Below are 144,179 nucleotides of genomic sequence, written 5' to 3' on the forward strand. Positions count from 1 at the left end.
CGTGGATGGACGTCAGTTCTCTAACTAAATATTTGCATCATTTGTCGCCACCTACCGGAGAGAGGGGGAAATTTGGCGGCATCTTTGAGAGTTATACAAGTAATTGATTTTCAGATTAAAGGGATAGTTCACCCATAAATGATAAGTCTGTCATCATTTACTCACCATCGTGTTGTTTCAAACCCTAATTATTTTCTTTCTTCAGTGGAACATAAAAGGACATGTCAGGCAGAATGACAGCCTCAGTCACCATTCACCTTTATTGTATCCAAAAAAAAAAGTTGCAACAAAAGTGAATGGCGACTGAGGCTGTCATTCTCCATAACGTCTCCTTTTGTGTTCCTTTGTCAAAAGAAAAGCAGAGGATATACACTTTGACAAATGTTTGATGCATAACAGGATTAAAACTATATTCTTTATAGATGTTTTGACATACCTTCCTAAAAAAAGCAAAAGAATAACAGCATTGCCTTTATTTCCGAAGTTTTTAAACAGCTAATATGAGCTTCAAAGATTTCTGTGATGTAAGAATAATACCCAACTTTTCTGATTTTAGCGCATGTTGTTCAGTGAGCACTGATTGCATCATTCACGGTTCACTTTGTTTCCTAACAGATCTAGAAAAAATGGCTTGTGCAGCCGACAGCTGCATCCAATTCACGCGTCATGCAAGTGATGTTCTGCTCAACCTGAACCGACTGCGTTGCAGAGATATCCTTACAGATGTCACGATTCTGGTTAACAGACAACAGTTTCGAGCACACAAAACAGTCCTTATGGCATGCAGGTGCAACTGAAGACTATTTGGATATGTTGCATGCTTTCCTGTAGTGGAAATATGTTCATTTGTGACCCCAAAAAGCTTACTAAAATCATAATTTCTCCACAGTGGGCTCTTCTACTCAATCTTTACTGATTCACACAAATGTAACCTGAACGCCATCAGTTTGGACCCGAAGGTCGACCCAGAGGGTTTCGCAATCCTTCTGGAGTTCATGTACACTTCACGTCTCACACTGAAGGAGAGCCTCATCATGGCCACCATGAACACAGCCATCTATTTACAGATGGACCACGTTGTTGACACCTGCCACAGATTCATAAAGTCCAGGTATATTTTCCTGCATTCATAAATTTAACCTAAGTCCTTAATTATACAACATGCTAAGTTAAAAGTGCTATACTTGAATGGCAGTAAGCAGATGTTTTAAATTTGCTCCATATTTCCATGCAGTGACTCCTCCATCAAACTTCCCAGAGAGGACTTTCTGGTCAGCCCCCTGCTTTTACCTCAAGACGTTCACAGTTACAGACCCCATGAGGTGCTGGAAAACGTTCCTGGACGGGCAGCGACTTTCAGAGATGGGAGACCCTATGGTGTCTGCATGTTTAATGGGGTCAACGCTCCTAACAGCTCGTACCTTTACAGCCAATTTCCCATGCAAGGTTTTCCCTTTCCTCTTTGCAAGCTGACAGATACCAAAAACACATTCTCAGATTTCTCAAAGGGAGGCATCATCCATCACAAACACTGCTCGCCAGTTGATGGCAACAACCCCGTGCTGGCCGATTTCACCCGTAGCGCTACCGGCGGGAGCTCAACTGCTTGCCATGCCAGTTCTTACTCGAGAGAGCTGGGAAGGGATGAGGAAATGAAACGGGAAACTTTGGAGGGAGTGGTCCATTCGATTGGGATGAGCTCCAGAAAACACGGATTCACCAGCCTGGCCCAGGAGCAGCAGCAGAGGGAGACTGGGAAAGAACAAAGTTCCCTGGCAGAGGAGCATTTGAGCCACCAACACTACTCCATGGGAATATCCTCTAATGGACGCAAAACCTTGATGAGCAGTCCTCAGAGCCCCCTCAAATCAGACTGCCAGCCCAATTCCCCAACGGAATCGAGCAGCAGCAAAAACGCCACCCTGGCACAGTCCTCGCAACCTCCAACCTCTCAAAGTACTCAAGACCCTAAAGCTCGTAACTGGAAGAAATACAAATTCATTGTTCTCAATCAGAGCTCCAAGGAGGAGGAGACCAGTCCTCGTGACCCTGGAAGGCACTCCCCGCAGAGACCCGGCTTGTCTGCCTTTCTTCACCATGTTGATTCTGAACATCCCGACTCGAAGGCGGCAACAAAGATCAGCGAGCAAGGCGAGGACTTCACAGCGCCTCAAGCCAGTCGCCTCAACAACATAATCAACAGGTGAGTTTTTCCGAAGGAAATCTGACTCTCTCAAACAGCCGAAAATGTGTCATCCTCTGTGTACAGAAACCGATTAGAAGATCTCGTTTCCTAATGAAATAAAGTTCAGAATTGCAGGGTTTTCAGTATTTTGTGGAACAGTTCTCCACCCACCACCTCCACAAAGCCAGATTGAATTTTTCTTCATCCATTCCAATCCTCTTAAAGCACACAGAGGATTTACCTCTTAGCAGGAATGTGTGAAATTCATTCAATATCCTACAAAAATTAGAATGAATTTCCCTGCAGACCTAAAATGTGGTGTTTTCCTCAGCAGAACTCTAGAGGGGTCGCAGAGGAACAGCGACAGCCACTCTTCTCTCTATATGAGCCATCTAAAATGCTCGTCCTGTGGCTCTCAGTCTCCACAGCACTCTGACGTCTGTCCCAACACGTCCGCCTCACGTCTGGCCGAGGAGATGTCTGAAATGCAATCGGAGTACTCCGATTCCAGTTGTGGTGAGAGACTTTTCTAAATAGTTTCCTAAAAAACTGTTTGCATCTTCCAAAACAAACCTAAAACCATTTCTCCTTTTGCCTCACAGAAAATGGAACATACTTCTGTAATGAATGCGACTCCAAGTTTGCAGAGGAGGAAGCCTTGAAACGCCACACGCTTCAGGTCCACAGTGACAAGCCATACAAATGTGACCGTTGCCAAGCAGCATTCCGCTACAAGGGAAACCTTGCCAGTCACAAAACCGTTCACACCGGTAAAAATAAACAACCGCTGCTACAAATGTCATTTTTGGCTGCAACCTTCGATGATTTGCTTAACCTCCTTTCATTTGTGCTGCAGGAGAGAAACCGTATAGATGCAATATCTGCGGGGCTCAGTTCAACAGACCAGCTAACCTCAAAACCCACACACGAATTCACTCAGGAGAAAAGCCATACAAGTGCGAGACATGCGGCGCTAGATTTGTTCAAGTGAGTACTTCGAGTTTCAGTCAGTTGCACAGATATAGAAAAAGACATTTGTAAGACTAACATGACCTCTTTTCATAGGTTGCTCACCTTCGGGCTCACGTTCTGATTCATACCGGAGAGAAGCCATATCCATGCGAGATCTGTGGCACTCGTTTCCGCCATCTGCAGACGCTGAAAAGTCACCTGCGGATACACACGGGAGAAAAGCCCTATCATGTAAGCACATACAGAGTGATAGCATAACTCGATCTGTAAAGTGCAAAAGTGTTCATCCTCACCCTAAACGATGTTCATTTGCTTTTCAGTGTGAGAAATGCAACTTGCATTTTCGCCACAAGAGTCAGCTGCGGTTACACCTGCGGCAGAAGCACGGCGCAATCACCAATACCAAGATCCAGTATCGCATGTCCTCGACAGACCTACCGACCGACTTAACCAAGGCATGCTGAGAAGGCACTTAGGGGCAGACCTGACCATGGCATTATATGACCTGACTTGTACAATCATTCTAAATTTTAGTGCCACACTGTGTTAATCGGACAAGAAAAAAAAACAAAAAAACACTGGCAAGAAAATGCCAGTCTAAACGGGTTTCCTCTACATTTGAACATAGAACCACAATTTGGTCTCTTGTAGTCACTTTATTGTTTATATTTACACACACATATAATATATATTATATATATATATTAATGTTGGGAGCGTTTTTACATTTTGAGTTACTAAAAAAGCTTTATTTTGTTGGAAGAAGGATGGAATGTAAAACATTTAAATCCGGTTTTTGAAAATACAGTATTTTCTAACGAAAAAAAAAAAAAGGGAAACAAAAAACTTTTCTGAAGGTATTGGGGATTTCGATTGAGGTTGGAATATTTTAAGTCAAACACATTTCCAGCAAAGCAAAGATTTGTGTATCTATAGATTTTATATTATATATATGTATATATATATATATATGTATATATATATGTATATGTATATGTATATATATATATATATGTATATGTATATATATATATATATATATATATATATATGTGTATATGTATATGTGTATATATATATATATATATATATATGTGTATATGTATATGTATATGTATATGTATATATATATATATATATATATGTATATGTACAGGTTACACTATGTTGGACAACCTCTGTCTTGTAAGAGGAACTCCTAACTGTGACTATAGCATTGAATATCTTACTTGGTTTTTGTCGTGTACTTTTGAGAATAATGGCTGCTCTCTCAAATGGAAAAACATGCATGAGGTGGGTTGCCACTGATAAACTTTAAACATGTAGGCAACTGCATAAATATTGTGACAAAGTGTAATTACTTTACATCAAGATTGCTCTCTGCTGGCAGAGCCGATCTGGAATTACATGGTAACATATGCATTCGAAAGTAATAATGATTATAATAATAATAATAATAAAAAGAAAAGGTACTGCTATGTTATGACCAAGGAGATATTTTGCTTCAGATGTATTTGTATAGAAACGTGACTTTTTATTTCTTTTGGCAAGTGAAGGTTTACAGTTTTGTTGTTGTTCTAGAAGCTACAAGGTTATACTATTGTCTTTTTCTTCTTCTTTTTGTCTGTGTATACACTGTGTACTCAAGGTGCCTTTCTCAATGGTGTCTGAATTTCTTTTCCTTCAGCCCAGTTCTACTAAGGTACAACTGAAGGGCAACCTGTGTCCTTTTTTCCCTTTTTGAGTGTGTCAACATGCGAGAATGTTTTTGACTGAGTGTGTGTGCATGTGTGCTTTATAAATGCTTTTCACACACTTCAAGAAAAAATGCAACTCATTGCGTGAGCTATACATCTTCAGGACTTGTTTTTGGGATTGGGCTTTTTTAAATAAAAAAATGCATTAAGCTTACTGTAAAATATAGATGTATGAATGTAAAATAAAAGTATTGGATTTCTATGTCTAACATTTGTGTAAAGCCTCTTTATTCTAAATTCAAAAAAAAAAACCATTTTCTGGCATTCAACTGCTTTTATGTCCAGCAAATTTCTTGTGTAAATGTTTTAACAATGCCCTAAGCAACTGAAACAAGATTCACAGGCATTAGACAAGCAGAAATGGAAAAGGTAGCTTTTAATATGTAGTCACCAGCAGCTTTAAAGTGATAGTTCACCCAAAAATGAAAATTATGTCATTAATGATTTACCCTCATGTCGTTCCAAACCCGTAAGACCTCCGTTCATTTTCAGAACACAGTTTAAAAGGGGGGGGTTGGGGACGATGGTGTTTCATGTATTCAGAGTTGTTCACAGTGACAAAGAGATGGATTCTCATGCTAAACATGGCCAAAGTTTTAATAAATAATTTAGATGAATTAATGAGAATTTCTGTGCCGAAAATCTTACTTCTGGGTTGGTATAAGTTCCGGCTGTTTTTTTTTCTATCATGGATCTAATGACGTAGACAAGAACAGAAGTCCTTATATATGAGCATTTTTCCCGGAAAAGCGCGCCCGCACTGCATAAGATTTGCTCAAGAATGCTCAAGTTTACCATGTTCAGCTTCCCCAAGAACCCAGCGTTACATAAGCAGTGGATGCTGTAAGTCTGTTTTTTCCGGGGCAGCAACGGAGTGTAGCAAGTGCGTTTGTGTGTTCAATTCATTTGAGTGACAAATGTTTATAAACAAGGCCCAAGTCGACGCTGGATTTGCACATCGTTTGCTATTTAAAACATGGAGCCGTCCCTGTGATAAAAGACCCCATTCATTAAGTACAATTGCATCAGATTTCTGTATTTTGTTGGAAATCAGTTGTTAATGGAAACAACACGAAACATCAGTATTATAGCTCCGCCAATGGCACGCCTCCAGGAGCTCAGCTTTTTCTGCAAAGAATCGGAAAGCTTTATTTTTCTTTTATAAATATGATAAAACTAAAGACTTTTTGGATATATGAAGGATGCAGTACTACTCGTACTCAAGATTAACATGAGATTAGGTGAAACTGTGTATGTTATGTACCTTTTAAGATATTTTAGATTTAGTCCGAGAGCTTTCTGTCCCTCCATTGAAAGTGTGTGTCCATGTCCAGAAAGGTTATAAAAACATCATCAAAGTAGTCCATGTGACATCAGAGGGTCAGTTAGAATTTCTTGAAGCATCGAAAATAAATTTTGGTCCAAAATAACAAAAACTACGACTTTATCTAGCATTGTCTTCTTTTCCGGGTCTGTTGTGAGAGCGTTCGCTGCAGTGTAGTGATATCTGGTACACGAACGAATCATTCGATTTAACCGGTTCTTCTTAATGAACCGGTTGAACCAGTTCACCAAATCGAACTGAATCGTTTGAAACTGTTCGCGTCTCCATTAAGTATTAATCCACAAATGACTTAAGATGTTAACTTTTTTAATGTGGTTGACACAATTAACCATCAAAATAAACCATATCCCGGAGTAATCCATTTACTCAAACAGTACGCTGACTGAATTGCTGGGAAGAGAGAACTGAAGATGAACACCGAGCCGAGCCTGATAACGAACGAAAGATTGACTCGTTCTCGAGTAATGAACCGTTTCTGTCGGACGCGTCCGATTCGAGAACCGAGGAGCTGATGATACTGCCGAGCGCCAACCTCGCGCTCTCTCCCGTGAGGCCAATAAGGAAGTGACTAAAACTGCAATTCATCGACTGGCCGCTTGAGGCTGGCTGCAAAAGGGAGTCAGTCCCATAGACTCCCCATGTTAAAATGCCCAACTTTACAGCAGGAAAACACATGTTTACAGCCTGGTTCAAAAAATGATTTTGGTCTAAAAAGCTAATTTTGCCCTTCATGACAACTGTGAGGGGGGTGAATTTTTTTTATAACTCATCCGTTTAAATTATATTAAGACTTAAAGTTCTGCATAATTAAGGGCGAAGCCACTTGAGTGACAGGTGGATTGCCGCTGCTGACACTGCCGTCGCGCTAGGTGGGTGTGGCTACAGCAACTAGCTCCCGCCTTTTTGCCCATTTTTGATTGTCCGGGAGAGTCGCGCGGTGACGCGCTGCCAAGATGGCGACGGCCCGCTCTACACACTTTAGGCTTCAAAAACTCTTTTCAGGAGTCCACGGGTGACGTCACGGACACTACGTCCATGTTTTTATACAGTCTATGGATACTGCGTGTGCGTGTTTCAGCATGAAGCAGACTGACACACAGCCCGTCTGAACCGAACTGGTGCCTTTGGTGATTGATCCTGAACTGATTCTGATTTGCTAATGAGGCCATTACGTCGAGCGCAAAAGAACTGGTGAACCGTTTTTTTTCTCAACCCGTTTATTGAATCGAACTGCCCGAAAGAACCGGTTTGCCGAAAAGAACCGAACTTGGGAAGTTCATAGTGATGGGAAGTTCGGATCATTTTACCGACTCTGACTTTTGTGTCTCGTTCAGCAAAATGAACGAATCTTTTTTCGAGTCATTTCGTTCATTTTAGCAAAATGTAATTAAAATGTTACGTGTGACTTCCCCAACAAATCTAGTACTTAAGCAAACGTTGATCACACTACAAACAATACAACACTAAAATGCTATAAGATACAGAAAATATTAATTATTTTTTTACCTGGGTCTTCAGTCTGTGATTAGCTCACCTCACCTCTTGTCTGACAAGTCTTCGGGTTCAAGTCATTCCTTAATCATGGATTAAAAATGAACAAACTATAGGCTATAAATACTTTGTATTGATTATTATATTATTATATAGCCTAGTGTTTATTTACTGATAGACAGTCAAAAAGACTAATTAATCAATATTTTATTTATAACAGGGTTTTATTTATTTATAAAATAATTACACCACAGATCCTGAAGAAACAGTAACAAAAACACAGTGACAGAAATGTCAGAAATAGCGCATGGGTCTGTCACGTGATTAAGGAACGAATCGACCCGAAAGACTCATGAGATGAACTAATCAATTCTCTTTACGGCTCAGATTGCATTGGTTTACTGTATGGGTCTGTCACGTGATTAAGGAACGAGTCAAAAACCCGATAGACCTGAACTATGAACTAATCAATTCTCTTTCTGGCTCAAGACTGCATTGACTGACACAGGTGAATTACTACTAGCGGAACAGAACCTATAGAATATTGTGCATGCGCGACTGAATGAATCACACCCCGAGACGACCCGTTCTTCCCGAGTCACATTAAAGATTCATTCAAAATGAACAAATCGTTCAAGAACGACACATCACTAGAACACGCTCACAACCGACCCAGAAGAGAAGACAATGCTGAATAAAGTCGTAGTTTTTGTTATTTTTGGACCAAAATGTATTTTCGATGCTTCAAGAAATTCTAACTGACCCTCTGATGTAAACTGTATTCCGAACATGAACGGAGGTCTTTAGGGTTTGGAACGACATGAGGGTGAGTCATTAATGATGTAAGTTTCATTTTTGGGTGAACTATCACTTTAAGTACTATAGTGCATCTCATCCTCATGGAGTGAACCAGATTTACGAGTTCTTGCTCTGAGATGTATACACGTACACGTATATATATATATATGTTTGTGTGTGTGTGTGTGTGTGTGTGTGTGTTTAAGCTTAGCAGTATGGGAAGGTTTGCATGTTACAACAATAGCAGAATTGTTATATTAAGCTTAGCATTATGGGAAGGCTTGCATGTTACAACAATAGCAGAATTGTTAGAGAGTCAAGATAAAAAGCAGGGAACCAAATCACCACAAGCTGGGGTAGTGAAAAGCAACACTGGAAGCTCCATACCTCTGTTGTATCAATTCCTTAAACAGGACTAGACTATCACAAAGAAAGAATGAACCACAGTAGTTCAACACAACATGGGTGCGTTTCCCAAAAGCATCGTTAGCCAACTATGGTGGTAAGTTCCAACAAACTCCATTGGTAATGGCGGAACTTGTGGCCATAGTTGCATTTGGGAAACGCACCCCAGAATGGTTCAGCTACAGAGTTGATTGAGATTTGCTTCATTTTATACAGGTACTACTAATTCACATAGTCAACAGGTGATAAACTGCATCATCTACACAACAACCAGATGTATACCACTTCGACATGTTGATATTTAAACCACTGGCCAAAATAATTTAGACTGCACAAATAATGCTCAGACTGATAGTGTGCACATTATAGTACATTTACTGCAGGGTTCACCCTCCAACATTAATCAAACGCACCTGAAGTTTCAGGATACTTGAAACTTCCAGGCAGGTGTGTTTAGGCAAGTTGGAGCACTACTGGACACCAGCCCTCCAGGACCAAGTCTGGTGACCCCTGTATTACTGTATATATATACACTGTACATACTGTATAGTGTTATACAGACTGAAGACATCATTATCCATCTAAAAGTAATTCGTCAGTTCAATACAAGGCCATATAGTACATGTCTGTAACATAGAAGCCATTCTGAGGGGTTGGGAGGATGGATCAGAAAACTGCATTACAAGCCATAAAAGTATCAGATCCTGTTGCGTTACTCTGGAACAGGTCGGAGATTCTTTTGCTTCCTTCTTCAAAACCAATATAAAATAAGCATGCAACAATATAGCTCTGAATGCAACACAAACATATTTTTTTTTTCTACTAAAGTGGAGAATTTCCATTGAATTATTGATTTTAATACGGAGTATTGTTGATCTTCTTAACCTAACATTCCAGTGTTTAGGGTAACGCGAGTTACGTAATAGGATTTCATCCCCCCTCCCCAAATAACTAGTAAGGTAACACGTTACTTTTTAATTTACAAGATATGTTACTCAAAATTAATACAAACAGTTAAATGCAACTCTATGTAATGTCAAAATGTAATGTTAAACACAAATATCCTTTATCTATTTAATCCCATTTTTTTAACCAGTGTCTTTTCTCCTGATCTTTGATGATCCAATTCAACCATACTAATAAGCAAAAATTACTTAAGATAAACTAATGTTTGTTTTTTTGTTGAAGAGTGTTAAACTTTTTTCTGAATTCTACTGTACAGACTTGAATTGACATTTCCTTCAGCCCGAGGATTTTGGTCTGAAAGTGCTTTGGCATTTGCCAAAAATATAACTTATATTAACCAGCAAGACGTGCCCTGATTTAAAAATGTAACGCATTTTAGGCAGCAGTAACAATATTGTAATGCATTACTTTTAAAAGTAACTTTCCTCAACACTGCAGATTTACTTACATTTATCCATTCAAAAAACTATTTTCATATATAGCAGCTATAACCTAACTATAACTGAAAATGTTCTTACAATACGGCATCTACAAATAATAACAAAAATCACTGAATGTTGGTTGTGTCAGTTTGTGACAAAGTACAAATTTGTCTCTAAAATATGGCATAGGCCTACATAAACCCATGTTTGTTTCATGGCTTCTAAACTACTAAAGCTCACTATTGGTTCAACAAGTTTCACTACATAAGAGAGGACATTTTTGAATAGTGAGGACTTCACAAATACACAGACACTTTCACAGAGCATGTAAATACATTCACACTTTATTTACAAGTTACTATTAGCTCATGTGATTTTTAAAAACTGCACTTTCACCTACAACATTTATTCACAGGTAAAAGTGTGGAGGCATTAATACAAAACTCAGGCCGCTTCTTTAATCTCAAAATCATAAACAATAGTATCATTGAGGTCCTCAGGGCCAAGAATCCAATGATTTTTCCTCTGAGTAGAAATCTAAGAAACAAAAAAAAAGTGGATCACTGAAGAAAAATAAAAGCAATTTAAAAAGGAGTTTAGAAAAAAAAAAGACACCTTTTCATCTAACAGTTCTTTGAGTAAGGAGTTTAGAGAACTCTTGGCAACGCATTCGTCCATCTAATTGACAAAAAAAACGGCCATCAAGACAAGGAACGTAAAACTTAGACTTTTCAAATAATTAAATAATTGACAAACTTGCTTATCCATCTTTAAACTTACTTTGCAGTGGTGCAGCTCAGAGCAACACTCATCCACGTCAAAGCTATCATTCATGCATTTCTCCTGAAAACACAGACTAGCACCATTGGAACCTGTCTGCTGTATCAGATATCAATACAGTCCCCAGTTCATGACAAGGTCAGTGCTTTTCAAATACCACAGGGTAGTAATTGTAATAAACCTTGGTGATAAACACGAACAGACAAACAAAATCGAGAAAAGTAGTTGTAATAAAATGTTGCCAAACATGGCCTATATTTGTGTATACCAGGGACGCTCTGAACTCGAAATGACGCGGAACGTCAAAACGCCGAGTTTTTTAAGAACCATAAACTGTGTTATGAAAAAGAAAAAAATACCACCTACCATCCTCATTAAACTCTGTATCTGTTCAAGTTCAACGTAACCTGCGAGCGTATCAGTAAGGCCTCAAATGGAAAATCAACAAACAGCTGACAGCAATTTGTCTCAATTTGAACAGATTTTAAATTAATTGGTGAGATAATGAGCAAATCGTCCGAAAAAATGTTAAAAGGTGCTCATAACATTAACACACTAAAATGTATAAATTTGAGAGTTAAAATGTGGTTATTATTTCTTCTTGATAGCAAGAAATGTCAATAAACAATCTTATCCACTGCCCACAGTACTTTTAGTGTTTAATTTCCCTTTGTACAGTGTAGTGGAGTTCTATATCTATTTTAAATGGTTGGAAGCTACTTGGCATTGTGCTTTTAAACAATTAAACAGCATAAGATTTATCAGATACTTCCCTACTATATATAGTAGGCTAGGCCAAAAACTGTATGTGAGATAAGTAAATTGTCCAAATTCAAAGTATTTATAAAGAAGTGGTTAAAAAGTAATCTCCCAATAAGGTTCTTAAGTGCACATATGGACACTTAACTATTGCACCAGGCCATGGGAGGACATGTGAATGGAAAATGAAGCAACGCAAGTGACACTGGTTGGTCACATGATATGGCCGGTCAAATTTTGGGACTTTTTGCATTTGCAGGCCGTATCACTGGCCCCCGGGGGTCTACATCCAGGTTATATTCATATGACTGAAAACAAATAATTTACAACTGTTAAAAAAAGGCATTTTTTATATTAGTGGTCTTCAACCTTGTGAGCTACCTGGAGACTTCAGTTCAAACCTTATACAGTCTATGGTTCAAACCCTACTCAAACAAACTGGTCTGTTTCAAGTAACCATGGGCTCTTCAACATGTTTTCCGTGTATTTGATTGGGGTTGAAGCTGAACTCTGCAGGATGGGAGTACTCAGACTTGAAACATTTATTTTTAAAGTGCCCCTATTATGGGCAATGAAAGGTTTATATTTTGGTTTTAGGAGTCCCCAGCAGCAGAGGGCTATCAGACTCTGATTATGAATGACAAAATAACACCACATGGTTGAGTATATAGTGCATCACAGCTAATAACTTTATACACAGTGCACTTTCAGATTTAGAACTTTGCAGGATGTTTTCATTCACTTAGAGCGGTTACACACTACATGAAAGATAATATTTAAAAATCCATAATAGCTGTACTTTAACACTGTAAAAAAACGACATATTCATCACAAGTATTTTCTCAGACAGTATACGAATTTGAACACAGCAATTTTTATTTTTAATGGTTGAACTACAATAACAAAAGTAGACGTGAAAGCAAATACTTTATTCCTGTATTAGTAGGTTGAAGAACTTGACTAAAATAAAAGTAATTTGAATGCAATACATAACCTTCCAAACATTATTCAAAGCACAAAACCAATACTAACTCAAAAAAGTCCTTCCCTCTCAGTAATGGCCCTCATGACAACAGAGGTAAATGAATATTTAGGGGAAGAAATCCAAACTTTACATAAAATTCAGGTAGGAACAAAAAAAATCTACAAGGCTCCACAAATGATGCTTGTGAACAGCCCAACAAAAAACTATTCTCAAATGTAAACATTATTGTTTCTGTTGCATAGCTTCTTTGCGTGCAGCATCCTGTAGCAGCTGTGTGTCCACCTCATCTGCAGGAAGCTGAACATATCGCACTACTGATCCACGGATAAAGCAGTTCTTCACCGACAACTAAAAAAATCAAAACAATAATAAAGAGTCATATATAGACATTGTTCTCCTGAAGGTGTTCATCTGTTCAGACTCGATATGACATTTCATACATGACAGACTCAAGCTGCTGAGGTTCCAGGTACAGACCAGACAAGTGTTCTTTTCTGCTATTTAAGTTTTACTTCTCTTTATCAATCTACTCAGTGATCGGGTTTAAATAGTACGCACACTTCCTTATCTATAACAAAGAACACACTTGACAGGTTCTCACCATGTGCGGATATTTCTCTGGATCAGTGACACTGATATCTGTCAGTTTGATGTTCAGATACTGTGAAGGGAGAACACGTTTCATTTTGAACTCAAATTCACTCAATATTTGCTTACGTTTCAAAGCAGAATGTGCACCCATACCTGATCAACTGAGTGTAGTGTTCCACAAATGCTGCAAAATTGACATTAAGAATGTTATGAGTTACCACATAAATTACACGGGGCACATAACGTTACTACATTTTAAAAGTTTGTGATATATTTAAAGAAAAGTGCTTAAGGTTACCTCAGGTCATTCTTGAGCTCCACCACAACATCTTTGCCTACCAAGGACTTGAAGAACGAGTAGAAGAGCTGAGGAATTAAATGTTTGAATGTTACATTTAAATGAAGGCCTGATATAACAACAATACAATTAACGATTTGAAATGTGATTTAAGATGTGAAATACAGTTCACCGTTATACACAATTAGCGAAGCCATCTAATTATATACACCAAAAGCACTTACTGGCTCTAAATTACTCTATTCCAAAACATAAATACCAAGGTATTAAAATAAATAGACGGTGTCGACTTGAAATTTAATTAAAAGAATATCAATAAAGTTAAATTGTTTGCGATTGGACAAGTTAGCTAGCCGTTAGCAGGCTGCCATTATTAAATCCTCACCAACAGCTGTGTGCAGTAAATAATAATACATTTTAAATATTACAAACAGGTTTATTTAGTCGCTGCAAAATTGTGTATTTTTTATTTTTTACAGAAAACACTGTTTGTTATTGCTAAACAACAACACTTACCATTTTCACGCGGTTTTGTGCTTCAGATTACATACGTTTTCAAAGAGAGCTGCCGGGTTCTTCACGTCGTCCTTCTATTGGCTAGACGACTGAAGATGTAACGCGCCCATTGGTGGAGGAATGTCTGCGTCTTCTGTACGCATCGCGGAAAATGCCTCACAAATACGGAAGAGGTCTATTTACGATTTTTTTTTAATTCTTTCTTTTATATAATTTATAATTAAAGGATGCCAGAAAATGAACTTTCACGGTGTCCACACGGCTTTACTAGAAAACGTACATCCCTTTGTCCTATAGGCCCTCCTTTAAAAGCAGAATCTCTGGTGATTCACCCTTTCACCAGCAGATGGAGACAAATAATAAAAAAACACGGGCAAAATTATTGTTAACTTTCGCCTTCTTAGAGCAGCCTTTCAATATAGTCAAGTAGTTCTTTTTTTCTTCAGCACTAGTCCTAACTTTTTTATTTATTTATTTGGTGATATAGGTGACATGGTATATTGGTCTAATTTGAATCGGAGAAGCAAGACTGATTATTGTTCCTTGTTATTTACAATATAAGCTCTGCAGTGCCATATGCTGTAAACACGATGAAAAGAGGGAAAAATGGAAAATGTGTAATTCTGAAAAGTGATACACTGCTTGGATTTGTAAAAACAACTATTGGTGGCCTAAAGCTGACCGATAAACTAAAGGGAATTTTTAACAGATCAACAAATAAAGAAATCAATGACTGTACAACACTTGGTTTTATTATACGATTACAACCGTTCACTCTTCTCTCTTTAATAATGTTTTTAAGCAACATGCAATGTTTAAACAGAGGCTGATAGAAATGATTGCTCTATGTATGACTATGCAGTGACATTCAACCTGTAAAACATTCATCAATTTAAAATTAATATCTAAGATTTTTGTCTTGCTATTGTTTATACATTTATTCATTTTAGTACTCAGAGATAAAGAAGCTTATGTCTTTTGCCCAGTACTACAGAGTCTCAAGTATCAGATGTGAAGCTCACGCCAGCGCTGACAGCTCTCCTGCCACGACACATCAGTAGGAACTCATTTTAATGGCCGACCCATCTTCAGTTGTGGCTGTTGTGTCTCATGATGCCCTGACGACAGACATTGAAATTGAATGAGAAGAGAAAGGTATTTAAATAAATATTTCATATAAAGGCAAATTTCACAAATATACATTATTTCAAAGCATTATAATCAATAGAGCGGTTTACACACAGCCCTAGCAGCTCGCTGTCAGTTGACAAATGGGTTTCGAGACCCCTAAACTACTGTTTTCACAAAGAAGGAATGTGGCACATATACTGTAGTTATCATACCGTCTTTGGGTTGGCCTTGTCTGGTTTGCTGCCGTAACTTGGATGGAAGCTCAGAGCTGTCTCTGTAGTCTCTGGGCTTTGGTTGAGGCTCTTGTGGCTGACCAGGGCGAGACTTTATAGGCACCGGAGGTCTATTAGGCCCAGTCGTGCCCCCTTCAGAGCGAGAAGGCACCACTGGCTTCTTGGTGATGTTCTGGGGCTGCAGACCACTGCTCATGGTGTTTGTGGCTGATGATGACTGGGGTTTGGTTTCTGAACAGGTGAAAGAGCGGAAGCGAGGGGTTGGAACAGGGTGCTGACGGTCAGCATCCAGGTCTGTTTTGGGAAAGCAGAAGTGAGCATCTGGAGGAGGGAGATGGTCCTTACTTCCTCGTGATGAACTCATTGAGCCATAAAGGGGATTGTCAAACATCTCTGGAGGCTGCCCATCCTCAGATCTAAAACCAAAAATAACCACAAAGAAGATCAATCGATAATCCCTTTTAATGATTCAAACTGTCAGCTCTACTTATAACAAACACTAATCAAAAAATAATATTTTAATTGGTATTAGTAACAGATCAACATTTTAGAATTCAAACGGACAGAAAATTGTATGTATAAATAAAAAAAATATAAGAGATGCATTATTAAAATTGTGGCTTTTTCTGTCAAGGCTGAGAACAAATTAAAGACAGATATGAAAATTCTATACTATTTTTACTATAAAATTCAAAACAAAAGACTAAAAACTAAAATATATATTTTTGAATGCTATCCTAAATGAATTTAGGCAAGACAACATTCTAATATACAATATGAAAAATAATTCATTTTTAAATTTGTGTTATTAGTTTTGTGTATTATGTTACAGTGTTATTAAACTAAGTGCTTTTAATTATTAACTACAAGTGAGTGCTACATAATGGCAAGGAATAACCTTTGCTATATTTGTCTAAATCAAAAACATTTGTCAGATGACATAAAGGACATAATGACGAGATAAAGGAGATAAAAAAATATATGTCTATATATCCACATTTTTTGCAATTAAGCTGTTTTCTGTGAATGTGAGATTTCCAAATCATTAGCCACTATACTGTAGGTAAATAACTAAAAGAGTAACCACGGCAAAACCAGTGTGTTTACAATTATGACAATACATTAAAATAATATGATGAGATATACTAGTTTGCCAATATCAAGCTGTTTTGTACTGCTAAAAATAACTGGAAGCAAATGACACAGTGAGGTGAATACTTACATAGGGTTTGATGTCTTTGTAGTTGGGCTGGATGTACTCTTTTTTGGGGAGAGATTGCCATGTGTCATGTCTTTTGAGGATGCCACTGTTCTTGGGGACACAATGTTGCCGGGGCTCCTGTCTGCCTGGTTATTGCTCTTGTAGCCTACGCCCATATAACTGGGGTTACTAATATCAGAAGACCTATCAAAGAATGTCAGAGTTAGTTATTTCTACAACCCGAATTCCGGAAAAGTTGGGACGTTTTTTAAATTTTAATAAAATGAAAACTAAAGGAATTTCAAATCACATGAGCCAATATTTTATTCACAATAGAACATAGATAACGTAGCAAATGTTTAAACTGAGAAATTTTACACTTTTATCCACTTAATTAGCTCATTTAAATTTTAATGCCTGCTACAGGTCTCAAAAAAGTTGGCACGGGGGCAACAAATGGCTAAAAAAGCAAGCAGTTTTGAAAAGATTCAGCTGGGAGAACATCTAGTGATTAATTAAGTTAATTGATATCAGGTCTGTAACATGATTAGCTATAAAAGCTTTGTCTTAGAGAAGCAGAGTCTCTCAGAAGTAAAGATGGGCAGAGGCTCTCCAATCTGTGAAAGACTGCGTAAAAAAATTGCGGAAAACTTTAAAAACAATGTTCCTCAACGTCAAATTGCAAAGGCTTTGCAAATCTCATCATCTACAGTGCATAACATCATCAAAAGATTCAGAGAAACTGGAGAAATCTCTGTGCGTAAGGGACAAGGCCGGAGACCTTTATTGGATGCCCGTGGTCTTCGGGCTCTCAGACGACACTGCATCACTCATCAGCATGATTGTGTCAATGACATTACTAAATGGGCCCAGGAATACTTTCAGAAACCACTGTCGGTAAACACAATCCGCCGTGCCATCAGCAGATGCCAACTAAAGCTCTATCATGCAAAAAGGAAGCCATATGTGAACATGGTCCAGAAGCGCCGTCGTGTCCTGTGGGCCAAGGCTCATTTAAAATGGACTATTTCAAAGTGGAATAGTGTTTTATGGTCAGACGAGTCCAATTTTGACATTCTTGTTGGAAATCACGGACGCCGTGTCCTCCGGGCTAAAGAGGAGGGAGACCTTCCAGCATGTTATCAGCGTTCAGTTCAAAAGCCAGCATCTCTGATGGTATGGGGGTGCATAAGTGCATACGGTATGGGCAGCTTGCATGTTTTGGAAGGCTCTGTGAATGCTGAAAGGTATATAAAGGTTTTAGAGCAACATATGCTTCCCTCCAAACAACGTCTATTTCAGAGAAGGCCTTATTTATTTCATCAGGACAATGCAAAACCACATACTGCAGCTATAATAACAGCATGGCTTCGTCGTAGAAGAGTCCGGGTGCCAACCTGGCCTGCCTGCAGTCCAGATCTTTCACCTATAGAGAACATTTGGCGCATCATTAAACGAAAAATACGTCAAAGACGACCACGAACTCTTCAGCAGCTGGAAACCTATATAAGGCAAGAATGGGACCAAATTCCAACAGCAAAACTCCAGCAACTCATAGCCTCAATGCCCAGACGTCTTCAAACTGTTTTGAAAAGAAAAGGAGATGCTACACCATGGTAAACATGCCCCGTCCCAACTATTTTGAGACCTGTAGCAGAAATCAAAATTGAAATGAGCTCATTTTGTGCATAAAATTGTAAACTTTCTCAGTTTAAACATTTGCTATGTTATCTATGTTCTATTGTGAATAAAATAGTGGCTCATGTGATTTGAAAGTCTTTTAGTTTTCATTTTATTAAAATTTAAAAAACGTCCCAACTTTTCCGGAATTCGGGTTGTACAAGAATAATCAAATTTGTCAATTTGTGAAGAATGTCAAAGTGAAAAAGAGGGAAAATTAAAATATTTTACATTTTGGTATTCTCTCCTGATTTGCCTTTACCAGCTCCTGGGTCATCTCCGACTTTGATGAAATCTGGAATAAAGAAACATAATCTTGAGGAAAGGAACACAGCCTCGATACTTATAGCACAATTTTGAACTGGCACTGTTGTACAGAAACAGACTGTGCACTCACCATACAGCTTCTCTGTCTGTTTTCCATCAGATTTGGGAAGTTGAATGCCACCTGTTAGCACACCTGTGCGCTCACCGTGATGTGTGAGTTTGATACTGAACTCAGTGTAGGAGTTTTCAGCAGAACGCAGAGCCACACAACCCTCACCTACAGAGAGGTCACAACGTGATCGTTAACATGCATAAGCATATTCCAATACTAATGAGAATTATTGTCTCACTGCAAATTATGTAAGCATCATTTTCACACATGCAATGACCAGATTAAGTTTCTTGAAATCTGAATGTGACAAATGGCATATGACTGTATTAATCAGAATTTTGAGTCATGTTAGCAGCTTATATTCGGAATACTCAATCATCAAAAATACAGAAAAAAAAAAAAAATATTGTGAAATATTATTACAAAATAAGTGTGTTCTATTTTCTTCACAGTAAAATGTAATTTATTCATGTGATGCAAAGCTGACTTTTCATTATCCATTACTCCAGTCTACAGTGTCACATTATCCTTCAGAAATCATTCTGATTTATTAACAATATGCTTTTTTTTTTTTGAACCTCTGATACTTTTTTCTTTGATTCTAATGAATAAAAAATGTAAAAAAGAACAGCAATTATTCAAAATAGAAATATTTTCTCACAATATACTTCCTTATCATCATTATTATTTTAATTATTTAAACAATTATTTAGTGTATATTACTACAAATTATTTATTTCATAAATAAATGCTGTTCTTACTTTTTTTTTAAATCACAGAATCCTGAAGAGAATATCTCTTGATTCCAAAAATCTATATTGATAATAAATCAGCATATTAGAATGACTTCTGAAGGATCATGTGACAAGGAAGACTGGCGTTAGGATGCTGAAAATTCAGCTTTGCATCACAAGAATAAATTATGTTTATTAAAGTATATAAGTATATTAAAATACTATCAGCTCCAGTCTTCTAGTGAACAGTGTAATATGTCAGTGTGAAATGCCTCGCTTCATTTTTTTCCACTCCTACTGCCTAGTGCACTCAATTGCCGTGTGCAGATTAGAGAGCGAATGAACAAGTGAGCGATTTTGGACACACTATGATTTCTGTTATAGTCTTAATCTTGACTACTCATCACTATTTTAAACAGGATATGAACCATATTCAGAAAATGATGTGTTTGCAAAGTGGTCAGTAAGCAATAATGAGAGCTACTAGCCAGCTCAAATGACAAACTTATGAATTCACAGATTTTAAGTAAACATACCATACGACTCATCACAGTCTGTAGATTTAATGCAGATGAGAATGTGCTGATCAAGAAGGTATTCTGGGTCTGCGATGATGGGCGTGAGCTGCAAAGCAATTTTAAAGATAATATAAACATGGTGTCTGAGCTTTACATCTATAATGTTTTACCAAATAAGGTGTTTACCTCAACTTGTCCACTAAATCGTACTTTAATCGAGCCCTCTGTGTTCTCTTGGTTTTCTCCTTCAGGACTCTTTACAAACTCTAGAAAATGAATTGGAAGTATTTAAACGTCAATGTTTACTGTAGCTTATTTGTTCCCACAAAAAAACAAAGTGGGGGGTTCAAATGATTTGTGATAATTCATGATAAAATAATTGAAAGCGTAATGGCTTTAGCTCCTCACTCTCCAAGCAACTTGAGTGATACTCAATGAAGAACTTGGTCTTTGATTTAGTCAAAAGAACGGCCACGCAGTTCATGATTTTTATAGCACCCTGAGCATCCTTTGAAAGATCTGTAAAGAGCAAAAACAATATAACAGCACAAGACAGCTGGCAGGATGGAACAGCTCTATATCTAAAGAAAGGACTGAAATATTTTTATGATCATACCATTTTTTGAGACAAACTGAGAAGTCACACCAACGTCAAATGTGGCAAATATAGGGGAATGGTCACTTGTCATGATGTCATTAGTGCATCCTGAAATGTCAAAGAGTAATGTTGGTTAATGTAATGATGTTTTAACTGCGTTAATATTTTACCGGAATTTGGATTTTATACTAAATGAACTAACCATATGAGTTGCAAACCACATGCACTATAGGGTAGGACTTGCGAAGCACACGATCACACCATGAAGGCAAGTTGTATTTTGTCTGTTTGTGAGATCAAATATATATGTAAAGAACATTTTTCATCACTAAATTAAAAAGATTATTGACATGGATCATGGCTTTCACATTGTACCCCGGTGGCTTTAGCTTTAGTGTAGGCATATCTCTCCCGTGTGTCTCTCTCAAAACGATAAGTGGGGGCAAATGTTATCTCCTCCTCCACTGTAAAAAACAAAACAAAGGTTAAAAATTATGGCATGGGGTCTTGACTACAAAAACATGCAGAATGGAAAAATGATGGAAGTCAAAAATGAAAATGAAGATGCTGAAAGATTTTAAAAGAGAAGAAGTGCTACAAGCATCAAGCTACAGTCTACATCAAATGTGGCATAATGTGCCTTTGTGGCATATATACCATAAATACCCATATTTCTACTCTGTAGTTTAAAAATGTGGGGTCAGTAGGATATTTTTGGGCATTTTTTGCATGATAGGACAGTTGAGATATGACAAAGCGACTGTGAGTGAGAGAGGGGGATGGGATCAGGGAAGGTCCAAGAGGTGGGATTCGAACTCGGGACACCCGAAGTGCAACTGTGCCATCAGTGGGATATCTTTTTTGATAAAGAAATTAATATTTTTATTCAGCAAGGATGCATAACATGGGTCAAAAGATTTTTAATGTCATAAGAGGATTCAAGTTCTTTTGAACTTTCTATAAAATAATCGTGAAAAGAATTACCATTTCCACAAAAATACTAAGCAGCACAACTGTTTTCTTTTTTTAAGATAACTTGTTTGGGTTTTTTTTTTGCCATTTTTGCCTTAATTATAACAGGACAGGAAGTGAAGTGGAGGAGGGGGCAGGATCAGGAAAGGTCAGCATTCGAACACGGGACGTCAGTAGCACATAGGCACTGTATGTCGGCACACTGCCCACAAGGCAACTGTTTCATAAACAGATAATAACAATAAATACTTCTTCCACTGAATCAGCATATTAGAATAATGTATGAAGGATCTTGAGTAATGGCTGCTGAAAATCCACCTTTAACATCACAGGAATAAATTACATTTAAAAATATATTAAAAAAGGGAACAGCTGTTTTGAATTGTAATGCTTTCTCAAATATGACCGTTTTTTACTGTATTCTTTATAAAATAAATGCTTTATGTGAATAAGAGACTTCGTTTAAAAACATTTTACTGACCCCAATCTAGTGTATGTTCTTTCTAATTTTTGGTAGATAGTTCCCTTTATAGTAGTTTGAGCTTAGGCAGTGTGCTTAGCTCCACTGGAAAGGCAAGAAGGATAATACAAACTATCAAAGAAATAAATAAAATACCTCAAAGAATTATTTGGATTACAGTTAGTAAACCACCAGTTTACAGCATGTTGTCCTAAACTTCAAAAGCTGGGAAATTATAAGGAACAGGTTGAGATTATCCACAAGTGCTCTCACCGTAGTCTAAGAAGACCTTCTCATCTTCTCTCTCTATGTTCAGCTGATCTCTAGCCAGGAGTTCCTGATACTGCTGCTGTTTGATCTTCATTACAATGTTCTCAGCTTCCTGCAAAAAACAAACAACTATGCAAAGGTTCTGTCTTTTCCTGTCAGTTGATGTCAGGAGCTGCTGTACGTGACAGCTCTGTTCTTAATAGAGGAACTGGCTGCTCTGAATACAACTACGCTCTCTAAACCACAAAGGCAGCTTATGCCTCAAAGTATCATAATGTGGGTAGCTGATGTATAACGTTTAAAAATGATTTGCAAGCTATTGCAGGGATTTGCCTGTTTTTGTTGGACTGCTTTCTCTTCTTTAACCTATAGGCACTTGTTTATATGATTTAAAATTTCAGTGGAAATTCATTTAGAAGTTAAAATATAAAAATATCTCCACTAGGCCTTTATAAATGGACTTTATAAATGGACGTGAAAAACGAATTTATAAAAGTACAAGTATTCCATGTCTTTCAATTTATATAAGCTCATAATATAAGCAAATATAATAAATATAAAAGAATCAGTAAACACTGCAGGACATGTCAACTTGATATCTAGCCATTTGTTTTATAGCATGTATTACTTTTGTGATAAAACATGTTGTAAAATTTCCTCTGTATCTGATACAAAACAGAAAAGAGAAAAGCAGTTTCTTTTATAAGCCGATCATTTGTCATGTGTTTGCATTTGACAGGCATTAAATACTATGTTATATATATATATATATATATATATATATATATATATATATAAATACATATATATATATATATATATAAATACAATCTTTGATATATACAAAAAGAAAAACAAATGCTTATTTTTTTAAACCTGCAACATTTGAGTTTATTAATTAACAGGAAGAGAAAAAAAACATGCAAAATATTTAAAACATGCAACATGCTCAAGTATATTTACAATGAATAAAAAAATGCCAATTATTTATAACATGCAATTTGCTTGAGAACACGCTGATGCGCATTAGTTTGAACCTACCTGAGATGGTAAGTCAACCCTATAATTCAGATCCCCCAGCCAGAAGAGGTGTGTGAAGCGATGTGTGATGTCAAAAGGATTCACTTTCTTATCACCCAGATTCAGAAAACGCAGAATACTAACATAATTCTGGTTTCGTCTGGAAAGGGTACAGTCATAAGTTCATAATTATTTCTTATCCTTGTGTATTATATGTCAGTGTCTCATTTGTCACACAAACAGGTTTTTGGTTTGTGACTTACCTCAGCTTCTTTTCACTTCCTGAGGTCAGGTGACTGTTGACAAACCCAAAGGAGGTTCTATTAAACATAAAAGAAACCCCCACTGCTCCTTTATTCCCTATAAACAAACACACACACAATCAGCTTTTTATGTACAAGGAAGAGCAGTACGTGGCTAGCTTTACAATACCTAATGATTTTTTAAAGGAAAAGAAACTTTAAACAAACCCAGAGCATTAGCTATGCCAGTCTTAACACTGTCAGAGAAGACGTGAGAGAAGCGGTTCTCGTGTTCCGGCTTGGCCAGAACCACAATCCTTATACTCCACAGTGTCTGAGTAGCTATCTGTTAAAAACCAAACACACAGCTGTCATCATATGGCTTACATGCTACGTCATTCAACATATTCACATCAAACAGATATTCACTGCATGGCAATTCTCCACTGAGAAAAAAGAATGATCTACAGTAGCATAATATGCAAACAACATAAGGCACCTGAAAGCCTTCATGTTGGGTTTTGTGTGACCTACTTGTTTGAAGCTAATGTTGGTTATATCTCTAAGGGCTCCCCTAACTGTCTCTATCCACTCCTTCTCTCCCAGCGGGTCCTCCTGTGTCCCGATCACATAGATATCATGTGGGATTTGACTGGCTGTGTCATCGTGGGTTTTTCCCTGACCCTTAGACTGGAACCACGAAGTGATGTTCGGTGGTGGATTCGCATTTCCTAAATGGACAATTCACTTCACTTAAATTTACAGTTCACTTCATCTCTAGTTACTGTTAACTTCATATTTTATACCACACAAATGTCAGAACTTAAAAATAAGGGGAAGAAGCATATTATACAAGGCCTACTCTTTATCAATAGTGTACTTTAGATCTTAAGAGTATATATAAAAATAAATAAATAAATAAACTATGCAGATAGTATAATAGTAATAAAATAAAAGGCCACTTAAAGGAAGGTTAAGTAATTTTTTTTTCAATGCTTTGAAAAACTGAATCGGGCTGAATAGGAAAACAAAATTGTAGCCAATCAGCAGAAAGGGGCGTGTCTACTCATGATGACGGGGAGAGAGCGTTCAGTCTACAGGGCGGAAATTATCTGAGACGAGCAACAGAAACATAGATAAAAGATAAAAAACAAAAGAGGAAAACATCTACAGAACAAAAGAAGGCTTAAGGCAAGAAGTAGGACCTGTGTAAATGTCAGTAGAGAGAACTCAAGGAGCAGAAGGCCTATGATCGGACACTGAGGTTGCTTTGTTTCTTCCCAATATGTGAGTTACAATGTGTTAAAATCAGATGTGCGGCGCACTGCAACAGCTAAAGTCTATGTAGAACACTGGACGCGACAAAGCGACCAGAGTTGAAAATAATTTGAAATTTGTGTCAATATGTCAAAAATAGAATGCGGCAGCAGCAGTTTTCTGTCAGGGATTTGTTGTGTTGTATCACGGCGCATACAGTGTAGACCATGACCTTTCGGGGTAGGGGCGTGTTCGTTTTGGTGATTTCAAATGTCAGCATTGGCTACCAGAAATCGCTTATCCTGCCTTTAAGTGTACTTAACAGAGTGCACTTGCATGACTGTTTTGTAACACACTTGTGTACACTTTTAAAAAGTCTACTTTGTAAAAATGTCAAATTAAAAGTTGTATTTTAAAGTATATTTTAAATAATAATAATAATATTTTGGCATGCTTTAAAGAAGTACACTTACTTGAAGTAAACAACACACTTAAGCACATGTAGTGTGTTCATTACATTTATAGTTAATATATTTTAAATGTTCTAGCTTGCAACTTGTTATGTAAATAATATATAATATAACATAGAAATGAACACAATTAATGTGTATTTTAGTTTAAATGCATTTCAGTACATTTAATATTACACTTATATTTCAAAGTCAGTTTAAGTTGGTCAAAATATGGGTCAAAAAAGCAGTTGTTGCATTTATTATAAGTTTAAACTAGAATACATTTTATTTATTTGTACATAACATGCCATTAAATGTCTAAAAACATTAAATTTATTTAGCATTTAACTAGACTCTTTTAAAGTATATTATGTCCGTAAAAAATACTCTATTTAAAAATATGGTGTTATTTTTCACAAGGGTAGGCTAGTGAGAAAATAAAAAAAACGTGTTACAGCATTTTTATCTTGTGCTTCAGCTCCAAAATAGTCTGAATTGAGGACTTTGACGAATTTTATAGGTAGGCTAAATGTATCTTACCCATGTTCCAGGTGCCAACAAAAATGGTGATCATATCCGGCTCAGGTTTTCCTGAGTGCTTGTTCTTCATCTGCTGTAGAAGCTGGCAGAAGCCTTCTCTTTTCTAAAAAAAAAAATGTGTTTGAGATACACAGTTACACCCAAGGTCACATTAAAAACCCGTAAAAAATATGGAAACATATATTTTGTCTCACAATATTCATTTTTGTTGCTGCCTACAAAACTTCCATCTGAAAGCTTTTCATCACTAGTGTAACATTAGCAGTAGGATTTTTACCTTTGTATCATCAAAGACAAAGTCTTTGCGCTGAGTTTTTTCCTTCTCTGTCTCTACCACCAGTGCTAGTCTGTTGTGCATCTTCTGTGACTTCACCAGCTGCAAGACTGAAATTAAGAATTCGCATTCCCATTAATTATTGGTTAATATGTTTTGGTTACACAGCTCTCAGGAATATTAGATTCTGATTGGTTCATCACAGATTTTGTATAATGACCAATGACCATCACTAAGCTGTATATGTGACAGTTGTGCCTGTCTCTTGAAACCATTGTTTCTCTGTGATTTCTCTTGTCTTGCATGATAAAATAAGGTAAAATAATGCACATTATCGCAGCCCTTCAGGATGAGGACCCAGACTTCCTATCAAGGTTTATTTAGCAATAAAGCCCTGCTGACTCGTCAATATTGAAACATTGTCATTAAATTCAATTATGTGAGGCTGTATTAGTGATGAAATGGTTCAGCATACTTTTATTGTGCACAAAATATTTGTCCTCAGGTCCATCTTTGGACTTCTTGAAGTAAACCTTCCCACCTTCCACATCTACTTTGAGGTACATTTTGTTTGAAATACCAAGGGAGTCGCATTTTACCTGTTAGCACAGAAAAGAACATTAGCAAAATGAAGTGCAGCATTTCTGTTGTACCTAAAACAGTGTTATAAAGGATCTCTATGATGACTGTGTGCTGAGGCAACCAACCCAAACGTCATTGCTTATCTAGCACATAGGCAAACTAGACTCTTTCTAATTTGCATGTGGTTTTGGAGAGCAAAGCAGCAGCGGTGAAAACGTCCATGCTTTCATCTTTATGACATCATTACGAGGAGCAGGAAGGAGGTAATAGGTTATGACTTTCATTTTGAATACATAATGATTAAACTATATATATATATATATATATATATATATATATATATATATATATATATATATATATATACACACATGTATATACTTGCATACACTTAATTTAAAGTTAATATGCCACTTTATATTTAATATGTATTGTTGAATTGACTTTCTTACTTCGAATGTCACAGGAGGAATAAGTGACTTTCTGTGCCCAGCGTCATATCCCACAGATTCAAACACGGCATTCTTGGTCTGTAAATAAGATGTGATGTTAGTCTATTATAAAGCTTCCAGTAAGTACATTGTCATGTTTGCTGTGATCCATAAACAAAGAACAGCTATACCTTGTCTTCTACTGAATATATAAGTTTAGTCAGTTGCTCCAGTTTGAAAGCCACAGACTGATTTGCATCTCCAGAAAGCTGAAAAAGAAATAAAACCAACAGATATATATTTTAGAACTTTATGGGGAAAATAAAATAAAATCACTATATATATTTGAGTATGTTTTCTCATTGATTGATTTCTTTACTTGTCTGTAGATGAAATGGCAGAGTGTTGTAATACTTAGTTTTTGTTCTAACGTCTATAACTTAATGGTTTATTGAGCAATGTCTCTCAAAATTGGATGCAATATTCAAATATTTATTAGCTACAAATAAAACTTATTTTGAAATCTAGTATTTACTTCTAAATTGTGTAAATCAGTAAAAATCAATTACAAAAACTATTATTGTTTCACACACACACACACACACACACACACACAAAAAACGGTCATATTTTTAATCAAATTAATTGCATTTTCTTACCTCCAATTATTATTATTATTTTGTTTGTTTTTGTCTCGTAAAATCGTTATTTTTTTTTGCACAGTGACTTACAGAATCTACTGTCACTTCAGGAGGGTGGACATTTGAAATCAGGAACAACACTTCCTGGTTTGATTCATTCTTACTGACCTGACTCCTTAGCCTCCCAGCTCCAGGAGACAGCGGTTGATCCAAAACTTTCTGCAGTGCCTCAAGACTCGGAAGTGTGCGGGCAATTTCACTACAAAAACAACAATTAAATGTAAATTAAAGTTGACTAAATATGAAATGGACTTATAAGGGCAACATTTGAGACTGTTTTTACCTGTTTAGGTTTTTGCAGATACTCTGTGTAAGCTTTTTAAAGTTGGGCAAAGTCGGGTTGCCATTCTGCACCTGCTCTGCATCCAGACACAAAGAAGAGCGGAAATACTCCTGGATGGACTTCTGATGGTCCTCTGGTAGACTAGATATCAAACATCAAAATCATTAACACGCCAGAACAATGCTACTCACTACAGTGACTCTAAATTAACAGTCTAAATCAGCCAAAATCATTCAGTCATTATGTATTTAACAAGAAATTGTGCTGAATAATGTAAAAAATCGTATTGTACTTTGATATGTCGATTTGCTGCAAACGCTGGAAGTAGGTGTCTGAGATGGAGGGGCGGGCAAGCTCTGTTCCCCTATCGGTTCCCCTGGATGAGTCACTATAGCTGTCTTTAAATTCATTACATGTGATATTCCTGGGTGGCAACTGAGGCGGCAAACTAACTGGCTCTGTGGACATGGAGATTTGAACAAATAGTGTCCTTGAATGAAACCATTTAAATTCAACGCCTACATTTACTCTGAAATAGTATCCAAACATACAACGGAGTCAAACAAATTATGAAGATTAATGAAAAAAATAAATAACATAAATAAATTCTTTAATCAAACCATTGACTTAAAGTGTTTTGCAAGTAACGCTGTCTGTAATAATATAATTTGTAATTTCTAATACAAATATAATACTATAATATGCAGTGAAAAAATTACATTTTTGAACCTTATGGTCAAAGCTTATTGTGATTCACTTACCTGGTTCCTCCTCTGGCTCCTCCTCTTTCTGCACAGCATACTGAAGATGTGTGACCAGACCCATGTTCTCCTTGTAATATGCCTCGACCAGATCTGGCAGCAAAGAGAAGAACCGTATAGGAACACCCTCTGATGCCTGCAACAAGATGAACAAGAATGATTTGCTATTCTGAAGACTGAATGAGATATACCAAATTTATGGCCTTTTACGATATACAAACTCCTTATTTGCATAAACACCCTCAGTAATACTCCCAATGACTCTCTTAGTTGCTCTTCCTTTGTCAGAAACAAAAAGCTGCACAATGCATTTCTTGCAAAAGCTCATTTGGTGCCAAGTAGGTTTTATAAGCCACTGTTTTCAAAGGATTTTGGAGTATAAGCTCTAAGTCACCTGAATTGACTTACAGTCAGTCTTGATGCTTATCAAAGGTTTTGACCCAATTTTATGCAATCCAATACATAGTTACAACAAATACCAAAAACAATGATCTAATGATTGGTATTTGATGTGGAAAACCACACAGTATCGAAATTCAGCACATACTGGTGCATCTAAAAAAATAGAATATCTTGAAAAAAAATTTTTTTTTTAACTTATTTCAAAAAGTTAAACTTTGATATATTCTAGAGTCATTACACAAAGTAAAACAATTCAGAAGTGTTTTTTTTCAAGCTACTGGACTCTGAGTCCACTCCTTGTGAAGATCTCCCAAGTGTTTGAATCGGATTTGCTTGACAGTATTCTCAAGCTTGCGGTCATTCCTGTTGCTTATGCACCCTTACCTACCCAGCTTCTTCCTTCCAGTCAACTTTGCATTTAATATGCTTTGATACAGCACTCTGTAAACAGCCACCCCTTTCAGCAATGACCTTCTGTGACTTACCCTCTTTGTGGAGGGTGTCAATGATTGTCTTGTGGACCATTGCTAAGCCAAGTCAGTCTTCCCCATTATTGTGGTTTCAAAGAACAAGAGATAGGGATGATAACCTTAATGAAACTTAAATGTAAATATTCTAGAAATAAATCTAGAATATATAAAAGTTTCACTTTCACACTGAAAGTCACTTTTTCACCATATCCTAATTTTTTTAGATGCACCTTTATATAGTACAGTACACACTTTGTCTTCCGTAAACCAATCAATATGCCTCTGATATTATATCCAACTTATAGTCTCTAACTGTAATATGACAGTCTCTTCATAGTCATATATTTGGCTAGGAAGAAATGTTAGGGAAAATAGCAGCGTTTTGTTTATTTATTTAAACATGTTAAAGATATAAAGATGTCCGACAAGCGACAAGTGTAATCTTAGCATGAAAACCTTCCACGTTCTCATACTACAGTTTAAAGGTCAGCACAAATGGTGTATTTAAATTGAATTGATCAAATCGAATTCAATAATATGACACTTTTTTAAAAAAAAACTTTCCGTTCAAGGCAGGGTGCAAGAGGAACCCTGTGGCTTGCTTAACACCCACGCTAATGGATAATTTAAAACTGAGCCTGTGCTGCAACACAGGCATGAAAGAGGAAGAACTGTGGTAGAAAGACATTGAAGGGCATTGTACAACAGTTTTCAGTTTAGCCCCATCCCTTGAGTGCAGGTTACTTCGCAAAATGTAACGCTAAGGGAGAACAATGCAAATTATAGTCAAAGGTCACCCATTTTGCTTTCATTATTTTGTATGTCACGAGTATAACAGCTCGAATAAAACCACCAATTGGTTTTGCAGCTGCACTGTCACTAATGCTTTCTTTAATGCAGTGGACATAATAGATAATAGCTTGACAGACAAGATGCCCACACAACAGTCTCAGGGAGTCTTAGGCAGCTGAAGAGCCAACTGTCACAAGGTCACGCATTCATTACCAAGCACAAGATAGTAAATGGCTTGTAGGATGCCAGATGTTTTAGTCATAAAGATGCATAGGGTTTTGTCAAGTGACTAGCAGTATATGGTTTGCTCTTTGTAGTTTATTGTATTATTTTTTCGCTTGACCACCATTTTAGTGCAACCAGGAAATGAATGGAGTTGCAGAAAGATTTAAATAATTAAAAAAAATAAAAAAATACGGAACATTTAAGTCAAATAAAAAAATTATGAATTTAATTTCAATAAAACCTAGATATATATTTTAATGAAACACACTTTCCTTGAGCAAAACATTTTAAAACGTAGCTTCCCAATTACAAACCAATATATTTAATGATTAAATAAACAACATATTTTTCAAATTGGAGACAAAATGTGAACATTTTTCTTTTGTCAGAACATACAGGTGTACAATTGAGCAGTGAACGTGAAGTTAGATTTGCGAAAATCTCTAGATATTTGCAGATGCCACTTTACTGATATTTTGCACCCAATAAATAAAAATGGCATCATTTTAATTGTGATTTATGCTTCAAAAGGTCTCAAAATACTTTTCAGGGGCACCATAAAAGCTTTATATTTTCACTAAAACAACTAAACACATAGTTCTGTCAACTTTCGAACACTTGACGTCACAAGCAGAAGTTCCTCAGTGCTCAGAATAGTCTTGCAGCGCACGCAACACCTGTCTGAGTGAGTATGAAAGCAGAGCAATTCACTTCAAGCCAATGAAACACCAGATGTCAGCAACTTCTGCAGGTACAAAATTGAGAATTCTTACCTGGACTGATAGTTTTTTATCCTCATTTGGTAATATTCTGTAGGTATACACGCAGTTTTGGTAGCTGCAAAGGAATGAGAAGGTCAAAACATTAATTTGCATAACTGCAGCATAAATTACACAAGAATAACATATCATATATATCGCAAAGTGAACATAAACAGTGAAACGGGCCATTTTGAAGAAAGCAGCAATTATGGTAAACCCCTTGCCAACTTCCTTCTCAGTCAACACTGTTTGTTAAAATTTCACTGTACAAGGAATCACACTGGACATAAACGCAAACTTTGTTATTTTTATTTTTATTGCATAATTTAAAGAAACATTTGCACACCTGAACTCACATACAAGGAAACTGTGGTCAGTTTGCAAGCAAATAGGCCTTGGTTTTGTTCATTCATACCAACAACAATAATAGAGTTTTTGGAAGGAGGTTATGTAGTAACATTTTACCTGGTAACTAATTTGACAATATGTACCCAAAGTAGGAAGAAGGAAGCCATTTCTAAAAAATGTGATTTCGAAAACCGTAATGTTTATATATTTGACCCAAATACGGTTATATAGCCAACGCTGCAAAACAGAGCATGTTTTATATGAGGCATTTATGACTGACTCAATGCAAATCATCCAACACACTGCAAAATTTTAACTTCACACCTACTCGAACACACTTAAAGATCCCAAAATTTTGTCTTAAATATTAGTGCCAGCATATGTGCCCCTTTACCAGAGATGAACAGCAGCAATACTCACAGAACACAGAGGGCATAAGCTCCCTGTATGGATTCACTGTCCCGCAGGAGGAAGCTCCCATCCTTGCCTGCTTTGGAGAGAAGGTCCTCTGCTGTAGACCGAGTGATATTGCCATGGTACCATGGCTGGTGAGAAAACATCCTTTCGAAACACTATTCCCTTCCTCAGTCTGAAGACACCCAGGTTATTTTGTCCCCAGCAAGTTTTCAACAGCAGATCAACATGAGGCCACCTTCAGAGTCTCACGGTTTGTTTCATGGCGATGGTAGAACTGATAGCCGCTCCTGCTCGGTCTGGCTCTAGGCTCACTGTTTCTTTCTCTTCCTGTTAGAGGGGCGAAAGCTGCAAAAAGGAAGCTGCCACAAACACAAGGGTGAACTTCCTCATTCTGTGCACACAGAGTTTAAAAACTCACAGAGAGTGAGCAAGAGAGGAGGCCAAACAGCAGGCTTGTTCACACGGCCCCAGCACCTTTTTTCACCACAAAAGAGATGAAAAGGGTGCATGTGATACTGTAGGAGTTTTCATACAACATCAATGATTTACCCTGCCAACCAAAACTATGAAGAAGACAACCAATGCAAGTGTCTACTTACTGGCCATTATGCAAAGTAGAGAAATGCAGATAAACATTTACAGTGTGAAAGACTCTGTTGAGAGATTATGAATTTATCTTTTTGACAAAACCACTGGTCCTGAAAGGGAAGTGGCTTATGTTATGCATAGTAATACACTCTCTGGAAAAATAAATAAATAAAGTACCTATAGCGGTAAAACAACTCGTCACAGGCAGTACCCTAAAATGTAAATAGTAGTCCCTTAAGGATACATACTATTACCCCAAGGTACTAATTTGCACATTTTAGGGGTAGATAAGGTACAAAGCTGCCTTTTTAAGTGTACTTCCCCAAAATCATGCTGTTGTGCCCCTAAAAGTACAACCTTTGCCCATATTTTTCCGACCTTGTACACTAACACTAGTAAAATTATATCATAATTTAGTCATCAAACACAAAAGGAGATGTTAAGTAATATGTTCACGCTGTTCTTTTCCATGCAAACATGAGCCACATGAAAAAGAAAAGCATGGCATCATAGACTTAACCTGGGTTTGATGTGCCATGTTTGAATATGCATAAACATGAGAACTGCATAGGGGAAAGATTATCAGTTTATAGCATCTTAAATTTTGGCTTTTTGCTCTTGCAAAGCGATTGCATACTCAGAAGACCCTCTTTCATATGGCGCACTTTTCTGGTGTTTTTTGATATTTTTGGAGTTTGAGTTTGGCCACCTTTTGATTTCACACTGAATGGAAAAGAGCAGTGCTAAACGTACTGCTAAACTTGTTTTGAAAGGAAATAGTGAAAAATAAATGTTTACATTTGTACATTTGTAACATTTGTAAATGTTTTATTTTATTTTCTGATCGTAATAAGTACTCTAGAGTAATCCTGAGTGATATACACTACTCTACACTACCCTACTTTCTCACTTTCGGTGAAGATGCCCTGTTACGTTCATGGACAGGAAGCCTTTCACAAATATGAGGAAAGAGAAGCAAAGACAAAGAGAGTCAGACAGAGAGAGAGTGAGAGAAAATAATCTGCTGACAGCTCACAGTTTGAGTCACATGGTGTGAAAGAGAACCTGAATAGTGCCACAGTTACTTTAGCCTGGTGGTTTCCATCTTGCATCTTTCTCGCATGCACATAGCTGTAAAGAAAGTGGTTATGCTGTGCTATTCTATGCTCTGCTCAATAAGAGCTTGGCGGTGACGGCCACAGTGTGGTGGGACAGAGTGTGTGCGATGCATTCTGTAGATAATGTACGTTTTACAAGATTCTGCCAATTGTCATTAGCAGATGTCACATGAGATGATATTCAAAAAAGTCAAGTGTTATGAAGACTAATGGAAGCTGAATGAGATGTGACAAAGTTCTCTTGTCACTTTGGTGGTAAAGAGAATAGGGTGTAGGTCTATATTTTTTATTGCAATCATCAAAATGCATCAGATGCCTAAGGAGGGGAAAGAAAAACACAAATAACCATTTGAGGTTAAATTTATATACATTTATTCAGCTGATTTAAATGCATTAACAACTGACTCATCGGTGTATTTTACCAGAGACATACAGAAAAAAAAATAATGAGATGTGTATGACGACATCAAAAATAAAACATATTTATACCAGCTGGTTAAAGTAATTCAAATAATATAAATAATGATGCATATCAATTTGAACAATGTGAAAACAAAACCAGTATTTTATGGCAACAAAAAATCTATACTTATATACCTTAAACTATAAAAGGTACATTAAGAATATTAATTGACTAGCATATAGTGTGAAGTGCACATGTATCTTAATAGTCTTAATAACAAAAAGCTATCAGGGAATGTAAAATGAAAAGAAAATTAGTATTCATTTCGACTCAACACTTAGCTTTTTTTATTAAGCTTCACACATTCTTACCACAGCTTACCACAGAGTGCTATAAAACAGAAGAATCCCTCTGGGGACCGTTAAAAATGATTATATGTGTAGTTGTTAAGTATGAAATGCATTAGTTTCACCCTGATTTCATTAAGAATGCACACTAAGGAAGTGCTCACAAAGTTTACAAAGTCATTAGCAAACAGGTAATATGCTAATAAAATCACGACATTAATTTTTTTAAAGGCAGCACACAGTTTTATACACAATTTATGCCTTCTTGATCCTTGATGGAGTCTCTAGTCCCTGACCACTGTGTTCTGGCAACTGACTGATATACGCAACAGCCCCTTGAAGATTACTGTCCCGAATAACTTTCACTTTAAAGCAACTGTATGTAGTTTTGTGTATTTTTTGCAACTTTGGCGCCCCCTACAATTAAAGAGGCTGTATGTAGAATTCAGAAACCTTCACCGATTAAGGGAAACTGCAGACAAAAACAAACAAAAAACGTCATAAATACCTTTGCAACGAACATCCAGATGCGGTCCATGCTGCGAGCGATGAATATGTTATGTGTTGAGTACTTTGCCTTTCCTCTCAATAACAATACAAATAGCTTACAGAACATAAATAAAAGCAAGACTAGACTTAGACTAGCTTTGAATTAATCCCTTTTCTGTATGATTGACATAACAGTACAGAATAGCTCCTTTCCAGCACTACCTGAATATAAGTCTTATGTGTCAATGAATGAAAAAAAAAAAAAAAAAAAAAAAAAAATTATATATATATATATATATATATATATATATATATATATATATATATATATATATATTTAGGAAGTGCGCATAAATGTCCCATGCTTTTAATTTCCGGTAAAAAACATCCTGAGACCTTACATGAAAATCAGTCCACAGGCTTTTATGGACAACCTAGGAAGTCAGGGAACGTCTCTTTTTTTAAGTGCCTTTACAAGCTGTTTACACATTGGCAATAAAAAGTGATTATTACCTGAAAATTCTTACTTGTATGAATCCACTTTAATTGAGAGAAATTCATAAATCTATCACTGTGGTAGATAGCAGTGCACATGCATTTATAAAGCAATCTGGCCTTTGTTCCCACTCACCAAACTTTATATACTCCTAGAACAGAAGTTAGGGGAAAAACAGAGGCTATTCACCTTATTAGAAATCAGTGTACCATCAAAGTGATTTTGAAACTGATCTTTAAACTTACATACAGTTGTTTTAATATGTCCAATTCACATGGTTGTTTATTCATAAGGCTTTCTCATCTTCACCTGACCCTGCTATCAGAAAGTGTAGACCAAATCACTAAAACCAATGAAAAATATTCAAAGCACTTTCTTATAACTCAGACTTTGCGCTGACAGAGCTCTCATGTGTGCCTTTCAGGTCCCCGCTTGTAGCACCGGACCCACCCGACCTGTCCCTGCAGAAAATCCTGAGGACGCTTCCTCTGAACTTCTCAGCCGCAAACAGGTAGACCAGGGGATCCAAAGCTCCATTCAGACAGGTTAGAGAGGAAGTAAGCCGGTTAGCCAGGGCTAGTCCTCTTTTGATTTGGCAGGATAGGTCTGGGTGCGCATATCCCAGGATGAAGGTTGCACGGCTTAAGTGATATGGCAAAAAACACACTATGTAAATGAGCATGACCAGACCAATGGTGCGGAGAGCTCGGAGTTTCAGTGCCGGCTCCAGCCTTGAACCTTTCCGCAGACTGTTCACTATCAGCAGGTAGCAAGACAGTGTAGCAATAAAAGGTGGTGTGAAGGCTATGACGAGAGAGATGAGAGCACGCTGTGAAGCTTTTTCTCTGTACAGCTGCAAGCATACAGTAGAGCCATTGACTTCTGCAGTCTGCTTGGTGACCAGCAGGGGCGCCATAGACACTATCACCAAAGCCCATAGTGCAAAACTGGCTATGTGAGCGTAACGAGGGTGTCTGACCTTGAGGGAACGAACGGCGTGTACTACAGCAAGGTATCTATCCCCTGCAACACAGGCCAGGAAGTACAAGCTGGCATACATGTTGACATAAAAGAAGAAGCCAGCGAGACGGCAGGGGATTTCACCAAATGGCCAGTGTCCTCCAGTTAAATGATAAGTGGCTCTGAGGGGTAAAACAAAGACGTAAAACAGGTCGGCCACAGCGAGATGAAGCAGAAAGACATTGGCTGGAGAAGCGTTGCCTCTCTGGCGGGCGAAGATCCACAGGGCAAGGCTATTGCCATTCAGTGCCAGGAGGAAAACTATGATGTAGTAGAATCCAAAAATCATGTTCTCCACTGTATTGTCCACAGTTGGACAGCTCTCCATGGATTGATTGGACAGCAAGGGGGGGAGTTCTGTCAGGGGGGACTCCATTTTTGTATCTGCAAAGAAAAACATTTTTATTAACTGTTTAAATTAATTCAAATTTATCTGATAATATAAATACTAATTTAAAATAATTCTATCCATTTTATTTTTGAATTTATGAACTTATGTAAATATTCAATTAATGCATGTAAACCATATATACATACACACACACATACATTATATATATATATATACACTTTGATCAAATAAGAATCGGACACGTCACCACTTTTCTCAGTAAATATATTTCTAAAGGCGCTGCTGACATGAAATTTTCACAAGATGTCGGTAACAACCCAAGTAATATATACATACAAAGAAAACAAAACAAATAAGCTCAGAAAATAAGTTCTGTGTAATAAAGTAGAATGACACAGGGAAAAAGTATTGAACACACAAGGAAAGGTTGGTGCAAAAAGGCATGGAAAGCCAAGACACCAGCTGAAATCCATCAGTTATTAGAAAACAATCCTGCCCCTAGTCAGTGGAAATTAATATTAGCTGATTCAGTATCAACTGAAGGTGTCTTATTATCAATGTGTCACACAAGAAACATTTCATGATGGGTAAAAGCAAATAGCTCTTTTAAGACCTGGACAGCCTTACTGTTGCAAAACATAGGCTCCTGATGGCATTGGTTACAGAAACATTTCTATTCTTCTGAATGTTCCAGTGAGCACTGTTGGGGCCATAATCCGATCGTGGAAAGAACAATTTCATTACAAACCAGCCACAACCAGGTGCTCCTCGCAAGATATCTGACAGAGGAGTGAAAAATATTATCAGAAGATTTGTCTAAGAGCCAAGGACCACTTACTGTGGAGAGTTTCAGAAAGACCTGGAATTAGCATGCATAATTTTTTCAAAGAAAACAATAAGTAATGCACTCAGCCGCCGTGGCCTGTTTACATGCTCACCACGCAAGACTCCATCGCTGAAGAAATAGCGTGTTGAAGTTCATTTAAAGTTTGCTGCACAACAAGCCAGTGAAATACTGGGAGAATATAGTCTGGTCAGATGAGACCAAAATTAAACTCTTTGGATGCCATAATACACACCTAGTTTGGAGGTCATGGCACTGCACATCACACCAAAACATCATTGTGTAGCACTGGCAAAATTCATACAATTGAAGGAAGGATGAATGGAAAAATGTACCGAGACATTCTTGATAAATATCTACTGCCATCTACCAGGATGAAAAAGATGAAATGAAGGTGGACATTTCAGCGAGACAATGATCCCAAACACAGCCAAGGAAACTCTCAATTGGTTTCAGAGAAAGACAGTAAAGCTGCTAGAATGGCCCAGCCAATCACCTGACTGGAATCCAATAAAACATCTATGGAAAGAACAACAGATCAGAGTTCATAGAAGAGGCCCACAGAACCCTCAAGATTTGAAGACTGTTTGAGTGGAAGAATGGGCAAAAATCACACCTGAGCAAAGCATGCGACTAGTTTCTCCATACAGGAGACGTCTTGAAGCTGTCATTACCAACAAATGCTTTTGTATTTTTCTTTTGCAATTACATCAACATTTAGTCATTTAGCAGAGAGCAATGATATGCTTTTGTGCCAAAAATCAGTAGGATATTAAGTATAGGTTTTATTTTTGATTAGTATTATGCATTGCTTAGAACTTAAAGTGGACAACTATATATATTGTACCCTTAGGTTCCAGATTTTCATATAGTTGTATCTCGGCCAAATCTTGGCTTATCCCAACAAACTATACAACAATTGAAAGCTTATTTATTAATTAAAAAAATAAATAAATAAATAAAATAAATCCTTTTTGGTCCAGGGTCCACATGACATTGAAATACATGTAACATACACACACACATTAATGTAGAGAGTTTTTTTAAGAAATAAAATTTTAGGATGGTTTTAGGATGGATGAAATTTAATAGGACTATATATATTTACATAAAAATTTGATAGATCAACATAAATGTCCATGTTTGGCACACAATTCCTTCAGATAACCAAACCAACCTATGCTGCATTCAAGTTCATTTGATAGAACCCAAAAGATGTTCAACAGAAAGATTGCACTCGTTTTTGGGAATATGTTTCCAAATTTGACCATTGTCAAAACATGTTTACAAAAAAGGAGCAAAGGACACAGCAGTGATGCATCAAGTAACACTTTTTACTCCAGCAGAAGTAAATGTTTTCCTCTCTGCGCACTTTGAGTAGTGAGGCAGGGAGTGTTACAGCTGTCTCTGTGTTTGGCAGCAATTCAGATGCTTAGATATTTGAGTGTCTCAGGAGTCTGAGCAAATGTCCCTGTGGAGCAGTTGACTACACACTCATCGCACCTCCAAACACGCTATGCTCAATGAAGGAGCTAGTGCATCCGGTGGCCACACCAGAGCCACTCCTGGCTATCTGCTTATAGTATGCTGGGCCAGCTGTCCTTGTGGCATTCTGCTTTGTCAAATCATTGGCACGTGCACAGGGCAGCCTGCCTCAGATTCAGTGAGCAAACTCTGTTTGGAAGAGGCATTCATTCTAGCCCACCATCCAATAACAGTTGCTCTATTAATAATCAGGCCAAATGAAGCATCTGCAGGAATAAGCTCAAGACCTTTTTAGAGTTAAGTTAGAGCTGTAAATGACAGAATGGATTTTTTTTTCTTTGTGATATTTTTAAAACATAATTATGAAATTATGAATATGGCATAATAGAGGTTGTCATTTCAATACATTTCAAAATGATTTTAATGGCATGATGTATTGTCATGAACTATTTATTTAAAAAATACAATAATGAAAATAGAAATGAAAAATTATATATATATATATATATATATATATATATATATATATATATATATATATATATATATATATATATATATATATATATATATATATATATATATATATATATATATAATTTTTCATTTTATTGTATTTCTTAAATGAATAGATCATGACAATACATCATGCCAGGCCGTTTTTTTTTTCCTAATTACAATTATTTGGGGGACTATTTTTTGGGGGAGATTTATACTCTAATTGTATAAATGTATAACTATGAATATTATATGAATATTTTAAATACTTGCCATAAATAATTACATTTTTTAAAATTATTAATAGTTAATATGAAAAAAACACCCGTGTCTGCCAAATAATATTCATGTGGCGCAACTAACATGAAGAAATATGCATAAATCATGAAAAAGAAAAAAAAAGAGAGAACCCAAGGATTGTTCAGGGGTCTGTTTCATTACACAAGTTTACCAAAAAGCCAGGTTTACTTCAGTTAGTCTGACTTATTTTGAACCAAATCAACTGATAATAAGTCAGACTAACTGAAATAAACCAGGCTTTTTGGTAAACTTGTTTTATGAAATGTTTATGAAATGTTTCAGTGTCATGTGGTGCGCACAAAAAAAACATAATGGTATTTATAAATTAATAAATCATAATTTGTAAGTAAATAAATATATAAATAATAAAACATGTATTTAAGGAATAAGTATTAAGGAAAATATTACTTACTTATTTGTCAGATAGTCCAAATGCACCCTTTGGAATACTTCATTTTTCTGTTTGTATTAAGCGCTAAGAGTCTTTCTTCACGATTAAAATATGCTACCAAAACATTTCACAATAACCTCTCACTGGAGTTGCAATAATAAGGAGCCTCTTTATCAATATTTTCTGAAAACTACAGACAAACACAAAGTGGGTGTGTACAAAGGAGTGTCTCAAGGCCCTGCCATGTGAGGGGGAGGACAATCTTCAAGTCCCAGAACATGCCGAACCCTTCAGTAAATTAAACAGATAAAAGTTGAGAATTACAAAACAAAAAGCTCTCCTTAACTGTGCTTAGAGAAAAAAAGTACCAAACTATACCATGTGGTCCAGAAAAAAACACATTTTATTCTGACAATATATGTGACCCTGGACCACAAAACCTGTCTTAAGTTGCTGGGGTATATTTTTAGCAGTATTAAGTAAAGTAGATATTAAGTAAAGATCATGTTCCGTGAAATTATTTTGTAAATTTCCAACCGTAAATATATCAAAACTTAATTTTTGATTAGTAATATGCATTGCTAAGAATTAATTTGGACAACTTCAAAAGATGATTTTCTCAGTATTTTGTTTTTTTTTGCACCCTCAGATTCCCGCTTTTGAAGTAGTTGCATTTCGGCCAAATATTGTCAGATCCTTATACATTTATGCATTAAGCAGATGCTTTTATCCAAACCGACTTACAATGCATTCAGGCTATACATTTTTTACCAGAATGTGTGCTCCCTGGAAATTGAACCCACGACCTTTTGGGCTGCAAACGCAATGCTCCACCTACCACTGAGCCACTGGAACACCAGCATAATAAACCATACATCAATGGAAAGCTTATTTATTCAGCTTTCAGATGATGCATAAATCTCAGTTTTGAACAAATGACACTTGGTTACGTGGTTCTGGGTCACGTATGAGAATTTCAAATGGAAAACTATAATCCAGCAGTTTCTATTTCCGTGGTTGACTTGGAAAACATGCTACAAACCCAAAAGTCTTGAAGAACAAGGCTTCTCCACAGGCTGGCAACAATACAAAATCACTTTTGTGTTAAAGAAATAAGTGGGGGTCAAGCTTGGGTTGCAATGTGACACTAATGCTCCTATAGCACATTACACAAAGAAGCAGAAGTAATCGCAGGCGTGAGGCACATTAACCAAAGCTGAACTGCAGCTCAGGGATAAACTACATGCTTCCAGAACTTAAGGTGAAACACAGCCTTAGGAAATCCTTCTCTTTATTTACATTAATACACAAATAGATAAAATCATATCAATAGATATGATCACAAGAGTACAAACGCAGAGCAAAATTTACATTTATAAAAAAATTTATATATTCCCTGAAGTGATTTTGACTTGCTTGCTCATTCAAGCAAAGCAAATCTTTCCACACTAATTTCTAAACCTTTTAGTTTATAATGCAGTTATCAAAATGTCAAAATGCAAAATGTCCTTTTAAAGACTTTCTCCTCTAACCAATAAACTCACCTCATAAAATATATATGCAATAGAAAGTACATTAAATGAAAATGACATGCACATAAACTAGGGAAACACAATATGATCTTTAAAAAAAAAAGGTTTTGTTACATAGTTGCTTTACGTTTTGCAGAAAAGCCTAGAAAAGTACATACATTTCTTTCAAGGCATCACTGAATAAAAACAGTGCAGAAAAAAGTGCATAAAATGGTTAAAAGGACATGCATGTAAACAAGAAAACAAAAAACATTTAATTCAAAAAATAAAAGTACATAAAATAAATGGATTAAATGGATGGCACTTAAACTAGGAAAACCATTCAATTAAAATGTTTCTATACAAATATACATAATTCAAAATGCCAACAAGTTTCAATTGAGCCAGAGAGCAGACACTGAGAGAAAGTAAATTAAGTCATTGAGAGACTCACCAAAGTGTTGATCCCTCAACAGCCCGTGCAGTAGTGAAGGAGTTGAGCAGAGGAGAGAGAGTGCTGCTGCCTGTGCTTTCTTACAGCTGCCTGAAAAGCAGCAGTGGAGTTTAATGAAGTCGAGAGACTACTCTCTCTCAGGCTGAGCTGTGTTTGAGATACAATACTGAGGCTCTTTTTGTGTCACCAACAAATTTGATCATAAAAATGCGGTTTGCGATGGGAAGGCTCTAAGGTGACCCTTGACCTGAGCCTTTCTTTGCAATGCTATTTTCTTCTGATGGCCACTTGTGCGCTCCACAATAACCCGAGTCAGAAGAAGCAGCACATTTCGACAGGGGGAAAATAATGGCATGCCTTGCTCACAATTAGGAGCCAGTGGGGGATCATAGCAACGGGGACTAGCGTGCCTTTAGGTTACAAACCCCACCACCACTCCAATACCCCCCTCCTTCAACCATATCAATAAACAGAAGATGAACTGAGCATTTAATGGGGCAATTTATTGTAGACTGTGGAAAGCCAGACAGACGAGGCCCCTTGGAACTCAGAGAATGAGTGAGAAGAAATTTGTGTTGAAATCACAAGGGCGAGTAGGACAGAGAATAACAGACTGGGGTCCTTGTTTCTTGGGTCCCTGCTGTGAACTGTTGGGCATCATACATTGGAGCAGCCGAGGGCAAAAATAAGGGCACGTGATCCTCAGACAGATGTGGAGCCCCAAAGCGAACAGCAAGAGCTATAATCTGTCTTTTATTCTGGAAGATCACAGCTGTGTAGGACATACATCATCTCTTCTTCTTCCGTCTAGGCCAGTCTTCAATGATATGCTAATATAGTTCGCTTTACTGAATGAGCCCACTATCTAGTTGACTATATTTTATCAGAATAGGCTGAATAATACAGTGCCAAGTCTTAAATGGGATGTCTCCAAGCTTCATTATATGCTGCCCCTCAAGACTTTGTTGCCCTGGGGGGAAAGCATAGAGTAACATGACTTTTAACCAGAGAATCTGTCAGATTCAAGAGCTAAAACAGTTTGCTTTTAAACAAAACGACATAAGCATAAGGCTTATGGAATTCCATTTTTGAAAACATGCAGAAAGCATTGAGCTCTATGGCAAATAATCACAATGTACAATTATGCGAGTTACACCTCATAGTCGTTTATTTGCACAAAAAATATGATCCACTGACTGTAATGATTCATTTATATCATTAAATATTAGTCAACCAGTAATCTGACTGAAATTACAGTCTTCACATTCTGGCAACATACTGAGGAAAAACAGCTTTCAAACAGTTGGCATCACACATTTTGCAGTATATATAGCATATCACATTGAACAATAAATCCACACCATTATTTAGTTGGATAACTTCATGTCATTTTTATCATTTCTCATTGGTTGTGGTTTTATATGTGAATGTGTCTTTAAAAGAAAGGCACAACAAAGTCATTGCTGGTTGGTTATTTTTAGGCAAAGTGTTGATTCCGTCTTTGTCCTTTCTTCTCAGTAAGATGCATGTTGACGTAGGAAGTCAGCAGGTCGTCAATTTTATAGCCCTTATGAACACAGGATAAAATTATATTATTTTAAGATCATCTTATATATGAAATATATAACATTATATAATAATTAACACAAACTACTGGTACTGTATATTGTTACAATTAAATTAAATTTCTATTTTAATATATTTTATCATAAATGTCATCTGTTCCTGTGAAGGCAAAGCTGAATTATCAGGCACCATGACTCCAGTCTTCAGTGTCACATGATGCTTCAGAAATTATTGTAATATGCTGATTCAATATTGTAAACAGGTTTTGCTGCCAAATCAATTTTTAATTTTTACCTTAATATTTATTATCTCAAACTTTTAAATTGTAGTGTATCATGGTTTCCACAAAAATTGCATGGAGCAAAAACATTGATAATAATAAGAAACGTCACATCTGAGTCACTTACCAGGGAAGTTTCACACAGGATCTTGTTCCCTCTGACAAGGTTTCCTACAGTCATGTGGAAGTATGTGCTTCCACTGCACCAGTTTGCAATTTTGTTATATGGATGCAGTGCCAGAATGTCCTTCAAACAGTGTAACAGAGTTACGATACAGTACATGATTCATATTTTAAGTAGACACTGTAGTTTTATATTCAAGCTTACAGGAACACTCATCTGAGGTGTTATACAAATGTTGCATAGGGAAACACATGATAAGCAGTAATGATATATCAATTAATGATACCTTTGTTTTGGGGTGAATGACAGTAACGCCTTGTTTGCTTATGGCAATCCTCACAATGTCAGGGAAATTGGGCTCTGATGTTTGCTGTAATATCAAGAGTAATATCAATATATATTTTTTAAGGTAAAATTAGCAAATATATTATTGTGCTGCAGACTCGAATTGCTTACTTTCACGTCAAAAAAGGCACAGCCAAATGTAGGCCATTTGTAGACGATCTTTAAAAAGCCAATCATTGCCTGTTCCACAGTCGTGCCAGTTTGCTTGTTGTACTCGGCAAAAATGTGCTGTTGAAAAATGGTTATGAATAAGAAACACTTCAGAAGCATTATATTACTTGCACAGAATGCAGTGCACTGGAACTGACCTTTTTCCATTCATCAGCAGACATGGCTTTAAGCTGGTCATTAGGCACCAGGTCTTTCAGCATCCTAGGAATCATGGGAAACTGAGTTTTATCATTGTCCACTTTCACCCTGAAGAGTAGAGCGCCTAGCATCACCATTTCTTCTTTGGTACAACGATGATAACCTCTCAAGTACTTTGGCAACTCCTAGATAGTATGAGAAATATGGAAAATATGTTTTCTTCAATGCTTTCAGGAAAGCTATATGGAAAATCTTCCAAACTTTTTTAATAATGTGGCACAGATTGCCAGTACCTGTGGATAATGGAAGATGAGATCTGCCTCCACATCTCTACCAGGGATAATGCTGAACCACAGTTTCCTCATAAAGAAGACCGTGTAGGACACATTCACGGGACCACCTGCTGTTTAAAACAGTATAAGCAACAGCATTTGTTTTGAATTTGACTTAACTACAGTATGTAAAAATGGTGACAGACTCAACTTGTTCCTTTCAGGATACATTTGCACGAAAACAATGTACTAAAGGCTACAGACGACAATGTTGTCCAAACAATCCCAGTTTACACAGAGCAACGCAAATGTTTACAAATGCTGTATTATGCATGCCAGGCCAGTAGTTGGCAATGTAACTTTGTAAAGAAATAAATATAGACTAAAAATGTCACAATTTTCACAATTTTTTTTTCTTTTACGTTTACACAGAGACTATAACTGAACAGTTTGCAAAAACTTGCATTTCGAACCCCCAAAACACCACTGTTGTGTACATGAACAGCGAAAACGCAAACAAATGTTTTAAACTGAAAATGGTGTCATGTAAACAACCCCTTAATCAGTGATCTTAAAATTAATAACACCTAATAAAGTTATCAAAATCTTACCCTGATTAACCCTCTTTGCTCTCCTGGACCAGTCAGTAATCTGTCTCAGGCTGTCAAAGAAGTAGTCAGTTTCATTCAGACTCAAAACCTGACAGAAACAAAATCCTAGTTTAATGCACAGACAAAGGTTATCTAAAAATAAACACTAATAATTATACATCAAATCCAAATAATCAGACTAAGATATAATACAATAAGATTTTTTTTAAAGTCACTTCTTAATCTATTGGTTTAAGATCCTGAAAGAGTGGCTGTTAAATATAAATCATGGTAACCCGGGTACAAACCTTATCAGGAGTTTTCACAAAGAGGCTGAAACCTTCAGCTGAGGACAACATGACTTTATTAGCAATGGTCCGGACCAGGTCTTTTATCTTGGTGTTGGATGTCACCTCAAAATTCTGTCCAGGAGGGCGAGAAAAAAATATATTTCAGGCTCACTAGATTCACATTCCAAGAATAAAATGCATGACTTGAATTGGCAACAAATTAACTGTAGATTTGATGTTTATTCAACTGCTATCATTTTCAACATTTTGAACATTATAAAAAGTTATCGAGGTACAAAACATGATGCAGCACTAGTAACTGACAGGAAAAAAAAAATTGTTGATCCATGTACTGCGTGGTTGCATTACCTCTTGAGTGTCATTGGGGAATTGAATTTTGTGGAAGATCTGAGTGCTGTTCTGCTGAATTGCATCAACCTCTACCTGGTGAGGTGGAAGCTTTCTGGGCTCCATTCTAGCACAAAAACAATGACAAACGTCATCTTACACACAGTAAACATACTATCACACCAAATCAGCAATGCAGTTCTCATCATCTGTGACCCAGCTTGTGGACTCATTTCAACTATAGTGCTACAGTAGTGTTTCCCAAATGTGGAAGTCTTTGAACAGTTGCAGTAGCAGATGAAGCCGCTGTAAATTCTGTACTATCCTATCACTCAGTGCTGGCACTTTCCTGGCATTTGCACCAGTCTGGTCCAGTCCAGATTTTAGACTGAAGACTGAATTACTAGTACCAAGAAACAATCATTTTTGATTCAATTATATTAAATATCAAAGCAACTGTGTTAAGTGGCTATCATATGCAAAGTTGTTTTAGAACATGTAAATAAGCCAAGCTTGTTTTAACAGGTTAAACTGTTATAGTCTGCTAACAGGGTGTTTATCTAGTCATGTTTTACAGTCTATCAGTCCAGAAATATAACACACATGCTGTTTGAGATAGGTTATCAGGTAAGACAGCCAAATCCAAAGAGTAAAAAAAAAAAAAGCTTTATTCTATATATATATATATATATATATATATATATATATATATATATATATATATATATATATATATATATATATATATATATATATATATATATATATATATATATATATATATATATATATATACATCACTCTTTTTGTTGTTTTTGATTGCTTCCACTGTCCTCATTTGTAAGTCGCTTTGGATAAAAGTGTCTGCTAAATGTAAATACATGTATTCTCAGAAGCTTTTATACAGTGACTTAAACATTAGCTTTTAGTGATTCTATAACACACATGATAGTAAAGCTTAGGAATGTATGATCAATTCAGAAAGTCTGTTCACTAGTAGCATTTCTTCCTGTTGTTATACCCATAAAGCAATGTGATTTCATTTGTAATGATAAAAGTAAGGGTTGAAAGAAACTACGCTTAAACATATGTTGTAAAATACTGGACATACCTCCGAGCCCCTTGCAGTCTCTGGAGGCAGTCTGTGGCCAATGGCTCTCGTTTGCGTGTCTCAATGAAACGCTGAGCATGTTTCAGCAGAGAGTTACTGGGCGGGAAGAGACCACAGCACAGCCACAGCAGCTGCCAGCCCTGCTCCACGCTGTATCTGATTGAGAAAGAACATTTATACATGTTGACTTATTATAATTACATAACAGTTATTTATTTATTATAAACTAATGTCATTATAAACATAGCATCTGAAATGGCATATACGCCACAAACTGTATGTTTCAGAGACTATCTAATGTCTAAATGAGAATGAATCTGCTGCTTGTTGACTCTTTATAGAGGAATCGCTGAATTATTTGCCTTATTAATTCTATGTAGTGACAGTCTCTTCTAAGTTTTATATGGTTTCTAATACGAAAATTTACAATGTTGTTGTTTTTGTTTTTTGTTTTTTCTGAAATGCCCATTGCTTATTTGATTTCATAATGATAAAACATATTGCCACGTGAAACTCTGTAAAGTATGATTGTTTGGTCCTGTGCTGAAAAGGAAATTTAAAGACTGGATGCCTTGAAACTAACCGTATACCAGTGATCTAAAGCTTCTAGACCTATAAGCTGGTTAAATGAGAATTAAAAATTTAAAAAAATAATAATAATAATAAAGCTTATAAAAAATAAAAAAAGAACAATGATGGATAAAAACTTGCATAGTTTCCTCTCACTGTTATTAAGGGCAAGCTGACTTTGTTGCAACTACAATATATTACAAAATAAAAGTTTGTTTACATAATATGTGTGTGTGTACTGTGTATATTTATTATGAATATATAAATTAACACATGCCTGTACCATATATATTAAAGAAAATGATGTTACGTTTTATATACACCATATATATATGTATATATACACACACATACAGCATATACACACACATACATACATACATAGATATATATATTATGTAAACAAAAACATTGTTTTTTATTTTTTATATGATTAATCACAGTTAATCATTAGATATTACTCTTATTTATTGCTTGCATGTGCATTACCATTCAAAAGTCCGGGGTCATATTAAAAACATAAATAATTCATACTTCTATTCCACAAAAATGCATTAAATTAATCAATAGTGACTGTAAAGAATGTATAATGTTAATAAAATATGAATAAAATATATCTTGCATAGTATATAATGTTAGTTATAAGAGATTAATATTTCAAATAATACAATTTTTTTTAATGTCCAATTTATCGAAGAATCCTGAAAATTGCATCTATATAAAAAATATGTTTTTTGAAAACCAAATCAGCATATTATAATGATTCTGAAGAATCACGTGACACTGAAGACTGGAGTGACATTAATATATTTTTCCAACTGGATTCCTGTTAAGTAAATGCAGCCTTGGTGAGCATAAGAGTCTTCTTTCAAAAACATGAAATATTTTACAGACCCCAAATGTTTGTAGTAGTGTAAAGGCATTTATAGGCAATGCAGTACTGACTTTGAGCATGTAATGCTCTTTACCGGTTGTTATTGCTGGTTATTTGTTTCATGATATGACAGTAGATCTCATCTCTGAGCTCTTCATTTTCTGTAGGTGGGCCAAAGATCTGGTCTGTGAGTTCCAGTGGGCTCTGGACCTGTCTAGTGGGGTAGTCACCCATGTACTTCAGAATAGGTGCACACCATTTAGTCAAGGAATCAGCACTTTCCTGGGTCGTATCCTACCTGGATAACCATGTTAGCAGGTAAGTTTTGCTTATGGATCAGTGCTTATGTAACCCAACATCAAACTAAAACAGCTGCCATGTTCTACAGCTTTATGCATTACTACATTTAAATATGACTTGGGTAAACAAAAGGGCTCAACTGCTTCTGTGGCAATAAGCAATGTTCAAAGATATGAGTGCAATAAATGATAAAATCTTAAATATGTGTGGCAAAGGATATCAGTGAAGGCATTGCAGGCTAGTGGGCTTAAATCTGGATTGCCCACCAGTCTCTTCAGCAGGGGCTGTCTGATGGGTTCTCTGGAGTTGACCCACAGCTTCTCAGGTGCTGCATTCTTAGAGATCACCTGTCTGTTCACATCTTTGATGGGCTGCCTGTGACAATGACAAAAACAACGGGTCATTCATGTTTGCTTCTGAAATGCTTAAAGGGGTCATCAGATGCTACATGCACTTTTACGAGTTGTTTGAAATGAAATGTGTCTTGGCAGTGTGTGTACACAACCACCCTATAATGAGAAAAATCCACCCAGTGATTTAAAAAAAAAAAAATCTCGTTAAATCATTCCCCTTTCTCAAATCGAGCCGATCTCAGATGCTTGTCTGTGTCGTCACAGAGCAGGCCCCTCCCACGACAGTTTGATTAACAGTGGCGTTTCAGCACAGACTGGACTGTCATCTAGCCTTAGACTCGTCCATGTTTCACTGCCGGAGCAGATGAAGACAAGAATGTCTCCTAAGCGACTGAGGTGTTGGATGTAATAGCAGTCGTCATTTACTCCTGACATCAGAGCCGCTGAAGACACAGCCGTTGGACTGTGTTTGTTTTTGAAGGGAATGTGCCCCAGATCTACCTAAATGTGTCTATGTTCACACAAATAATTTGTGATCCAGCTTTATCAACAGAAGTAGTGAGTATAACGTTTTTTAATGAATCTTTGCAAATCGCCTTTCCTAATAATGTGCTAATTAGCGGGTTTCACAATAAATGTGACTACAGTAAAGGGTGTTGTTCTACACTAGCATTGAGAAATTTTAACCAAACTATGTAACAGACTTTTCATTAAGACCCTGAAGAACCATATCAACTTGTGAAAAATGGGCATCCGATGACCCCTTTAAGAATTTAGTATGTTTTAAATAAGAGCAATAATAATGTGGTCAAACAGTTGCTGCAAGGACCTGAAATATTCAACAGAGAAATCTTTTAGAGTTGAAGGAGCCACTCTTTCAGTGATGGTTCCTTTTACAGTGTTGTCTATGATGGTCTTTCTTTGATCTGGGGACAAGCTGATCAGGCTCTAAAAAAAAAGAGCAAAAAGTCAGAATGCATTAGCTATCAACACAACTATGACAAATGTTGCATAATATGTAGACCTTTACAGATCTAAGGAACTCCATAGAAAAGAAAAAAAAAACTTTTCAAGTTCTCACCAGGACTTCATTTGTTGGCTTTGTAAGAGTTGGAAGAATCAAGACAGCATCTGCAGGGACTGCGCCTATTTCTCCTGTCCGCTCATTCTTACCCTTCAACCAGCCGCGGGCAACAGGAAACTCATCATCCTTAATGAGGTAGATGAGCTCTGCCTTCTTGAAGCTGAGAAATGTTTTATCATCTTGAAAGACATCCAAACCATTTTTCATTAGACAAAAACAAATCAAATCATAAACCATGAACAATCGAATTTAAACTGCATACAGCATATTTCCTCTTCTGACCTTGTCTGTTAACCTCCTGTAGGGTCACAGCATATTGTGAACGTTGTGTCAGGCCTGCCAGGAACATGGCTATCAGATCTGAGATGTCAGTGGCCATGACTGCATTCAGTGTGAAGTCTCCTTTCAGAGTCAGCAAACAAACACATTTCCTTTCTCTGGAGGAGATGATGCAGGGAGAATATAGGGAATTTACATATTTTTGATAGGGTATCAATTATATTTATTTAATTCAAACATGTATGTTGTCTTGACATTCACATGGTTAAAAAATAACAAGGCCGACAAACATTAAATGGTGTCCAACTCACCTGATAGCGTTGACCCCGGTGAGCTCTGGGTAAGACAGCGCCAGGAGATTCTTTTCTCGTTCATCTAGGAATGTTATTCCCTTTGAATTAATGGCAAAGATAAACTTGCTCTTTGGTAGAGGAGGACCTGAATATTGAAATGACAAATGTAATCTTGTTTATAATATTTTTAAAAGTTTTTGCTCATATTCTTCTGCATTAGTTGTGGAAATGATGCAATTTGCTATGTACATTACTGTTCAGAAAATTTTGGAGCCTGCATCTGATATTTGATTTGACAGTAACATTGTGAAATACTATTACAATTTAAAGGGATAGTTAACCCAAAAATCCCACACAGGTAGTAAGGACATCGTTAAAATAGTCCATGTGACATCAGTGGTTCAACCGTAATTTTCTGAAGCTACAAGAACACATTTTGTGTATATGAATGGTCTTACAGGTTTGGAACAACATGAAGGTGAGTAATTAAAGGTCCCGTTTTTCGTGCTTTTTTTTTGAAGCTTTGATTGTGTTTACAGTGTGCAATATAACATGTGTTCATGTTTCGCGTGTAAAAAAACACAGCATTTTTCACACAATTCACCTATCTGTATACCGCTGTTTTCACTGTCATAAAAACAGGCTGATGACTTCCTTGTTCTATAAAGTCCCTCCATCAGAAATACGTAACCAGTTCTGATTGTGCCAGCAGTTCCTGTGTTGTGATTCGACAGCAGCTGAGTGTGCGCTGCCCTCCTGGAAACACGATTGGGCTAGTTTTGAGAAGCAAGTGGGCAGGTTCTCTTACGAGAGCTCTCTCGTACTGCGTCTTAGCTAAGACGCTACGGGAAAAGTCTCTTTTCACGAAATACTGAAGCAAAAAATTATCCTTAATTTTGTATTTTTGTAAAGCGCATTTGCAGCAGTACACAGCCATAGGCGAGACGGCTCGTTCGCTCATTGGCTTGTTCTGCGGCAACTGCACAGCCTATCGAGCGCGGGCTGATGCAACATCAGACCAATAAGGGCGCTTCGCGCCCTTCTTGCCACTTTCCGCCGAAACGGGTGTGGCCCAACCTATAAAAGGAGCTCGAAAAGGCTGACTCACCTGATTTTTCATCTCTTCAGCGAAGCTCACGCATCGCTGGATCATGGAGGAAGTAAGCGCCGTCTGAGAAAGCACATCAGCAGGACGAGCCATTCTGAAGCTGCTGGCATCGCCGCCTTCCACTGCCGTTCCTGCTGCGCTATCCGGCGCCTATATCCTTTCAATCCTGTTATATCCAAGCTGTTCTTTATGTGTGTGTGTGTGTTCGCCCTGCGTCTTCTTTAAGATGCCTTCCTGCGGCTCGTCAGAGCCCCACTCAGCGAGGGAGACCGGTACGTCATCTGTGTCTCCTGCCTGGGTGAAGATCATGCAGCGCTCGCTCGCTGACGGCGGATGCCCCCACTGCGAGCTGTTGCCATGGTGACTCTGAGGACTCGCCTGGCCTTTTTCTCTGAGCCTGCATTCTCCGCTGCGCTGAGGCACCGTAAAAGCATCGCTTCCAGCGGATTCCGGAACCGTCTTCAGCTCAACCGAGCTCGCCGGTTCGCCCTGCTTCACCGGCCCCCCCTGCATCGCTTCCCGGTGGGCAGTTTGCCGGCGCGTCGTCCGAGGAAGTCGATCTCAGGGCCGCGTCGGGGGAAGAGGACACGCGCTCTCTGCTAGCTTCGGGCAGTGAGGGCTGGGCGAGCTCCGAGGATCTCGCGCCTTCTGCTCAGAAGCCCAGCAGACGAGCTGACATCGAGAAGGAGACGGGGCGAATGCTCGTGTTGGCCGCGATGAGTCTCGGCCGCGAGTGGTTTGCACCAGCGCCCCCCCCTCTCGTTCCCGGCTGGATGGTATTTCGGTTTCGGATGAGCGTACTTCTCAAAGCCCGCCTCTTTTCTTCCTGAGCTTCACTAAGAGGTGGCGAAGGCTTGGAACGCTCCATATTCGGCACGAACTCGTTCGTCTGTCTCACTAGCATTCTCCACACTGATGATGCTAAAAACAGGAACTACCACTCACTTCCGCCGGTGGAACAGGCGATAGCGACGCACCTTTGTCCGCCCTCTGCTGGACGGCGGCAAAAGCGGTGTTGCCATCTAAAGCCTGCTGTGTGACGCTGCGTCGGCACTACTAACGATGGCTGCTTCATCGAAGCGCAGGTGTACGAGTTCCGCTGTTTCAGTTCCAGGAATTGTGACTGTCTCAGCGTTTTCTGCAATGCGGAAGCCTGCACAGTTGCCCGCTTGCCTGCACACAAAAACCGTTATCACAACAGCTTCAGCAACGCAGCTCGAGACCCCCGTTCTCGCTCTACTGGCCGTCGCCCAGCGCCGCGGGGACCGCGGCAGAGTATTACGGTGAGGCCGGGAGCCCCGAAGCCATCCTAGGAAAGCCATCTACGCATGCTGCATGACGCTGCGTCGGCACTACACACGATGGCTGCTTCATCGAAGCGCCGGTGTACGAGTTCCGCTGTGGCCGGGCTCTCACCTAAGCGCGCCGCTGTTTCAGTTTCCAGAGATTGCGCAAGCCTGTACGGTTGCGCAAGCCTGTACGGTTGCCCGCTTGCCTGCACACGAAAACCGTTATCACGGCTACCCAGATATTTCCCGAAAAATGTGTAATTTCTGGTGTCCCGGCCACGGCCGATGGTGCTATAAATGTAGTGACGATGCCCACTGCTCAGTGCCCATCTCCACATATAAGCACAGCCCTTCACACAGTGCTCGCGCCCATAAAAGCGACTCAAGTCGATCACGCGCACTACATAGTAGACGTGCCCACTCCTCAGTGCCCACAATCACTATGTCACACGCGTCATGTGGTTTCTGTAAAAACGAAACCCGTGCACGTTCGTCCGGCCACGGCCGATGGTGCTATAAATGTAGTGACGATGCCCACTCCTCAGTGCCCATCTCCACATGTAAGCACAGCCCTGCACACAGGGCCTGCGCCCATAATGTCGACTCAAGTCGGTCGCGCACACTGCATAGTAAACGTGCCCACCCCTCAGTGCCCACAATTACTATGTCACACGCGTCATGTGGTTTCTGTAAAAACGAAACCCGTGCATGCTCGTCCGGCCACGGCCGATCGTGCTATAAATGCAGTGACGATGCCCACTACCCAGTGCCCATCTCCACATGTAAGCACAGCCCTGCACACAGGGCTAGCGCACATAAGATCGACACAGATCGGTCGAGCGCGCCGCATAGTAAACGTGCCCACATACACTATGTCACATACGGCGCGGGGCTTCTGTAAAAACGAGGCCCGTGCACATATTTGAGATTCGCCTTCGAGGGCCAGGCATTCCAGTTTGCAGTCCTGCCATTCGGCTTGTCCGTAGCTCCTCGTACTTTAAAGAGGTGCATGGATGCAGCGCTCGCTCCTCTCAGACTCAGAGGCATACGAGTGCTGAATTATTTGGACGACTGGCTGGTTCTGGCCCGATCATGAGCGGAGCTCGTGGACCACAGAGCCGTTTTACTCGATCACCTCGAGAAGCTCGGCCTCAGTGTCAATTGGGCGAAGAGTTCGCTGAACCCCAGTCAGACGATCCTGTTTCTGGGTATAGTTCTGAACTCGTGTTCCATGACGGCGCGGCTGTCACCACAGCGCGCGATGGGCATTCAGCGTGCAGCGAGTTCTTTCCGCTGTGGCGCGACTGTGTCGCTCAAACACTGTCAAAAGATGCTGGGTCTCATGGCCTCAGCATCTCCGGTTCTGCGGCTGGGCCTGCTCCGCATGCGCCCCCTGCAGTTCTGGCTGAAGGCTCAGGTGCCGTGCAGAGCGTGGGCGTCTGGCCGGCTGCATTTCAAGGTCGATCAGAGCTGTGTTGCGGCTCTAGCACCTTGGACAGCGAACGGCTGGTACCGATCAGGTGTAAGCCTGGGGACTTCCCCGAGTGTGAAAGTGGTGTCAACGGACGCCTCCACTTTGGGATGGGGGTCAGACCGTCCTTTGGCCTATGGTCAGAACGGGAAAAGCTCCATCATATCAACTGCCTGGAAATGCTGGCAGTGGAGAACGCGCTGACGCGCTTTTGTCCCCATATCAAGGATCACCACGTCGTAGTCCGTTCGGACAACATGTCCGTGGTGTCCTAGATAAATCGACAGGGCGGTCTCGGGTCCTGAAACCTGTGCAGGCTGACGGAACGCCTCCTGATTTGGGCTCAGCGCAACGTGCGCTCGCTGAGAGCAGTGCATGTGCCAGGACTGCAGAATCTGGGTCCAGACAGGCTGTCCAGAGGCAATGTTCCTACGGGCGAATGGTCTCTACACCCGCAAACAGTCCGGCTGTTGTGGGAGAGATCTGGCATGGCGGAGGTGGACCTCTTTGCGTCCCACGAAAATGCTCACTGCCCGCGTTCTTTCCAAGAACGAAAGCGCGCTGTCACGGAGATGGCCGTGCTGCCCGCTTTATGCGTTCCCTCCCATCTCCCTCCTTCCGCAGGTGATAGAACGGGTGAGAGAAACGAGATGTTCAATACTGCTTGTAGCACCTCTTTGGAAGAACCATGGTTCCCAGATCTGATGCAGTTAGCAGATGTCGCCCCGTGGCCGGTACCGTTGAGGAGAGACCTCCTCTCGCAGGCCAGGGGCTCGATTTGGCACCCTCAACCGGAGTTGTGGTCCCTCTATGTATGGGCACTCAACGGTTACCCGCTGATCTCGCAGTGGGAGTGCTAAATACCATCACTCAGGCTAGAGCTCCGTCGACACGACGTCTGTATGCCTCGAAGTGGTCGGTGTTCTCCAGCTGGTGCACAGCTCGAGGTTATTCACCCCTTAGTTGTGAGGTGACGGAGGTCCTCTCCTTCCTTCAGGAGCTGTTGGATAAGGGCAGAGCCCCATCCACGCTCAAAGTTTATGTGGCTGCCATAGCGGCGTTTTCTGAAACGGCGTCCGGTCAGTCAATAGGAAGGAATGATTTAGTCATCCGGTTCCTCAGAGGAGCTAGGAGGCTGAATCCTCCCAGACCTCCGTCAGTCCCTATGTGGGACCTCGCGGCGGTTTTTGGAGGCCTTGAAGGGTCCCCCTTTCAAGCCTATCCAATCGATTAGCCTTCAGCATCTGTCGTTCAAGACAGTATTCTTGTTGGCTCTCGCTTCTGTGAAGCGTGTGGGTGATTTGCACGCGCTCTCGGTGAGCCAGTCGTGCTTGGAGTTTGGGCCCAATGACTCAAGAGTCATACTCAAACCTAGGCACGGTTATGTGCCGAAATCCCTCAACACACCGTTTCGGGCTCAGGTTATTTCCCTGTCTGCCCTGCCGGTGTCAGGGGAGGATGGAGACTCGAGTCTTCTTTGCCCTGTCAGGGTTTTAAGAGCTTATGTGTCTCGCTCTGCTGCCTTTCGGCAGACGGAGCAGCTATTTGTCTCATTCAGTGGGCGTTCCAAGGGAATGGCTGTTTCGAGACAGACGCTATCCAGATGGATAGTTGACGCCATAGTGTTAGCTTACGCTTCCAGGGGCCTTCAGTGCCCATTGGGCGTCAGAGCACACTCCACAAGAGGCGTCGCCTCGTCGTGGGCGTGGTCTACTGGGATCTCCTTGCAGGATATATGTATGGCGGCAGGTTGGGCCTCGCCGTCTACATTTATCAGGTTCTATAACCTGGAGGTTACCGCCTTGCAAGCAAGGCTGCTGTCGGTATAGGCGAATCAGGGCCCTGAGGGGAATTCTGAGTTCACGAGCGCTATGCGCTGCCGACTGTTATATGGGCAGTATTGCGTAAGACCCGCATTGCCACATTGGTCAGGCCTTGCCTCGGCTGTGTGATGTCATATTGCCGCATCTACGGATGCTGCTAGATATGGGACGGAGGGCTTTTTCCCTTTTCTGTCCTGGACTCTCTGTGAGTCCCTCAGGTGACTGTGCACTGTAAATCCTGGGCGTTGCTTCAGGTTTATTGGTGTGTGATCCCTGCGCGCACGGCGTTTTACATTGGGTTCCCGTAGCGTCTTAGCTTAGACGCAGTACGAGAGAGCTCTCGTAAGAGAACGTACTCGGTTACTAAACGTAACCTCGGTTCTCTCTAGAAGAGCGAACGAGTACTGCGTTCTCTGCCGTGCGCACGATTCACTCTGGTTCGCTTCGGCGATGAAATAAATCAGGTGAGTCAGCCTTTTCGAGCTCCTTTTATAGGTTGGGCCACACCCGTTTCGGCGGGAAGTGGCAAGAAGGGCGCGAAGCGAAATGTGCTGCACATAGTTTTACATGTGGATTATAATTTTCGGGAACCGAGTTAAACAAAACTTGTAACCATTGATATCTAAGTACAGCGTCCCTGGGAAGGCCAAACAAAGGTGATTGGACTCTGAGATGAAAATAACAGCGTTTCGACGACATGGCGACAAACACAAACGCAGCTCTTCCTCTTATCCGTCAGAGCAACAAGGCCACACCCCCTTTTTTGTGTATTCATGTGGGTGGAGGTTAGTCAAAAAACTGTTTTAGTGACGTCATTACTGCAGGAACTTGAGGGATGTAGTCCAAACGGGTCGTTTTTTGTAGGCGAATTCTGTTAAATAAAATATCTCGCTTGGCATTGAACTTTGAGCTTTAGAATTTTACAGATATTATTTATACTCTAACAACAACATTACACACTAACTAAAGTTTAAAACATGGGATCACGAAGAACGGGACCTTTAATGACAGAATTTTCATTTTTGGGTGAACTATGCCTTTAAAATAACTTTGATATTTTAATTTATTGTAAAATGTAATTTATTCCTGTGATGGCAAAGCTACTTCTCAGCAGCCATTATTCCAGTCTTCAGTGTCACATGATACTTCAGTAAATCATTCTGAAGTATGTAAGTTCTGAAGTATATTAAACATATTGTATTATTATAAATGCTGAAAACAAATACGCTACTTTGTGGAAACCATTTTTTCAGGATTCTTTGATGAATAGAAAGTTCAAATAAACATTTATTTAGATATCTTTTATAAAAACATTTCGTAACATTATAATTTTCTCTTGTGTCATTTTTTACTAGTACCAGTATTCGTTTATTTAAAAAATCTAACTGAACCGAAATTTTTTACAGCAGTGTAATACTCCTCTTAGCATATAGTACATACCAGACAACTTGGCAACTTCAAAAAACTTGGAGAAGAACATTGACCACTTTTGACGAGCATAGTCAACCACATCTGCTTTGACTTTATCAGACTTGGTCTGAGTGTTTATTAGTGGGCCCTAACAAAAAGAAACAAATGCTTGTAAAATGCTTTGACTTTCAAACAGGTGGAAAGCTTTATTACATTTATTTTACCATGAGGAATAGAAACATCTGTACCTGCGTATGTGCTGTATTAACCATCTGGGTCCACTTTTCTTCTGACTTGGCCTCAAGTAGTTTGGAGTTAATGCACTCTTTAACTACAGTCCTAGTATTCTCCATACTCATGTCTGATCCAAACTGCACATAGAAGTGCTTTGCTACAAGCGCAACAGTGTCTTCCTCCTGATATAAACACAAAGGTGAAATTCCATCAAATAAATGTCATGATGTGGTCCCCTACTGTGTGGCAATTCTACAATGGCAATGGTAACTGGAAACTATTAAATTGGCTTGATGCTAAATACACACTGCTAGAAAGTCCATGATGACTGCCGTTTTAATAAACACAACATGAAAATTCACTGAATGCATGAAGTACAAATAAATAAATTAAAGGCACAGTCCACCCAAAATGAAAATTCTGTCAACATTTACTATCCCTCAAGTCATTCCAAAGCTGTATGACTTTGTTTCTTCTGTGGAACACAAAAGAAGATATTTTGAAGAATGTTGGTAACCAAACGGTTTCAGGTCCTATTGACATATTGGTCCGTATTTTTCTCTTGAGTCAATAAATCTATTGAAGTCAATGGGACCCGAAATCGTATGGAATGACAACATTCTTCAAAATACCTTCTTTTGTGTTCTACAGAAGAAAGAAAGTCATACAAGTTTTGAATGACATGAGGGGGAGTAAATGATGACAGAATATACAATTTGGGTCAAGTGATACTAAAAATGATCTGAAGCACACCTTCTCACACTGGTATTCTCCAGATTTCAGGCCTCTGATGACCTGTCTGTAGATAATGTCTGTGCTGACATTATCCTGGCTGCAGTCATGCCAAGGTGTGAAGATCTCTTTACGGAAGAAGAGACGCCAAGGGGCATGTTGCTCCTGCCCACCCTTCCTCTTCACTTCCTGCTCACACTGAGAGATTGCATCCATCACATGTTCACTGCCACTACCTAGGGACCACACCTAAAAAGAGGGAGCACAATACCTTAAATTTCTAATAATACATAAAATCTGGTTCAAACTCAATTTCAGTGCAAAGTCTTCATACCTTGTCGTATAAAGCTACATAAAGTGAGAAGCCAAATGTGTCCTGAAGTTTGACTTTCTGTGAGAGCATCTGGCAGACCTCTTTAGATGTGGAGGCAGAATCTACAGGCAAACTGATAGTCCTGCCATCCATCATAGTTACTGAGATGGCAATGGGTTTCTTGGACTTGGTGGCCTGTGATTAAACAGTGATGGCATGAATTAAAGCTTCAAATCTATGGTAGATATTTGTTACTGGACCATAGGAGAATTAAGACCTAAGGGGTTTCACACATAAAGCAATTTAAAGCAACAATGCAACAGAAGTCATTACTTTCAATGAGCTGCCCATCATTATGACAATATTCATAAGTGTTTCATTTTATCTAAATGAGCAGCAGCATTGGAGACACTGGAACACACATGATCCATCTCCTGAAAGCTTTATTTACAAATCATATCCCTTTCATTTTAAACAGGAAAAAAACTGATTCCTTGTCCAAACTGATATCTCAATTTTAGCAGCAACGATTTTGAAAAGCTATGGCAAGTTGTTCAGTCCAAAAACACTGTATTTGTGAATGGGGCATAAATGACTTTACCTGGAGCTCCAGCCAGCTGGGAGGCTCTCCACGCACTCCATTGGCAACAGTGCGCCTCAGTCGGTCAGCGCAGTAAGGCGCGTATCCCACAGGACCAAAACGAAGAAAACTTTGCAGGTACTGTGAGGAGATGAGAAACATTCAGGACAACACAATGTGGAGACAACTGCAAATGTATGACCCCATAAAGAAATAGTGAATTCATGCATCAAAGAGTTTAATAAGGAAGACAGTCTTTTATTCACCTTGATGAAGCGCTCGGTAGGAGGAAAAATTCCCAAACAGATGCACAGGAGGATCCAGCCACGGAAGAAGCTACCACGGTTTGAGTTCTCTTGGAGCTGCTTACAGATCTGGCAGTAGATTTCATCCCTAACAATGAAAGATATTAAAGACTTAGAAACAGAAACATCTGACCACTAAGCAATAGATGACTTATGGTTTTAAATAATTAACAACCTGAGGTCACGTCTGACAATGGCATATCCAACAATGATATGCAACTTTTCAAGAGATGTCATTGGCCGGTCCAGGGTGAGTCTGTCTGCATTCATTTCATCTTCTTCGCTAATAGTTTGCACAGTGGGTTGTTTGGAAACTTCAGTCCCATCCTTTGCCTTTACATGAAGGGGGATTATAAAGATTATAAATAATTCATCTGTTTGTTGCATTGGTGAAAAAAGTGACAAAGACATGCAATCCCCAAAATTATTATTTGTATTTTTTTAGTACTGTACTGAAGTAGTATATAGCAAGTACAATTAAATAATTAAATACTTGGAAGTATTTTTAGATTTGAGATTTTTTTTAAACATTGCCTTTAGGACACATCAAAAAGAGTGTTTTACTGTAGAAGCTGCTAAATAAATTCAGCCAACACAGACTTGTTGCTCTTGTAGTTTTGTTACTCTGAATTTAATCTGCATCACTTAATGCATAGGTCTATTTTTGACATCAGTCTGTCAGATATATTGTTCTGCCCAGAGCATTTATCACTGTCAATCATAGCAATGACTGATGGAACAATTTAGTGGATTTACTCGTTAATTTTTTACACTCATGTTTGTCACTCTTGAAACAGTATACATGGACATTCAGTCAAACAATTCTTAGACAAACAAAACATTTCTTAAAATTTCAATGGATTATGTAAAGATTCTAGAGAAATGCTTACCCAGGCAAAAACTCCTGATAAATCAATTACTAACTACACAATCAATCTCTTATTTACATCGTGCGCATGCCTTTTTTCTCTCTCTGATTATATTAGGTAGATCTGAAAGAGTGTAGAACTCTGTAAACTTATGAAAACAAAAATTAGTTCAGAGGTTATTCTTCTGATTAACCTATAGAAAACACCTCTGACTGGCCATTGCTTTCAACAGAGATGCTCGTGATTGGCTGCAATACTCAAAACTGCAAAAACAAGGAAATTAACTTGTGGTTTTGTAATTCGAAACCAGAGCATGCACACAAAAACACAAAGGAGAGTTTAAAAGTGGTTGACTACAAGCGGGTACAGATATGAATTGGTACTAATGGTACTGTAAAAAGACCCCCCCCCCCACCACCACCACCAAAAACACTTTCTCATTGGATCTACACAAATCCGGTAAGTGGCCAGTGAGTTTTCACTGGAAGGTGAGGATTTAGCATCTATGAATAATACAGTAATGCATTAGCTTTGAATAATTGTTTTAATATTGCTTTTATTTTGACAGATAAGAAAAGGAATAAAGACTCATTAAAAATTGTATTTCAAACACATGTGAAAGGTTCTTAGAAATGTATTAATGTTGGTTTCATATGGTTCTGAAAAACTTCCGTACGATTTTCAAGAATAGCTTCAACAATCTCAATACTCTAAAAATGTTTTTTTTTTTTTTTTTATAAAAAATACATGTGACTGACTGCACATATTTTAATAACAATTTTCAAGTTAAAACGTTTTTAACAATTATCAACTGATATAGATTCCTGACTTTTTTTATGACATTTTACAACCTGAAATAAACTTGTCTTAAACAGATCAAATTATTTGATATTTTATGAGAATAAATGACCTTAAGAAATAGTATAAATCTCACCTCTTCTGCTATAACAGATGGTTTTCTACCGGTTCTGTTGGATTGAGTCCCCTCAGGTGCTGTGGAGATCCTTTTGTTTCGGGACATTACATCAGTGAAAGTTGAAGTCTTTCGATTTTTCGGACCCTGCTCTGGTATGGCAGATAGTTTGCGGCTTGGAACACCATCATCTTGGACAGATTTTTTGTTTCGGGCCAGTATGTCTGTAAAAGTTGAAGACTTTCTGTTGCGGGAAGCGTCGTCTGGAACTGTACTGAGTTTCCTGTTCGGAGAGTTTCTTGTATTTTTCAATCTCTGAAATAATCAGGCATCAACACTTTCACTTTTTTTGAGTTGCTAGAAGACCTATATTGCTGGTCTTAGCAGGTCTCTCAACATGTCCAAACTGGTTTTTAGCTGGCCAGCCTGCCAGTCTGACCCGCTGTTTGTTTGTTTTTCAGCTGTAAAATATATAATATAAAGGAGCTTCCTCACCTGGTCCAAGCCCACCATATGGCTGAGGCGTCTATCCTGTCTGGAGGCCACATCCGTCTGAAGAGAGCCTTCTGCAAAGGGTAGTCCATTCCTTGAGACCCCCTGAGCTTTTGGTTCAGGAAGATCACCCATAAATCTCAAGATCATCCACCAAACCGTTAGTGAAGCCTGTGGAGAAGAAGAGAAGAGCAGTAGTAAGCACCTAATGTTAATCTGACATCAGAAGAACATCCTAAATCTATCAAAAGCTGGTCAAGGTCAAATGTGGCTTTACTAGGACATCATTCTCCTCCTCATGGTAGAGCAGAGGCTGACGTATTCTCTGGCGAATGTGTGTGGGTGTGGCAGCACCCTGGAAGTACATGGAAGCAAACTTGGAGAACGAGTACTCATCCAAATCATCAAAGTCTTCATCTGGAATCTCCATCAATGGAGCATCATCCAGATCCACCTCTTCAAGCACCACTCGCTTTCCCTCAAAGTCCTAAAAACACAACGTTCCCATGCAGGTTTTGGTTTTAATTTGATTGTTATCCAAACATTAACATCATGCTTTTTTGAGAAGTTTGATCTCTCACCTCAAAGCCCACAGGTGCCTGGCCCTCCTGTCCGCCAACCATGCTAGGCAAGAAGCCAAAGATATCATCCACCATTTCCTGGTCTGTGGAGGGTTCCAACTGTTCAGCCGCCTCTCTTTCTTTTTTCTGCCGCAGAATTTCATCAAGCCTCCTTTGCCTCTCTAGAGCAGCAAGTTCTTCTGCTCTACGTTCCTGAAGTGAGAGGTAAGCCTGCAAACAACAGAGACAGCAAAAGATAAAGATGATATGTAGCCTGGGATATTTAGCAAACAGTCTTCTAAACATGAAAATGCTATCCATCGGAAACTTCCTACATCTCTCTTCATTTTCTTGACAGCTTTTCTGGCTAGAGTTCCTCTGGTGTAAGCCTGCAGGAGTATCACTGCCGCTCTCTTTCGTTTCCACTCCTTCCTCATCAGGTGGCCACGAGTCTGAGCCTGAAGCAGAATAGTTGCTTGTCGCTTCCGTTTATACTGCCAGGCCAACTGACGAGAGCGTACTTGAGCACGTAGACGGGCAAAACCCAACTGGACCTGCAGAAAGGCAAGTGACACTCTACATACAGTACATGCACAAGCAATGAATATCAACATCTTTCAGTCTGCAGTTAAGAGGACAACATACCACTCTGTAAAGTTTTCTGACTTTGTGTCCTCGCCAGGTTTTCTGTATGGTCACAGCTGCTCTTCTCTTTGTCAGGAACACTTTCCTGCAAGAAAACAAAATGGCAACCGATGAACCAATGTGTGAACATTTTCTCTACAAACATAGGAGATTATCCTCATTCTTTTACCTGTGTTTATATCCTCTCAAGACTCTCTGAATAATAAGTGCCTTCTCATTGAGAGCGCTGTCTCGTGCCAGTTCCAAAACAGTATCATGGAAATCCTGATGCAAAAAAAGAATCACGTTAGAATGGATCAACTTTAAAAATGCTGTAATGATACCTGTAAAATTCACTTCAGTACCTTCAGAAACACTTTAGTCTTGCCGATCTTCCACTCCTCTTCAGTCAGAACATTCTCACAGATACTTTCACAGCATTTCTTGGCACTCTCCTTTAATATTACAGTAAATATTAAAATTAATGGGTGCAATAATGCATTTAATTAGCTTTTTTTTTTTTTTTACTAATTTTCCATCTAAATAAATACTGAAACAAGAAAAATCTTCTTGAAAAGCATATTTAGCCTTAATGTAGAAGAACATATATTTAATATTCTTTAATACAAATGTATTTTGTCTTATGGCAAAATACACTGGTATATATTTAAAAGTGCTTTAATAGGTTTTAGTCATTTTAGGGGATGGGGATTTGGTGTTTATCAATGTGGCTGTTCTAATTCAGTGTCAAACATAAGCAAAACGGCTATAATCGCTTACAGAACCTTCAAAACCTGTTCCAATGTATGTTACAGAAACCACTGTAACACTTAATTCATGTCAAACAACACAGAATCACTCTCACAGTTTTGGGGTCACAAACACTGGACTTGAGCAGCACACGGTAACGCTCCAGAAACTCATCAAATGTGTGACGGATGGGATAGCCGGCCTTCCGAATGCGGATAGTCTCCATCATTCCAGAGTAACGAAGTTGACGGATACACAGCTCCCTGTCAAAGAGCTGAAACAAAGATGGAAAAGTGGGTCACTGACAGTAAAGTGAGTCAATCGACAGAGAAAATGATCCAAGCTTACCATAGGCTTCTTGAAGTCATTGGGTTTAATACAGCGAATAAAGAAAGGTTGGCAGGAAGTTAGAGTCTTCATTAAAGAGTCCAGCGACTGACGGAACTGCCCACATAATGTAGGCACACGTTTCTTTGTGTCTGTTGTTTGCTAAAGAAATAGAAAATCAAAGGTATGAAAATTTTGTATTAATGAGCTGAATGTCATCACGTGTTTGTACACTATTTGCCTTTAGCTGGTGTTAACATACCCGAAGTGAGTTTTTTGGGGTGATGATAGTGTGGTTGGAGCTAGTTCTCGCCTCTGTGGTGCTTAGCTCACGGTGAAATATCTGCTTTAGTAGCTTACTGGATGATGTGTGTATCAGCTGGATGACATCATTACTCAGAGTATCTCTGTTCTTCTCAAGGAAACCTATATGCACAGTAAATTTCATAACACATTTTAGATATTTTTAAAGCCAAAAAATTAATATGAAGGTGCATTGTGTGGAACTTTGATAGCATGTATTACCTTTGCAGTCATAGTAGACAACTCCAGCAAAATGGCGGATTCCAAACTGCGTGTCGTGATTGTTTTTTGGGGGCATGTAGATGTCACCCTTCCCATGAACCTGATTCATTTTGTTAAGCATAGTAGCATCTGTGCCCTAGAGAAAATTACAATTGTTCATAACGGTGTATAAATATTTATAGATTATTAAAGATATGACGCAGTCACACATTGCCTGACTATTAATTATCAAAGATAGCCTATACTGTGAATAAAAGCAAATATATTTTAGAACCTTAGGAAAGAGACTCTCTTCATCAATAAGAGCGAGAACGTTGAGAGGCTTTACGGCCAGAACATCAAGGGTACGCTGATTGTCGTTAAATTTAATGTTGTTCCAGACGATGTCTTCACGTACGTATTCCTGTTGTTCAAGCTTGAAGACGTGTTTCACAAAGAACTGCTGAAGCTGCTCATTGGCAAAGTTAATGCAGAGCTGTTCAAAGCTGAAGGAATCACAGACAAGATTAAGATAGTTCACCTCCAAAAAATAAAAATAAAATCTGCGATCATTTACTTATCCTCATGTAGTTCTAAACCCTGTGAATTTTTTAAGAATATCCTTGTTGCCATTTCCATTTAATGAAAGTTAATATAAAAATATTATGAAAGTGGAGTCATTTTCTACACTAATATATTTTATCCTTTGAAACTTGATTATTTTACAGCCCTAAAATCAGTTGGTTGGGAATCAATAGCATCAAATGTCATTTGGTTCTCACATATCTTTTGTTTCCCCATTCAAAGAGATAGGAGCTGCACTTGCATGCCCGAAAGGCATTTCAAAGATGACCACCGAGTGACATGACTTGCCTTAAAAGGGACTTTGGTACTATATTCAGAGAACAACAACTTTTTTTTGGTCTGTTTTTCACATCACTATCCTATGGCCAGAAGTGGAAAGTCTAGGGTTCAGAAAGTAAAAGTCCTGCTGTATGTTTATTCCACTCATGAACCCAGCCAGCTGATTTCACTAATTAATTCTACCTCTTGGCTGAAAAACTGTGCTTTGGAACAAAAATACTGAGGATGAATTTTACTTTCTTAACCTGGACTTTCCACCTCAAATGGCAACAGAAGACTGTAAACCTATTTTTTTTACCGAAAAATGAAAATTATGTAATTAATGACTTACCCTCATGTCGTTCCAAACCCGTAAGACCTCCGTTCAGACGCGAACCGTTTCAAATGATTCAGTTCGATTTGGTGAACTGGTTCAAGAAGATCCGGTTACATCGAGTGATTCGTTCGCGAACCGGATATCACTACACTGCAGTGAACGCGCTCAAAACAGACCCGGAAGAGAAGACAATGCTGAATTAAGTCATCCATTTTGCTATTTTTGGACCAAAATGTATTTTCGATGCTTCAAAAAATTCTAACAGACCCTATGATGTCACATGGACTACTTCGAAGATTTTTTTACAGAAAAAAGGGACAGAAAGCTCTCGGACTAAATCTAAAATATCTTAAACTGTGTTCCGAAGATAAATGGAGGTCTTACGGGTTTGGAACGACATGAGGGTGAGTCATTATTGACATAATTTTTCTTTTTGGGTGAACTAACCCTTTAACAGCCTGAGCCTCCATTCATTTTCATTTAAAGGAAAAGAGCAGTTAAGATAGTCTTTAAAGGGTTAGTTCACCGAAAAATGAAATTATGTCATTCTCTTCCATGTCTGTTGTGAGAGATTTCAAAACACAACAGTGTAGTGATATCCGGTTCGCAAACGAATCATTCGATATAACCGGATCTTTTCAATGAATCGAACTGAATCGTTTGAAACGGTTCGCGTCTCCAATACGCATTAATCCACAAATGACTTAAGCTGTTAACTTTTTTTAATGTGGCTGACACTCCCTCTGAGTTCAAACAAACCAATATCCCGGAGTAATTCATGTACTCAAACAGTACACTGACTGAACTGCTGTGAAGAGAGAACTGAAGATGAACACTAAGCCGAGCCAGATAACGAACAAAAGATTGACTCTTCTCGAGTCAAGAACCACAACAGACCCGGAAGAGAAGACAATGCTGAATAAAGTCGTCATTTTTGCTATTTTTGAACCAAAAATATGTATTTTCGATGCTTCAAAAAATTCTAACAGACCCTCTGATGTCACATGGACTACTTTGATGATGTTTTTAATACATTTCTGGACATGGACAGTATACCGTTCACACACTTTCAATGGAGGGACAGAAAGCTCTCGGACTAAATCTAAAATATCTTAAACTGTGTTCCAAAGATAAACGGAGGTCTTACGGGTTTGGAACGACATGAGGGGGAGTCATTAATGACATAATTTTCCTTTTTGGGTGAACTAATCCTTTAACAGCCTGAGCCTCCATTCATTTTCATTTAAAGAAAATGAGCAGTTTAGATTTTAGTCTTTAAAAATCCAGGTTTTGTGTTCCACAGAAGTTTTTTAATGACATGAAAGATGACATGCATATATGACAAACCTGTTGTTGTTGAAGTTTTCAAAGCCAAAAATGTCCAACAAACCAATTGAGAGTCGGATGTGTTTGGGGTCAGGAGGAGGTTTGTAAATGGCACTGTTGATTTTCTCCACAATCCACACAAACATCCTTCCATAGATGGCCTGCACACAGAGAGAAGATGAGAACTTTATACTGGAGTATAATAGATTTTAAATTGAAACTACATTCAGTTGCACAACCTTTACAAAGGCATTTCTGCCATCCACTGCTTGTGCTGAGTTCAGAGGTTTAGACACACTCTCCCTGTTAGTCATCAAAGAGCGTTGTGTCAAGCTTACATCCAGGGCATTTGGGGCCACCTGCAAAAAAAATCAGATCTATGGGCTTGAGTGTGCTGCTTGCAGACAAAATTGGTTTCTAAGATATATATATTTACAATTACCTCTAATAACTGTGCAGCCATTTTGAAATGTGTAGAAGAGAGAACATCACAGCTCTCAAGGTTGTTCATAATGGTTTCTTAAATATTGAAAATGGAAATAAAGCTCAAATAAGCGTTCCCTCTAAAAAACAGAAGGTTTTGCTCTAGATTATGTCTCTTTATTACTACTCACCTTCAAAGTCTACATTCCCCAGGTGTAGGATGGCAGCAAGAAGCTTGTTAATTTCCCACGTGTCATTTTCTGTGAATGCCAAGATCTTCATTGCTGAACGGAAGCTGGCATACTCTTTTATGTCGTCCCGTCCTTCGCATGTAGTGCACTGACCCTATAAGCCAACATAATCATGCATAATGTAACAATGCTTAGAAGGATAGTTCGCCCAAAAATGAAAATGAAATTTTTTATTTATTCATCATTTCATTCCACAACTGAGTTTCTTTTAAGGAACACACAAAAAAAACTAAGGGTCCAAACCACACCAATTTAAATTTACAACAGCACTGAAGCAGTTTTTTTAAAATATCTTCTTTGTGTTTCACAACTATAGCTTTAATGTTAATTTATCCTACCTGTTCGTTCTCACTCCAAAATAACTTTATTGTAACAAATGTAAAATACACATAGAAAGTTGGAGCATGGTGTCTATGATGATCAGTACCATTGTGAGATAGCTGTATTCTGCAGCATGTCCCAAAGACAGGATCTTCTTTTGGTCAGGAGGCATTCCCATGAGCATGCAGTAAAAGATGTGGTAGTTTCTCTCTTGTGGGGCCTGTGCCAAAAATATGCAAATAAGCCATTCTACATTTGTTTTCCTGTATCTTCACCTGAAAGATTTAGCATTATACAGTCTAATTATAATCTATTTTCAGGATGGTTTACCTGTCGACAAACACGTGATTTCTCGAGTAGGTACTGTTCAAAGCGGGCCCCCTCGATAGCACCATTTTTATTAAAGTGGATGTCAATATATTTTCCAAAGCGGCTGGAGTTGTCATTGCGGATGGTCTTTGCATTACCAAAAGCTACAAAATAAGACTTGATGTAAATATTGAATTGCTTATCTGAAGAATTACAAAGTTGAGTGATCCAGGAGCATCCTATGTGTTTCTTTATAAACATCCATACCTTCTAAGATTGGGTTTGCTTCTAGAATCTGCTGCTCAATCCAGGAGCGCTGCCCACTCACCGCCGCAAGAAATTGCAGCATGAGTTTGGTGCTCTCTGTTTTTCCTGCTCCGGACTCCCCACTGACAAACACAGCACATACAGACACTCTCAGAACACATTAATGCTCATTAAGCAAATAACTAACAGAATATATGACAGATGTTGGAGTTGCCAACATACAGGTCCAGTTTGTTCTGGGTGTTTGTACAGCTGCCTATAATATATAAAACCTACAGTTTACAGTACAATACTGCTATGAACTTAAACAGTTCAAAACAAATATTCTGTTAGTTTCAAACCCTTCAAAAGGTATACTTTTTAAGAATTTTCAGGCCACTTTTTCAATGTAATGAATTTGAGGACCGGGGCATTAAAATTGCAACAAAAGGCAAAATAGGTGTCATAAAAAGTGGTTGAAATGTTAAGAAGGAGAAATTTATGTGTTTATTCACTGATAATATGAATAAGAAATGCATATAGACTCTGGGATTTTTCAGAGATGCATCTATCTTCTTTCATCTTTCTATGTCTATCTTGTACCTCATTTGAACAATGCTTGAAACTTGATATGATGAGCACCTCAAGTGTCTTTTTGACTCTTTAAGATGAATCACTTGATGTATCCCCAATTGTAAGTCGCTTTGGATAAAAGTGTCTGCCAAATTAATAAATGTAAATGTAAATGTAAATGTAAAAGAACTGTCAATTCAAGATAAGGATAAAGAAAGTCAGATAAAGAAAGTTCATACTTCAACCAAGTATGAATGACTGAAGGAGCCTAAAAATGGTTGATCAATATTTTAAGGTGTGAATTAAACCATTAACAAAAATAAATGGTTAAATTAAGACAAGGATGAAAATGTTAAACGGGTTTGCAATGACATTACCATTTTTGTTCACAACCAAAAGTTTAAAACTCAGAAAATCTTAACCTAACCCTAGCTACAAAATGTTGGTTTCTCCCAAGTATGAATGACTGAAAGACCTAATGATGCAGCACTGGTCTTTGCGGTTCCGTCGCATGTTGAAGAAACAGCTGTCTGCAATGGCAAAGACATGCGGGGGGAGATCACCCAACCGCCGGTCTGTGTACAGCTCCACCTGCTCTGGAGTGTAGATTGGCAGCAGCTGGTAAGGGTTCACTGCCACCAGAATTGACCCTGTGTATGTCTGTCAAAACAAACAAACAAGTTGTTTCAAGGTCTTTTAAAAAGAATATAGACTTCAGAGCAGAATGTTGGATTTACTGTATAATGGGTACGTCAATGTTGTAAAACAATATGATCTGCTCATCAAACTTGGAACTGGCTGTTTCTATAGATACAATCTTGTTATTAAAACAGGAAGAGCAAATAACTGTTGGTGAATGAACTGAAGTTGGTGAATTAAGTGGAAAATGTAATCCCTATTTTGGTCATTTTAAGTTCACAGGTCTTGAAAACTAGTATTTTAAATCATATATTTAAATGTATGCATGATTAATCTAAAGTGGTGGTAAAAAACTCACATAGATTGCTCCTTCTTTGTAGCGCACAAGAAGGTTCCGTAACAGTCCAGCCTCATTTAGGTCACCCAGCCTTATCATATCATCCACACCGTTCACTGAGGTGGGATGCATGGGCTTCAGGGAGTTGTCCTTTTTAATCTTGTGCTCCTGCAAATTATGCCATAGAAGACATCAGCTACACTTCTACAGACAAAAGCAGCAGTTAACTAAGACTGTCTGCATTTATATTACCTTTCCCTCATCGTCAATGAGCTGAAGTTGCCCAGTGTCTGAAAGTCTGACTTCAGCTCCAATTTGGACACCATCACTGCAGTCCACCCACACATAGTCCCCCTAAAGTGGTTGATCGATATTTTAAATTAAACCGTTACCATTAATAACTGTATATGCTAAATAAAGACAAAGGAACTGATAATAGTATACTTTACCTTAAAACATCTTTAAGACAAAATGTTCATACTATGCTGACTTTCTGAACATGGATCATGGTAATACTATATTTTCCTAACTTGGAATACCATGTACCACAGTATGATTACAGTAATTATGCTATACCATTTTATATATACATGCATTGAGGTATTGGTACCATCAGCATTGTGTGTACCTGTACTTCGATATTCGCTCAACCCTAAACTAAAGCACAAATCATGATTAGATAAATCTATGGCATTATATTCCATACAGTCCAGGTTTACACATTAAAAACAAATAAATCACATCTAATCATCTCTAATCTCTAAAACTGTGTGTATGTTTACTGAATACAATATTGATTCTTTATTTGTATTCATGTTATATTAACTATCATTTAATATAAAATGAACCAAGAATAAAAAGTATCATGGTAACGCCACAGTAATTTCCGTATCCAGATACTTCAAATAATTTACCTTCCTTAACACCACCATGACGGAGTCCTTTTGTCCCCCAGCCTAAATAATAGAACAAAGGATGCATTTTAGAACCAAATATCGCCAAGAAAAATTCAGTTGTGGAGATTAGGAAGAAAGGCATAATGGCGTCTAACATACACGTACACATTACCTAAAGTACAATACAATAGTTCAGCTATTTATGTAGAACAAAATAACCAAACCAAACCATTGAAACCAAAATAAATCCAATGTGAGCTACCTTTACTGGTGGATATTTGATGAAGTCTCCTGATCTAGCAGTATTTTTTGTTGCTCTTCTGTGAAGCCAGAACAGATCCCCACAGTGTGAGTGTTCAGCCAAAAGAAATGACCTCAGGGGCCTGCTCGGGAACAACAGGTGTTTATGATACTTTGACTTTGCACTCTGACTAACACATCCATAATGATGAACACAAGGAAGCTCTGTACTCCAAATCAGATTATTAGAAGATGGTATAAAATACCACAAAGCACACCAAAGAATACTAAGAAAATAAAGCTTCAAGATAAAATGTCTTTTACAGTAAATGGTAGTAAAATTGCAACAGAAAGGCAGAGTGGACCTGCATAGACACACTCGTGATTGTAAATATCAATCTACAGAACAAAATGAAGGCAAATTAAGAAATAAATACAATATTACTAATCTGAACCTTTTCAGTTTTACATAATGATTTTTTCTTTTTAACAGTAAAGTTAAACCTTTGGACCCGTGTGACAACATACGGAGGGTTGAGCTCTGCTCATAAGAGGGCAATCAAGCTGTAAATAGCATAGTATCATAGTTACCCAAGGTGGAGCCATTCTGGAAAGTCATATTTCAATCGGCCAATACTAAACTTCATTGCAAGAACGTTCAGGGATTAGAGTTTAAGTGGTGTGGTGTTTTAAGGTCACAGGAAACAGGTTCTTTAAACAGAGTCAGTAGAACGCACCATGTACAGTATAAAGAAATAAACAGAATAAACCTTATACAGAATAAAATAAAAAAAAGGTAATTCCTTATCAGCTAAAAACATATTTGACCTTAACCTACAGAAATAAATAAGGTGAGAAAATTGTTGGACTCTCACAATCAACGCAGGAATGATTACTGTTATATATATTTGTTATATATCATTGATTTATTACACACTGTAGGATATACTAATAACAAAATTAAAATAATAATAAGCTTTTTTAAGCTAGTTTGAAACATTTGTCTACTAACATCCTTGATTTAGTGTAATTCATTAAGTCTAGCAAGTCATTTTTGAATGATGAAAATGGTGAAATGATGAAAATTTTACTACTTTTACAGTATAATATATTTGATCAATGTGGAAAATGTTCTAACAATAATGAAAACAGTATTACTGAAAGAGCAGCCCAGTTTTCCTGCTGCGTATCTGACGTTTCATTGGTTGCGTAAAAAAAGAAAAGAGAAAAAAAGCATCCCCAAGACCTTCCTGTAGACAAAAAAAAATAATAGAATGAATTTTTTTTTTTAAAACATCCAAATTATTATTCAAACCCAGAACAACATTATATCTGTAAAACAGCACAAAAAGCCTCGTCACTTCCATTAAGAACAATTTTCTTACACTGAAACATAAAACAATCCACATATTCTCATGATATAAATTCACATAATTATACTGATTCTTTCAAGTACACATTTCACAGCTTTGTACTATAATCAGTCACTTTAGAGCTTGAATGTTTACAGTGATGAAAAACAAGAAAGGTTAGAGGGCATCATATCTAGTTAGTACAAGACCCTTATATTTTAATTGTGGACTTAATTTCTGGTTAATCTGGAAGCGATTAACTTTAACTTTTGTATTTAACACACACAGAGAAAAAAAAGAAAATCCCACAGTTTCATCCATGTTGTAAGGTACCAAAACATGGAAAGCTAGCACACTCCAGTGAGAATATGCGCAGTGTGTACTTGCTGTGATTCAAACTAAATACAAAAGTCACATTTAGCAAACATGAGCTTTCAAATCTTTAAAGTCCATTAAAGGAAAAACAGTCTCTACAACTAAAAGTTTTTTTAATGTTTCTTATAAAATGGAGTACTCAAAGGGGGGAACAAAAGGCATTTGTTAACCAGGTTGCCTCATACCCAATGGACAGTCTGACAGTCAACAGTAAGCAGCAGTTCCTGTAAAAACAGTTTGATGGTTTACGACCGTCTTTCTCTCTCTTTGAGACTGTAAAAGTAAGTAGATGATTGTGCACAGCAACCTGATAAACCATGATAGGTCCAGCTGTTGAATAGCATTCCTGTGTTCGACTATGCTGAAGGACAAAGATTAAAACCATGGAGTGGCATCTATGCCCGCTCCTTGCGCTTTAATTTGGAGCTCTTCTTCGGAGTTCCGTTCTTGTTGAGAGCTTCAGGACTCCTTATGGTCCAGTACTTTTATCATGGTGTCCCGAGCTTCAGAAACCTGATCCATCACAAGCTTGCAGCGCTGTGTGTTGCCCTGGACAGAGTCAGGTCAAAAGGTCAAAAATGCATTTACAGTAAAGTTGTTATGGGTTTTGGGGATGTTGTTAAATGTGTATGTCAAATTCTGCATGTTCCATGTTCCATGTGTTGCATGTGACAATTCTTAGGTACTTTTTGTCATTTTTAAAAAGGTTAATGTTGGTCACCAGTCTCATTAAATAAATGAGCTAAAGTATTACATTTTTCAAAGATTCTTCTTTTGCGGTCTGAAGGATGTAATAAGGTTGTGTAAAGTTAGAACTGGACTAGGGTGAGTAAATAATGACTTAAAGGGGTCATATGATGCAAATTCAATATTTTCTTTCTCCTTGGAGTGTTACAAGTTACTTGTTCATTAAAAAGACCTGTAAAGTTGCAAAGACTAAAGTCTCAAATCCAAAGAGATATTCTTTATAAAAGTTCAAACACGCTCATGGTCTTCACTGTCAAAAGTGACCGGACACCTGAAATGTTATGTGGATGAAGGTTGATGAACCCAAAAGCAGACAGAATGCTCTCACAAGATTTATTGAAGACAAACACAGAAAACAAAACCCACGGGGGGGCAAAACAAGACAAAAGCCTTGACTAAGACCTGACGATGACTAAACCGTTACTAACAACAAAACAATTTACATTATACGTTGAACAGAACTCCAGACAAAATACTCACAGCGAGATATCATTAAGATAGACAGTGACAAAGCTTGACAACATTTGACAATGAACCGACCCAGGACAGAGAAACACAAGGGGTTATAAAGGGAGGCTAATAATGAACACAACAGGTGAAACTGATACGCTAATAATTACAAAACGAGGATCACAAGGGGGCGGGGTTACATGACGAGACAACGCAAGCACATGGCCAAACAAATGGTCATGTCCTGCACATGAAAACATGGGCCTGTCATGATTTTGCCGCAAGACAAGAGAAAAATCAAGAACAAGATGGCAGAATCATGACATGAAATGTAACTTTTTTCTTCTTTTGAGATAATTTCATGGTACTAATTAATATTTATGCAATAATTATAATACATTTTTCCCATTGAAAATAGTACAACATTTTTTCCCTATTTTTTTTTATTATTTTTCAAGTAATGCAATATTTCAGATTAAAATAGAGACTATGCCTTTAAAATCCAATTTTTGAAGGCAGAATAGCACCTCCTGGTGAGAGCAAAAAAAAGAAAAACCTGTAATTTCATGGTGTAACCACTATATTCCTGTATAGAGGCTTGTGAATTCCCTAGTTGTTTTTATACTTTTTTTTTATAATTGTTTACTTTTATTAGGTTGTGGATTTAAATGTATATTAAGGCATTCTCTAAGACATTTACATTTACATTTCCGCACACGCTTGAGGCATTGAGCCAATCACAATGCACTGAATAGCTGGCCAAATTAGAGTAGACCTCGCTTTTCAGAACAATGAGCCTTGTAAAAATTGATGCATTTTAGAAACACGGGACAAAGAGAAACAATAATGTACAGTATGTGGAAAATAGTGGTTTTTTTCTTAAACCACATGAACACATTACATTCAACCAAATACAGAAATATATTTTTAGCAACGTCATTTGACCCCTTAAATTTTAAGTGTTTAAAATAAAAAAAGAAAAAAAAAATTATGTAATAATGTTACACATATTTTTATATTTTAAATTTAAGACCCTTATGTTAATGCTATATATATATATAACACAGTGAAACTCTGATTAAGCCACCATTTTGTTTTCAGGGATAAAAAAAAAGAATGAATGCATAAGAGGAAATGTACATTTTAGGTGATAAATCACGATTCCCTTTCAAGGTAGGTTGGTACAGTGGTCCAATAATGCACAACACAATGAAATTTCCACAAAACAATGAAATCGCCACAGCACAACGCATAGGACTTATTCATTGTGTTGTGCTAATTTCACTGTGTTGTGACTTGTTTCCATTGTGTTGTGCTAATTTTGTTGTGTTGTGGCTTGTTTCCGTTGTGTTGTGCTAATTTTGTTGTATTGTGGCTTGTTTCCGTTGTGTTGTGCTAATTTTGTTGTGTTGTGGCTTGTTTCCGTTGTGTTGTGCTAATTTTGTTGTGTTATGGCTTGTTTCTGTTGTGTTGTGCTAATTTTGTTGTGTTGTGGCTTGTTTCCGTTGTGTTGTGCTGATTTTGTTGTGTTGTGGCTTGTTTCCTTCGTGTTGTGCTAACTACATTTGGTTGAACCTTGTTTCCATTGTGTTCCAGCTTGTTTCTGTTGTGTTGTGGCTTGCTTCTGTTGTGTGCTGCGGCTTGTTTCTGTTGTTGTGGCTTGATTCCATTGTATTGTGCTAATTTCATTGCATTGTGGGTGGCTTGTTTCTGTTGTTTTGTGCCAATTTCACTTTGTTGTGGCTTGTATCCATTGTGTTGTGGAGATGTTGTTGTGTTGTGCACAACTAGGCCACCATAGGTAGGTAATGTTATGATTCTAACCTGTATGAACTCATTGATGCGGTGCAGGTCATCATCAGCTCCAGCTCTCTTCTTTGGGATGAGGCCTTCCTGCAGGGTGGTCAGCCGGCTGTACATGTCACGCTCCAAGTAAGTCTGTGATCAAACAAAAAATGAATTCATTAAAATGCTATCTATATGCAGCATTTACTGCATCAATAACAGACTGTTAGCATAATATATATATATATATATATATATATATATATATAAATAACACAGTGAAACTCTGATTAAGCCACTGTAGAGACTTCTGGTGGAAAGAACACTAAAATACAGCTGTTGTTTTATTGTTTTATTTTTCTCACCATATTTTTTTATTGTTACCAAATTCTGTTTTAGCATGTCTAATTATTTGAATGCATAAAACAAACCGCTCCAGCAATGGAAATGGAAAAAAAACTGAATAAAATTACATGCAATAAATAAAATAATATCTAGTGAAAGTAAAACTTTCGAAGGAAACAATGAGTCCTATTTATGATTTTTGACAATAGACAGTAAAATAGACAGTTTTGATATTCAATATGAAAATATATTTACACATTTTATTGCAAAATTCTTTAAATGTTAGGTGCAATTAATCATGAATACTTACAGTTGTGTGATTTATTTACTTTTAAATGATCAACAATTATTTCATTCATCAGAAAAAAATACCTGTTTAGTGCAATTTTACATAATCAGCTATTTTAATGTTTCTGACATTAATGACAATCAGTTTTGTGACTTTGTTGCATGGTGCAGACTGCATCTATCAAATATTTTTTTATGATTTCCAAAAGGTATACAATATATATCCATGGATAATCTCACCAACATTTTCCCTAGGTGGAGACTCATGTCTTGGAGCCCCTTGGAGCCCCAGCTACCAACTCTCTCTTCGTCTGTGCTGTTGGTCTCCACCATCTCAGCCTCCTCATTAGAGATCACATGCTACTGTTTGCGGGGTTTTTTTTCTTGGAGAGGCCCCGGGCAGGAGGTCTCCGTGTTGAGAAGATATAGCCAGGGTGGAGGCCTGGGAGGAGAGGGATGGACCTGTTGAAGAAGGAGCCATGGGCACTGCAAAAAAGAGAAATCATAAATATATTGTAATTTCATTATTTTCTCGTATTCCACCTTTGTATTTGGTATTTAAACATAACCGGATACCTTTTGCACAATAATAAACTGTGCAAAACTGCATTTGAAGTCATTTATTCCAAAATCATCAGGTATGTCATTTCGTTTGATGGACATACTGTAAATAGAATAGACACCCTTGAAAAGCAGCAGGAATGGTTAAATATATTATAAGGTCAATTGTTTATATCTATTATGACTGTATAAGAATATGTGGACTCCTGTTTTGACAAACACTCCTACCTGCTGGTGTAGTGTCCATTGGCTCAGTTTCCTGTTTCACTTTAAACTCTGGAAGGGTTGACCTCAGGTCAATCACACCCAATTTCTTGTCATTTCTTGTCAGGAAATAATGCAGAACTGAACTGGAAAGAAATTTCCATGGAATTTCCTATCCCTGCTTAAAAATCTCTTAGGTCATATCACATAAAAACTAGGGGTGTAACGATTCACTTAAATCATGATTCGATTAACGATTTTGATTTCACGATTCGGTTTTATAACAATTTGTTTTTTACAAAATGAGATTGAGACAATACACAGTAAATGCGAAGGTCCCCTTTTATTAGGCTATTGCTGCACGTTCATTGTGAAATTGAAATATAACAAAACCCCAAATCATATAAGCAAGTTACACAAAAGAAATCTCTTCATATAAACAAAATAAGGCTTTGTCTGTGCTCGTTTCATTTAAAATGAGAGGCAACCACTGCATTTTAATAATCATCCAAACAAAGATAAAAATGCAGCACAAGCATTTTTAATCCAAATAAGAATGTATCATTTCTAAATTTGAAGCAAAAACTGAATAGTCTTACTTTAGTTTTGTGAAACTATACTACATAAAACATATCTGAACAAAACAGCAGACAAGATTAATAAGATGCAAATTCACTCTCTGCCAGCAGGTGGTGCTTATGAACAGCAATGAAGTAGTGTTTTCTGGGTTACCGCTGTAAACAAAGCAGAGTTGCACTTATGAACACTAATGTGCATCGTTCAAAGGCAAGATGAAAAGAAAATACCTACAAAACCTTGTGTGTCAATTTTTCGAAATTGAGATTTATGCATCATCTGAAAATGGAATAAATAAGCTTTCCATTGATGTATGGTTTATTAGGATAGTACATTATTTGGCCGAGATACAACTATTTGAAAATCTAGAATCTGAATACTGAGAAAATCGCCTTTAGATTAGATTAGATTCATCTTTATTGTCATTATGCAGAGTACAAGTACAGAGCTAATGAAATGCAGTTAGCATCTAACCAGAAGTGCAAGAATATAGTGTTTTATATACATATAAGTGCAGAATAAGAGAAGCTATGATTTACAGAATGTACAGTGGAGTTGCTATATACAGTAGTAAGCAGAGTATGTACAGAAAATAAATAGGAATGCAATGTAGGGATTATATGTACATTATGAACAGCAGCAATGTAGGGTTATATTTACATTATGAACAAAGTAATGTAAGATTATATATACATTATGAACAGAAGCAACATAAGAACAGTGGTAATAAATACAGTTGGATGAACGTGCAATAGAATTGTTAATGTATTCTATGCAAAATAACAGTAGTGCAATTATATTTTTATAGAGATAGTTTACTGTGCTTTGTACAGTAACAACTTTAGACAGTTTACAATGCAATAGTTTGAACAATATGCAGTCTGTGCAAAATATGAGTAGTGCAATATATATATGTAAAGTACTGTGACCAGTGCAGTAAGAAAGCAGGTGCAGGTTGGATTGTTGGTGTGGAGTTCAGAAGTGTCACAGCCTCGGGGACGAAGCTTTTCCTGAGCATACTAGTGCAACAGCGTAGGCTCCTGTAATGCCTGCCGGATGGAAGGATGGTGAAAAGTCGATGCTTTGGGTGAGAGGCATCCTTGATGATGTTTCTTGCACTGCCCAGGCAGTGCTTGTGATAAATGTTCTCAGTGGAAGTTAACTGGGTGCCGGTGATCTGTTGAGCAGTTTTCACCACCCGCTGGAGTGCTTTGTGGTCAGATGCGGAGCAATTGCTGTACCATACTGAGATGCAGTTTGTGAGTATGCTCTCAATGGGTACAGCGGTAGAATTTCACAAGGATCATGGGACTCAGGTGAACTTTCTTAAGGCTCCGTAAGAAGTAAAGGCACTGCTGTGCCTTTTTAAACACGGTGTAGGTGTTTAGGGACTAGGTGAGGTCATCAGAGATGTGGATGCCAAAGAACTTGAAACTCAACACCCGCTCCACTACAGCTCTGTTGATGTAGATGGTGTGTGTGTGTGTGTGTGTGCACGATTCCTTGTCCGCCTGATCTCCTTAATTCTTCTGGGTGTTTAGTTCCAGATTGTTGGTGGCACACCACACAGCCAGGTGCTGCACCTAATCCCTGTAGACTGACTCATCGTCATCCTTGATCAGACCTACCACCCTGGTGTCATCTGCAAATTTGATTATGGTGTTGGAGCCAAAAACAGGAACGCAGTCATAGGTGAACAGGGAGTACAGGAGAGGGCTCAGTACGTAGCCCTGTGGCACGCCAGTGTTCAAGGTGATCAATGAAATCAATGAACAGCATTCTCACATGTTTGAAGTTGTCCAAATGAATTCTTAATAATGCATTTCTCTTATCAAAAATTAAGTTTTGATATATTTACGGTAGGAAATGTACCAAATATCTTCATGGAACATGGTCTTTACTTAATATCCTAAGGATTTTTGGCATAAAAGAAAAATCGATCATTTTGACCCATACAATGTTTTTTTGGCTATTGCTAAGAATATACCCCAGTGACCTAAGACTGGTTTTGTGGTCCAGGGTCACATATGGGAATCAATTTTCAACCTAATTATTACATCGCTAATAAAAACTGTACAAATTATTACTGTTATATACTGTTCTCAAACTGTTAATGTTATAAACATTTGCATTGCGTTACTATTATATATATATATTAGCGTTACATATAGATTTCAATTTTTGTACAATCTAAACTCATAACATTGTCATAACATTTGAACTTCATTAGAAATTCTTTTAACCCAAAAAGCTAATTATCCTTAGAATTGATTACCTTAAAATACAAAACTTGCAATCCCATGTAGACTATCTGAACATTTAAAACTGGAATATAATCTAATTTCAGTCACATGTGTTTCATAAACACATAATATATTCTGAATTACAATCCACCATCAAAATTATACATTATTGCAGCTGCTGTGAGAAAAGGCTATAAACGATCTGCCACCTACAGCATATCCTCACATGCGATATAGTGTACTAGCTGGATGACTTATTTGCGTTTACAGATGTGACATGATGATGTCGACATGCTCAGATTTCCCACAAATCTCACTTGGCTGCGCTGGGATCACACTTTTACACACTGCCATAGAAATACACCCCAAAAGCGCTACACTATTTTATCAACATCATCTCTGTTTTTAAAGATGCAAACACATGATACTGGGTTACTTCTCAGGACGCCTGTAAAGAGCGGGTGAAAAAAAAGTGATCAGACAAAAAGTCCCTCTTAGATAATCCATTTTGATATGACCAAAAATTTATTTAATTTAGATTTAAAAAAGAATAATTTTCCAATCAAAGTTTCTCAATATCTTTGAAAGGAATGTGGCTTCGCTAAACTTACCTGGTGGTTTTGCTTCTGACTGTGGCTGATGTGTGGCGACTGGAGCCTGCTGTATGCTCTGGGTGCTGAATGGTGCAGAGGCATGCAGCATCTGAACTCCTATTGGTGCAGGTTGCCCTGAGCATTCATAGAGGCTGGCTGTGTGTTCTGAGTACTGATCTCGGCAGATTGCAGACCGATGCGATCCACTGCCATCAGCTGCATGGGGTTCAAGTGCACAGTGGTGGCCACACCCACACCTGCCTGAGCAGGAAGAGCTGAGCTCTGAGCTGGAGCCGTAACTGAGGAATAAAGTGTATGTGCGCATGCCCCCCGTCGAGGAGACCGTTGCCGCGCACCTGTGCCCGTCTTCCTCAGAGTTGGGTTCGGACCGCAGCCTGCCCTCCAAGCTGTCAAAGCTCCCACCAGGCAGACAAATCCTATGCTGCTGCAGGGGAGGCAGCTTGTGCCCTTCACGCCATGGCTATACTCCAGGTGTTCCAGGCAAAGCTACTTCAATCCATCGATAGCGGTGCGGTTGATGCTGACGTCATCAGGGATCTGTGCGCGGCAACTGATCTCATGCTGATGGCTACCAAGCGCTCCGCTCAAGCCATTGGCCATTCCATGGGGTTCATGGTCATCCTTAACAGGCACCTATGGCTTACCCTAGCTGACCTGAAGGACGCGGACTGCAGGGCGCTTTTAAATGCTCCAGTCACTCCCTCCGGCCTCTTTGGTGACGCCATGGAGTCAGTCACGGAGCGTTTCTCCGAGACACAAAAGCGCGCCAAAGCAATGAGCCACGTGATGCCTCGTTGCTCACTCCAGTCTTCATCCGCGAGGTCCCCCTCTTCATCGGCACCTCGCCAGGCCCAAGGACCGGCTGGACAGCCCGCTGTGGTGCCCCGCCCCGAACCGAACGTCCGTTTCGGTCGGAACAAGCAGTGGTCAGGGCCTGGAAAGAGACATCAGAGTCGGAAGAGGAGCCCACACCGCGAGAGAGCCAGTGCGTCATCCTCGACTACCAAGCCGTCTTCCTGATGGGTCGCTGAGGAGGAAGAGAGCGCGCTGGATGCCCCGCCCCAAGTGCCATGTTCAAGAGCTTCATGTCCCCCATGTTCCTTTGGGCGACAATTGCAATGTGTGTTTAAATGCTGTTTGTGTGAATTTCACAATAAAAACATGTATCTTTTCACAAAAAGAACTTTCTCTTCCTCGTGCACCCAACACTGTGTCACTCGCCCTGTCTCAGAGCAGCGCAGAGCCACAACCCATGATTATAATGGCCTCTCGAGGGCGCGAGAGTGCACTCACCATACAATACCCGCCGCAGGCCGCCCTCCCGCCAGAGCTTCTAGCCTCGCGGGGGCGGGGCCCCGGTCAAAACAAGCCATCAGTGGCTACGGTGGCCGTACAGCTAACGCGTCCGCTGTGTCACTTCCTGGACGCGTGGAAGGCTATCCCAGGCGTTTCACCGTGGGTACTGGGAATTATTCAGCACGGATATTCTCTCCAGTTCAAACGCAGACCTCCCCGCTTCATTGGCGTGGTCCCGTCACTGACTTTGCCCCAAAACCTTTCAATTCTGAGACTTTTTTCAGTCTGCTCGAGAAAGGAGCTATAGAGCGTGTCCCTCCGAGCGAGCAGAAAAGCGATTTTTACAGCCACTACTTTTTGGTGCCAACGAAGAATGGAGGACTCCGTCCGATTCTGGACCTGAGACCCATCAACCGAGCACTTCACAAACGCGCATTCAGAATGACAACACTGAAATGCTGGGACTGCGTGTGAATATGCAGAAGAGCGTGTTTTTACCGAGTCGGACATAACATGTTTGGACTCGATGGCGATGCGAGCCCATCTTTCTCAGGAGCGCATGGAGTCAATCTCATCGGTCGGTTTCACTGAGGGAATTTCAGAGGCTTCTGGGTCTTATGGGGGTGGCTTCTTCAGTGTGCTATCTGGGTCTGCTGCATATTCGGCTGCTACAGTTTTGGCTAAAAGCTCGAGTTCTGCCGAGGGCGTGGTCGTCGGGCCACAAACGAATTACGGTGACTCACAGATGCGTTAGAACTCTGAGACCATGGAACAGCACGGATATGTTCAGCACAGGAGTTCCTTTGGGTTTAGTGATGCAGCGCACCGTGGTCTCGACGGACACGTCAACTTCAGGCTGGGGAGCAGTGTTCCTGGGCGTACCTGCCTCAGGCCTCTGGTCGGAGTCACAGAGAACATGGCACATAAACCGTTTGGAATTGGAAGCGGTTTCCTTAGAAATTGGAGCGGCAACATGTCTGTGGTCTCGTACATAAATCGCCAGGGCGGCGTGCGCTCCAGAGCTCTATTCAAACAGGCAGCGAGTCTCCTGTTGCGGGCGGACTGACACTTTCTCTCCATAAGAGCGGCGCACATTCCCGGTATCCTGAACCGCGGACATGCTTTCGAGGAACGGGATTCCTCAAGGAGAGTGGAGGCTTCACCCAGGATCAGTTCAAATGATTTGGGATCGATTCAGGAGGGCGGAAGTGGATTTGTTTGCCACAAGCGAGAACATGCACTGTCAGACGTTCTTCTTGCTATCTCACTCCCCGCTACCGGGAGATTCTCTGACATCGCTATCTCACTCCCGCTACCGGGAGATGCTCTGACATCGCTCTGGCCGGAAGCCAGGCGTTACACATTCCCTCCAGTGAAGATTCTGCCTATGGTGTTGTGCAAAATCAGGAAGGAGAGAGCGTCAGTTATACTCGTGGCCCCGAACTGGCAGAATCAGCCCTGGTTCGCGGACCTGAGAGAGTTAGTGATGGCTTCCCCATGGCAAATCAGCCTGACATTCAGCCATATCGCAATTCTGGTCTTTCCGTCCCCAAAGTTAAGACCTCTTGAAATAATTAAGACTTTCTAGTACAATTTAAGACATTTTAAGGCCTTAAATTTTATACAACTAAATTTAGGACTTTTTAAGCGCCCCTGGAAACCCTGATTTTATAAACAACACACCGTCTTAATAATATAATGCCTTTAAAACATCTGTACACAAAGCCCATTAAGTACCTGAGGATATTAATATTTGGAGGACTTAGCTTTAAAAAGTTTGAAAACCCTTTCTTTATATAAATAACTTTAGATCTATAGGCTCATAGTAGGACTGACCTGTGTGATGGTGTGAGGAGGCTGGGCCTTCTGGGCTCCAATAGCTGGGTGGGAGGGAAGGGTGATGCGTGTGGCAGCGTCCCGGGGAATGGGGGGATGCTGGATGTTGATGGTGGTTGGTGGAGGGTGAATGGTTACTGGTCGCCTAAAAATGCAAATTGGAAAAACACCAAACAATATTTTGACAATATAATGCTATTATCGGTTAGAAGAGCAAAGAGATACAATCATTTACCCATGGACCATCTCTGCAGCATGTGTGACAGGGGTGTTGATGACTGTGGACGGGGTTCTAGCAGCTGGGATGGGAGCCACCATCGTAGGCAGAACAGTAGTCGAGGTGGTTACTAAAGGTCGAGACTGTGAATATAGACACTGTGGGTAAATATAAAGAACTTTCAAGAACTAAAGAAAAATGTTGCAGATCTAAGAACAAGAGTTTTTGAATATCCCTTTCACAACTGTGCAAACAGACAGCAACAGCTAATCTATTAAACAACAGGGCCTGCTTATGCATGTGTTTTTATGGCTTGCAAATATATACATACGGTTTGCTCTGTTGTACTGAACACTGTTGTTTGGAAATTTCGTATGATTAAAGGGGTCACATGACGATGCTAAAAAATAACATTATTTGGTGTAATGCAATGTGTTTACGTGGTTTAAGGTTCAAAAAAACACATTATTTTCCACATACCATACATTATTGCTGCTCATTTCTGCCCTGCCTTTCTGAAACACGGCGATTTTTACAAAGCTCTTCATTCTGAAAAGCGAGGTGTGCTCTGATTGGCCAGCTATCCAGCGCATTGTGATTGGCCAAATAACCTCAAGCGTGTGACCGAAATGTTACACCCCTTAACATATTTGGAAACACACTGCATCTCCACGACATGACAGCAGCAATAATACTATAGCGAGACTAAAAGGCTTTTTTTCTTTACGTAAACATTACACAAAAAAATTAATAAATCATGAATAACTGGAAATGTCATAGTGGTCTATGAATATCGTGGACATTGCCACAAAAAGGTCAAGGGTCTAAACATGACAATTACTTTAAGTTCTGTTTAGATCCGAGCAGACTGCTGTGTCTAGTTGTATGTGATCAGCAAGTTGCGAAGCCTCTGCACCGGAATAGGCTGATGTATAATGTGCTGCACAGCTGCAGGTTGGCTAGGCCCTGTGTTTCCTCCTCCGGCTGGTCTGAGAACAGTAGAGCCTTTAGTGCTAGACATAACAGCTGCAGCAGTTGCACCTGAAACACCAAACACAAGCACAAATATTACACTATTACAGTAGGTTACAGTTCATGTCAAACAAACAAACCCTCTTAACAATAAACAGTCTATTTTAGCATGAAGCTACTTGTGACATTATTATACAATTCAGCACAAGGATGTATATTAACACCTAATTTCATTGATGTTTTAAAATTAATTTTGTGATAGACTAGCTAACTACTGTAAAAGTAACAAATCCGGTGTGTAAATAAACAATGTTATTCCAAAAACCAATTTCAGTGCTAAATACAGTTGAAAAACAGGTCATGTACTTGTTTGCCATGCATTTTGATCATTTTACAATTATGATCTTTACATTGTAATATGTTCCATGTATCTTCACTCTCTCATTCTCTCTTGGTGAGTGAATTGAATGTTTTATATTTAGTAACTGTATTGCTTAAAATAACAATACATTTTATTTTATGATTTGAGCATAAAAATATTAATAATGTGTAAGTAAAATGTAAACAAAAAAATAAAACATTTTGTTGATCCTGGGTCAACAGTATTGTCCAAAAACATAGAACTAACCCAATCCCTACCCCTAAACCTAACCCTACCCATAATTCTTCCATAAATGAGAGGGAAATGATACAACATAACAAAGGTGCAGAAGCACCTAACTCTGGATGTAAGACTAAAATTGACATTTCCTGTTAACTTCTCCCTCAGTTCTCATTGGCAGATTGAAATGTTGTTCCAGGATTAACAAGGATGAAATCATATTCACCCTGCTGGATTCTGGATGAGCAATAAATAACAAAAAAACAAGAGACATTCTTTCAATTACTCACCTTTGTGTATGGCTTACTTTCTCCTCCAGAATACAAAATATATTTTGACAACTAGTAAGTAGTAGACTTTCATTTTATATAAAAAATAAATAAACACCGAGACATTTCTTAAAATATCTACAAAAATGTTTCTACAAAAAAAATTAAGTAAATACACGTTTGGAACGACAAAAGTGGGAGTAAATAATGAACCGAGTTTCATTTTGGGTGAACTATCCCTTTATGCAATCATGTCAGTTTTGTATGAATGAAATTGCTGACCTCTGGGCAGATGGGAGGTGAAAGTGTGGGAAGGAGCAGGCAAAGCAATCTGTAGCGCAGGAGCACTGCCCCTGAAGATCTGCATGTTAGTGGCCATTAGTTGATGCAGGTTACTCTGTCCCTGGAGAAACATTATTTAATCGCAAAATGTTTGTTGCAATAAGCACACTGTGTGTAATCTAAAGAAACCTGTCCAGAAGTAGTTAATCATTGTGATAGTGCCAATACCACTGGTATAGATGCTGGAGCAATGCTGCTCTCAAGGGGAACTGTGATATGTCCAGACACTGGAACAGGTATATGACCTTGGCTAACGGCCGGAGCAGGTGCTATAAGACGACTGGGCATAGGTGACTTCAGGGCAGCCTGCAGAATATTAAAAAAAAAAATTTTTTTAAGAGTGATCCACTTCACGGCTGCTGTCTTCACTGCCTACTGCAACACATTATTTATAAGTAATGGTAAATATTATTCTTGCAATTTTTATATTGTAATGTAAAATACAATTATTATTTTTCTTAAATCATTAAAAAAATTATATATATATAGGCTCAAAATTCCAAACCGTCTAGCCCTACAAACAAGCACAGCTGGATTTATTTATTTTGCTTATTTATTAATCGCAACTGCAATTTTGTTCAGAAAATTTTATATATATATTATTTATTTATTAAATTTGTTAGTACGTTTGTGCAAAATAATATAAAATATTTCAGCATTACATTAAGTAAATGTGTTGCCTATGTGTGAGTGTCTAACCATTTACTTACAAGTTAAATGAAGGGCTTTTAATAACACAGGAAAGAGAATAAAGTTGTTTGGTACAAATAAAATCTGGAGGTCTCAGCGTTTTGATTGAGTATCCTTTTATTTCCATGGTCGACTCACATTATTACAGAAGTGCTAAAAAAAAATTTACAATCAAATATAACCCCCATACATATTATAAAACAAATTGCATCACGAAATATGATAAATCAAATGCACGTGGCACATGTAACTTTTATAGCAGAAATACAGATTATGCCTATCTAGATTTAGGCTCCATTAAAGGTCCATATTTTTACTCTATTTGTGGAAAGGCATTTTCTGTCCACCAGATGGCACAACTAAACTGAATTAAACATTAGTCAGCGCTACATTTCAACACCTACAATATGAAGGTATATATATATATATATATATATATATATATATATATATATATATATATATATATATATATATATATATATATATTTACATCTGCAGGACTTGACCTGCTGATTTATTTATTTATTTATTTATTTAATATAATTGTGGATATATACATATATATATATATATATCCATAACTCTATTAAATAAATAAATAAATCAGCAGGTCAAGTCCTGCAGATGTAAATAGTGATAGCAATTTGTACAGTCATTAAAATGTAATAGTAAATGACCCTCTGAAATTTCACTATTTAGTTACCATAAAAATGTCAAAACAAGGAAAAAGAATTGCTTACTACTTTACAGGTTACAAAATAATAATAATAATAATAATAATAATAATAATAATAACAATATGTTTAATTTATATAGCGCCTTTCCTGAGCTCAAGGATGCTGAACATTGTACACCAAAGCAACAAAAATGTATAACAATGAACAAGTTCATTGGACATTTGCCCAATGCAAATATTGCAAATAATGCATTTGCATATAACACAGATTATGTAGTGAAGACATTAAAATGGAAACAAAACGGACAAATACACATGTAAATTAGTGATAGTGTTGATTAAACAAATAAGTTTTAAGTTTTGACTTGAATTCACTACAAGAGGTGACTGTTCTGAGTGCCAGGGGAAGTAAATTCCAAAGTTTGGGTGCAATAACGGAAAAGGACCTGCCGCCCATTGAAGATAGGCTTAACCTAGGTACAGAAAGAAGTTCAGAATTAGAAGACCGGAGTGTGTGAGAAGGTATATAAGAAGATAGTAAGTCGGAAGATAGAGCATTACATATTTTGCAAGTGCTAAACAAACTCACTGAAAGACATTTCCATAAAATTAACTTCCGTTTTGATTTGGAGTTTTTTCCCCTGACCTTGGCATGTCACTACAGTAGCAATGTTCCAAAAATATCTCAAGTTGATTGTTAATAGAAATTTGGAGCAGACAAACAAGTGCTTTAGGTTTCCTGTCTGGCCCATGATTTTCAGAATAAAGCCATGCTAGTCATTCTCAATTCATTTCATTCCTGAAAAGACTGGTGCTACAAAGCAAACAGCATCACACACTCATTGTTTGATTTACTTTAAAGTATTCACTGTTATTTAGATACTGTTTTCTAAATGGCTTATGTAATTGCTTAATATGATTATCCCTCATTCAATAGACCTCAGGATACAGTATTCAAAACTTCAACAGAGCAGATATTTTGCAATTAAATGTTCTTGCTCTTTGCATATATGACATGCCAAAGAAAAATGAAAAAGGTGTCGGTAATTGTCTGCCAGAATATTATATGTTAAGTTTATGCACTTATAGAACCCAACAATTTTTCATATTTTTGTGAAACTTACTACACACAGTTTAACAGTTACTATTTGTTCTGCTGTTAAAGCTGTTTGCTCCCTTTGGAATGTTCATGCTATAATATCTTATATTTGTCTGGGACTGAAGCAATATCTCATGTTCTTTGTCATGTTATTTTATCCTCCTTACAAAGGAGGCAATACAGTCTGCATAAGCCTGCATTACAGACTGACTGTTTTAGACCTGAAAAGTCCTAGTGCATGGATAACAATCCCATGGCTTTAGCTTCATGTTACTAGCACACATACAGGGAATTACATCACAGGATACCCAGGATGTTTGGCAACACTGCTGTGCTCTCATGAGTCAAAACTGCTTTCCTGGATGAGAGACAGGCTATTTCTGTCAGTCAAGTAAGGTGTCTCTTGCAAAAGCTCAGGCATGTGATACTATTGGGATAAATGGAATCTCATTCTCTTAATCTAAAAAAAAAGAAAAAGTGTCTTTAGTTTTTAATCATACAGATTACTGTATTGCAGGTACAGTTAAAGTCAAGGACACAATAATGATGTGATTTGACTAAACAACCTGCTTCACATTCAGATTGGAGCATTGACTTGGTCACTGTACTGTTGCCCACCAGTGTGAAATCTCTGGATTTTTCCATGAATGGCTTCACTTTTACATTAAAGCTGCAAAGGGAGGGGATTGATGCCAGGAGTGTTCTTTTGCCCTTCTTTTGATAGCTGTATTTAAGCAACGATGAATTAATTATTATCTAAACTCCTGCTGGTAGTGTTGCTTAATGTCTTTATTTTGTGCAATGCATGATTGCATATTAAAGATCCACTAACATCCTGCACAATAAACAGTTAAATTCATGACTTCATTTGCCCTGTTGGTATCAAAGGTGAAATTATTGGATTAATGAATTCAATAAAATTTTCTAAACTGTGGTAAAGGCCTGGAGAGGGCTGAAATCACAACCTAAAATGTGCAAGCATGGGGTGAAGACTCGGGGTTAGGTTATGCATTACACATGCTAGAGTGCAAAATCTCCAGAGGTTATGCAAGAGTAAAATCATTTATTTTGTGACAGGTTTAAAATATACATAACCCTGGGACGAAAACGTATGTCTGATCTTAGAAAGCAAATGTTGTAGGGAACCATAAATGCACTGTCAAGAGAAATTATAATTAAGCTCAGCGTTTCTTATCTTTTTATACTGGACAAGCATTCAAAATCAGTGTAAGAAAAGAGTTGATATCACTCTCAATCTTTGTTTCGGTGTTTGTTCTTTAGTTCAGAGATGTAGATAATTCTGGCAGCTGCAGAAAACAAGACAAGCATGCGTGACCAAATGTTCATCTTTCATGTTCATCTTATCAAAATATAATCTTTTATCTTCAACAAAATAACATAACTCATACATGTTTGGAATGACATGAGGGTGAGTAAATGACAGAATTTTCATTTTTGGGTGAACTATCCCTTTAAGTTTTAAGCCACTTAGGGTATGTTTACACAACAAAGTACACTTAAAAATGGAAAAGATTTTCTTTTGCGTTTTTGCAAACGTAGTTTTCCATACAGACAATAATGCGTATCTCTTGTTGAATCCATGAAAATTACTAAAATTGCTGTATTATGCATGCCTGGCCAGTAGTTGGCGATGTCTGGGCCTTTGTAAAGAAAAATTACATACATGCATGAAAATGTAATACACTTGCACCTGACATGCACATGACTGTTTTCATAATAGTTTGTGTTCTTATGAGGTGTTTTTACTTGCACTTTGAAATCCGTTTTCAGAAGTTTGCATTTTCAGCCCCCCTAAATTATTGTCATGTAAATTAATAGCCAAAACTCATTAAAATATTGTATAAATGTGTCAAAAAATTACTGCTATAAAGGAATTGAAACTGCAGAGCATTTCTTACAGACCTTGCCTAAATAGTTTGTTGTGTATAGTAATTGGCATTTGAAGGGCCTGGAAAACCTTTTCTTTTTTTTTTCCTTGCCAGCAGAGCATTCTAGATTCTTCTGCAGCAAATTGGCAACAAGGCATACATATCCATCCAACTCCTGCCATCATGTGCATTTGGCCTCTATTGTGCACTGTACCAAAGGTTAAGCTGAGAGGGCAGTTAAAAACAGCCATTTCTCCACACTTTCTCTCCATGCCATGTGCAAACATGAGGCAAGAGCATGTGTGCTACTAGATAAGTGACACTGTCCATCCTCACCTGTCAGTGTGTGACTGGGATTGAGCTCTTGTGAAACAACATTGTGGACATTCCTGTCTACAGCGTGCATTACATAGCAGTGCAAGGACCTTATCTGGGTTAACATGGTATGCCGTTACTGGGAAAAATCATCACATGGGGAAATCAAACCGTATCTGTGAATAAACAGGTTTCATGAAAACATGAAAACATTTGAAAACCAATTGCTATTTCACAAGCCACTTCATAACATACAGACATGGACATAAATACAGGAGGCATGCTTCGCGATGACCAGTTCATATTTGCAATGCTGCAACATATACGCTTTGAGTCTTTTGCCGGGTAATTTGAACACTTCTTCAGGCATGTCTGACCTTCCTGTGGAGCTCTTGATGCAAGTCACTGGATGTTCTCTAGACACAATAACTGATCATAATTAGGCTATCTTTAGAATAGAGTCACAGTGGCAGAGATTAGAATTTGCCTCATCTAGTCTTCATTCCAGTTTACATAATGACTCGTCTTTGTCAATCTGTCATTAAAGAACGTGCTGGAGAGAAGAGCTGATTCTGCAAAATGTGATGTTTGAAAAAGACCAAATCTGGGTAAACATCACTTGAGTAATGAGAAAATCTGGTGCACCATTTCCAATAAAGCTGTGCAATATGAACATTTTTAAATGTTTATGATATTTACAATACATTATTCATAGGAGTCTGCAATTTTATTCCATATATGTCTCTATCAACGTCCTTTTAAACAAATTACTTTTAAAAACCAATACAAAATGGCCGGAGTTTGCATTATAAATTAAACCAAAATTATTTATTATTTATTTAACCAAGTAATTTCCCTTACACACTGCATGTTAAAACTAATATATAAAGATTTTCAATCACAGCTGACTGCACAGAAACTTATACCTCACCCTAACACTGACTAATAAGATGAGTGTCAGATTCAGATCCCTGTGACAGGAAGATGATATTTTTGCACTTCCTTTTGCTCCACCTTCAACACTCACTTTTCAAATAGCAGATTGGAGAGATGCATCAGTCTGTAAAGACTATCCTGACACCCTCATTTGTGGAGTCCTTTTGTGCTGTTGGTTTAGTCAAAAGTGGCTAATTGTTTTCAAGGAGGATAAAACAGTGTTATTGTTACAGATTGTGCATGAAAAAATTGTGCAAAATTACAAAAGCACAAATTCAACTCCAAAGGGAGTTTTTCTGTATATCAGTAAACACTGTTTTTGAACTCCCTCAAATATAGTCCTGAGTTTTCTTTCAGGAACAAACATGCCACAATATACTGAATTTAAATAATTCCTGCCCGAAGTATTCTTATAAACATAAGGCCTGTGCAGGCTTGGTTGAATTGCATTAGTAGTGTGTTGCTGCCACCGTTTTGCAGAACATTGCTGTTTATAACATTTAAATAACATTTACAACACGGTTCCATAACAGTTCAAACCAAATATTAGTTTGTGTGCGTGCAACAGATTTAACAGAGGACTGTTTCCTGAACCTACAATGCAGGCTTTTCTGACTCACAACCTGTAAGTATGCTTTCATATTTAAAGAATTTGCCACTGAGGATTCAAATGTGAGTTTTGATCAATGTGTAGTGCTTCTTTTTTGTCATTTCTCAGATCACAAATGGTTTTGTGTTTACGTGGCGTGCCACACTACGCAACAACGCGTAAAAACACAAGCAATAATAATCCGTTATTCTCCAATGAATGCAAGAATTGCCTCATTTGTAATGGCAGTTTTTGGGGACAGTGGATTTAGTTTTTGTTGCCGGGACACTGCATCACAGTATGGAAAGGGGCGTAACATTTCCGTCACACACTTGAGAGATTCAGCAAATCCCAGGGCACTGGATAGCTGGCCAATCAGAGCACACCTCACTTTCCAGACCGATGAGCTTTGTAAAAATCTTTGTGTTTCAGAAAGAAAGGGCAAAGAGGAGCAACAATAATGTACAATATGTGGAAAATATTATTTATTAATATTAAAAAATATTATAGTATTTTTTTTTATAAACAAACCACAAACACATAGCATTACACCAAATACACAAAGAAATGTTATTTTTAGCAACGTCATATTATCCCTTTAACTCATTTTTTTAATAATTGCACTTAGTAGCAGAATACACGGTGAAGAACTATATGATGCTGTATAGAAATTCTGCCAGTAAGAGTCGCAGCAAACAAAGCACACCAAAAAAGACCCTTTGCTCTGTTCCAGATTGGTAGGCTATAATAAATGATCTGTGGGGTATTATGAGCTGAAACGCCACAGACATTTTCTGGGCTCACCTGAGACTTGCATTACATCTTGTAAAAGAGGCATTATTTGATGTCTTTAAAATTAGACGGCCGTGACTGTCTTTGGAAAGGAAAGGGGAAAGAGTTGGTGAGGGAAATTTATTCCATCTACACTCCAGGAGGTTTTGGAATCTCAGCGAGTCTCCTTGGGAACTGATGGAAAACACAACATTTGACTTATTGTATTGTTTTTCTAGGTATGTGTTACTAAGGTCCTTGACCAAGAACATGTTACTAAGGCCAGTTTTAACAATGTGCTTTTCATTTGCTGAGTCAGAGAGGACATCATTGGGAAATACTATTCTGAACACTGATGGGAACATGATGGTTATCATACTTAATCATGTAAAGATAAAGCATGAATGCATTTTGTTCTTCTGCGGGAGACAAAAGATGATATTTTGAACAATGTTTGGAACTAAACATCGTTGGAGCGTACTGACTCCATCTATAGAAAAACAAGACATTTCTTAGAATATGTTCCACAGAAGTCATAAGTGAACAACAGAATTACATTTTTTTGGGGTGAACTGTCACTTATCTGCTAACAAATCACTATGACAAACCCTGAACATCACCTATATAGCAATAGGATTGCACCACACGTTCATCTGAAGAAACTGCAGATGTCTTTAAGTCTTTTACATTTTTAAATTGCAGATGTTTCTGGATGGACCAAGTCCCTGATGGTTCCACTGAAATTTGGGGAGCCTGGGAAGCCTGCTAAAACAAGCAGAGTGCCAAGAATGACATTCCCCATGGAACAGCGTGAGATCTTTGTATACACACTAACAGATGTTGAAGCTCTTAGTCCAACAATCTGACCCCTCACCTAGACAGAACACCAGAAATGAACAAGATCATTCAAGTAAGACAAGAAAAGTGTTCAGTTACATGAAGACACAGTGGTATACAAATAATTTATAAGCCCAGCAACCTGCTATTGCACAAGGACAGTGATGATTCTGGTAGTGGAAGGAGGTGGCTGCTAGCACACCAAGCCATTGGTTGACCTTGAAGTGTACTGGAGCCCCCTGAGGAGTGAGACATTCCAGCAGGAGCATTCCTTACATCTTTACTCCTTCAGCTTAGAAAACTCACACTGATCTGTCACAAGTAAACCCATTGGCCAGGTATCTCGCAAAGCATTTGTGGAATGCCAGCTCACACCTACCGAAGGAGGCATATGAGGAAAAATATTTATTCTGAAAACAGAACCTGACTGAAGAACACACACACAGTCCTCTTCTCAATGAAGATTACTTATTTAACATTGTTAGGTAGCTTTGTGTTGCTCAGGGTGTGTGAGGATCATCGTATTAATGGCTACTACAAAGTAGTTTATACTGAAAGATGATTGCATAGAGTTGGCAGACTGGAACAAGCAGCAAAAAGGCTGCTCTTATAGTGATTCATGTGTCTGCGTTCTTTAGAAAACCATCTGAAAAATGCAGCTGATGAACAGAACTTGGGAGTCAAAGTTCTTAAGAGATTAATGCTGCTGACAGAGCAGGGAGGAAAGGTGAAACTCTACCAGGCACATTTTTCATATAGGTTTGTGCCTTATAAACACTCACTTGCAATGAGAACAAATATGAAAAAAGTGTGACTGCATGAGGCTCCTGCAGATGTTTGACACTAAGGCGCCGAAGCCTGTTGTTTTCATCTATCGAAGCAGACTGGTTCAAAAGACTGTGTCGAGGCTTGTATCAAATCTTAGTGATCGATGGCATCTGAGCCTTCATATGTCACAACAGGGACGTGCACAGACATTTTGAGGGGCAGGGGCTCAAGTGAAATAAAGGGCACTTCTCATAATTAGGTTTTTTTTTTTTTTTTTTTAAACAAAAAAGTATATATATATATATATATATATATATATATATATATATATATATATATATATATTAAAGCAACTCTGACTTCCTTTTAAAAAAAAATAATTTAAAAAGTTAATTAATTTTATCTTCCTCAAACTCACGCAATTGTTTCATTTTCAAAAGATGTCTACAAAATAATCAGTTCACAGAAACCATGGTCTCCTCAGCAAAGGAAACCATTCCACAATGTGCATGTTTTGAAAACATTTTCTATGCTACTAGTTTCAAGTATATATGAAGAGTTCAGATGCAAAAGCCTCTAAGTGCCATCTGAAATTGTCATATGAGCTTTTTTTTTCAAGCTCGTATTTAAGTTCAGTAATTTAACTTAAATGACAATTAATAGGTAATTTTCATTGCCAGTAATGTGAAATAAGTGAACATAAACATACAAGCTTGATAAAAATGATCATTATTGAAGGAAATTTCAGATGGCACTTAGAGGATTTTTCATCTGAACTCTTCATTTTTAGAATAACCTAAATAACTGCATCAAACAGAGGGGCGTGTTTTACTAATAATTTGTTTATTTTTGCACAAAGCACTACATCGTTTTAATTATTTTGGTGTTATCAGAATACATAACACTTTAAAATTAAACTTACCAAAACAATTGAGTAAAAATTCAATAAAATTCAATGTATTTGTGGTGGTATGGAATACTATTTTATAAAGGTTTCGAGGAAATAAAAAAAGTTTAATTACTTAAATAGTTAATTTATAAATATTGTTATTTTTAAAGTTTAATGTTAACTTATTTCTACTCAGTTTTATTTATTAATGTACCAGATGCAGTTACTCAGATTTACTACATTTTTTAGAGTGTATCCTCCATCTGTTTGCATCTGTAGATTTCTTCTAAATTCACCAATTTAGATTTCTAAATTTCAGGGGGAAAGACTCTTGATGTAAGTCAATAACTGGGGACGTTCTGTATGCAAATAAGGCGTCAACTAGTTAAAATGCGCACATTTGCATCTAATTGACAGGGAAATGCAGGTAAATAGTATAAACAAAATAACTAAAGCATATCACCTGGTGGTGATATATGCTTATTTTATTAACTTATTTTATTACATGGCTTGGTTGAATTCCAATGTAGAATGCGGTCTGTTATAACCAACAGACCGCTGTGTGGAGTATAACAGACCGTTGCCATGAAAAACAGAGCGTTGCTATGGACTCACAGGATTCTAACCGTAGAGACGGAGTGGACTATTTTCTTTAGCGGAAGCAATACAATCGGGTTTAACAATCGGGGGAGAGGGAGAGGTATTTAGATACTATATTTCAATAAATATATTTGTTTGACAGGGAAGCTGTGTGCAAACAGAAATATATATTATTTTTCAAAAATAAAAAAAAGCATCCCAGAAAAAAGGGCACTTTCTCTCCAGGAATAAAAAGGGCAGGTGCTCAAGCCCCCTTTCATGTCTATGAGTGCACACCTGTGTCACAATGAAACACCTGAAGCGAGGTGACCAATTCAAATATTTGGTGCGGCTTCATGCATTATAAGGAGGCACGAAATTCTTGGTGTTCCCTCCCTGCTTCATAGTAACACTTTCATGTGTCGACAATTATTCTCGGAATGAAGACACAGTGGCTATTGTGTAGTATTGCTTTTGTGTTGAAACTAGAATTAACAAAATGTGGGAATTATTTGAAAGTGGTTGCTATAATCGCCGTTGACCACTAGATGTCACTGGTATGGCCTGCCTTTAAATTGAGGCTTTAAATCCGTTTTTTTTTTTTTTTGTACGATCAGGAAAATACCTTAAAAGTTTCACAAGGCTTCATCTGCCCATCTCTGACTTTTTAAAATTCTCTGAAGTCCTAAAATTCAAAACCTGATCAAAATCACCTAACTGTACTTTTCAAGTAAATCTGAAGACACTGATTAGCTTGCTCTGGTGTCTTTAATTAGAGTTGGGGCAAAACTTTGCAGAGCAGGGCCAGATTTGAGAAACCTTGCTTTTGAGGTTTTAAATAAGATCTCAAATGATGCATGGTTTCTCATCTCTGGCTCTGAAGATCCTGGGCCCGTATTCATAAAGATTCTAAGAATCCTCTCAGAAAACTCTTAATTTAGCTTAAAAACTTTTACGTAGGAGTCTTAGCTTAAGAGCGATTCGGGACCGATCTGAGAGCAACTCTGAGTAAAGAAAAGACAAAAACTTTCATCTTAGTGAGAAGGCGGGGGTTGACCCCGTTGCTATGTATGACACAATCTTTTGAAGACTGTGATTGGTTGGTTGTCCAAGAAGGAAAAAAAGAGTGTTTTTAAATATAGGGTCTATTCTAATTCTCACTTTGAATATAGGGTCTATTCTAATTCTCACTTTGAATTTACATGCGTAATTTTCCTATTTGACCGTTCTCTCTCTCTCTCTCTCTCTCTCTCTCTCTCTCTCTCTCACACACACACACATTATATGTGTGTATCTAAATCCTTTTTTTTATTTGTCATGCTTTTAATTTCCTATAAGGTATTTGATTGGCTTAGAATGATACAAATTGTTGTAACCACTCTTTCCAATTACAGTGATTGCGGTCCTATTTAAGTGGCAGTTTGAATGTTGGTTTTAATGTATAAAACATGGAATCACAACCAAGAAGGGCGAAAAAGCCAAACTGGACAGAGGAACAGTGTTTACTGTTAGCCCAGTTCGTGGATGAACACAAGGCCATTCTTAAAGGAAAATTCGGGCCGGGTGTCAGAGCAAGGGACAAGAAGCAGGGGAGCATATAGCACAAACTATTAACGGTTCATTCCCCCTGCTTGTACGCACCTATAAGCCTGCTATATTCATGAATGCAGTTTTTTGAGCCTGCAAGGTGGGAATGTCCAGTGGAAACGAAATGAACTGCGACACAATAAGATGTTCTGAAAGTGCTGTAATTGTTTGTGTGATCACTCTGCTTAAAGAAGGTTGTGACAGACCCAAATCATCACTATTGCATTGTTGCATTTTCCCAGTTGCCAAATATCGTAATGTAGTGATTACTTTAATTTCTGGCGCTATGGCATTTCTGCGCTGTTTCAGAGATGTTAGCACGTCTCTAATAAGATCAGTCACAAAAATGATCCCTGCACGATCTAATCTATAGTGTCTTATTAACTCACTGTCATCCATTGTCTGCAACACATTTCTTCTGCCTCTTCGTCTTTCTGCCATTTTCTCCTCTGCTAAAGAAACTCTTAAGCCTCTTAAAAGTCCTCGTCTGTGCTCCTAACAAGTTTGACCTTAAGATCTCTTTTAAGGGTTAAGATGCTTTCTGAATTACTTTTTTCTTTACTAGGATTTTTTCTTAAATTTTAAGAGTAAACGCCCACATTTCTAAGAATTTTCTTAGAATTTTGTCACTATGAGCTACTTTTTGCATTAAGATTCTTTATGAATACGGGCCCAGGTCAGTATATTGTTTTCTGATTTGTACTAGCTCCAAACCTGATCAAACACACCTGAACAGGCTAATCAAGGTCTTCAGGATTACTAGAAAATTACAGGCAGGTGATTTTGGAGTTAAAAAATTCTGCAGGACCATGACGAGTGAGAAGTTGAGAAACCTTGCAATATTGTCTGAAACTGTGTTGAGATTTAAACCTGCAAGTTTTTAGTATGAAAAAAATCTCATTAAATTTTCTAGCTGTGTTAGTAACTATTTAATATCGCTATACTCTTTAATTTTCTAAGCATTCTTATTTGGCTGGTTTTATTTCTCAACAATCTAAACCATCTATATATATATCTGAGACAAAACGGATCATTAAAAATATATAACTGAACTGAAAATTCCACTATGCCTCCTGAGCTATGAAAGATCAATATCTGAGGTATAGAATTTTCCTCTGGGTGCTGAAAAAAAGAAAAAAAAAAGAACAGCATGTCAGCTCTACTTCTTATCTGACATGTCAGAAATCTCTCTTCTTCCCCGTTTGGAATGGAATGCTCTAACATGTTTTACTCTACCAGGGGGCAAATTCCTCTTGATGTTGAGCTATTGAATATGAGCCATTACTATGCATTCCAAACTGTTTAGACTCTTGTCTGTTTAGCTGTAATTTGCCTAAGGCAGTTAAATGTCCTACCCTGCATCTGAAAATGCCTATTTTCCTACAAAAATAAGTGAAAAACAGTATATGAAAAGAACAAGGTGAAGAGTACCCAGATGTCCTAATACTTCCACTGAGATTGCTTCAAAAATGCTTTGGCAGAGAAGCACTTTGTTTCACCTCAAATCGTAGTACCTACTCCGTAAGCAATTTCGGATGCACCTCTTCAGTTGAAAGTGAGCTCACAAAGGCTAAAATTAGGTCTTAATTTGCAAAACAACAAAAGAGAACTGGTTATTTCCAGAATTGTTTTCTAAGCATTGTTAATCGTTGTGCTTTCATTATGTATTTATAGCAGTTTGGTCTGTGTTGCACATTTTTTCCACATCTTCCACTTTAACATTTGCGCGGCTGATGAGAGGAATGTTCTTTTTGCGGCTTTGAGAGCAAAGCTGGAATGTGGGCTGTCCTCATGAAGACTGCTTGCCAACAGTGAAGCAGGTGGCAGAATTGTTTTGCTGTTGTGAATAAGGCTCCCTTGTGCTTTGAAAGAAAGATGTCATTATTGCCAAAGAAGGACACCGATAAGAGCAGCTTGTGTAGACTTGCACATGTGAAACATCTCAGAAGGACTCAATCACTCATACCTCCGTCTAAATGCAGCTGTCTTTACCGTTGAGACACAAACCAGCCAACACACTGTCTTTGTAAAGATATATATTAAAGTTTTATTCAAATTACTGAAATGTTAAGTGACATACAAAACAATTCCCCATTCTTGAAGTTCACAGCAACATCCAAATATGGGTCAACCAGTTTGAACTGCGTATCTACATTTCACGTCGCTAATGCTCATATTTTATTATATAACTTAATCGTAATGCAAATCTTTGGCATGTTCACATTACTAAAAATACCAAAAAGTAAAATAATACACAAAATATATTAAAATTCTCTCGTTTTATAACAGCCCTTTCTGTAAACAGTCCAAGTAGTGAACAAAACAAGCATGACTCCACTACAAAGCATTGACCAGCAATTGCGTTGTATCAGAGCCAATAGGAAAATAAAAGTAGCATTTAATGATAGCGTGAAATGTTAAATTAACAGGGTGTGATACTTATTACCCACATAGATAAGACTGTTTGTTTTCACGGTAACCTTTTATATCATAATCCCACTATAATGCAAGTGGAGTCTTGATTGTGAACAGGGAGAAAAGTCTCTGTCTCAGAAATCAAGGCTAGTCACAGTCGCTACATTGAAGAACCTTTGAGTCAGGAAACCAAACCAGCTACGGCAGCACTACACAAATAAATAGATCCAAAAAGAGGATGGTAGTATAAATGCCAGTCGTCTGAACAAGGCTAAAGGTCAGACTGCAGATAGCCTTTTTTTCCTCTTTGCAAGGGCATTTCGCCAAGGAGGATTGTGGGAAGATTAGCTCCGGCTTGTCTGCGAGGGAGTGGCAAGTGTGGTGGTTGCAGTTCTGGGCGCAAAATATTAATAATATGGCATCTGAAACATTAGCCCCCTGTCCCTCCTAAGTGTCACTAATAGAGCATTTACTCATCAACTGTCCCCAAAAGAAGGCTTCCCATTCCTCTACTTAAATCTGGGAGCGAGAAGCACCCGCTGTCAGTCATAGTAAGAAAGCTAACTGTAATGATAATTTAGTCATAGGGAGTGCTAGTGAAGGTATTTACCCAACTATTCTGGTTAATTGTCTAATCCCAGGCCTCCAGGTTCAAGCTGTATTTGGCCTCCTACAATCCAAACTATTATTTTCTTGATATTTAAGGATGAAGCAGTTGCGATGTTACATCTACTATACATGGAGCACATAAAATTAGATATATATTTGTCTGTGCTTTTATCTAGGAATGTGGGATATAGTCTTACATGGATCGGTATACTTAGATGGTAACACAACAACACTGCCCTTGGTTGTTCCTCAAATGAAAAGCAAATGTAAAAACAAAAGTTTCACAACAGCGGGATATTTCTAGCTATTTCTCCATTCTGTCACACAGTCAGCAGCAATATTCATAAATACAAAAGAACATGTACAATGTGTTTATAAGCACTTAAAGTCTTGTGGTAGCTTTTAGGAGCTCTTTAGTGTACTGTCCAAGTACCTCACATTCAGACTATACATCTCATAGTCCAGGTTGAACGCCACCAGCTGAGAATGAACACTGTCCTTCAATGTGTGAAGGAACTGTCAGGAGAGCTCAGCTCTCCTTCACCAAAGATCAGTTTAAGGTTACTCCCACTATTCTTTCTTCTTTCTGTCTGGTGCTTCAATGGCGAGATCTTCTCATAGCAAGCACAGGATTCTCTTGATATGGTTGGTCCTCAAATGGACATCCAGTGAGAATCTTCTGTGTGTAAGAACATCAGGCAGCATCAAGCTGAACACCATTCATCTCAGATGAGAATCTCCACCATGTCATTTTCAACAGCGCAGTTGATCTGGTTTGCGTTAAGAGCAGTGGAATCTGCAATGAAATACAAGATCTTCAGCTTTGTTGGCTAATGCCTGGAGAGCAAACAAGGCGGGAAGTTTTACAAAACTTTGACTATGTTTTGTTTGAGTTCACTCCCCAATCGCTGCTTTGACATGGTGCTCAGGTTACTCTTTAACCAGTCTGGTTCAAAAGGGCAAGTATGCACCATCATTAAAAAAGTTCTAACCATTAAGCATTGTCTTTGTCATCTGATCCTACATAATTGATTTATCACATTGTAAGTCAGTCAACAGAACTTATCGAACTACTCCAGAAATACCAAATAAATACAGTAAGTGACACAAATAAAGATGGGTTTATGCACAAGTTTACACACCAGAACTGGGAGCAATGGAAGATTGTGGATCAGGTTCTGTTTTAGGGTTGGTCTCATCTGAAGGTTCTTCACATTGGGTGCTACGGTCTCGACACTGGGTTTTGGCAAGCGGATGGGGCAAGGGGGGCAATGATGCGGCTGCTGTCTGGTCATCTGAGAGGCTTTTCCCTAAAATCGCAGACAGAAAAGGAAGCAGTTTAATTACTGGTTCCAACATAGGCATTCCACCATGCAAACATTTGCCATCCTGTAAACTCCCTTTACTATTCTGGAGGATCTATTCTAGAGAACAGCGAAATGCATTCCATTTCACAAGATGTAGACTATTTCGAGAACACCGGCTAGTCGCCGCACTCATTTTATTTCGGTTGGCACATTCTTTCTTGGCGACATTACATAGACGCTAAGTAAAGAAGCTGCCAGTTGTCCAGTTGAAAGTGTATTTAATTTGGTTCAGATATGTTACAGACATATAGCAGGGGTGTCCGATCTTGCTCCTGGAGGGTCAGTTGCAACCCTAATTTAACACACTTGAACCATCTAATGAAGGTTTTCAGGATTGCTAGAAACTTTCAGGCAGGTAGGTTCCACTGGAAACTACTGGCTATAGCTACTATGCTCACCTTTTGTTTGGGTGCTGCAGGCTGTGACAACCGTGTTGATGGAGGGAACAGATCGAGCAGGTCGCAGGCCTTGCGACTCAGGTCGGCCTTGCTCACGCCTTGACCGCTGCTGCATGACCTTTATAATGGCATCCTTCTCCAAAAGTTGAGCATAAAGTGCCCGAATCCTGATTAAACAGACTTCTTTAAGAAACAGCGCATGGAGACAACTGGAAATTTTTATAACAAATTTTGATTGACTTTCCAGTTTTGGATAGAGAAATGTAACCGTGGACATACCGGTTTTCCATCTCCTGATGTCTGTGGTTAGGGGACGGCAGGTCCTCATTGAAGCTGCTATTGGGTGAATGGCGTGGTGAATGGTTGATGATTGTTGTATCCCTGAGAAGAGCATTACAGTTATACAAAAGTTTTATTTTAAATTAATTTTAATTTCTTGTCCTGTTAGGCAGGGCTTCTATTACTTAGACTCACCTCTGAGCTGCAGCAGTAGCAGCGGCATCCATGGCGAACTGACGCATTGTGCTCTCCTCAAGATACTTCTGCTCCCAGCGGGTTATGTCAGCCTCCAGGGCCAGAACCTGCTCCTCTCGCTCCCTCAGCTGCTGATGCAGAGATGACATGTTAAGGTCCGAGTAGGACCCAGGACTTGTTTGCTGGGCTTGAGACTGCCACTGAAAGAGAAAGGAAAGGTTTACTTGTCGAGCCCAAAACATAATTTCTCACCAGTTTGGTGCACAAAAGAGTGCCTTTTTTTTACCTGTTGTGCTCTCAGGCTCTTTAGCTCTTGCTCCAGTCTGGTCCTCAGTCGTAACTCCAGCGCCTCCCTCTTCTCACATGCTGCCTGCAACTGTGCCAGGGCGCTCTGCATTCTCTCCACCTTCTCAACGTAAGCTCTTTTCCTGCGTAACTCTTCTTCCAGCTGCCTATTTCGTGTCTGAGCGGACATCAGCGCTTGCTCCAAGGCTTCTCTGCGCCTCTTCCATTCTTCTCCTGAGACGTGCAGATGCTGCAGCTCTTTTTCCAGACGTTCCCGCTCTCTAAGGTGATCTTCATCTATGGTGAGAAAGAGACAAACATTGTGAGAACCATGTAGGACGACAACTTACTTCAGTAAGGGTACAAGCAATGCTTGCTGTTCACTCATTATGCCTAGTAGTTACATAGGCCACAAAATGAATGACCGTGCTGTAAGACTGGGGTGTGTCCAGAGAATTCTCTGGGCTGTAGTCTCATTCTAACCAATTCTCAGGGGATAAGCTTCCCACAAAAGTCTGGAACAAAAGAGGCAAGCTTGATTTACACATGTCTGTCTGGGTTTGCAGGGGAGTGGCCGAGTTTCCGCGTGTCCTTTGACCTACACTGCAGACTGCTTTAGAATTCCCAGATTACAAAAGCAATTCAATGAATTCCCATTTGGGATGCTGAATTCCAAAATTCTCTATGATGACTTGGCTCACACTAAAGCCCAGCTCACTTGTTTCTGGGTCACTTTGAATGCCTTGTGAGATGGAAAACAAATTAGACAGCAATTAGTCTTCCATTCTGCTACTACTCTGATTATACAACCCAAAACAAATGCCTTTGGATGGAATGCAGACTTCTTATCCCCTTACGCACACAGGCATGTCTTTGTACCAACTGAATCTCTGGAATGCCTCTTAGGCAGGCAGTAAACATGGAAAGCAAATAGCTCCACAAGGTCATAAATGTTAACTTATACATCGTTATAAGTCTTTAGAAATGCTGAATCGTGGCTTGGACATGCTTATGTTTTGGCTCACAAGGAACATTTAAACATCCAGGATTTTTGTTTGCACAAAACTGTTCTGTTTCAGACTTGGAGCAAAAGTAATTTTAATACACAAATATGAAAGATAACTTCATAAATCTATATATAGAAAATAAAGCCATTCCAAAGGGGTCAAATCAAATGCTGAACGACAACAACAACAATCCCTATTAGGATTAGCAAAACAAATCTAATTTACCCCAACACAGCTCTAAATTCTTTAGCACTAATATGCCCAAAAATGGAGAGCCAGTGCATAGGCCATCAGAAGGGGTGCTTAGGGCCTCAGAAGCTGAACTAGTGGTGGGGGCTGCTGGAAAGCATTCCAGGAGGACGGAATATCCCAAAATACCTGAAAATATTTCAGGAATTCAGGTCACATTTACTTCCAGTGTTAATGATGGTTGGTGGTCGAATTCTAAAAGCAACTATCTGAGATGCAGAATACAGCGTGTACCTAACAAGATATTTACTGAACCCTACATGCACTTTATATGGTTAACAAAAATGTTTTTTTGCTAAGAAAGAAATATATAAAACCAAACGCTTTGTCAGGAATCACATCAATGATAACCACGCAGTGCATTATTGTTAGAGGAATGCATTGTTATGCCTACAACATAAACATAAAAAGTCAGTGGGAACAGCTGGGGCTGCTCACATGGTTGCTCGCACTGTCCACACATTGGGAGAAAGATCATTTATGGTGAAGCAAAGGGGAATTCTTACTTTGCTCAACCAGTTTGGCGAAGGCATGCCGACTCTTGTCTTCAACTTCCATGGCTGCTCTCTGTTTGCTGGCTGTTTCCAGGCGGTCTGATGTAGGAGTCACAATTAGTATTTATCACCATACCCAAACATGTAGCTCATATTTTAGACAATTACTCCGCTATGTGAATTATCTTACCCCGGAGATCTCGGTTGAAGTCATGAAGTCGCTTGATTTCACTCTCAAGCTTGTTCCTCATGGTTTTCTCAAGGGCTTCTCTCTTTGCAGATCCCTTCATAAGAGTCTCATAGGCCTCCGATATCCTCTGAATCTCCAGTTCAAGCTGAAAGAGAGGGGCAAGGCATTTTAATATCTTTAACCTAAAGGAACTCATCAGTTTCTGGTTCTTGTTTACTTTCAGTGTATGGAAAAGATCAAGTTGGGCATTATACTAAGCATCTCCTTTTGTGTTCCCTGGAAGGATGGATGTCATAAGGATTTGAAACAACATGAGGGCGAGTATACAAAAGGATTTCCATTTTTTTCGTCAACTATACTGTGTTTCATACACCTTAACATTATACAACAACGATCAGAGAGCAAGAATGACAGATAGACAAAAACAATTGAGACAATAATGGAAAGAGAGAAGAATGTGCTTGGCTGAGCTCTTCCTGGTGCTTGCCCACAAGTGAATCACTCTCACAGAGCTCTTCAGCTACTGGGAATTGAATCAACATTCCAGAAAGAACACTTATGAGTCCCAGGTGTCTGCACATTCATCTCCCTACAGGGCGGGATGCCAAAGGCAAACATGGGGAACAAAGGAAAAATGCGTGTTGAAGGCACACCATTCAGAGACAAGAACAGTACTTCACACTATATGCACCTGTATGGCATTTGTGATGCAGAATATGGCTCATGAAAGAGCATATTTTTCCATAACGATTTAAACTGTCATTACAGAAATATCTCTGATTTCCTTGAATCACAGTTCAAATTTGTACTCTAACAACACTTTATTCATTTCATCTAGGTAGTTAAATTCTTAAGCCTGATCCTGGGTGCCATGTGGGGTTCTGTTGAAGAGTGAAGGTGAAAAGGGCCATTCAGTCGGGGAATCCACAGCTGTGGGGTCTGGTTGTTGCTCTCTGCAGTTCAGTCCATCAGCTGTGGGCTACCTAAAGCCCGTTCTTCATTGACGGACACTGAGATGAGCGAAGACATCTGCTCCTATTGGCATCCCATTGGAATCCTAACAAAGAGGGCTACAGAACAACACAGGGAGGCCTCCCCCTTTGGCGTTGTCTGATTTACAATTTGTCACGACTTCATCTTCATGATCCACTGTTCTAATGCATTCTTCTAAGAATACAGTTTTTCTGGTTTCAAGAACTATGTGGAAACTAAACTGAAATTCAATCTATGTTACGCCACTGAATGACACATGCAAGGCCCAGGAAATATTTCCAAAACAAATGCACAAACAAAATAAACCCGTTTTTTCCCCTTGTTCTGGCATGACACTCTGGAATTTAAGTGATGCTATTATCACATTACAAAAAAAATGCTTGGCATTGCAGGAATGGGTGTTGTTTCACATGCTAAATAAGTTACTGGGAATTTGAACTCAGTCACTAGGAAAGGAGTGCTTTTCAAATTAAATTGAAGGGCTAATCTCCATATGCAGCTAGAAGACACCAGCACACAATGATTTCTTGTTTCCACAAGGTTCTTTATTCTGAGATCAAAATCAAAGAGCAAGGCTGCCTCTTTTGCATCAGTGGCAAAAAGTGGAGGTCATACCAAGAATATAACAGTTTTGGGAGGTTTCTAAGAAGAACCAAAGAGCCTTCTCTTACCTTCTGTAGCCTTGTTGCCTTCTCGTTGTAGCTCTCCACTTCTCCTCTCAGTCTTTCGTTCTCTTTAATGAGCTGCTCTACTTGGCAGTTGCTCAACGGGATGCTGTATCCTCCAACAATGACATCCTGACCAGCAGGGGTCAACATGGGCAGGCCGCTATGGTGGGGCATTTGCGATTGGGTTGGAAATAACCTGATAGAGAAAAATATTAAGAATTAGTATGCCAAATCACCCACAGTGTACCTATATATCTTTAGATAAAAATATAAACCATTAGTATGCCAAACCTCCCACAGTGTACCTATACCTAATATAAATAATCAAAATATCGGTTGAACGGACCTGTGATGCTGTGAATGGAAAGCAGGGGGAGGCTCTTTGTAATAGTGCCCATGTTCCTGTGAATGACTAAGCATATATCCAGGGGATCTGACCATGAAGGGGTATTCCGGGGGTGGACCGCGTTGGTCTGGCTCATGCATCGACCTCTCGTTTACAACAAGACCAGCGTGGTTATTGGAGAGCTGGGGGTAGCTATGCGATGAGCTCATGGGATTACCGTCGTGGGTACAGTTCCTCTCCAGCGAGAGCTGCATGAAGTGTTCGCTGAGTGAGCGAGCATGTTCTCGCTTCATATCCCACACTCTCTCTTCCTGCTCGGCTCCTCCAACCATACCAGGGGTCTCCAGGCTGCCGTGCTGAAGCCCTACCTGACCTCTCTGGTAGGCCAGGTACTGTGAGTGAGCCTTTGCTTCCTCATAAGTAGGCAGCTCCTCTGTGTGGAGCTGATAGAGGTGGCAGATGGGACTCTCTGAATGCTGGTAGTCCCCCTGATGCTCTTGGCCCTGGGGCTCTTGCCGGGTGGACAGCTGGGGAGAAAGCGATTCCTCTTGCGTTAGGCTTTCCAGGGACGAACGAGGGCTTCCTGCTCCTCCACCGCTGCTGCCTCCACGCAGAGCCTGCTGCTGGATGGCCAACAGAGTGGGATCAGTAGGGTTTCCATAACGGAGCTGCTCTTGAATCAGTCGGTGCAGCACCGTGCCGGACGAATCCTCTGCAGTTCTCATTTCAGTCTTTGTTTTGCAGATAGTAATCAATGATACTGTTGTAGTAGAGTTTTTTGGGCTGGATTTTAAATCTGGTTTGAAAAAATATATATAAATATATAATTAAATAATGATTTCAAACAAAACCCTTGCTATTGCTCATCTATATTGCAACACTCTACAACAGCAAACACCAGTGGTGCCTCACTCCACATACTTCAAGCCTTTGCCCATAGCAACACCACGTTTACTCAAAATACCACTGGCACCATCCTACAACCCCCAACATGGACTGGGGTTCCTCTTAAGTATATACATTTTGATTAGAATTAAAAGTGAAGGAAAACTGGGTTACCAAAGTTGAAAAATTATTTCCTATCTAGCGTCTCACCATTGTTTTACAATAACAACTGTAATAATACATTGAAATATGTCAAATGGAGCATTACAAACAAGACAAGATTCACAAAATCTTTCTTTATTGTAGGTAAACCTGAAAGTGGCACCAAAGATGTTGTGTCTTTCACAAAAACATTTACATTTATGTATTCTACAAGTCAACGTTGGACTTATATATCATAGGCTATAGCTCACAAAAAAATAAAAAAATAATTAATAATAAAATCCTATCCCACACATACAGTGTAATGAATAAAAGCATAGTTCACTGGTAGACACCAAGCAATGTGTCATAAAAAAGGACCGTTTACAACCATAAGCTACTTTAAAACGTTTTAAAAACTCACCAAATCACAATCGCATCACGCCCAAAAGTTATGGACGACTTTCTGTACTCGTTTATATGTTTAACGATATAATCCTTAAGGAAATTCGTTGGGTACGGCTTTTATTTCCATGCGTATGTTTGAGCTGCGTGCGCGTCTGGAGAGCTCCTCCAGCAGACTGAGTTCGGGAAGGGAGGGGCTCTGCCAATAAATGACCGAGCTCCGATTGTTCACGGCGCCCGGAATGCGCGGAATGTGAAAGCTGCGAGTCCCTAGGGGATCAAAAGCAGTTCCGCTTGTCGCTCGGCCCCGCCTCCTCTCGACTCGCGCAGGGAGAACCGCTCGCCCCCAAGCGGAGCGCGCTGCTGAAGGGGGAGACAAGCGGAACTGCATTCACTCTCAGCCCCGTGCGCATTTGTCCTGCTTCTTGAAGGCGTTTTTGTTTGTAACGGTGAGAGGAATGCAATAAAAGTCGCAGAGATCTGTAACCTCTGTTGTTCTGTTTTACTACGCGTTCTTTTGAAGTTTCAGTGCGCTCATTAATTCCACTTGATTTGTGTACACAAAATATAAGGGAGAATTTGTACTTTTATGAATGTGTTACTTTGACAGAGATGATTTTTCATTTTACTGAGTCTTTCAATATTGTTATACTTGGCTGATTTGCAAATCTTAAAGGCATAGGTCTCTTAAAATAAATAAATACATAAGACTATAACGATATAGGAAGTTTTATTCATGATTTATTCAGCCTCATGTTGTTTTATATATATATATATATATATATATATATATATATATATATATATATATATATATATATATATATATATATATATATATATATATACAGTGTTGGGGAGTAACTAGTTACATGTAACGGCGTTACGTAATTTAATTACAAAATAAATGTAACAGTAATCAGTTACAGTTACTAAGAAAAAATGAGTAATTAAAATACAGTTACTTATGAAAATTGTAACGATTACAAAGAGGATTACATTTGAATATTTACACACATCCACATACAGCTTATTTCTTTCCCAAATTGCACTAAGACATATGGCCCATAATCTCCGAGACGCGGAAAACACATTCGTAGAATCCAGTCATAAAAATCCCAGACAGCAAGCAGTTTCGGCCCAGAACCGGCCCACATCTGGCCCGCATGGATTTCACCCGGGCCAGATGTGGGCCGGTTCTGGGCCGAAACTGCTTGCTGTCTGGGATGGAATTCAGCCTATAACGCGGACGCAATATGCCACATTTTGGACGAATAAATCAAAAGTAGGTCAGTACACTTGAATCAAAACCCGATATGGACTGATGTCTGTGAATATTAAGCCGCAAAAAGACTGAATATGAATCCTGTGGAAATCAGGCGCTGACTGGACATCGGGAGAACCGGGTCTATTCCCGGTGGCCTGGCAGACGATTTGGCCTTCTACTTTAATATTGTTATTGTATAATTGCAGGCCGAATATACTAAAGCGATTATTTCCGAATCCGCCATTCGATAATTAAATATCTAATAAATCATGAATCGGTTAGTCGTGACTGGCAATGGTTGGGCTCGCGCCTCGCGCGCTCTCCGCGCCTCCGCCGAACGGTTTGGATCAGACTCCGAGTAATCAATGCGAGAGAGAGAGACCGGAGTGAACTGTGTAAGCGCACAGCTGGAGCAGAGAAGCGACACTTCTGTTCAGGGTTTCAGGTGCAGGTCAGTTTCATCTGTAAATATGCTAATGTAGTTTTGTCTTTGTTTACTTAGTCAAGCAGCAGCAGCACATTGCTCGCAATCACTCAAAATACTGTATAAACGACGTCATTATTCTCTTTTGTAATGTTACAGTAGTAAGTTAGCAGACAAATCATCATATTTTATCATAGGTTTAGGGGGAGCTAGTGGATACAAAAAAACAACCCTTAGGAAAATTAATGTAGCCTATGGTATGGCACTAACCGTGGTTTAACTATGGAATTTGTAGTAAAAAATAAATACAAGTGGTAATTCATTTGCCAAAAAAACAAAATTGCACTTACAAAACATGGTAAAAGTCAAATAAAAATCTTCAGTATTAAAGTCATGAGAGAGATGGTTGGATAATGGAAGTGAAGGTGCAGTTCAGGGGAGAACTCTTAATTACGTTGCAAGTCCCCCAACCTAAGGATTCAAATCTTTTTCATGTCAGGTCCAAAAAAAAATAGGGTTGTCCATGTTTCAGAATGGGTTGTGGGTGTATGAGTGTGAGATTTCCCAGCCTATTTTTTTTCCCAGTCCGCCCCTCATGGAAATTAATCTCTAGAACAGTCACTTCATGAGCATTTTTTACTTATTTTGAGAAACTATCATCATATCATATACAAAGAGACAGCAGTGTTTCAAAAAGACACCAATGTTTCAGGAGTAGTACACAAAATAGGACACATGCTTATTAGATAACCGCATTTGAGTTGATGTATATGCTTTTATTTTTTTATTAACTATTTTTCCCCAAACCATTGTTAGAAGCAGTTAGATGCCTGTAGTTATTCAAAGATTTGGTTTCAAATACAGTATCTATAAACTATTTATTTTTATTTTAAATCTGCTTTGAACTTCAGATCAATCTCTAAGTAAAAGGCAGTACTAAAGTCTGATTGTGTGGTGGATGTGTTCAAATTTGATCATCTTAATTCAGGTGATGAAGGATGGTGAAAGTCTGACAGTATTGAGCACTACTGTTAAGGTTAAACCTGCATGGTGTAAAATGGTTGAAGATGATTAACAGTTGCAAATTAACATTCATTAGAAATTTATAAAAGTAATCAAAATGTACTCAAAAGTAATTAGTTACATTACTTTATTAAAGTAATTAAAAAAGTTACACTACTATTACATTTAAATAGGGTAACTTGTAATCTGTAACCTATTACATTTCCAAAGTAACCTTCCCAACACTGTATATATATATATATATATATATATATATATATATATTGAACCCTCAGATTCCAGATTTTCAAATAGTTATATCTCTTCTAAATATTGTCCTAACCAACCATACATCAATGGAAAGCTTATTTATTCAGCTTTTATATGATGTATACATTTCAATTAAAAAAAATTGACTTTTATGACTGGTTTTGTGTCACATATATGACAAGTAGAAGAACAAAACAGAAAATGCATAAGAGAAATATACCATGAGCCATGTGAGAATGGATTTGAAGGTCTTTTGTTTGCTCTGGGCTGGTGAATATTTAAGCCGTGGCCCGTGCCAGTTAATTGCTTAGTGTGTCTGTGTGGATGATGAGGTGGGGGTGTCTGTATGTGCGTTTGAGGCATGCTGCCAACCAGCTGTCCATGGAGAGCAATTCTCTTCCACCCCTTAATCATGCCTCAGAATGAGAGACGTATTGTTCTCTCTGAAGCAGACATTACAGGGGAGAGGTCTACCATCTGCTCGTATACCCTACACCTCCCTTACACACTTTACACAAACACTCTATTCACAAACACACACGCCTGACCCTGTCTCACACAACACACACCCTCATTTTATCACACACCATTCCACACATATGACACATTTATTCATAGTAGCTCCAATTCTGGTTTACAAACAGATATAATGACAAAATGAGAAAACGTAGAAAGCCATAATGCTGTAGATGACAGTTACGTTCATAAAGAAACATAAAGTTTAAGGTTTGTGTATGATTAGCAAAATACTAACAATGTTTTTCTGTTTTTAACTCTCTGGTTTCTGATGTACTAATCATGTGTCATGTGTATCTGCATTTTCTAATAATAAAATTGGTTAAAACAGAATAAACAAATCATTAAAATCATCAAAACATAACATAGAATCAGCTTAATCTGTTAATTGTGAAAGCAATTACATTTAATCAGTTAAAAAGTTATCTCTGTGGAACAAGCTAGATCTAATTCAAAATGTATGAGACTGGTTTATATGTAATAGATGTAATTTATTGGTGATAAATATATAAACCTGGTTATTGTGTATATTCCAAACACATTTGGTTTATTTGTAATATTTCATAAATCCGTTTACTTACTTTCACTTATTTATATAATCATTCATTTGGTTTCAAAATTAAGTTTATTCGTTGAGGTTAAATTCAACTAGGACTGCACTCCTGGACAGCACTCCAGGAGGATAGCCCATCAATTCAGCGACAGCTGAGACACTAGGAATCTGTGGCAGGGGATACAGACCATTATAGACTACAAGCCCCCACCACAGACCTGTGACAACAACATCTCTCTGCTAAATGAGCTGAACACCTTCTTCGCTCGCTTTGAGCAACAAAACAGCACCACTGCACAGAAGACTCCACCTCCTAACGGTGACCAGGTGATGATGCTGACCCCAGACAGCGTGAGGAGATCCTTCAGCAGGATCAATGCACGCAAAGCTCCGGGTCCTGACAACATCCCTGGGCGTGTACTGAGAGACTGTGCAGCAGAACTCACTGATGTCTTCACAGACATTTTCAACATCTCACTGAGTCAGGCTGTTGTTCCCACATGTTTTAAAACTACCACCATCATTCCAGTTCCGAAGAAGCCATCTCCATCCTGCTTCAAAGACTACCATCCTGTTGCACTTACCCCCATCCTCATGAAGTGCTTTGAACGGCTAGTCATGCACCACATCAAGTCTGGCCCCCCACCCCCTGGACCCCTTCCAGTTTGCATATCGGTCCAACCACTCGACCGATGATGCCATCTCCACTACCCTCCACTCAGCACTCACACATCTGGACAAAAATGACTCGTATGTCAGAATGCTGTTCATTGACTTCAGTTCAGCATTCAACACAATCATCCCTAGCTGTTGGACTTTCTGACTGGAAGACCTCAAGGAGTACGGGTCGGCAGCAACACATCCAGCACCATAACACTGAACACTGGGGCCCCCCAAGGATGTGTGCTGAGCCCCTTCCTCTTCACTCTGCTGACCCATGACTGCACACCTTCACACAACTCCAACCTTTTTATTAAGTTTGCAGATGACACGACTCTGGTGGGTCTCATTAGCAACAAAGATGAGACAAACTACAGGAGCGAGGTGAGCCGCCTGGCCGGGTGGTGCAGTGACAACAATCTCTCTCTGAACGTGGAGAAGACGAAGGAGATTGTTGTTGACTTCAGGAGAGCGCACATTCAGCATGTTCCTCTGACCATCAACGGTGCGACTGTGGAGAGAGTGAGCAGCACCAAGTTCCTGGGTGTGCACATCACAGAGGACCTCTCCTGGACTGAAAACACAGCAGCACTGGCCAAGAAATCAAATCAGCATCTCTATTTCCTCCGCAAACTGAGGAGAGCCAGAGCCCCACCCCCCATCATGTACACCTTCTACAGAGGCACCATCGAGAGCATTCTGTCGAGCTGCATCACTGTGTGGTATGGCGCCTGCAACGCGTCCTGCCGAAAGACTCTGCAATGCATAGTGAGAGCAGCTGAGAAGATCATTGGTGTCTCTCTCCCCTCCCTCCAGCACATTTACGGAACCCGTCTCACCCGCCGGTGATCCCTCCCACCCATCACACAGCTTCTTCAGCCTGCTACCATCAGGGAGGAGACTGCAGAGTCTCCAGGCCAGGACCAGCAGACTGAAGGACAGCTTCATCCACCAGGCTGTTAGGAAGCTGAACTCACTCCCGAACTTGCCCCCCATCCCCTCTTCTGCCCCAGGCACCACTGAACTATGAACCCCCCCCCCCCCCCCCCCCACTAATATACGATGACATGCACCAGTCACTTTGTGGAGCATTGGTCTGCTCACTACCTCATTCTCCATGGAACTGACATCATTCCACTACCTCATCAGTCAGTTAAATAAAATAACTGCTCTTGAGCCCTTTGTCACTTTAATCAGACTTTTGTTTTTGCACAAAATAATCTTTTATCTGCACTTTTGTTCACTTCATTGATTTGCACTCTATCTGCCTTTTGCCTTGCGCTACTTTATTTAACTTTATTTTTAATTTTATTATATGTCTTTTTAACATTCCCTTATTTTATAGTTGTATCTACATTTTATATTTTGATCTAGATTTCTAAGCTTTAATGTTAATGTTATCTGTGTGCACCGGGGGTCTGAGAGTAACGCAATTTCGATTCTCTGTATGTATGTACTGTACATGTGGAAGAATTGACGATAAAGCAGACTTGAACTTGAACTTGAACTTAAAACTCTGTAATCCAAAAGAATGAAAATTGCATATGCCACAAAACATGATCTTTAATATCAGGCCTAAATGTTTTCTAATACGTGTTGAATACACCAACACCTGCTCTGGAAAACACACATTGGAAAGTTAGAAAGTCCCTGCTTTTTGTGAATGGCAGCTGTGTGTAAAAATCAAGCCTGCACTTGTTGAGTAGACAGTTGGACACCATTCATTTCACATGCAAAGATGTGTTTCTCTTTCGCATATATGTACACATATATATATATATATATATATATATATATATATATATATATATATATATATATATATATATATATATATATAATTGTCATAAACAAATTACCATCAAGATGTCTCAATAGCTGCCATTGTGGGCTTTCAATGTAAACTATTAGTTTCTTCTCCAATTATGTAATTAGGATTTAAATATAAGCATTGCTTTTCTACCATAAAGGTGAACGTTTGATATCTAGAGAGACATTTGTCTTCAGAAAGAACAAGACTTAAGGAAAGGGGGGAAGATTGTCTCGCCATTGATTCTCTTTGTCTTCCTAGAGAGGGAGGAAATGGCCGCATTCCACACATTAGCATGTGCATTGAGGCCAGTGTGGCGGCCATTATGGGTGAGAAAAGTGGGTTGAGGAGCGTTTTCTACTTAATTAGACTTTTCTTTAAAAACAACATGTCTACATGCATGAGCTACTGCATGTATGCGAGACAGTGGGAGCTCAGTGTGTCTGTTTATACTGTGTGTGTGAGTGAGTGCATTTTTAGACTTTGAACAAGTAATCAAGATTACATAACAGTCCTGGGTTCTTCATTTCCTAATTTGTGTAAAAATTAAATAGATATCTGCACAGTAAACTTCCAAGACAATGACAGAAAGACAGGTTTATAATTGCATTTACAGACCCCTAAATGCACTTGTCTACAGCATAAATTCTGCACATTGCATCAAGGTTAAAGGGATAGTTCACCCAAATATGAAAATTACCCTATGATTTACTACCCTCAAGTCATCCTAGGTGTATATGACGAATACAATCAGAGTTATATTAAAAAATGCCCTTGCTCTTCCAAGCTTCATAATGGCAGTGAATGGGTGTTGAGATTTTAAAGCAAAATAAAGTGCATCCATCCATCATAAAAAAATGCTCCACGAGGCTCCAGGGGTTAATAAATGCCTTCTGAAGTAAAAAGATGTGTTTTTGTAAGAAAAATATATTTAAAACTTCGCTAACTGTCAGCAGATGATGTAGGACGTAGATGTAGCATAAGAACATTATTCTATTCAAATGCTCGTTTTGTACTTCCAACCTCTTAACACAAAAAAAGATAGCTGGCGACCTCAGATTAGTTGTTAGTTGTTTCACATTCACATCACACTCACACTCATAATTTGGACAAATTGTGCATCATTAGAAACATCAAAGACTACAACTTTGACATTTGACCACTTTTTTTTCTATAAAACTAGGTTGCAGGGACAGTAATTTCCTTGAAGTCAAAAGTGCAAAATAATCAATCGATAATATATGGTATTTTGAATAGAGTAACAACATGCATTCATATTCAGTCAGGCCTGCTGTGGTTTATTTGTGTTAACATACATAGCTGCACTGAACAGCGTCAACAAGGGCTTATAGTCCAAAAGTGTGCATACCTGAAGAAACATTGATATATTTACTTGTTTACTTCATAGTTCTTTAGACAGAATCATAATTTCTAATCATTAGCATTAGCCACTTCCAGCACTGTCTCAGTCTGTATTCTCTTTCGCGAATGCGCACGAAACATGAAGCTAATTAACATGATTATGATAGTATATGATTTGTATCCTCATTTTTGCTCTCTCTTCTGCAGCTTATGCTATGCCTACATCCTTTGTCATCTGCTGGAACGATGAATGCCCATACGACAGTTAGCTGTAGCTAGAGATTATGGTTTATAGTTTTAAATATGGATATTTTTCTTACAAACGATTCACTTCCCTGGAACTAATGGCTGCAGTTACATCATAGTTCATAAATGTAAGTGAAGATAGCAAAATAAAGTGAACTGTGACATTTACCTAATAATTCTTCATACAGTGGACTACCAGTAAAATTTGGACACTCTGAACTGATGATGTTTTGCTGAAGTGTTTTTTTTCTGTGATTGCTAATGCAATCTTTTTACACCACAGACTGAATAAAATTTAGCAGTGCTTTGTAATTGGTTGACCTAAATTGGTATTATCTAATTGTGTAATTAAATTTAACAGTTGAATAATTTGGTCGATTGTAATCCATTACACCCATCTATTGAAATTATCTGACATTATCAAGATTAATTTGTTCTGACAAGAGTTCTTGTCTTATTTTATTACCATTTTCTAAACTATAGCAAATAAACTGTGATATAATGTAAGAAATATTGAAGGTGTCTGGTTAAATGTTGGTTTTCGACAGTTATTTTAGATTAGATTATCATGGTCCATCTGGTGTTAGAGCGCAGCTGTTGGGGCAGTGATCTCTTCTTCTCATCACCATATCAGCCATATTTCAAACCAGTCCTTTTGGCCTTTCATTAGACTAACCAAGTCCATCCTGGCCTGAGGGCCAGTTTAGTCCACTAATGACCTGTCGACCCCTTTCGAAAAATCCTTTCCTCATGCAAAGACAGCTGCTCACATTTTAAAATTACTGTTGAAAATGTGTAGTTTTCCATGATCACTGCGATATCATCTGTGACAGGTGAGGCCAGGCATACTGAGGGCTCTTGTCTCAGCCGTCTGGGCGCAATCTAAATCCTCCCCTCATCAAGCGAAGAGACAGAGCTTTCTTTCAAAGGGAGGTATATTGTCAATGTTGTAGAAATCAGGGAATGGATCTTTTTGGTATTTGATGACTAAATGTTCCATAACTTGCATTGAAAAGAATCAGTTTTCTAGGTATCCAGGTGTGCGTGTGGTGTAATAGTGGGGGTCGAGAACCAGGACGCTGTCACACGCTTGTGACGTCTGCTCTTTGACCGCTCCTTTGAGCTTTAAATGTCTCACTGACAGTGGCCTACAAAGACATGTTGCAATTTTCTTCTCTACTTCACAGAAGACAACGAAAGCTTTGGCCAGCACATCAGAGTCCACACAAAGAACAAAGGGCTGTTCATGTGCCTAGAGCACTGTACTACAATAAAAACCTGACATTTACACTGAAAACACTCACAAGCTACAATCTTCATTAAACGTGTGTCTTTATAAAATAATAGCCTTAAAATACTTGATGTACGGTTTCAAAGTTTATGTTAAGTTCCCCCTTCAGAATATTTACCCTACAACCAGGATTACAGTGTAAAAATTTAGAAACTGGGTTGGAAAAAGCTGTGTGAAAACCTGCCCTTGTGCCTAGCAGAGGGTCCGACATTCCATGATATCACTGTTACAGAAAACTATTCCAATTTTCTATGCAGCCAATTCCTCTGTTAGCTGCACTCAACAGATTAACAGCCCTTGTTTATACCACAAACACAATCTCTTTAGCATGCGCCAGCTTCCAGCTCTCCATTTTTGCTGACAATATTTAACCCTCATCATACACTATTTAGTAAACACGTTGCCATTTAATTGTCTTTAAAAGTTTTATGGTCCAGAAAGAGTATATCAGTTAACCATGCCATTATTACAATATCGTAAAAGTGCAAATTATTGTATAAACATTTAAAAAGTGCAACTATATGGCTATATTTGTAAATATATATGTAGATATACAATTCAGTAAATGTCTGACGAAATAAGATTTCTGGTTGATTTTGCTGTTGTTTTATGTAAACAAAGCTGGAGGAACTCAGTAGCAGATGCACCTGTCACATGGACACCATATGGCACGTCTGGGAAGCAGAGCATTAGATTCACTCCGCTTCACACATACACATGCACATACAGGGAAACACTCTTCTCAATCTCTTCATAACCTCGAAAAAAATGCATTTATTGAAACAGACCACTGATCGCACATCGCCATCGCACAAGAACACTATTAACGTTCATGTTGCAAAGTATACTACAAATACATTTAGATGTACTTAATAAAATACCCTGCAATTCTTCTTTTAGTACACTAAACTGGTATATTAGTGTCTGCTAAACAGAATTTTGCAGAAGTAGTGCTGAAGTCCAACTAATGATACACTGAAGTATATTTGATTGTGCTAAAATGGAACTATTGCAAGTATACTTTAGGTACATTTTAAGACCGATATTATTCAAAGATCATACAATCATCACTAATAGTGATATTAAAATAAATTTTAGGCTTAATATTAAGAAATGTGCATTGTGCACAAGTTATGCTCTAAATAAAGTGTAATTTAAAAAAATGTAAATGAAATGTAAAAAAAATTTTAAAAAAAATCTTTGAAAATACACATTTAGTCACATTTTATGGTGTCTTTCGGACTACTGCCAAATCTTTCATGGAAGATGTTTGAAGCAAATTTCCGAATTTCAACACACTAATTCAATGTTATGTATATGTTTCTACATTGTGCCCAGACATTTAAATTAAAAATTAAAGGTTAACATCAACAAAACAGAGTTTAAACACATGTATCTTTTTTTCAAGCACTTCTTTTGATGGTGAGGAATTGTTCGTGCCCAGTCAAGCAAACATCTGAGCCACTTCTGTTCTAAACTCCCCTTCCCCTTAATGTGTTTACCAACAGTCCCCCATGTAGCTCTGAACGCCCCCCCCCCCCCCCTTGACAGCACCTGTCCCCCTCAGAGCAGCTTTATGAATAAGAGGTATTCTCTCACTTTCTCTTCGCATTCCACATGGCTATTATGATGAGAGCAGGTGTAAAAGAGTCTGGGCTGGATAAGGTTTCAGTTTCACATCAGGAGAGTCTTTCAGCCATCACAAGGGGGAATCATCATAAAGAACCATTTAAACCTGGACCATATACTATATGAGTGTGTGTGTGTGTGTGTACTACCAAATAACAGCCTGAGGTTGGTAAGATTTTCTTTAAAAGAAATTAATATTAAGGACACATTAAATTAATCAAAAGTGAAAGAAAAGAAATTGATAATGTTACAAAAGATATCTATTTCAAATAAATGCTGTTTTACTGAACTTTCAATTCCTCAAAGAACTCTAAATATATTCCACAAAAAATATGATGCAGCATAACTATTTTAAAAACGATAAGAAGAATGCTTCTTGAGCACCAAATTAGGGTGCTTAAGACGCCATAACTCCAGTCTTCAGTGTCATGATTCTTCAGAAATCATTCTAATATCCTGATTTACTATCAGTGCTGAAACTAATGTGCTGCTTATTTATTTTTATTAAAAAAAAATTGGAACCTGTGATATGTTCTTTGATGAATAATAAGTTTAAAAGAACAGCATTCATTCAAAATAAAATATTTTCATCACTTTTTATCCATTTAACACATCCTTGCTGAATAAAAATATTTCTTTAAAAAAAGAAAAAGGTGTACCTACCCCAAACTTTTCAATAGTAGTGTATATTGTAACACAAAATTTATAATTTGAATAAACACTGGTATCACAGGTCCCAAAAATATTAAGCACAACTGTTTCCAACACTGATTATAAATCAGCATTAATGATTTCTGAATGATCATGTGATATTGAAGACTGGAGTAATGATGCTGAAAAATCAGCTTTGCTTTACAGGAATAAATTATATTTTTAAGTATATTAAAATAAAAAACATTGCAATAATATTTCACAAAATCACAATTCCGGTCTGTATTTCTGATCAAAAACAGCCTTGATAAGCATAAGTAACTTCTTTAAAAACATTGAATATCTTGCTGATCCCAAACTTTTGAACAGCATTGTATATCTGGTAAGCACAGACACTTCAGCGACCTTTACTGATATTGAAGTAATTCCACTGCTCATATGAGACAAATAACAGTCATATACTCAACTTAGTGCACATATCTGATACAGCATCTAGAATTTTCTTCACTATGTGATAACAATCAAAAAGGATCGGGTCACAAGTACACCAGGATGCACTAGTACAAGAGCAGATGGTCTGGAAACCTCCCCCACAGCTCAGATAAAGTTGTCTCTCTAGGTCATTCTGACTGGGGATTCATGGGTTGTCTCATCAACCATTGAAATTAGATGGATGCTTCTAAGCCTGAAGCCTAGTGACAAGACTTGCACACATATGGAGACACACATAGGTCAGGTGGTGAAGGAATAGGGCCGGATAGGGCTGCGTATCTCACTGCCCAGCTGCTGACTGGAATCTCACAGTATTGTTAAAACATGATTGTTGTGGCGCCTTCTGCTTCTCTCTTTGTCTGCATATGGAGCCTGAGGAAGTTCTTCCCATAATTTGGCTTCAAACACTATTTCCTTAATAATTCTGAATGCTTATTAAAAACTGAAAGATGAGTTTTTCTGTATGTTTAAAAGAAACCTGCAAATATGTTTTCCATGACTGATGCCTCTTTTTACATCAATATGTATATTTTTGGAGCAAATTAATTTAACATTAGATGAATCCAATCCAAAAATGTGATCTTATGGTAAAATCAAGTTGAATATATTTTTATTTCATTATTTGATCATCAATAGCATGTTTTGTATTGCCATCTTTATTAAACTGTAATATATTGTTGATTAATTTGAGGTTCATTAGAAAGGTAACTGTTCTTGCACTGTTGGTTTTGCATGTTCGGAAAACCCCAAAATAGGTGACCGATAGCAAATACACCAAGCACGAGTCCTCATGTAAAAGACAGAGAACCAGTTCATACAGCTAATATTAGCCAAACCTTAAAATTCATTTGTGAGTCCTAAAGATTGAAAACAGTACTGACAACCGCACTCAAACGCATGTGACATTACATGTGAAACTGATAAGTTTGATCTTTTGAGCAACAAAAGACTGTATGGAAAATGAAACACTGCATACAATTGACCGTAACAAACTCTGTTGCGTAAAGCAAAGACGATGACTGCTTTGTAGCTTCAGGCAATGAACAGCTTGCAGTCATTCAGTGATCAATGAATTCTGAGCTGCGTCAGATAATTGTACAGCAGAATGTGGGCATCTGAATGAGATCTACAAATCAAAAAAAGTTGCTGCATTATAATGATTCATTATTAGGACTTGAATCAACAACAGATTGTTTCCAACCAAGTTCCATATTTCTGAATCGCACTACTGACTTTTTAATTTATTTTTAGAAATAGATTAAACATATTTAAACACATAAGTCTGATCAGTTTGGTTAAGTTTGTTGCCATAAAAGACCCCTTTGGGTCATATATTTTTAATAATTTAGTGTTTTTTTGTAATGTTTCATTAACAATCACATTATCAAAATAATCCTAATTCAATTAAATTCAATTCAAGTTTATTTGTATAGCGCTTTTTACAATACAAATCGTTACAAAGCAACTTTACAGAAAATTATGTTTCTACAATATTTAGTAATAGCTTATAAGTGGTGACTGTCAGTTTGTGCACGTATGACAGGATTTGTAGAAAGATTTATACAAGTTGTAGTCAGCCAGATGATGAACATTATTAATATTATTCATAATTATTATATGATGCAGTCACACTTGTAGCAATATTTTTTAGTTCTGTTGTTGATTCAGGGTCAGCATCATCTGAGGTCCTCTGATGGTCAGCATCATCTCTTCTCAGGTGTTCTGGATCCAGACTGGAGCTTGTGTAAATCATCCCGTGGCAAAACATAGAAACAAATAGAGACATCATTAGCATAGCTGCTGTTCCAACAAAGTAAAATTAATTAGTTTAACCCAAGCTAAAGAATAAGAATGCACATTTGATCAGATACAACTATACTCACAATTTAAGATACATTATTCAAATGCTTGGCGAAAGAGATGTGTTTTTAATCTAGATTTAAACAGAGAGAGTGTGTCTGAACCTCGAACATTATCAGGAAGGCTATTCCAGAGTTTGGGAGCCAAATGTGAAAAAGCTCTACCTCCTTTAGTGGACTTTGCTATCCTAGGAACTACCAAAAGTCCAGCGTTTTGTGACCTTAGGGAGCGTGATGGATTGTAGCATGGTAGAAGGCTAGTTAGGTACGCAGGAGCTAAACCATTTAGGGCCTTATAGGTAAGTATGATAATTTGTAACTGATACGGAACTTAATAGGTAGCCAGTGCAGAGACTGTAAAATTGGGGTAATATGATCATATTTTCTTGACCTGGTAAGGACTCTAGCCGCTGCATTTTGGACTACCTGTAGCTTGTTTATTGAAGAAGCAGGACAACCACCTAGAAGTGCATTACAATAGTCCAGTCTAGAGGTCATGAATGCATGAACTAGCTTTTCTGTATCAGAAACAGACAACATGTTTCGTAGCTTGGCAATATTTCTAAGATGGAAGAATGCAGTTTTTGTAACATGGGAAATATGATTTTCAAAAGACAAGTTGCTGTCTAATATAACACCCAGATTTTTGATTGTAGAAGAAGTAACAGTGCATCCGTCTAGTTGCAGATTGTAATGTACAAGATTCTGTGTAGTGTTTTTTGGTCCAATAATTAATATCTCTGTCTTATCCGAATTTAATTGGAGAAAATTATTGGTCATCAAATCTTTTACATTTTTAACACACTCTGTTAGTTTAGATAATTTAGAGGTTTCATCTGGTCTCGTTGAGATATATAGCTGAGTATAATCAGCATAACAGTGGAAGCTAATTCCGTATTTTCTAATAATATTACCAAGGGGCAACATGTATATTGAAAATAGAAGGGGACCTGGGACGGATCCTTGTGGCACTCCATATTTTACTGATGATAAATGAGATGACTCCCCATTTAAGTAAACAAAATGGTAGCGATCGGACAGGTAGGATCTAAACCATCTTAGAGCCTGCCCTTGAATACCTGTATAGTTTTGTAATAGATCTATGAGTATGTCATGATCTATGGTGTCGAACGCAGCACTAAGATCAAGTAAAACTAGAAATGAGATGCAGCCTTGATCTGACGCAAGAAGCAGGTCATTTGTAGAGATGTTCCGATACCCTTTTTCTCTTCCCGATACCGATTCCGATACCTGGGCTCAGGGTATTGGCCGATACCGAGTACTGATCCGATACCTGGGTGTGTATCTGTATATACAGCTGTATATACTACTAGCCCTGTGTAAATTTCTAGAATTATTTTATGGTGTGCTCCAGACTTATCCCTTGATAAAACATGAACAAATACATGGTTAACTACTGTATTTATTACAGTATTTTTATTATCTGACATGAATTTGACAGTAATATTATTTAATTTCTTAAGCGAAAAAGAACTTCAAATGCAGCCAAAAATCTAACACCGCAAACTAAAAAAGGTATTTTAGTATTTTAGTTTTACAATATTAGTGTATAAAAAACTGCAACAAATAAGTCTAGGAATATAAAAAATTCTATATTAATCAGATAATCTCTTTACAACAAAACAAGTAAAAAACAAGCAACCGTCTAGGCATAATTATTATTATTAATAGAGACGTATTATTACTACATAGAGACGTAGCTAAATCTACTGTAGGCTACAACAGTAGCTTAATATATTGTCAATTTACTCGCCATGAAGATCTTTGAGTGTCTGTGTTTATGATATGACAGTTTTCTCAAATGAAACGTTAAATTCTCATGAAGTGACGGTTTATGCGTTCATGTCCTCATATAGTGACACACGGCAGAAGCCACAAAACAGCGAGCTCCCGTGCATCTGCGCCCGTCTCCCACAGAGATGTAGACTTTGCAGGAGTAATATTTAAATAGTATTTTGCAGTTTAATATTCACAGACACTAGTATATATATTCGGCTACAGTCTGGAGCCCTGCGCTTAGACTAACACGGAAGCGACTGAACGCAGCTGCGGGTAACGAATATACTCAAACTTACTACCGGTTCTACAGAGACGCTGGTATCATCACATTTTAAAATTTTCAGCACCGTCTTGGTAGTGAAGTGCCAGTACTTGTGGCATCCCTAGTCGCCGTTTTACTGTCTGGTTGGTCCAGTCTGAAATACTGCTAAACAGCGGACATACTGCTAACCACTGATCTGTAATATTGAAGCGGCTTCACTGTCTGTTGGCAGTTTAGAACGCGATGAGCGATCCAGTCATATATAGATCAGTGCTGCTAACGCGTTTTCATTTCTTCTTCGCTGCTCTAAACAGGGGTTGCTTGTGGCATTACAGCACATCGTCCTGTGTTTGCAATGCATTCTGAGCAGCGAAGAAGAACCGTGCAGTGGTTAGGCAAAGCTAGCGTTCATAACTAGGTCTTGAAAATGGTATCGGATCGGGATATGGGTTCATGTACTCGCCGATGCCGATGCCAGAATTTGTTGTGGTATCGGAGATATTTCCGATACTAGTATCGGAATCGGAACAACTCTAGTCATTTGTAATTTTAACAAGTGCAGTTTCTGTGCTATGGTGGGGCCTGAAATTATTCATACAGATCATTTTTGTGCAGGAAGGTGCTCAATTGAGCAGACACAACTTTTTCTAAAATTTTAGACATAAATGGAAGATTTGGAAAAAGGCCTATAATTTGCCAGTTCACTAGGATCTAGTTTTGGTTTCTTAATAAGAGGCTTAATAACCACCAGCTTGAATGGTTTTGGGACGTGACCTAAAGATTACGACGAGTTAATAATATTGAGAAGCGGTTCTTCGGCTACAGGTAACAACTCTTTCAGTAATTTAGTGGGTACAGGATCTAATAAACATGTTGTTGGTTTAGATTTGTAAAGCACTGCAGTTTATCTTTGGGTGCGATGGATGAAACTGAAGTGTTAGACGCTGTAGAATCTACATTCGCTATTGTATTTCTAATGTTATCTATTTTATCAGTGAAGAAATTCATAAAGTCATTACTATTTAACGTTGGTGGAATATTTGAATCAGGTGGCATCTGGTAATTTGTTAATTTAGCCACTGTGCTAAATAAAAACCTTGGATTGTTTTGGTTATTTTCTATGAGTTTGTAGATATGCATTGCCCTAGCAGTTTTTAGAGCCTGTCTATAGCTGGACATACTGTTTTTCCATGCAATTCTAAAAACTTCCAAGTTAGTTTTTCTCCATTTGTGTTCAAGACTACGAGTTACTTTCTTGAGAGAGTATTACTGTTATACCATGGCACAGTACGTTTTTCTCTAACCTTTTTCAATTTGATTGAACAGCAACAGCTTCTAATGTATTAGAGAAAATAGTGCCCATGTTGTCAGTCATTTCGTCTAATTCATGTGTATTTTTGGGTACAAATAGCAGTTGAGATAGATCAGGCCGGTTATTTGCGAATCTGTCTTTGGTGACTGGAACAATAGTTCTGCCCAGACGGTAACGCTGAGACATAAAGTTAATATCAGTTATACGCAGCATGCACGATACAAGGAAATGGTATGTAATATCATCACAATGAGGTACAATATCTATAGCAGTAAGATCAATTCCATGCGATATAATTAAATCTAGTGTATGATTAAAACAATGAGTGGGCCTTGTGACATTTTGCTTGACTCCAAAAGAGTTTATTAGGTCAGTAAACGCAAGTCCTAATGCATCATTTGTATTATCACCGTGAATATTAAAATCTCCCATGATTAGCGCCTTATCAACTGTAACCAGAAGGTCTGAGAGGAAATCTGCAAATTCTTTTAGGAATTCTGTATACGGCTCTGGTGGTCTATACACAGTAGCCAGAGCAAGAGATACATTAGATTTATTTTGCATTTCTGACAGTGTAACATTAAGCAGAAGTATTTCGAATGAGTTAAACCTGTATCCTGTTTTCTGGGTAACATTGAGAATATCACTATATATTGTTGCAACACCTCCGCCACGACCAGTCTGACGGGGCTCATGCTTATAACAGTAGTTTGGTGGAGTCGACTCATTTAGACCAAAATAATCATTTGGTTTTAGCCAGGTTTCAGTCAAGCAGAGTACATCAAAACTATTATCTGTGATCATTTCATTTACAATAACTGCTTTGGGTGTGTATATTTATAAGCCCAAACTTTAAAGATTGTTTTTGTTCATTTACTTTACATGTTTCTGGTTTAATCACGATAAGATTTTTTCTAGATCCTAGATTAAATTTATATTTTGACCACACTATTCGGGGAACAGACACAGTCTTAATAGATTTTTCAGCGCAAGTACTTTTATCATTTAAGCGGGTGGAACAAAAGTCATCATAATAGTTATTTGAGAATTGTCTTATTAGTCACATGGAGCTAAATGTCCTGGAGATGTTGTCAGAGAGCAACTCCGCTCCGCCTCTGCTGGGGTGCAAGCCATCAGCGCGAAACAGCCTAGGACACTCCCAGAAAAGATTCCAGTTATTAACAAATAGCAGTTTCTGTTCTTTACGCCATGACAACAACCATTCATTTAAAGCAAAAAGTCTACTGAACTTTTCGTGTCCTCGTCGATAAGTGGGCAGTGGTCCTGACACGATGATCATCGCCGCGGGCGTCGTGCTGCGAACCGTCTCGATCAGGCTGCTGAAGTCCCTCTTCAGCGTTTCCGTCTGCCGTAGCGTGGTGTCGTTAACCCCGGCGTGAAGCACGACTGCTCTGGGGCTCTCGTCGGCCTTCAGGATCGCGGGTATCTGCGCAGAAACATCGAGAACACGAGCACCAGGGAAACAATGAGTGTGCACTTTACCTTCGGCTAACGTAGCACGGACGTGTCAGACGATGGAGTCTCCGATGATCACAGTGTCGCGTCCTGACTCGCGGAGGGGAGCGAAGCGGCTCCGTGTGGAGATCTCGAAGATCGGAGGGGGAGAAGTCGTCGCCTGGGGCCTGGCTCGCGTCCTCCGCTGTGGATGCATGCAGGGTCCGTGGTGTCCCGGCGCCGGAGTGAAGGACATCTGGGAAGATCGCGTCCTGGGTGCACCGGGCCTGTGCAGAGAAACACACAGAGTAGACGTGGTGGGACTGTTAACAGCACGCTGTATACTTACCCCGGACTTGTGAGAGTCCGCCCGGGATGATTCCAGCGCGGCTCTCCGCTCTCTCAGCTGGGCCTGCCTCACCTCCAGGTCACGAATCTGCTTCTCCACGGCCTTGAGCTCGAGCTGCATTCGGTGTCCTCACCTGCAATCAAAGGTAGACATTCATCCGCCATTAAAGCAAGTAACAGTGAGTACAGCAGTGGTAATGTGTGTGAATAGAGTATTAGCATTGTAAGCGCAGTTAGCAGCAACCACGCCGCTGATGCTAACAGGCTATAAGCTAATAGCGGACCCAGGAGCTCAAAATAAAACTAGTGATAACGAGGCGCTCTGATTGTTTTTGTTGTAGAATACAATAGAGGATATATTCACACGTTATATAAACGGAAACGATGGTGTATAAAATTTATTTTTAAGATAAAAATAGTTGATAAAAAGAATATAGTGACAGAGCTCAAACACAGTACAGGCGCCAACAACAAACAGGAGGTAATCCTAACGCAAGACAAAGTTTTGGTATCGCCTGTCAGTAACCCCCATTGCCTGTGTGTTATATAAGCATTAGATTGTTGAATTAGGGTAGGAGGGCAAGGGGAATGGACTTTGGACACCCCTGGCTGCCCCCAGCTCTGTGCAGCCTGTCCGTCTACTTGTTTCTGGCACTCTGCTCCCATTGTCAGACACTTCCTGATGGGAGGTGCTTGGGGAGAGAGAGCTCAGTCAACTGCAAAGGAATGTGGGCAGAAATTACGGATGTTTCAGAATGCAATTCCTGCTATTTTCCAAGCAGGCGTCTGGAGTGAGTGCTTCCGGTTATACATGCATTTAACACACAACAGCCTGACCCCTGAAACCGTGTCGCTGGAAGTAAAGCAGACGCCTTTTAAAAAGAGGACATCGGGACTCATGGCAACAATGTACGTGCCTGAAACCTCATGGTAGAGGAGGGTGTGAAATTCTGTTTTTACATTTACATTTATACGCTAATGCAAGAAAAATGATGGCGCGTCAACTGCGAGTTGTGTAATTGTTTTTGAATATTTGGATCGCAGAATCCTAGTCATCCAGCTTGTGTGTGAATATAACAATACAGATGTGAAATACGTAACACCTGTCTCCAAAAGTAACATGAGACCCACAGACCCCTTAAATAGCCCTCCTTCACTTCCTTCCATTATTACCACATCACAAAAGTTAAAGAATGAAAGCCGACTCACCTTTTAACATTAAACAGTGTAATTACCATTTGACTGGGCAAGAGGAAATGGGGCTCCATACCCAGAGGCTGTGTTAAACTACCCCAGCCAAAACCACATAAAACCAAAAAAGGGGAACAAGAGAAGGAGCGTAATGGCTCCACATACAGCAGCCAGACTGGAAGGACTCCACAAGGCCTTCACTTCCACTCAGTTACCTGAGACCACAGCTCACTCCTACTGCCATTCAGAACAATGTGCTACCAAAGACACAAAGAGAGCGGGAGGAAATGTGTGGGAAAGAAAGAACAGAAAGGGGGACAGAAACATGAGTTGGAATCAAAAAGTCATGTCCATTCCAGTATGCTGAAAGGCTTTCATCCAGACCACAGTACACATCCATAAATAACAGGAGGCCAAACGTCTGAGACCACATGAAAGATCCGGGATTATAGCCATTTCAACCTGAAAATAAATATAAAGCTTTACAATTTCAAAACATTTGAAGATTTTTAGAAAGTGAATCCAATGGTATTAATGTTATACTAAAGTCAAATAACCATATATTTCACAATTCTCACTATTAACTATCTAAACTTAACAACTACCTTACTAACTATTAATAAACAGCTAATTAGGAGTTTATTGAGGGAAAACTGTTCCCTATTCTAAAGTGTTATGCTATCATTCAAAAATGTACGGATTTAAAAATATAAAATAAATAAGTTTCTTATGCTTAAGGAAAAAAAGCAATATTGTGAAATATTATTATTATTATTCTACATAGCTGATTTATATTTTCAATACATTTTAACATTTCATTTATTCCTGTTATGGCAAAACTGAAATTTCAGACAACATTCGAATATGTTTCTTTTTATTATAAATGTTGAAACCAGCTTAATTTGGAACAACAGTAGAAAAACTAATTATGTAAAGTTTCTTAATTTATTGCATCACTGCTGAATGAAATTATTTTGCAAAAGGATTTTTTTTTTTTAAATAAATAAATTAATTAGCACCTACATTTTGATTTTGTAAATATATTTTCCAAAACAATTCCGAAGTACTCTTTGCAACTATACAGGTGATGGACTGATTCTGGCCAACATGAAGATCTCTGATCAACTGTCTGGACTACCTCCATCCAAACCTGAATTTCCACATTCTTATCTTGGCAAATATCTGTTGCTCTTCAACTTTGGCTGATCTAGTGTGTAAATTGAGACTCGAGTGGAGCTGACATTGCCCTGGATTGTTTTTCTCAGTTAATGTGTCTATGTGAAACAGAAAGAGACAAAAAGAATAAGTAAAAGAGAGAGAGAAAAAAAAATATATAGAAACTCTTAGATTATATGTGATTTTCCTCAGACTATTTCTGCATTTCCCAGAATTCCAGTGATGCATCACAGAGGCTAAAGAGGGAAGTCTGGAGTTTTAGACAAGAGGACTGTTTGTTTACCACCCTGTCGAGGCTTTTGCTCCGGGGCAAAGCAGTGTGCAGTACATTTTTTCTTTACATGATCAACATTCCTTTCCACACGTGAACTCAATGGCATACACTCAAACTCTTAATCAAACAAGTCTATAAACAATGTAATATCTAATAAAAATTACATAATCCTCATTTATGTTTTAAGTGAAAAGAAGGGTTCAATGCAGTATCTCAAATTCAGTTAATTTAGTAAATACAGCTGTGCAGATATACACTTAAATTATTGACTTCATCACAGTAAATAGCAATGATGTAATTATACAAAAAAATTAAAAGTATAGGGTTAAGTGAAGGTGTAAAGGTGAACAGCAGATAGCATGGGCAGAATGGGCAATCACATTCAATAAAAAAGAAATTAAATTTTACATTTTTGAGCTTGATTATTGTTTATTTTTACAAAAATAAAAAACTATTTCTGTATGGTAGATGATTTCCATCTTAAGGTTTGATCATTGCAATATTTTGGTACTTTGGCTTGCTAGTCTCTTATAAGCTACCTCTTTTTCTTTAACCGGCATAGCCATAGGTTACAGCCTGAGAACACATGAGCCAACTGAACAAACATCTTACTACTGACCACAGGAATGCAGGGACTGACCCACATCACCACACTGCTAGTGGAGCTAAGGATGACATACCAGAAAGACACTGCAGATGGGCGGTCATTGATCGGAATGAGGAAATCCTAAACAAATGCACGCACACACACATGCACACTGAGAACCAAAATGCCAGTAAGGTAAGAGGACTCCTGGTAGGACTGGACCTGTTACATCCTCCCATTGTTTGTGTGCATGAAAGTGTGTGTGTTGATCAGTAAACGCAGGAGGGACATTTGACCTGCAGACAGCCCGCATCAGGCGTGCAATGGAGCGGTTGATGTCATGCACAGGCCCGGAGCTTTCTCTGGACATGGATGAGAGCAGACCAGATAAGACTGACCTTATACCTGCTCATCGAACACGAGAAAGATTGAATCTCCATCAGTGTTTTTGAAAAACTCTCTTTTATTCTTCATCTTTATCTTAATGTACTTACTTGTAACAATAAAGAAATTTAAACCATTTTTGTATATTTTTCAATGGCTACTCTCTTAGTTTAATCTGTACTGTTACTTCAATGTTATCTTACTGTTTAGAAGTTTATTTTACTGTTATTTTTTATTTCTTGAAAGAAATTGCACTTTTATTCAGCAAGCATGCATTACATTGATCAAAAGTTTTTTTGTTCAAAATTTTGAACTCTTTATTAATCAAACATTAAAAAAATATAATTCATGGTTTTCACTAAATATTGAGCAGCACAACTGTTTTTTTCTTCTGTGAAAATATTAAGTAATAAATACGAAGTACTTCTGTCACAGTGTCTGGGTTGTGTCCCTGGGTTTCCACTAGATGTCCCCCTTTCCCACGGTGTCTGTCACCTTATTAACTGTCTGTTCCCTTATTTGGTCACCTTCCTCCTTGTTTGAGTTAATTGATTATTCCCCACCTGTCTCCAGTTCCCTCATTCACCTTCTGTGTATTTATACCCGGTCTGTCTGTGTATGTGTCACGGAGTCCTTGTTGAATGTTAATTCATGTCCGTCAGTTCTTGCCCTTGCCTTGCCTTGCCTTGCCTTCTTGTTTGGTTTATGTTTGGATGGATGTTTTTGGTTACGACTCATGCCTGGACTGTGTATTCTCTTTGGATTACCCCTTATTAAAGACGTACTCGCAATTGGTTCTCTCTCCTGTGTTTTCTGTAACACCAATCGTGACAGAAGGACTCCATCACACAGGGAACCAGCGGTATGTCGTTTTTCCGTTCCCCAGCCAAGATGGCGGAGCGGCGAACCAAGTACCTTCGGTTGATCGCCCTCCACCAAGAGGGCAATGAAGTGGGGGCCCTGGCTCAGGTGTTCTGGTCCCTGGCCGAGGGCATGGGCTACAACGATGCGGCCCTCAAGGACTATTTTAATGGCGGGCTGGATGATCCAGTGTCTCAGGAGGAGATGGCGCAGTTAGAGACACTGGAATTCTGGGAATTTGTGCGTTACCTGCAGCATCGGCTTCGGTGGGATGCCCCAGCCACTTCTGTCTCTTCCGGCGGGGTGGTCGTCAGCCCAGCACCACTACCCAGGATGGCAACCAGCCAAGCGCCACAACCCAAGATGGCCGCCAGTCCAGCACCACTGCCCAGAATGGCTACCAGCCAAGCGCCACAGCACAAGATGGCCGCCAGCCTAGCACCAATGCCCAAATTGGCCACCGGTTCAGCTCCACAACCCAAGATGGCCGTCAGCCTAGTGCCACAGCACCAGATGGCTGTCAGTCCAGCGCCAATGCCCAAATTGGCCACCGGTCCAGCGCCACAGTACAAGATGGCCGCCAGTCCAGCGCCACAACCCCAGATGGCCGCCAGCCCAGCACCACAGTATAAGATGGCCGCCTGTCCAGAGTCATGGCCCAAGATGGCTGCTTGCCCAGCGCCGCTGCACAGGATGAGAGTCTCAGCTGACCCTCCAGAGTCGAGTCAGGTGCCCGTGGACCCTCCAGAGTCGAGTCAGGTGCCCGTGGACCCTCCAGAGTCGAGTCAGGTGCCCGTGGACCCTCCAGAGTCGAGTCAGGTGCCCGTGGACCCTCCAGAGTCGAGTCAGGTGCCCGTGGACCCTCCAGAGTCGAGTCAGGTGCCCGTGGACCCTCCAGAGTCGAGTCAGGTGCCCGTGGACCCTCCAGAGTCGAGTCAGGTGCCAGTCACCGCTGATCCTCCAGAGTCGAGTCAGGTGCCAGTCACCGCTGATCCTCCAGAGTCGAGTCAGGTGCCAGTCACCGCTGATCCTCCAGAGTCGAGTCAGGTGCCAGTCACCGCTGATCCTCCAGAGTCGAGTCAGGTGCCAGTCACCGCTGATCCTCCAGAGTCGAGTCAGGTGCCAGTCACCGCTGATCCTCCAGAGTCGAGTCAGGTGCCAGTCACCGCTGATCCTCCAGAGTCGAGTCAGGTGCCAGTCACCGCTGATCCTCCAGAGTCGAGTCAGGTGCCAGTCACCGCTGATCCTCCAGAGTCGAGTCAGGTGCCAGTCGCCGCTGATCCTCCAGAGTCGAGTCAGGTGCCAGTCGCCGGTGATCTTCAGGGACTGAGTCAAGTCGCCGGGGATCTTCAAGGACTGAGTCAAGTCGCCGGGGATCTTCAAGGACTGAGTCAATTCTCCGGTGATCTTCATGAACAAAGGCAAGTCACCTCTGATCTTCATGAACAAAGGCAAGTCACCTCTGATCTTCATGAACAAAGGCAAGTCACCTCTGATCTTCATGAACAAAGGCAAGTCACCTCTGATCTTCATGAACAAAGGCAAGTCACCTCTGATCTTCATGAACAAAGGCAAGTCACCATTGATCTTCATGAGCAAATGCAAGTCACCATTGATCTTCATGAGCAAATACAAGTCACCAATGATCTTCATGAGCAGTGTCAGGCCAGCACCAATCTTCTGGAGTCCAGTAAGGACACCAGGGAATTACCAGAGTTTCGTCGTCCCGTTGGTCCAGCCGCACGGAGGTCTGCTCCGCCTTGGGGGGCTCTGGTCCTGACCACACGGCTGTGGTGCTCTTCTGCTCCGCCCTGGGGGGCTTCCGTCCTGACCACACGGCTGTGGTGCTCTTCTGCTCCGCCCTGGGGGGCTTCCGTCCTGACCACACGGCTGTGGTGGTCTTCTGCTCCGCCCTGGGGGGCTTCCGTCCTGACCACACGGCTGTGGTGGTCTTCTGCTCCGCCCTGGGGGGCTTCCGTCCTGACCACACGGTTGTGGTGGTCTTCTGCTCTGCCCTGGGGGGCTTCCGCCCTGACCACACGGTTGTGGTGGTCCTCTGCTCCGTCCTGGGGGGACTCCAGGCTCCACCACATGGACGTGGTGGTCTTCTGCCCCGCCCTGGAGGGGCTTCATGTTGTTTTTTGTTTTTGTGTTCACTCCTGTCCCTGTTCCTCTCTGTCAGTCTGGCCCTCCGTCCCTCCCCCTGAACCTCCTCCGGTCCTCCTCCCTCCTGGTCTCCCTGTTTGGTGTTCACACTTCTGGTGTCTGTTCCCCATGTTTTTCTTTTCTGGCCCCCCGTCCCTCCCCCTGAGCCTCCACCTGTCCGCCTCCCTCCTGGTCTCTGTTTTGTGTCTGTCATGGAGCGTCTGGGAGCCGCTCCGTAGAGGGGGGGTACTGTCACAGTGTCTGGGTTGTGTCCCTGGGTTTCCACTAGATGTCCTCCTTTCCCACTGTGTCTGTCACCTTATTAACTGTCTGTTCCCTTATTTGGTCACCTTCCTCCTTGTTTGAGTTAATTGATTATTCCCCACCTGTCTCCAGTTCCCTCATTCACCTTCTGTGTATTTATACCCGGTCCGTCTGTGTATGTGTCACGGAGTCCTTGTTGAATGTTAATTCATGTCCGTCAGTTCTTGCCCTTGCCTTGTCTTCTTGTTTGGTTTATGTTTGGATGGATGTTTTTGGTTACGACTCATGCCTGGACTGTGTATTCTCTTTGGATTACCCCTTATTAAAGACGTACTCGCAATTGGTTCTCTCTCCTGTGTTTTCTGTAACACCGATCGTGACAACTTCAGCACCAAATCAGCTTTTTAGAATGATTTCTGAAGGATCAAGTGACAAAAATGGAGTAATGCCTGCAGAAAAGAAATAAACACATAATAAAAAAATAAATTACGTTTTTAAATACAGTAGTCAACATTTGAAGTGGATCAAAAAAGTTCATCAAAATTATCCTATCGCATGCATTTTGGTTTTAGGATTTAGGACAACTTTGATGAAAGGTTTTGATCCACTTCAAATGTTGACTACAGTATATATATATATATATATATATATATAATAGTTATAAACTTTAATATTATTTTACAATATTACAGCATTCTTGTATTGATGTGTGAGATATATATATATATATAGCACCCTAAATAAAAATAATAGTTTTGCTATAAAACAGATAGATGTATACTTGGTGCAAATTGTACATATTTGTTAATATCACTTGTTTATGTGTAGTAATGTTACTGGTACTTCACATTGCACAGTTTGCCATTACTCAGCTATGCACCAAATGCTATGACAATACAAATTTACAGCTTTCTTCGTTTAAATAAAGCACACTTAAATTGAAGGGGGGAAAAGATACAAAAACAGAGGAAAAGATGGAACAAAACATGTCAGGAATGAGGCAACTTTGGAGAAGGGCCTCAAATATGATGAAAAACACATCTCTGTCTCCTCAAAGGAATGTACTTCACCCCACTGCTGTTCTACAATGAGCTCTCTGAATTTCAAAACTGTGAATGGTATGTGGATATAATTACCAAAATGGCATGAAAAACACTGTATAAATTCAAATGACCCCATCTGTTGCTGCATTATAAAAGATCAAACAGGAATGAATAAAAAGAGGATCTGATTGGCCATTAACTCAGTAGGAGTTCACAGGCTTTGCTCCATGCCTGTAAGCACACATTAACATTTTCACTCCTATTGTATGGCCTCCTGCTGTCGTGCTGGATTCCACAAATGCCTCCATTTCTCCCTGTGGATCCACAAAGGCTGTGTGCTATCATTTCCTGCTTTTAGATGGATGAGATAAGAGTATGTGTGACCTCCTAAATGGACCCGCTCTCCTCCTGTCCCCCCTGACCTCTTTTCCATCATAACGATGTAATTAATGAGGCGCATGACCAGATCTGAGAGCAGATGTGCTTTGGGATGCACGGTAATCGGCAACATTCTTGGTTCGTTTACCCATCAGTAGACCAATGTGAATTCTGAACACATTTTTTCCTTTTTACTGCACATTTTCTGCCTAGACTGCAGAGCGAAATCTGTGGAGTTCTGTGAACTGTAATTAAATGTGGTTAAATGAGTTGAATGGAGCTATTCCTAGCTAAATCTATTTTCAAAGCAACCAAAATATTTTTCTATATATGCGGTAAAGAGGAATAGAGAATTTTGCGGAGCAGATTCTGTGAAGGCCTGACCATAAGTATAGAAGGAGACATTCCCAGGCCTAAAACAGAACAGGGAACAATCTTTTTATTCCAGCTTTTTTTTTGCATTCCATGTTCTCTCGGGGAACCATCAACTATAATTCAGCATAAGCAATAGTATCCTCCCTAATCCAAGAACTTGAAAATATCAGCTGCAACTGTGATTAACCAACATGCCAGTTTTGACAGCAATAAAACACTGGTCAGCAGGGCCGATCATAGCTCAGTCTGCTGTTCTGATGATAGTAAGTAACATGGCAGTCTCCACCTTAAATAAACATCTACATAATGTGTATGCACAACTTCTTGTGTTTCTGAAACAATGACATTTAAGGGGATTTAAGTGAGATTAGTTGAACTGTGAATCAAAAGAATGATTCTGTTTTAACAAAGATTACTCTATCTGCAATTTAAAATTCCCTTGAGAGTTTTTTTTACTCTCAACACGATGCCTTTAACTGAACACTAAAATGAGAACCATCATTATAATGTTGGCTGGTCAAATTGCTGATGTAATGGAACTTGGCCTCAATGGCTTTGCTTATGAATTAAATCTCACTGTCCCAACACTGACTAGGTTTGCAACTGTCTTCCATATTAACCAAAGAACTACAGGTATGTCAAATCTTTGGTCAGACTCTGCCAGTGCGTAATTGTGACGAATGAAAGTCAAGAGTGACGTAAAAGTAGCACAAATTCTGATACCAGTATTCAGACTGAAGGCCTGTAATCACTTAGATGGGTATTTGGCGCAGAAATTTAATAAACATTCATCTAAATGAACAGCTGTTAATGCATCTGTTCAGGCAGACACAAAGATTTGCATCAGATTTTGCAACATAATTATTTTCAGTGAAATGTTATAATCTTTTTTTCCATTTCACTGTGAGGAAAACTGGTCATCTGGTCATATGCCAGTAATCAATGCTGTAGCACAAAACCACAACTTGGTGGCAGTTACCGAGGATTTTGCTAAATGACAGTGAACAGCAGTCTCTGTACTCTTGTGTATTTGGTTTTGTTTGAGAAACACCATCTCGAATACAAAAGAACTGATCAGCTATTGGAAAACATAGAAATACTGTTTAACTACCTTTCTTCTTTGTATGGCGATTTAAATGCATTGGTCTAAACAGACAAATTGCATGCAAAAATCGGACAGAATTTTTGTGCCAAATCAATCTGGTTCTATGTGATTATTGCTCTTCATCTTGACAGTTAAGCCACTTTTGTCTGAAGTTAAAATGTAGCCTTAAGTTTTTAACGAATATACAAAACAACTCATGAAAAAGCAAAAATGTAAAAGATCAACCTATAAATATGAATTCATTTATAACATTTGAAACACAATCGGTCACATCTGTCATGTTTTTGAAAATATGATGACTCTGGAAAATTATTTGGAGGACAGAATTCATAAAACTCAATAGTCTGAGGGCTACAGACTCTGTGACAACTAGCCCCGGTCTCCAATATACAGAGAAAACAAGTTGGCACAGAGGAGCCAAGTCTACACCACAGGCCCAAATAAGAACAACTCTAGATCAGTCCTTTTCTCACACACTGAAGCAAATCCACAAATTTACCCTCTCCACATTTTTAAGGGGACTTCAAAAACCAAAACATTTTTTGAGTTTGCGTCAATCCTGCAAGTAAGAATGTAAACAGCCAATCCCTCCTGTAAAACCCTATCTGCAGTGCACCAGGACTGTATGGAGAAATCAGACTCCTGTACGTACAATGTGCCTCAGTTATGACCCTCCAAAGTTGGCACACCCTCTCCCTGCACATTTCACATTCCTCAAACACAATCACACTTCCCCTCCACCTCTGCAGTTCTAGGAAAACAGCAAACGAGAATCCAGCACATTCAACAGCCAAAAGGAATGTCAGCTTATGTTGGCAGGTCCAGATAAGAAGTACTAAGCCACTACTGCATAATAATGTAAACCATTAAGAGGTAAAAAGGTCTATTTTGACAAATACCTGAAGTTGAATTCTCTACAGGAAAAGGCTGTGAGAAAAGGTAAAATACAGTGATATGCAGAAGACCGATATCGCAAAGAGGCCATAAGCTATTGTGGTGCAAGAATTTAGGAATGATGAATATTTCTCATTCATGCAACACACCAACACACATGAATTAAAGCAATAGTTGAACATTCTTCCATTATTTACTCACCTTCATTTCATTCCAAACCTGTATGACTTTCTTCCTTGAAGCACCACTAATGAGATATTTCGAAGAATGTTGTGGTTGCTCTTTTCCATGCAATTACAATGGGAGTTTACAAAAATAGAAGTAGTTTATAAAATTTGGAATAAAGAAAGTCATTTGGGTTTGGAAAGACTTAGTAAATGATCCCAGAACATTCTTTTAATCCCACTAGGACTTTTAGCATAGCACTTAACCCCAGGTTATAATCATTCAAAAACCTGGTTTTAACCCTGGATAAAGGAATATCTTGCACTTTAGTTTGGCCACGAGTTTTACTTGGGGTTATGAAATCCTGCTCCGGAGCTTTTGTAGTGTTAACCCCAAAATGGGGGGTTTGGAATACTAATACACTAGATGTGAATATCAAGTGTGAACAGCCATTCTGTAAATAAATCCATCACTTTAAAAAATAAAGCTGCTTCACGATGCCATAGAAGAACCTTTTATTTTTAAATGGTTCCATAAAGAACCTTTAATATCTTTGAAGAAACTTTCTGTTTCACAAAAGGTTCTTTGTGGAGAAAGAAGGTTCTTCAGATTCTAAGAAAAAAAAAGGTAAGAAAGAGATGGTTCTTTAAAGAGACTTAATGGTTCATTTTAGGAACAAAAATGGTTCTGCTGTGAAGTCGACATCGCCTGAACAAGATGATCTTGGCCCGATTGAAAATGTGAACATGTACATTTTTTACATGTAACATGTAACCACTGTAACAATTTAAGTCCTGTTTTGGAACAAAGCAAACAAACTTCAGGACTGGAAACACCTAACTCACATTCTTGGACTTCACAGTAAAGCCATTTACCAGAATATGACTAAAACTCAATAAAATAAAATAACAGGCCCAAGCATTCGCAGTTAGACTTCTTCCTGGAAAGGCAGCAGTTATGAGAAGGTTTAAATATGGCCCTAAGGTTGCCATTGATTCACAAATGAAGGTGTTCTCATTCTCATCTTCTGCCTTTGTCATTCTTAAAACATGGCAAAGGTCTCAGAGACACACACACACAAAATCAAGTCTATTGCTACCAACACAACATAATTACACCCAAAATGCATTCTCACACACCCTGGGGTGTGTGTCCACTCTATTACATAAGATCGCAGAGCTGTATGGCTCAGAGATGGGCAGAGCAGGGATTGAATGCTGCCCTGAAAGGGTAACCAAATCTAATTATGACCAGTTTCCAACTGGCTGCCCTCATTAAAACTCAAAGAGGCTGTGACACAATACAGTTTTACATAACAGAGGTTAGGGCCAGCCACAATGACAGGCTTATGGTGAGCCTCCATCATACAGTCCCACCTAAAAACAGAATGTAGGACAGAAAATATCCTGCCTTATAATTATCTCGGAGTTAATAGAAATTGCATTTTCTGGATTGTTCTGCTACTGATTTGTGGTGGTTTTTAAATTTAAGTTTACCCAAGGTCCCACACAGAAATGTCATGCATAATAATATTGGTAGTTCAGGGACAGCATCCAAACATTTAAAACATGATGAATTTAGTAACTCAATAAAGCTCATGAGTTTTAGTATTAATTAGATAAATACAATATCAATTTAATTGTCAGCTTTATGTGAAACCAAATTTTTTTGTTTGGCCAATCATGTGCTTGAGTTTATAGACTGTCTATAGACATGACATGTTTTCCTAAAGAACAACAAAGAAAAAAGTGTTTTCAAAGATCATTTACCCTTCTGGTGAACAGTTTTTTAAATCCATCTGTATATAAGCTACAGAATACTGTGGAAAGCTGAATCCATGAAGAACTGCACGAGACCTCAAAACAAACACATTTTTATGTAACTACGTAAACACGTAGTTAAGAATATTTCAGTATTTTATGTGGTGTTGGGTAGGATGACTTTTTTTTTTTACTTTCATGGAAAACAATTGAAACGACATATACTGTAGGCTTCTCTTTTCCATATAAAAAGTACAGAAAGCATGATCACTGTCTGTCAAGTTCGATTAGAAATGTATTACGAGTTTAATACTTAATACAAATATATTAAATCAGAAACTGAATACATGGCCCCTTATATTTTAAATGAACAGGCATTCAAATAAATAAATAAAGCAAAGTTGCATGATTCCCCTGGTCCCACAAACAAATGTCATTGCCATGTTCATTATGCGAAGGCGTCAAAATAACCAAGTTTCTTTCTTCCTCATACACTGCAATTCAGATACACAAGCCATGGCCTGTTTCCACTGCTAAATAGGCATGTTTTAAATGTGGCTAAAATGGCTGATGGATGGTTTTGTCCATTGACTGCTTAGTGAAATGTGTAATAGAAGAGATTTACAATCTCTGTTACACGCTGAACCCAGATAAGGGTGAGGAGTCAGTGCTGAATAACTTCCCCATGGACAAACTGATAAGGAATATATTGCTATATTCAGGGCAAAGGATACTAGTCTAGGATTAACTGACCATGGCAAATGAATGTTTGAATGGGGGTGATCATAAGCAAGCTATTTGTGTGGAGGATTTCTGGCATTGTTCCTCACACACTGAATCATGCTGATAAAACCCACCCCACATCTGTCTGTGAGATATTTAGAGAATCCTGAGGGCGTCTGGAGTGATCTGATGTGAGCTCTTGCCAGCCAGGCCCTTATTCCCCATTCAGAAATGGACAATGAGCTCCTCCATGCACAATCATGTACATAAACACACAAACTGTGGGCTGGAAGTGAGGCACGCTGCCCCCCGGAGGTTTTGCCAGGCTCTGGAATGTGAGATAAAGGCGTAAGCGTTGTACGGTCAGCAACAGCAATCGTGGGAAAGTGTCTCTTACTCCTCTTATCTCGTCAAGGAATGCAAGCTATCTAAGAGTGGCTTTATGCAAAGGGTTTCAAAAGCAACAGACGCTTCCTGAAGTGAAAAAGGAAGAAAGAATTTTCCTATTGCTAGCAATTGTTGTACTTGGAAGGTTATTTCCAAGAACAAAAGCAAACAATAAATAGAGTTTATAGTCTTTCATAAGTGAAATTGTTTGGTCTCATTTGACTCTTTGGTAGTGCATTTCCTCCTGAAATACATGTGCATGAATAGAATAAAACGGCTTTACTAATCCTTGTTTGCTTTTCTTTTTGAATGGATAAACCCTTCAGTGTATGAAATATTAAATAGCAAAGGAAGTATTAAAATAACAAAATATACTCTAAAATATAGAACATTTTAATTCTGTGATACGTCAATGTTTTCTTACAATTTCAAAACGTCATATAATCATTCTTGTTATGATATTTAAACATTATTATTTTGTAAAAGCAAATTCAAGTATAACAGTTGCTGAAGTTATAAATGAATATACTGTAATAAAATGTTATCTCTCCCGGAGTAGAAAGTATTACAGATTTGATCAGAATCTAAGGTCTTTGTTGGCATGATAAAAAAGGATACATGTGCATACATGTACATCTTTATTGTAAAAAAAATAAATAAAAAGCATTACAATTTACATAACTTTTATAAGAATGCAAACATTCTTTTACATTTATACTATTAATTTGTATTATATTTCCTTATTGTATTTATTAACTTAGGCCTATTTCTATCCATGTACTTCATGCATGAATGTACTTTTTAATGCAATTACTATTATTATTATTATTATTTATTTATTTATTTTTTTCTATATGGATCTCTTTGAATGAAAGATAGCAGAAGCAGATAGTATGTAA

The 144,179-nt window shown here is 38.7% G+C and overlaps 6 protein-coding genes and 1 pseudogene across 11 annotated transcripts in view; 1 reads left to right on the plus strand and 6 right to left on the minus strand.

Annotated features, from left to right (window-relative positions):
- Positions 1-4,089, plus strand: part of LOC132161219 (B-cell lymphoma 6 protein homolog) — a 9,809-nt gene extending 5,720 nt beyond the window's left edge. For 3 of the 5 annotated variants that reach the window (XM_059571114.1, XM_059571116.1, XM_059571118.1), the window contains exons 2-9: positions 616-787; positions 890-1,111; positions 1,235-2,203; positions 2,517-2,701; positions 2,788-2,955; positions 3,042-3,172; positions 3,251-3,388; positions 3,478-4,089. In XM_059571114.1, the coding sequence (XP_059427097.1) occupies positions 616-787; positions 890-1,111; positions 1,235-2,203; positions 2,517-2,701; positions 2,788-2,955; positions 3,042-3,172; positions 3,251-3,388; positions 3,478-3,621 (2,129 nt within the window). In that variant the 3' untranslated portion in view covers positions 3,622-4,089. The remainder of the gene's footprint in view (positions 1-615; positions 788-889; positions 1,112-1,234; positions 2,204-2,516; positions 2,702-2,787; positions 2,956-3,041; positions 3,173-3,250; positions 3,389-3,477) is intronic. The other 2 variants (XM_059571115.1, XM_059571117.1) reach the window with 1 other exon arrangement.
- Positions 4,090-12,794: 8,705 nt separating this feature from the next.
- On the minus strand, positions 12,795-14,412 carry LOC132161228 (U6 snRNA-associated Sm-like protein LSm2). Its single transcript, XM_059571146.1, has 5 exons — positions 14,271-14,412; positions 13,755-13,822; positions 13,610-13,640; positions 13,467-13,526; positions 12,795-13,213 (listed from the first exon to the last, which is right to left on the minus strand). Exons 1-5 carry the CDS (start codon positions 14,271-14,273, stop codon positions 13,088-13,090), a joined length of 288 nt encoding a protein of 95 aa, XP_059427129.1. The 5' UTR covers positions 14,274-14,412; the 3' UTR covers positions 12,795-13,087.
- A 588-nt stretch (positions 14,413-15,000) lies between these two features.
- On the minus strand, positions 15,001-32,724 carry LOC132161227 (phosphatidylinositol 3,4,5-trisphosphate 5-phosphatase 1-like). Its single transcript, XM_059571145.1, has 27 exons — positions 32,408-32,724; positions 31,652-31,715; positions 28,990-29,125; positions 28,521-28,686; positions 28,229-28,369; positions 28,054-28,144; positions 27,436-27,513; positions 27,266-27,343; positions 26,707-26,830; positions 26,235-26,341; positions 25,958-26,060; positions 24,243-24,439; positions 23,937-24,054; positions 23,730-23,826; positions 23,488-23,626; positions 22,450-22,558; positions 21,120-21,208; positions 20,947-21,028; positions 20,763-20,852; positions 20,555-20,665; positions 20,333-20,412; positions 20,165-20,252; positions 18,913-19,059; positions 18,747-18,810; positions 16,857-17,039; positions 15,614-16,050; positions 15,001-15,388 (listed from the first exon to the last, which is right to left on the minus strand). The coding sequence occupies exons 1-27, from the start codon at positions 32,545-32,547 to the stop codon at positions 15,336-15,338; spliced, it is 3,312 nt and encodes a 1,103-aa protein (XP_059427128.1). The 5' UTR covers positions 32,548-32,724; the 3' UTR covers positions 15,001-15,335.
- A 2,968-nt stretch (positions 32,725-35,692) lies between these two features.
- LOC132160542 (uracil nucleotide/cysteinyl leukotriene receptor-like) lies at positions 35,693-42,804 on the minus strand. 2 transcript variants are annotated; one of them, XM_059570199.1, is made up of 2 exons: positions 42,701-42,804; positions 35,693-37,249 (listed from the first exon to the last, which is right to left on the minus strand). In XM_059570199.1, exon 2 carries the CDS (start codon positions 37,239-37,241, stop codon positions 36,222-36,224), a length of 1,020 nt encoding a protein of 339 aa, XP_059426182.1. In that variant the 5' UTR covers positions 37,242-37,249; positions 42,701-42,804; the 3' UTR covers positions 35,693-36,221. The 2 variants fall into 2 exon arrangements, with proteins under 2 accessions (XP_059426182.1, XP_059426181.1); XM_059570198.1 differs by lacking the exon at positions 42,701-42,804 and adding an exon at positions 40,757-40,914.
- A 1,037-nt stretch (positions 42,805-43,841) lies between these two features.
- Positions 43,842-72,865, minus strand: LOC132161229 (unconventional myosin-VIIa-like). The gene is made up of 48 exons (XM_059571147.1): positions 72,756-72,865; positions 72,512-72,553; positions 71,850-71,951; positions 71,619-71,765; positions 71,097-71,281; positions 70,070-70,191; positions 69,824-69,966; positions 69,600-69,713; positions 69,113-69,266; positions 68,941-69,017; positions 68,738-68,857; positions 68,520-68,659; positions 66,288-66,498; positions 66,014-66,149; positions 65,751-65,914; positions 65,510-65,650; positions 65,277-65,435; positions 64,777-64,866; positions 64,602-64,696; positions 64,433-64,517; positions 64,123-64,341; positions 63,809-64,018; positions 63,505-63,714; positions 63,231-63,398; positions 62,757-63,050; positions 61,129-61,286; positions 60,915-61,041; positions 60,670-60,789; positions 60,090-60,263; positions 59,777-60,004; positions 59,038-59,205; positions 58,820-58,937; positions 51,707-51,833; positions 51,399-51,553; positions 51,114-51,295; positions 50,862-50,980; positions 49,900-50,054; positions 49,474-49,627; positions 47,936-48,091; positions 46,846-46,951; positions 46,495-46,608; positions 46,208-46,295; positions 45,618-45,727; positions 45,324-45,509; positions 45,127-45,243; positions 44,957-45,040; positions 44,674-44,793; positions 43,842-44,267 (listed from the first exon to the last, which is right to left on the minus strand). The coding sequence occupies exons 2-48, from the start codon at positions 72,527-72,529 to the stop codon at positions 44,178-44,180; spliced, it is 6,660 nt and encodes a 2,219-aa protein (XP_059427130.1). The 5' UTR covers positions 72,530-72,553; positions 72,756-72,865; the 3' UTR covers positions 43,842-44,177.
- A 1,746-nt stretch (positions 72,866-74,611) lies between these two features.
- Positions 74,612-95,880, minus strand: LOC132091046 (histone deacetylase complex subunit SAP130-like; annotated as a pseudogene).
- A 5,577-nt stretch (positions 95,881-101,457) lies between these two features.
- On the minus strand, positions 101,458-110,639 carry LOC132161231 (angiomotin-like 2a). The gene is made up of 11 exons (XM_059571148.1): positions 110,380-110,639; positions 108,930-109,725; positions 108,587-108,779; positions 106,923-107,067; positions 106,745-106,831; positions 104,984-105,279; positions 104,698-104,897; positions 104,503-104,604; positions 104,224-104,390; positions 103,601-103,768; positions 101,458-103,254 (listed from the first exon to the last, which is right to left on the minus strand). Exons 2-11 carry the CDS (start codon positions 109,652-109,654, stop codon positions 103,184-103,186), a joined length of 2,154 nt encoding a protein of 717 aa, XP_059427131.1. The 5' UTR covers positions 109,655-109,725; positions 110,380-110,639; the 3' UTR covers positions 101,458-103,183.
- Positions 110,640-144,179: the final 33,540 nt, after the last annotated feature.

The sequence above is a fragment of the Carassius carassius genome, chromosome 17, assembly GCF_963082965.1.
Source record: "Carassius carassius chromosome 17, fCarCar2.1, whole genome shotgun sequence".
Lineage (NCBI taxonomy): Eukaryota > Metazoa > Chordata > Actinopteri > Cypriniformes > Cyprinidae > Carassius > Carassius carassius.

Bases quoted from the DNA above. Each gene is read 5' to 3' on its own strand.
- LOC132160542 (XM_059570199.1), bottom strand. From the start codon at position 37,241: ATGGAGTCCCCCCTGACAGAACTCCCCCCCTTGCTGTCCAATCAATCC.
- LOC132161227 (XM_059571145.1), bottom strand. From the start codon at position 32,547: ATGTTTTCTCACCAGCCATGGTACCATGGCAATATCACTCGGTCTACA. The intron at 31,716-32,407 runs GTGAGTATTGCT...ATTCCTTTGCAG, and splicing joins GCTTATGCCCTCTGTGTTCT to CTACCAAAACTGCGTGTATA. The intron at 23,627-23,729 runs GTAAGTCACAAA...TACCCTTTCCAG, and splicing joins GGAAGTGAAAAGAAGCTGAG to ACGAAACCAGAATTATGTTA.
- LOC132161231 (XM_059571148.1), bottom strand. From the start codon at position 109,654: ATGAGAACTGCAGAGGATTCGTCCGGCACGGTGCTGCACCGACTGATT. The intron at 103,769-104,223 runs GTGAGCATAGTA...CTGCGATTTTAG, and splicing joins CTGCAGCACCCAAACAAAAG to GGAAAAGCCTCTCAGATGAC. The intron at 103,255-103,600 runs GTGTGTAAACTT...ATTTCATTGCAG, and splicing joins TTCCATTGCTCCCAGTTCTG to ATTCCACTGCTCTTAACGCA.
- LOC132161229 (XM_059571147.1), bottom strand. The intron at 65,651-65,750 runs GTATGTTAACAC...CTATTTCTTTAG, and splicing joins CCCCAAAAAACTCACTTCGG to CAAACAACAGACACAAAGAA. The intron at 46,296-46,494 runs GTTTGTACCCGG...TGTTTCTGTCAG, and splicing joins TTGTGAAAACTCCTGATAAG to GTTTTGAGTCTGAATGAAAC.
- LOC132161228 (XM_059571146.1), bottom strand. The intron at 13,641-13,754 runs GTAACCTTAAGC...TCAATTTTGCAG, and splicing joins GAGCTCAAGAATGACCTGAG to CATTTGTGGAACACTACACT. The intron at 13,527-13,609 runs GTATGGGTGCAC...CTCCCTTCACAG, and splicing joins CACTACACTCAGTTGATCAG to TATCTGAACATCAAACTGAC.